We start from the raw sequence: 144,179 nt of genomic DNA, 5'->3' as shown, positions 1-144,179 counted from the left end.
TAAACCTTACAGAGCTTTCCTCGTGATTTACACTGTGATAAAGTGCCCCCTTTTCCCTCCTGTGTTCCAGGAAGTCCCTCGGGCCATGCCATGGTTACAGCTGGCACCTGGTGGGTTATGATGACCAGCTTTTCCAACTTCCTGCGCAGTCGCACGGGCAGGTTAGTGACACTCGTGTACCGAATCTCTCAGAGTCCAGAGGTAGTCAAACAGCGACTCATAGTTTGAATCCGTAACCATAAGCGTTAACCTTAATGAGGTACTCCGAACACTGGCTGCCGCGTTTCGCCCACGAAATATAGTCAATCCACTTTACAGTGTAACCTGTGAAGCCTCTTTAACGTCCCAATGAGATGATAAAGAAGCTATATCAAATATATAAGGATTATTATTTTTTATTAATAATACAAATGTCTCCGTCTGCTTTTAAGCTGGTTAACATCGAGCATCCCGATCCTGCTGTACCTCACGCTGCTGTTGGGCATCGGCATTTCCCGAATATTCATCCTGGCTCACTTTCCTCATCAGGTTCTGGCCGGAACCGTCACAGGTCAGTACTGCAGACACGGCTCAGTCAACGCAATGCAACGCAGCGTCTCTTGCTAATGATACACTTACTCGGGGGAATCCAAAGAGATCGAACTTTCACCTGATCTTAGCCTTAGCACTTTGGAAGGTGGAAGTTAAAAGATCCCACGGCGCTATTCGAAAAGAGAAGGTTGTTCCTGTCCTGCTTTGAGACGTCCTCCTGACGTGAAAGGCGCTTTATCAAATTATAATTTAGATCCCTGGATTTTAAAAACTCACCTTCCCATGTTCTTGTACATGGGTCTAGTTGGTAGCTCTTTCAGGCACGATCGGCTGAATGGCCTCCTTCTGTGATTCTCTGGGTAGGTGGGGAGTGGGGGGGGATAAAACATAAACTTACTCCTCTCTTACAGACATTGAGCCATTCTTGGTAACTCAGTTTGTTAAGGTGCCTGTTGAAAGTCCCAGTTTGTAGGTTCGAGCTGACCAGGAACTGACCAGTGTTTTATAGGGCCTCTGTTGGGTTTCAGGCGCTGCCCTCAGCTTCCTGTTAACCAAACGTGTCCCTGAGAATAAGAGCTTCCTCTATTACGCTGCTACTTCGGGGGGTCTCCTGCTCACTGCCTTGGGCTTGCACGGGCTGCTGCAGTACCTAGGAATGGACCTTTCCTGGTAAGTCCTGAACTTTATCCCCCCCCCCTTTTTGGTGCCCTGTAGCTCAGTGGTTAGAGCGCTCGACTCGCAAGCGAGAGAACTGGGTTTGATTCCCGGTCAGGGTGAAATGTAGGCAAGTTTCCTTACGCCACGCACACGCCTCTGTTTACCCAGCAGTACGTAGGAACTGGTTTGTTAGTCGATTGGCGGATTGCTTTTCCGGGGGTAATAATTCCTTCAAAAAAAATAATAATAAATCGGTCACTTCAATCCACGACTGTTTGTGTGACACTGCGCACAAGCAGTGTAAATATAAATATAAAAAGTAAATATACTTTATAGTGTGTTCTGTGAAGCGCTTTGAGACGTCTGGAAGATGTGATAAGGCGCTATATCAAATGCAAAGATTATTATTATACATTATATTTTTCGACGCCTCTTACCTTGTCTTGGGAAGGAATTGTCCCTTGTTTCAATCTTTCCTTGCCCCGTTTAGCTGTCCGTTCTCTTGCAGAGGGTGTGTGTGTAGGGTGGGTCGGGGGCTGGGAATGAGGGGGAGTGGGTAGGGCAGTGGGGTAAGATCAGAGAGATAGGGAGGTTCTAGGGCATGAAGGGACCTGAAGGTGCTAATATTAATTGTATAATTAATTTTTGTGCCGTCTCAAAGACGTGATGAGGCACTATACCAAATTCAAGGATTATTATTATAATACAGTATTATATAATTCATATTTATAACTACAGGAAAGACCTGATAACTCATCATCCATAGAGTATACAAATATAAATGTATAAATACATAAATAAATGCGGCCGAGATATCGACAGAAGACAACGTTAAGCCAGGGTTGAGTTATAAGGAGTGTACTGTTTATGATATATAATTAATATTCAACATTAATTTGTTTAGCTGAAATATTATTTTCCCGTATTAAAAATGTATAACGCCTTGAGGCGTCTCGGGGACTTGATGAGGCGCTGTGTCAAATGCAAGGATTGTTATTATGATTATTAATTATTATGAATAATCTAACGTGGCTTGTTGTTCCAGGTCAATCGTCCTGGCCACCAAGTGGTGTGCCCGACCTGACTGGATCCGGCTGGACACTGCACCTTTCACATCGCTGAGCAGGGATGCGGGGGCAGCGCTGGGGCTGGGGCTGGGCTCGTCGTTGTTATCCAGCGCACAGGAGGAGAGACAGAGCTGGGGGGTGAAAGCCGCCAGCTCAGCCCTCGCTCTGTTCCTCCTCAGAGTCCTGGATCAGGTCCCGGGGCCCACACACTCCAAACTCCTCTTTTACGCCGTGAGCTACCTGAAGAACGCACTGGGTCCCTTCACCGTGATGGCTGTCATCCCTTGGCTCATGCGATCCCTTGCCGGAAACCAGGCGACTAAGAAGAAACAGTAGACCAAACAAAAAAATTACATTGGTATATAGCGCCTACATCGAGAGGACTTCCCAAGACGCTGAAACACTCTCACCACATCTCAGTCCACTCCAGCACATTATTTTTTGATGGTCACCCCACGTGGAGATCTATCTATCGTCAAGCACAACGTTAGCGGAATACTGTATGAGCAAATCAGCAAAGGAGAGTGGTTGGGAGATTTATTTTGCTACAAAACAGGAGCATATTAGGACATGAGCAGCTCCAACTTAACACTGTTCTTAACTCTGTGAGGCCGTTGCATCTCAAAACCTACAATGAACTGTGGGAAAGTCTTCAATCTGGTCTTAATTCTTCCTAAGAGAGTTCAGGCTGAGTTGCAGAATTTTTTTTTAACGAATTTCTTAATTGTTTAAATCCCCCCCCCCCCCACAAAAAAGGCCTCACAGGTTTAAGTTTTCACTTAAATTCAGCGACGGTTTTTGCTTCAACCACAGTTTCCTGCCGTGTGTTCCACCCTCTCACCGCCCTGTTTTTTTTTGGTGAGCCGTCATCATCGTTCCCAGCATCATCCTGAAGAGTGTCCAAACCAAGCTGAGAATTCCATGAATCCCACCTACGCATGGAAATTCCACAGATATATTATTGGATTGGAATTCGCTCTCTCTCCCCCCCTCTCTCTCTCTCTCTCTCTCTCTCCCCCTGGAAGGACGCATTGTGCTTACCTAATTCCGGAAAGTATTAGGCAGGTTGGCAGGAGCCAAGGCTTGGGGGGAACCCCAGAGTCTGCTGGAGTCTAACCACCCTGCACGTGAAACGGTTGCTTCCCCTGGAACGTGCCAGTGGCTATTTTATATTCGAGCCCTTATAAATGTTATAAGTATAACATGTTGGAAAACAGGCTGGACACGAATCAAAGCGCAGAAATTGCTCTGTGGAGACTCGAGCATAATATAACCAGGCGGCATTTTGGGAACATGCCAGGGACGGAATCAAAAGTCCCCGCAGCTGACTTTGAAACACATTTTCCACACCCCAATCAACATCGAAAGAGACGGTTTTTACATGGCTTTAATCCTCAGGGTTCAAGGAGAGGCACTGTACATTAGATACATTAGATTTCCCCGGAAAATCGACGGGAGGAAGTAATAAACTATTGCACAATCGAAAGGCCTCTCTGGGTTTTGTATTGTAGAATTAGTAATAATAATAATCCTTGCATTCGGGAGGACGTCCCAGGATTTGACTGTGTATTTGTGGGTGAATGCTCAGCCAATTTGCACACCACAACATCTCACAAGTAGCCCATGGAGTGAATAAGCAATTTTATTTGAGGGTACGTTAGCCAGGACAGTGGGAGAGAGGTGACCAAAAGCATGGTCGAAAAGGAAGATTTTTTGAGGCGGGAACTTGAAAAAAAGTGGGGGGGGAGAGAGAGAGGGGGATTGAGGGAGAGCGTCCCAGAGTTTCGAGACTCGACTTGCAAGCAAAGCCTTGGAAATGACGAGCAAGGACTGAGTTATTTGTGGGGCCGCTTCACTTTCCTCTTGTGTTTTCCCACGAGCAGGTGCTGTGGGCAACACAGTTGGTTGACGTGCTCCCTGTGGTTCGTGTCTGGCATACACACTGTAAGATTAAGGGATTATAAAACGCAGCTCAGTAGTAGTCGGAGGCTTGGGGGCATGTCTTCTTGGCCAGTGACTTGTACGTGGCACAGTGAGGGGGCAAAATTAAAAGTAACACAATAAACAAATCCAAATCATATTCCCTAGACTTTGATTAAACGTCCTTGCCTGGGATCCCAGCATGTAATGAGAGTGGGAGTCACTTAATGCCTTGAACATTCCTGATCGACATATGATTTCACTTAAATAAGTGCTGGATCCCTCTCTCGCTCCTAAGTACAAAAACATTTAATTGGCTTTTGCGCAACAAATATCCACATATTCACATAGTAAAAGTCGCCACTTGGAGTGCTATAATGTAATCATAATCCTTGTATTTGTAACAGCGCCTCATCACGTCTTCGAGACGTCTCAAAGCGCTTCATACATACACTGTAAAGTGAATTGACTGTATATTTTCCGGGTGAAGAGTGGGAGCCAATCGCGCACAGCAGTGTCCCACAAACAGACGTGGATTGAGTGACCAAATTATTATTTTTTTTTGACGGAATTATTATCCCCGGAAAAGCGATCCGCCAATCGATTAACGACCGGGTTCCTACTTACTGCTGGGTAAACAGAGGCGTGAGGAGTAAGGAAACTGGCCTACGTTTCGCCACGCCCTGCCCGGGAATCGAACCCGGGTCCTCTCGCTTACGAGGCGAGTGCTCTAACCAACACGCTACAGGATAATAAACCATGAAGCTCGCAATGAGCTGGTCTGGGTCTGGGTGAGTTAGTGAGTTGGGTCCCATTGTGAATGACACAGAATTACGCAATTCCCAAAATTTATCTCAATACCCTCCTCCTCCTCCTCCCCCTCATTTCCACTCCCGAGTCACTACCTCTCTCCCTGTCTCCCTCCCTCAATTGAAAATCCATGTGATCTTTAGGTGAGGGCAACGACATATTAGGCTGTTTGACACCTATCGAGGTTAAGAGACTGTCGAGATCAACACAACAGGACATCCATACCACGGAGGGTGGGCAGGTGGGAAAAGACCTGATCATCTGTGCATTGAGTCAATGCTCCACCGGCAAATAAATGTTCTGAAATGATGTTCGATTGGTTAAAATAAAAGAGATATGTATTGAACTAATAGCAATATGTGTCCGACTCCCTGGATGAGGCGTTGTGCCCCTGGGGTCAAATTTGCCCCGTCTTGATTTCAGCGACAAACTGAGCAACAACAACAACAGCAATTTGCATTTATATAGCGCCTTTCATGCAGGGTAGGGTCCCGGAGAGCTTATCCTAAAACAGATACACTCGTCAGTGAAATAAACACAGCCGTTAATCCCACAAGCCGCTCCGGCAGCTGCCGCCATCGGGAATTGTGGCGAGTTCGATTTGTTTGGTTTTTAAACGTGTTCCTGGATTTGGTTTACGAAATGCAGTACGTGGGAAATATTCCCATTGTAGGAAAAACGGTGAGTGGGTGGGGTGGGTGGGGGGGGTGAGTCAACACCCAAACAGGAGGTGTTGCAATTGTTTCTCCTGGAAACAATTAGCCCTGCGAACAGTTCCAACAACTCGCAAGGCTACTTACGCACTAACATCTGCACTGAAACGCTGTGACGGAAACATTCCGCGAGATTTTATTACCGCAATCCACCGGTTTCTCCCAGTGCCCTGACCAACAACCTCCTCCGAGCGGGGCCCCCTCCCAAGTAAAATCGGTCGGTCAATCATCTCATGGCTGTCTGTAGGATGTTGCTGTTCGGCTGCCACGTTTCACCCACGTTAAACTGAGTCCCCCAACTGCCTGTTCAGGAGGAGGTTAGAGATCCCTAAAGCGACTTCAAAAGAGGAGGGACTTATCCGCGGTTGTCCCGACCGACTGACAGTCATCAAACGGAATTTGTTTAGATAATAATCCTTATGTTCAATACAGTACAACATCTTTCACGTCTCAAAGCACTCCACAGGATTTACCATAAAGTAATAATAATAATAATAATCCTTGCATTTGATATAGCGCCTTATCACGTCTCAAAGCGCTTCACGGAATACACTGTAAAGCGAATTGAGTGTATGTTTTGAGGGCGAACGTGGCAGCCAATTTGCACGTCACACAAACAGAAACAAAGTGGAAGTTCTGAAGGTTAAATCTGGCCACTGTTGAAATGAACTTTAAACACACTTCAAGCTGGGACACAGACCGCAGAGAGATCGAGGGACAAGGACATTGCATTGTTCCATTTTTTCGCGCAGAAAATTGTGGAGTCCTGTAGCTCAGTGGCTATAACGGTAGCTGTTTGCACACCATATTGATAATAATAAATAATTCTCGCATTTGATATAGCGGCTTATCATGTCTTCGAGACGTCTCAAAGCGCTTCACAGAATAGACTGTAAAGTGAATTGACTGTATATTTTGTGGGTGAAACGTGGCGGCCAATTGCGCACGGCAGCGTCCCCCACAAACAGTCGTGGATTGAGTGGATTGGGGGCGGCGGAGTGGGGGCGGGGGGGGGGGGGGGGGGGGAATGGGGAACAGAATGCAAGGCTGATCAACCCCCCCCCAGCCTCACATCACCTGGCTCCCAGAGGCAACTTAAACCCCACCACTTACCTAGAGTGGCCGCTAGGCGGCGGGGCTCACACCCCAAACAGAGACAGAACAGCAATAAGCAAAGCTCTGTTTGTGACTGTTTACTAAAAAAAAAACACCACATTCCTCCTTTGCTTTGGCTTTGCCTTGAATTCGCTCAAAAAAAGAATCAAACCTCCCTCGAAGGAGTAACGTCCCACATCAAACAATGTCAGGCACTTTTCCAACCATCAAAGATTTGATCGGGAGGGACACGAAGGACAACGGTTCATTCCAATTTAAAAGCATTTCCCTCCCTCCCTCCCTCCCTCCGTTTCCACACAAAATAAAACAGTGGCCGCGTTTATCTGGCTCTTTCGTGACTCCTTAAAGTTCCTTTCATTCGCCAATGTCACTGCAACTGAGCTGAAGAGCAGAGAACATGATCCATTCAACCATCTCTCTCTCCATCTCTCCACCACCATCTCTCTGTCTCTCCATCTCTCTCTCTCTCCATCTCTCCACCACCATCTCTCTCTCCATCTCTCCACCACCATCTCTTTCTCTCCATCTCTCCACCACCATCTCTTTCTCTCCATCTCTCCACCACCATCTCTCCACCACCATCTCTTTCTCTCCATCTCTCCACCACCATCTCTCTCTCTCCCCATCTCTCCACCAACATCTCTCTCTCTCCATCTCTCCACCACCATCTCTCCACCACCATCTCTTTCTCTCCATCTCTCCACCACCATTTCTCTCTCCATCTCTCCACCACCATCTCTCTCTCTCCATCTCTCCACCATCATCTCTCTCTCCAACTCTCCACCACCATCTCTCTCTCTCTCCATCTCTCCACCACCATCTTTCTCTCCATCTCTCCACCACCATCTCTCTCTCCATCTCTCCACCACCATCTCTCTCTCCATCTCTCCACCACCATCTTTCTCTCCATCTCTCCACCACCATCTCTCTCTCCATCTCTCCACCACCATCTCTCTCTCTCCATCTCTCCACCACCATCTCTCTCTCCATCTCTCCACCACCATCTCTCTCTCTCCATCTCTCCACCACCATCTTTCTCTCCACCACCACCATCTCTCTCTCTCCATCTCTCCACCACCATCTCTCTCTCCATCTCTCCACCACCATCTCTCTCTCTCCATCTCTCCACCACCATCTTTCTCTCCACCACCATCTCTCTCTCCATCTCTCCACCACCATCTCTCTCTCTCCATCTCTCCACCACCATCTCTCTCTCCATCTCTCCACCACCATCTCTCTCCACCACCATCTCTCTCTCCATCTCTCCACCACCATCTTTCTCTCCATCTCTCCACCACCATCTCTCTCTCTCCATCTCTCCACCACTATCTTTCTCTCTCCATCTCTCCACCACCATCTCTCTCTCCATCTCTCCACCACCATCTTTCTCTCCACCACCATCTCTCTCTCCATCTCTCCACCACCATCTCTCTCTCCATCTCTCCACCACCATCTCTCTACCCATATCTTCACCATCTCTTGATCCAACTATCTCACGCCAGGCTTCCAACAACTGGGAACTTTGCTCTGTTTCATCGCTGGGATGAATCCTATCGCTTTTTTAAAAAAAAATACACACACACACATATATATATATATAATTTAACAAATTAAAATAATCCCAATTCCGTTTCTTTTCCAAACGTGTTTGGGATTCGCTAAAGCGCGTGCTAACAAGCGGTGCCGAGAGAGGGCGAGTTCGCTTCGCTTTCGCAACGTGTTGCTCCCGGGGAAAATAGCTCATTTCTCTCTCCACCCCAACCCCCAAAAAGTTGCACTTTGCAAAGAAAAGGGGGAGAGAGGAGAGAGAGAGAGAGAGAGAGAGAGAGGGGTGAGGGAGGAGGAAAAAGTGAAAATGCATCAAAATTTGCACTGATCTGTATCGAAACCAGCGAATAAAATAAAATATAATCCGCATTTTCTTACAAACCCTCTGTTTTAAGCTTCGCCCGCCCCATTCGGTCACCGTAACGTGCGCCTTTCGCATCACTAGCGCTGGAAGAATCTTACAGCACATGTAGATGTGGGAGTGCTGTCCTGTGAAGAGGCAGAAAACACCACACAGTCACTGCAAACATCACATCCCTCTGTATAACCGTAGTCTTTTCCCTTTTCTTAGTGTATTCCAACTCCATTTCACAACACATAGTCACACCCACACACACATACACACAGATACACACAGATACACACACACAAATACACACAGATACACACACACACAGATGCACACACACACATACACACAGATACACACACACAAATACACACAGATATACACACACACAAATACACACAGATACACACACACAGAGATGCACACACATACACATACACACAGACACACACACACAAATACACACACACACACAAATACACACACACAGAAAGATACACACACACACACACACAAATACACACAGATACACACACACCCACAAATACATAGATACACACACACAAATACAACTCACACAGATACACACACACCCACAAATACATACAGATACACACACACACACAAACACACAGATACACACACACAAATATACACACACACACACATACACACACGCAAATACACACAGATACATACACAAACAACAACAACAACAATAAGATTCCATTTATAAAGCGCCTTTCACGTCAGGAGGACGTCCCGAGGCGCTGCACAGTTGGGTCATGACCCGAGCAGTGGGGAAATGGTCAGGGTGAGGGAGGGGAGGGAGGGGGCGAGGAGGGGGGAAATGGTCAGGGTGAGGGGAGGGAAGGGAGGGGGCGAGGGGGGGAAATGGTGAGGGGAGGGGAGGGAGGGGGCGAGGAGGGGGGAAATGGTCAGGGTGAGGGGAGGGAAGGGAGGGGCGAGGAGGGGGGAAATGGTGAGGGGAGGGGAGGGAGGGGCGAGGAGGGGGGAAATGGTCAGGGTGAGGGGAGGGAAGGGAGGGAGCGAGGAGGGGGGAAATGGTCAGGGTGAGGGAGGAAGGGAGGGAGCGAGGAGGGGGGAAATGGTGAGGGGAGGGGAGGGAGGGGGCGAGGAGGGGGGAAATGGTCAGGGTGAGGGGAGGGGAGGGAGGGGGCGAGGAGGGGGGAAATGGTCAGGGTGAGGGGAGGGAAGGGAGGGAGCGAGGAGGGGGAAGAGAGTCGAGAGGGGAGCTGAAGGCTCGGTCAAAGAGAAAACGAGAGAAAAAGAGAAAACACACAGATACACACACACAAATATACACACACACACATACACACACAGATACACACACGCAAATACACACAGACAAATACACAGATACACACACACACAAATAACCACAGATACACACACACAGATACACACACAGATACACACAAGATACGCACACAGAAATACACAGAGATACACACATACACACAGACTCAGATACACATACACACATACACACAGAGATACACTCACACGCAGATACTTACACACACATACAGATACATACACATACATACACACAGACATACACTTAAACACAAACAGATACACACACAGATACACACACATACACAAACACAGATATATATTCATTTGCAGAGTTAAACTAACCACATACACACACACACACACACACACGTAGACACACATACACACAGAGATATACACACAACGCATACATTTCATTTGCAGCCTTAAACACACACACACACACACACATATTATATATATATTCTCTCTCTCTCTCTCTCTCTCACTCTCCAATTCCTCGATTTGTTTTGTCACCCAAACTCCGACTTGACCATCGTTCACTCACTCACTCACTCACTCACTCCACTCACTCACTCACTCACTCCACTCACTCACTCCACTCACTCCACTCACTCACTCACTCCACTCACTCCACTCACTCACTCACTCAGTCAAAACTGTCCCAACTGAGTTGGGGGTTTTTTTTTGCATCCATTTCCCAACCGATTGCATTCTACACAGGATCCCACCAAAAAAAAAATATCCTTTAAGATCAATTCTATTTCTCTCTCTCTCTCTCTCTCTTTCTCTGTGTCTCTCTCATTCTCCCCTCCCTTTCTTTCTTTCTCCCTCCCTCCCTCCCTCCCTTGGCAAAAAAAAATGGGGAGTTGATGTGTTGGCTGATTTTATACAGATGTCCATGGGTGTTTTCTACACTGAATCCTGCCAGCAACACACAAAAAAAAACCCTCCCACTCATCACAGAAAATCAGACCCAATCGCTTGTCAGGATTTTTTTTTTGGGGGGTGGGGATGGGGGAGTGGGGATGTGGGGAGGGGGTGGGAGTGGGGGGGTGGGGGGTGGATATTGGACCCTTGACTCGAATCTAGAAAGCTCATACCAAGCACAAGTAAACAGTTAAAAAGATCCAAAGAGGAATTAAGGATCAGTGGGAGCAACATTAAGTGGCTGAGAAGCATCTGTGAGTTTTTTTTTTGGGGGGGGGGGTGGGGGGTGGGAGGGGGGTTTATTTTCATCAAATCGTTCAAAAAAAACTTTTTTTGGGGGGGAAAAAAGTTGGTGGTGGGGAGAAGGGGGTGTGGAGGAAACTTTTTTCCCCCCTTCCTCCCTCCCTCCCTCTCTCTTCTCTCTCTCTCTCTCATTCACTCACTCACTCACTCACTCTCTCTGTGTGTGTGTGTCTCTCTCTCTCCCTCCCTCCCTCTCTCTCTCTCCCTCCCTCTCTCTCCTCCCTCCCTCCCCTCCTTTTTTTTACACACACACACACACACACTTCTGTCGCTGATAAAGGATTCCTTGACTTGAAACCACCCCCTTGTTGTTCTGAGACAGCACTATGCAAGAGGACTCCAACTCCCCATTCTCTCCCGTGGACAGTTCCAGCAACAGCGAAGGGGAACAAGACCAAGACCCCCAGGAGAAGAGGAATGGTAGGAAAAGGCGTTCGGGACAGAGATCCCAGAGGCCGAGCTCTGGGAAGAAAGGGATGAAGATCTCTCCACTGGCCCAGAGCCTGGAAGACATCCAGAGCCAGAGAGTGGTGGCCAACGTGAGGGAGAGGCAAAGGACACAGTCTCTGAATGATGCCTTCGCCACTCTGCGGAAGATCATCCCCACTCTGCCCTCTGACAAACTGAGCAAGATCCAGATCCTCAAACTGGCCACAAGGTACATCGACTTCCTCTACCAAGTGCTCCAGAACGACGAGATGGACAGTAAGGTCACCAGTTGCAGTTACCTGTCCCACGAGAGACTCAGTTACGCTTTTTCTGTCTGGAGAATGGAGGAGTCGTGGCCACTGTCTGCTGGACCTTAGCATCTCCTCCCCACCACCAACCCCTCTCCCACCACCACTCCACACCCCACCACTCCCGGTAATCAGGACATTGAACGTCGCTCTGTGTGTTTCCACTGTTCTCTCGTGTGTTTATTGCACTTGTGAGTGGGTAGAAAGATAGACGGACAGACAGACAGACAGACAGACAGACAGACAGACAGACAGACAGACAGATAGACAGACAGACAGATAGACAGACAGATATATAGATAGATAGACAGACATATAGATAGACAGACAGACAGACAGACATAGACAGACATATAGATAGACAGACAGACAGATAGACGACAGACAGAGAGACTGACTTAAAGAGAGATACATAGACAGCGAGAGAGAGATAGAGAGATAAAGAGATAGAGAGAGAGAGAGAGAGAGAGATGGATAGATAGATAGATAGATAGATAGATAGATAGATAGATAGATAGATAGATAGATAGATAGATAGATAGATAGATAGATAGATAGATAGATAGATAGATAGATAGATAGATAGATAGATAGATAGATAGATAGATAGATAGATAGATAGATAGATAGATAGATAGATAGATAGATAGATAGATAGATGGATAAAAATAGCTACAGAGATAAAATAGACACATACACAGAAGAGAGAGAGAGACACAGATGGAAAGAAAGAAAAAGGAAAAAAAGAAAGATAAACAAAACCTCATTGACAGAACTATAAAGCCTATCTCTTCGGGAACCTTTAACCTCGATCCTAAACGTTACCAGATGAGATGAGATGAGATGAGATGAGATGAGATGAGATGAGGCTTTTTTTTTCAGCTGTTTCTCTTGTTTCCTGGAGTTTATGCTAAACTTTGCTAAATATAAATCTCTGCAGTTTCCTCCTTTTAAATAGTCCTGACAATAACATGTCCTCTGTCTCTAAATCCCTCACCACTATTTTGTTACCTTAAACACCTTATTTCCCCCCCTCTCTCTCTCTCTCTCTCTCTCTCTCTTTCTCTCTCTCTTTCCCCTTTCCCCTCTTCCCACTCTGCACAAACTTGGTCTGCACAGACACATTTTATATATATGTATAGATATAACATGATGCAATGATATAAATATGTTTGTACATTTGATTGCTTGTGGGGGAGCATGAGATATATATTATATATATATAATCAAAAGGTTTTGAATGATAAAATGTTTGATCAGTCAAACACACACTTACTTGCAAGTTGTAAAAGCTCACAAGTACTGTAGTTAGTCTCCCCCCCCCTCACCCCTCGTCTTGTTGGGGAATATTTATTGCCTGTGACCCTGTGGTGGAGAGAGAAAAGGGGAAAAAAAAGAGTTCAAACAAACACTTAACAGTAATGAGAGAAATTTCAACTATTCCTTCGCGGCACCTTTCACCTCCTCCTCCAAACGGTACCAAATGTTCCTCCCAACAGCTACAACACTTTAAAGGGCATCTTAAACTACCCCCACCCTCCCCCCCCCCCCCCCCCCCCCCACCCCACACACACCCCACACACACAGACACACACACACACACACACAGACACAGACACACATCGGTCAGGGAAATATTCGTTAAAGCTTCACACTCAGATCACACCAAATTGATTTTATTCATCACCTTTTTTGGGGGGGATGGAGGGGGAGGGGGGAGGGGGGGGGGGTTATGGGGCAAATAAAATAAAATAAAATCAGCCCCACACGAAACATCAAATCTACAAACTCTCGAGTTTAACCCACACTGATCTTTGGTCGATTTGTAGTCGAATTTCTCTGTGTGTCTGTGTCTCTCTCTGTGTGTGTCTGTGTCTCTCTCTGTGTGTGTCTGTGTCTCTCTCTCTGTGTCTGTGTCTCTCTCTCTCTCTGTGTCTGTCTCTCTCTGTGTGTTTCTCTCTGTGTGTCTGTGTCTCTCTCTCTTTGTGGGTGTCTGTGTCTCTCTCTCTCTCTTTGTGTGTCTGTGTCTCTCTCTCTCTCTGTGTCTCTCTCTATGTGTTTTTGCAATGGATAGGACTAAAGAAAAGCAGATGACATTATTTCTCTGTGTCAGTCCTGTGTGTGTGTCTCTCTCTCTCTCTACTTTAACACTGTTAACACAGCACACACGGCTCACAGAGAGCCACAGATTAATTAACCTGTTGCTCATTCTGTGATTGACTTTACAATATTTCCTACAATATTTTTATTGTGCCCCAGCTCTCTCTCTCTCTCTCTCTCTCTCCCTCCCTCCTCTCTCTCTCTCTCTCTCTCTCTCTATATATGTATATATAAGTTTTTTTTGCTTAAACACAATTTTCTCCCTTTGACTTTTCAGGAGACATTCGTATAAATTGTACCTGGGGATCTCTCTCTCTCTCTCCCTCTCTCTGCAACGGTTGGTTCTTGAGGAATATTTTTGTTATTAGACGAAAATGAAGAGCACTTAAACCTCAGGTTGGGCGCTATTTGGAAGAGACTTTAAACCCTAAACCCGGAGTTTATGACAACGTTAACCTCCCCCTCCCTCTCCCCCCCTTCTCTCTCTCTCTCTATGCATCTTTTTTTTATTTATTTGCATGTTTTTTTTGGGGTAAAAACACAAAAAGATCCTCATCACCGTATGTATGTCGTTGTGTCGGGACTGGAAAAAAATAATAAAGCCACAATATTGTCACAGATGAAAAAAAATAAAACTCTGATCAGGAGATATTATTAATACAGATGGTTTTTTTGGGGGGTTGTGGGGGGGGGGACACGAAAGATTATTTTTGTTTATATTTGAACTTTATTTCTGGAGAGTTTTTTTTTGGGGGGAGGAGGGGTTGGGGGTGGGGGGGGTTTAATCCTTGTTATTTTTAAACCAAAACCAAAATTATATAACTTTTTTTTGTATTATTTTATAATAAATGCACATTACGAACAGTTTACGAAGTTTTTTTTTTTTTTGGGGGGGGGGGGCTGTGTGTATTTTGCCAGAGGGAAAGTTTGCGGATCTTATTTGGAGGGGGAAGAGAGGAAAGAGTGAGTGAAGGCCTTTGACAGTGGTATAATCTCTCTTATTTCATGTATCACAAAAAATTCAGATGTCCTCCAAGAATGGTTGGCAAGTAAACTCGATGATCTATATATTTAATGTGGTTGGTGACCTACCTTTCTGTACATAAATAGAAAAAAAAATGTATAACATTATTAGTCAGACCTGTTAAAAAAAAAGCAATTTAATTGTTTCGTGTTGTTTCAAAGCTTTGTGAGTACTGTATCTATGGAGAGAGAGAGAGAGAGAGAGAGAGAAAAAAAAACAATCCGATGGAAGGGACGATCGGTCATTTAAACCCAACGCAGTGCTGTGCACATTTGCAGGAAAAAAAAATTAAGTGGAATTATAGAGTATTTATAAAACATTTGCTGTGTTTTAAAATATTTTTTTTTTTAGAAATTAGAGAATAGGAGGAGACTGGTGTGATCTCTGCTTTGCAAAGTTTGCAAAGCAAGAAGATAAATTGTCTCACAGATTAGATTGGATGTGTTTCCCACAACACCAGTCTAGTCTATCGCTTGTTTCCATGACTGTCATATAGTTCGGGATTATTAATTTATCCTTCCCTTTAGAGATTGCAAGTAGGTCAGCTTTTATTGTGTGTGTTGCTTTGTAAGAAATGCATTGTTTACGAGTTCATTTTTCTGTGGTTTAAGTAGCCTTACTTTTACTTTATATGCTGGAGTTTGTTTGGAACAGAAATGTTGTGAGATTTTTTTTTGCTCTCTACTTTATATATATATATGTATATATATATATATATATAAAAGATTGTTTTTGTGGCTTCCCAAACCCCCAATCCGTCCCCAAATTGTATGTGTTCGTTTTTTTTTCCTTCAGCAATTTTATTTGCTGTACCACTAAGGGAAGAAGGGGTTGGGGGTGAGTGTGGGGGGTGGGGGGGGGGGGGGGGGGAGGGGAGGGGGGGGAGTTGAAATAAATAAATAAAGAAAGAAATAAATAAAGAAAGAAATTGAAAGCAGTGATTTTTTTTGTCTTGTTACACTACAGTGTGTTTGCAAACGAGATTCTTGTTAAACAGAGTGTCATTGTTAAACAAGGAAACGAGAAACACAGAACAAAAAGAAATGTCAAACAACCTTTATTATTATTATTATTAGAATTATTGATATCAGAAAACCCATCAAACCTCGACTTACCCCCACCCCCATACAAGAAAGGACGAAAAAAAAAGTAATAGTCATCGATAGCAATAGTTGGCTTGTAACTCTGTCTGTATTCTGGTTAAGTGGTTTGAAGTTTTTAATTTGTTAATAAATAAATAATGTATTTATTTGTTAATTAATCATCAAAGCTAGAGTGGTCAGAATATTAGCTTGAATAAAATATTTACATTCCCCCCCTCCCCTCCCCATCCCATCCCATCCCATCCCATCCCACCCCCAACAAAATCTCACCTCTGCCCTAACTCTAACTCATCTGAACTAATCCCAGACTGAAAAGTTTATTGCCATCTCTGTGTTAAATCGCTTGCAATGTTGTGGAAGGAGAAAGGGAGGGGATGGGATGGGATGGGATGGGTTGGGATGGGATGGGATGGAGGGGGGGGGGGGGGAGGAAGGGAAGGTAAAAGTTTCGAATTGATTCGTACGTTTGTGTCACAACTTTTTTTCCAAAAATTGCTAATTACAAATAAAAAAATAAATGCATCAACTTTTTTTTTGCAAACGCATCGAGGTTAAGTGGTCTTTTTACTATTGTATAATAAACAGTGCCTCTATTTTGCTCAGTGTGGTTCGGTGTGTGAATGGGCATTCGCTGTGATTCATGTGTAATATCGTGTAGAAAGCAAATGTGGAGTTGTGATATCGACTATGTTCTATAGAGCTATAGAGCTGCTGAAGTCTGAACCTTATTAACAATTTGGTACAGTTGTTAGTGAACTTACATTATTACATTGCACTGTTATCAGAGACCAGAGGTCTGAGATTAAAATTGGTGACATTTTTGCCAATGAAAGTGTTTCACACACACAAATCAGGATCTGTGGTTTTTACAGGTCATTTTTTTCTGAAGGGAATATCGAAGTGAATTCTCTCTCTCTCTCTCCCCCTCTCTCTCTCTCCACCCCCCCACCCCCCCCCAAAAAAAAAACTAGCCCAGAACTTCAACACTGTTTGTTTACTCTACTGTTTGTTACTAAAAGCAGGAAAAGAGGGAAATAAATCATTCAGAGATTCACATCCTCATTGATGTTCCCTTCTGACAAACCTAATAATAATAATAATATAATAATAATAATAATAACCCTTGCATTTGATATAGCGCCTTGTCACGTCTTTGAGACGTCTCAAAGCGCTGCGCGGAATACACTGTAAAGTGAATCGACAACTTAGAGAGGTGGTTTTTTTTTTGCAATTATTATTCCCATCAAAGCTTTTCCTCACGTTGTTCGGTTGAAGATGTACATGGTGTGCATCTTCGACACAGAGACACTGATATTTATATTTATTGGCCATGTCTCTGGCCAGATAAAAAGGAAAGAGGATGAGTATTTCACCATATCCCTGTTGGACATCTCAAGCTTCAAAGTTACAGGTAACGATGAGAAACACACCCCAATGGGTGAAAGGAGCCTCTGAGACAGACCAGGGAGCAGAGAGATACACTCGTGGTGGAAAAAAGGGGACAATTGGAGGAAGAACCCTTTTGCCATTTGGTTCGAATCACTGTTCTGAGTGAAATCAAATTCCAATTCAAAAGAAAGGGCATCAAACTTTACTAATAAAGAGAGTGCTGCTTTTTTTTCCCCCTCTTAGTCTCTGGTAATCATGAGATGACTCTTAACTCGGACACGTAAGGGATGGAACAGAGTTGCCTGGTCCTGAAATGTGGGTGTGCACATGGATGTAAAAAAAAATCTGATGTCCCTTTGCCATTTTGCCTGATCTTGGGATATTTTAGAGTCAACTGTTGAACTGTTGGGATTTACCTGTTGAAGCTGTTCATTCCCAACAGCTTGTGGGAGCAGAGACGAGAGGAAATGACAGCAACAGCCAAAGTTCAGGTGCAAACCCCATATCAGGTTTGGCAGAAAAAGAAAAAAAAAACGTGTCTTAAGAAAAAGGCTTTTAATTTAGGGGTGAAGTTAAGTTAGTTCGTCTTCAATCTAACCTTACCTCCTCCCTGTGAACCCCAGTCTCAGTGTGTCTGTCACCTCATCTCCTGCACCTTATCCAGAGTGAGATGTATTTATTATTTATTTGGGTTTTTTTAATAAAAAAAAACAATGCCTATTTTATTCAAGCTACAAAATTCCGACCACTCCTGGTTTTACTCATCAGTTAATTCATAAACGAACAAATAAAATAAATAAAATAAATAGATAAATCAATCAATCAATCAATCAATCGATCGATAAATAAATACACAGATTTCAATCCACTTAAACCAGAAAAGAGACAGAATTTACAAGGCAATCGCCCTCCTTATTTTTTCATCTCTCTCTCTCTCTCTCTCTTTGTATTGGGGGGTAAGTAAACCAAGGTGTGATGGGTTTCTGGTGTCAGGGGGAGAGGAGAGGGTTGGGGTGGGGGTGGTGGGGGGTTATATTCACTGAGACTGGGACTGGCAGAGAAATGGGAACAGATGGAAATGGGGGTCAAAGCAAAGAGGAAAGTCGGGGTGGGGGGGGGGAGAGATAGAGAGAGAGAGAGAGAGGGAGAGAGAGTGAGAGTAAGGCTGAAAGTGGTGGATGATGTGCAGAGGTGAGATGACCCACTGAGACTGATGTTTACAGGCAGAGGGGGTGAGGTTAGCTCCAATAATAATAATAATAATAATAATAATCATCATCATAACCATAAGCAGTGCCATAAGCACTTAACCAAATCATTGACGTTGGCCAAACGATTGCTATAAAGTGGAAGAAACTTCAATGACACCCACTGCCTTGTGAGGAGGGGAGTTTAAGGTCCATTTAAAACAACCCCCCACTCCCTCCCCCCCACCCCCCCCCCCACCCCCCCCCCCCCCCCCACACACACACACAACAACAACAATAACAGGTTAATATTGTCTACTGACAAAAATCTATGTTGATGAACGGATTTGTTGGAAACTGCGAGTAGAAAGGACTGAGTGTGTTGGTCGGGGAGAGAGTGGGGGTAAGATTTCAGGATAAAGTCAGTCTCTCAACAGATGGTTTAGATGCCAATCTGGGAAGGCAGGAAGTCCATGTAAAGTTTCTAACAACTTTCAAAATGCTGGAAAACAACAACAGAAATATATATATATATATATATATATACACTCACACACACACAGAACAGAATAGACATAAATATACACATCTGATCCACACAATCTGAGCTGTTTACACACCGTCGGATCTTCCCATTCACAAAGTCTCTCTCTCATTTTTCTCTCTCTCTCTCTCTCTCTCTCTCTTTCCAAGTCCTTTTTTTTCTTCCTTTCATTCACAAAAAAAAATCACAAGAAGGTTCCTTTTCCCCCAAACCCCCCCCCCCCCCACCCCCCACCCCATCCCCCGGACAAGAAAGGTTTGAAAGAAGCAATTGCAGAGGGAAAGTGAGGACAGTGATTTAGTGAGAACTTGAGAGAGTGACACGTTGGGACTAGAATTAACACCACCACAGATTGTTGGTTTAATGTCAGTCTCTGAGCTGATGTGACAGAAACACCACCAGCCCAGCAAATATCTCAGGACCTTGCTATCCTCCTTCACACCCTTCCTAAAGCTCCAGGACTTCCTACCAGTCACTCACTCACTCACTCACTCACTCACTCACTCACTCACTCACTCACTCACTCACCACTCAAAAGTCTTGCAAGTCAAACCTCAAGGTTTTATTTAACACTGAACAATGAACACAACTGAAAACGACATCTTATTTACATTGCAATCATTTGCAATCCCCCCCAATCCCCCCATCCCCCCCCCCACCCCACCCCACCCCACCCACTCACCCCCTTCTCCCCAACCCTAAAACTGTTCAATCTGTGAACCTGTAACATTTTTTTTTATTCTGCAGTAAATAAGGTGTATTGTTGAAATGTGATGTGGATTGAGTTCTGCACCTCCTGGGACCCCCTAAGACCCGACATCTCGTCTAATTAACACGATTTAAGTGTCAAATAATATATCGATGTATTTTTAAAAAGTACATTTCGATTTGGAAGGTATTTATGTCAGTTGTGCTCAAATGTATCACCATTTCATTAACACACACACACACACACGTGGATTTAAAGCACTTAAAAGGAGAGGGATTTTTTTGGGGGGGGTTAACAATACCTAATCCCAAACAGATCCCCTCTCTTTCTTTTTTGACTGTTCACCAAACATTTTTTTTGGGAAAAATCGTAATTATGGCCACAAATAGCGGAAAACCCCCGAAATGGTCGATAGCCAAACCGACTGTGAGATGAAGTGCAATATATTCGACAATATCGCGTGGAGAGAGAGAGAGAGAGAGAGAGAGAAAATGTCCTAATGAAATAGTTAGTGAAACGGTGAAATCCCTTCTGACTGATCCCATTTGCTGCTCTGCATCATCCACAACGTTTGGCCCACAAAACACACAGTCACTACACCTTACAGCATATCCTGTCAAGCGCTTTGAGACGTCTCGAAGAGATGATGAGGCGCTGTATCAAATGCCAGGATTATTATTATTATTATTATTATTTTTATAATACAGCAGTGTCCGACAAACGGCGGCGGATTGAGTGACCAAATCATTATTATTTTTTTTTGAAGGGATTATTACCCTCAGAAAAGTGATCCACCAATCAACTAACAACCGGGTTCCTACCTGCTGCTCGGTAAGCAGAGGTGTGTGTGTGCGCGCGAGTGTGGAGTAAGCAAACGTGCCTAATGTTTCGCCCAGGTTACTATTATTATTAATTATTATCATTATTATTATTATCATCATCATCGTCCCAGATACAGTCAAATAAAAGGCTTCATCTGATTTTGCTCGTCGGAGAAATGGCGCGCTTTAGGGACAGTCAGACGGTTTGCCAATCCACAAAAACTTTCTTTCGGGACAATTAAAAAGAAAGCGAGTTCGAGAGCACCGTGCCTTAGCTCTCAGCACATGCTTCCAGGCTGGCTTGATTGGGTACATGTGTGCTCTTTTGTGCTTGAGCTATTTAGCCGAGATCAAAGCCATCAGAAACCCTTCTCTTTTTAGCCGAGTTACAGAACATCATGGAATATTTATGGGGTGTTTTGTAATGACCAAATATTATTTCCTTGCAACTCTTTCCCTGTTAGGTTCACTCTTTATTCTTTTAAAGCAACCCCCCCCACCAATCCCAAACCACCCCCATCACCCCACCCCCTTGAAGAAAAACTATTAGGTAGAAAAAAACTGCTTACAATCAACTTTAATTCTGCAACCCCCCCACCCCCCCACCCCCCCCCCCCCCCCCACTCACTCTCTGCAACTGTTTTAAGTCTCCTAATGTTACTGCTTTTTAAGGCTTCCCCCCTTCCTTCCTTCGTCTGCCTTCTCTCTCTCTCTCTCTCTCTCGGTTCAAACAATGAGAGATGGTGTTATTGGCGTAAAAGAGGCATCAGAACATAAATATTTCTATAGGAATTTTTTTTCCGGGGGCGGTGGTGGGGTGGGGGGGGGGTGGGGAGGAACATCTCCGATCGTTTCGTTTGAAATCCGGGGCTGCGTAAGATTAAAGCCCCCCCCTTTTTATCCACTTTGGTGGAAAAGTTGGGCGACTGAAAGGTTGGCTGGAATTCAAGTATGTATTCGATCGAACCACGCATGGCGAAACTTCAAATGTGTCATCAGTGGAGTAGACCACTTTTAATCAAATGCAAGAAAAAAAAACCTTTTGCATAATCATCTTTATTCAGCGCGGCGTTTACGCTCGCAAAATACACGTCGACTGCGGCGATCGAATCTCAGTTAAGATTAAAATGTTCAGAGCATCGTTTTAGCCCAGAGTTACCGAGGCTCGAATTCTTTCCCCTACCACAGCAATGTGCTAATCAAATCACTGTGTTAACAGTTCTCGTAGTTGCAGATGAAGTTGGTTGTCTTTATCCAGATTGCACTGACACAAAGCAAAAAAGGTGGGGGGTGGGGTTGTGTGTGCGTGTGTGTGTGTGTGAGAGAGAGACACTCCAATAATGCTTAGCATAAGGTGCTGCAAGACATAGCCTTTGTGGCAAAGTGAAATGAAATGATTTTCCGTTTGGTGGCTGCGCATTCGGCCACTACGCCTCAAAACTTCACAACACTCTCCCTCTATCCCTCCGCCTTGCCCCATTAATGCCTCCTGATGCGGCAACCGCCAAAGCTAAGAGAATCAGCAACAAAGCATCGGACAAAAGAGTGTCCCAGGTAAAGAGATACCAGGCAATGGCCACTGATGAGTTTTGCTCCCGAAGCAGACAATGATTGGGAACGGAAGCATGAATGAGCCTTGTTGCCAGAAAACAAATTACCAAGAGATTTCTGACCAAGTAGAAAAATAGTTTCTCTTATTGTAATGCAACACTCATCCTTGACGTGATAAGGTGTTGCATCAGATGAGATGTAAGAGACATCAAGATGGAAGCAATGAGCATCTAGCATTGTGTCGAATGTGCCATTCATCAAGTGCAAGATTTTACAAGGGTAAATCCATCTCTCAGGAGGTAGGTGGGTATATGTGATTGTTCAATCGAATCGCCTGCACCCAGTATACTGGATGATTCTAACTGAAGCATAATTGTTTTGACCTGTTGTTGACATTGGAAAGGAAGTGTAATGAACTGCTCTCCTGTCCAATGCAGATGGCCTAATTAATGGCTTTGAACACAGAGGACTGACACATTCCAGATGCATCGTTGGTTAGAATATGAAAACTACAAATACGCATGAACGTAAAGGAAGGAGTTAGCTCGCTCGCTCACTCACTCACTGGCTGGCTGCATGTAGCAGAAAATCTTCACAGATCTTATTAAACCTGTTTGCACAAGGGTAGCTAATGCCTTAACTCTTGCATAGAGTTACATAGAGTGAGTGATAGAGCTCAGAAACAGGCCATTCAGCCCAACTAGTCCATGCGGGTGTTTATACTCCTCAAGCCCTCTCCTATTCCCCGTCCCCCCTTCCTTTTTCCTTCATGTACGTGTCGGGTATTCTCTCAAATACACTGAGGTGTTTTTGTGGCAGGAAGCTCCACATTCTCACCACTCTCTGTGTGAGAAAGTTAAACTCCCCTTTAGACCCGACCCTGGCTCTCCGATAGTTACGCTGCTTCGTTTTGGGCTCACGAGAAAGTGGAAACAGCTTATCAACATCCACCTTAGGCATCCACATGGCATTTCTCCAGGTGTAGTCTGGAAAAAAAATTGGCTGCGCGATCATCACAATGGCGTCATTTCACGAAACGCTTCAAAGCTCTTCACAAAATGAGTTAATTTTATAGAAAGTGTTTGGCTGTTACCAAGGAGGGCTCGGGCAGGTAATCCACATCCTTCGAATGGCAATAAGGTTAAAACATCAGCGCATTTGGGATCTTAAACGGGGGTCCAGCGCCCTGGGACGTCCTCCCGACGTGAAAGGCGCTCTACAAATGTAATCTTGTTGTTGTTTCAGCAAATGTAAAATTGAAAAAAATATGTATTTATCGCCCACAAACTCACGGAAGGTGTCTCAAAGCGCTTCGCGGGATTTAAGCTACTCTGGGAGGCTACCCGGTGTGAAGGGGTGCTATATAAAAGCAAGTTGTTGTTGTTGTTTCAAAGTATTCACTGTATTTTATCGGCAAATCTGGCAGTCAGTTTGCGCACAGCAACGTCCCACGGCTTCATTTTCCAAAGCAAACCCGGTTGTGATTCCTTTGTTCGTAACAACAACAAAGTGACATTTCATTCACGTTCTTTCACGTCGGGAGGACGTCCCGAGGCGCTGGACAGATAGAGTTTCGGACCTGAACTGGGGTGGAAGCAGGGTGATCGAAACTACGGTCGAAGAGCAGGGAGGCTCTCGAGATGGGTCTTGAAGGAGTCGAGGGAGATTCGCCTTCAATTTAATTGGTTTATTATTTTGTTTAATTTAATTTATTGAAATGATTACATTTTGACTGATGTCCAAGATGTCACCATTTTCTCTTTGCCGCCTTGTCTTGAGCTGTGGGGATACGGGAATCGGGAAACTCATTAAACTCATTGATCGGCAAACGGTCATCAATCATTCCAGACCCTTTGATAAAAATGTCTGGATTCCTCCTCGTACAACGCTGCCAATTCATCCTCATCTGGGAGCGAGGCGAGCGAACTCAAATCTTGGATCGGAACGCAACTTTTTTTTTTCTCTCTCTCTCTATCGCTCTCTCTCGCTACACACATTCGCTTTGTAAAATGAAGCACAGCCTCGATGTATTTAAACGGCTCTGTTGCAATCCGCTTCACATGTTTTGATCATAAATCTCGGGGCTCCTAACATTTTTCAGATGTTAACTGCTCTTTCTTGCGGCTGCCAAATTTCGCCCCTCCTCATCTACCAAAACCACCGATTCCTCGTTGGGGAAGGATTCCGCAGGCATTGGTCACTCTCTCGCTTAACTCACCCCGAGGAGCCGTTATTCACATGGGTGGGTCGAGTTAGCGAGAGTCTCCTGTTCTCATCCAACACCCACAAAATGCACACCTCACAGCTGGAGCACTGGCTGCTGATCAAAAGCCCCTACTCCACCGCCCACCCCCCAGGACGTAAGCCCGCGAGACCATTTTATCTTAACGTATCTTAAGATGCAATAGACATACGGCGACACGTCTCAAATCCATTCTTTATTTGGAATCCGTTTCTCCGCGGTTCGTAAGAAATAAAACAATACACAGCTACCAAATTAAGAAACGGTTTGAGAGCTTTACACTTATCTTAAAGTTTAATCCAAAGAGACTTAAGAGGCTAAGACCAGGTGGAATTTGAGGCCCCTGGTGCAGAACAATGATTGATTTCCGCCCCCCTTCTCCCCCCACTCCTTGCCCTGGGGGAAAAAGTGAATTGTGTGATCTCGAACAGACTTGGTTGAGTTCAACAAATTTAGCACAGACCGAGGGATCGAATCTGCACTTTCTGTATGGACCAAGTGCTCCAGACTAACCAATGTTGTTAACCGCAGATAACTTTTAATCTAAACAATTCCTATCTCTCTTCTATCTCTCTTCTAAACCCATGTGCAGTTAGTTCCTTGGTGCTGTGTTGAAGTCTCGCCTCTCCTTCCTACCTACCAACCCGCTGCAAAGTATTGTTTCTTCGACTATGAGTTGATTTTCTTAAGTAAAGGCACTCACTCACTCACTCGGATGCTAAAATAGGACTCCTTTTATTCGAGGCTCAACTTCTTTCGGCTTTCCACATCACAAATTCCCACTTCTCTTCCTCCTGGGATTATTCTAGCTTTAAAGGCAGGTCAAAAGCATTGCACAAGTGCTATTCCCCTATCTCATCCATCAGCTCACTGCACTGCTCAGGAACATAACCTGATTGCACATTATGCTATGCCAAAGTTCTGCCCACACTCCTCATTAATGCAAGCACAACTGTAGATATGCTGCACATAGAGAAATCTAATGGATACCAGCCCCCCCCAGGCGCACACACACACACACATCATTTCCCAGTGAGGGGAGAATAAAACCAACCATTTTCGTGCCCTGCTCCACTGCAACCAAAAATAGCCTCAATTTTTTTTAAAAAAACTAAAAATCAACTCTTAAATTAAGAGTTCCACAAACCGCACGTTGTGCTGGGCAATTTGTTATTTAAAAAAATATTTAAAATGTTTTCAAAAAAAAAAAGAATCAAACTTGTTGCAGGTCCTGACTTTCGGTTGTCCCTGTGCAAGTAAGTGTTGCCGTCGAACACGGCCAAGCTATTTCATAAGCTGAACAGGGAGTCAGATACTCTTATAGGCCAGCTTCATATTATTATTACCTGTTAGTCCCTGCTGCTAAAATTGTACCCCCTCTACACACACACACACACACGCGCGCACAGAGGTTAGCAACCCTTCCACACCCACAGTGCGTACCCGCTTGGGCTCATTCTAAGCCAGACTCCAGACAGCGCGCCAGGCAGCAGTGAACGCACGCTCACGTCCATGAGGAAATCCGGTACGTACAACCCAAGTAAAGCGTTCCACTCCGAGCTCCCATTCGGAGGAAGAACAGGCCTGGAAGTGGCAGGGTTTTCGTACGTGAAAGCTGAATCGCAGACCGTACCCCGAGTATGTAATTTCACGCAGTTTCTCGCTCTTTCCAAATTCACAAATGAAGGACACCAACTTGAGTTTGGGAAAACTCCGTGGACTTTCATGTTGAGGAACTTGGGGCCAACTTGGGAGCTCAGCATATGCCAAAGGGCTTTGTCAATTTGAACTGTCAGATCATGACAGTGAGTGATGTTCAGTGAAAATATGTACCATGCTTCAAAACCAGCTCAGTACTGAGCACACCAGTTCACGATGTGGTCACAGGACGAGCGGAAAGGGCTCAGACTCACCCGTGACTTCCCCCGGTATTAAGAGAACTCAAGTTCGCTGCACAATTCTGCGCCGTGCTAAATTTTAAGGTAAAATAGTCTGAGGCTAGGTGGCATTTCAGTCCTCTCGCTTACAAACGGCACGACCTTTGCTTTGTGTTGTTCAATAGTTGAGCATTAGTTTTTGGAAGCGGAACAAAGAGTATGGATTCGGACATCAGCAGTACCGATTCACCGCAGTGCAACCAGCTTATTTGATGTTGGCAGTGATGCGTGATAGCACTGAGCTCCGTACATTCTGAAAATCGGTATTAGAAAATTGCTTGGTGGGGGAGCTCATCTGCTGCCCCTAATTATTAACATACTTGCTCTGTAAGTAATATACTCGTACTTCTATGAATCATTAAAAGATTAGTACGGTGGAGCAAACGTTTTCAAAGCAAGATTGTTCTTGGTAACATGAAAGCGTATAGATTCGAATACATTTACCTGGGAGAAGGAAAGGTTTAAAAGTTCGGCTGGGTTTGAGGGGGGAAATTTAATTTCTGTCTAGGAATGAGAAAGATATGGACTGCTTTTCCTCTCGGCTGCTCATTTATTGCGCTCCTTAGTGACTGCGGCTGAGTGGAAAAGACAGCTTTCCACCTGAAATCTTTAGGATCGACACTCTGCACAGGTAAGACTTTATTTTTAAGTTAAAAAAATAAAAGCTGAATGTGTTTTTTCAGTTAAGTTCTTTCTTCTGACAAATTCCAATAGTTAATGTTTTCCCTGCAGCGGATGAAACAATACCATTTGATCATCGCAATAAACGCTTTCTAGCAAAAACAATGCTTGCCCTGCAAAACAGTCACTACACTTGCTCGTTGTTATCCGTGACGCACTTAGGGGGATGTTCTGCTCTGATAAGGTGCTACAAAAGTGCAATTTTTTTCTATTTTACCTTTTTAGAACACTTAATCCGAATAAATCTGGAATCTTACGTTATGCTTTTCTTTGACCGAGTTTGAAAAACTCCCCCAAATTGTCTTGGAAAAATACACAAGTCTGTAACATTTTTTTTTAAGAGAGAAAACATCTTCTATTATTTTAATAGCATATTGTGAACATATGTAATGTCCTTTTGTACTTTATTTGGCGTGTAACAAAAATAATTTTCCTGCCGAACGCACAACTTTTCGTTACCAAATTAATAATTTAATAATTAAGAGTTAACAACCCACAATTATTAATAAATCTGTTTATAGATTGAACAGCTGGTCACAAATCTCTATACTTTTAACCCCCTTTTCCTGACAGCACAAACTAGTGAGCGTTTAAAGCAAATGGCACTGGACAAAAGTTTTTATTGAGCAATGACTCTTCCTTTCCCCTATGAGGATGTCAAATTTTACTGAGCGTGGTTTATGTTGACTTATAAACAGCAATTGGAAACCCAAGTGTTTATCTTTTTGCCAGAAACAAATTATTTTATTTACACAAACACATGTTATAACATGATACAAAATACTGGACTTCAAACGATACAGAAATAGAAGATGGAGTGAGAGGGGGAGAAGGAACATGTTTTTGAGATTTACATCAGTTTGAATGTGACAAAAAAATTATAAACTATTGCTACAACACAATACTGTTAATAAACCACTTTACACACACTTAGCACATCACCTAAATACAGACATTTAACTTATTGATACAATTCTATTCGTGACACTGCGTGTCAATGGATACAAAAACAATAAAATGTGGTTTAAATGCAGTTTTGACAACTCCTGTAGTTATACATTTGAAAATAAATTCAGATAAGATTGTTGCCAATACAGCAAGGAAATGGCTATTGACAGACAGTTTTACCACATCGATACATCCATCCTCCAGTAGTTAGATAGATAGATAAAGGCTTCTTTTTAACCTCATAGGAACAGATATATAGCAAGGCAGAATAAAATCAACAGGAAAAATTGTTCCATAGTCAATTATGGTTACTAAGACTGTATTGGTGAAAGGTTACAGCAACACAGTAAAAATTTTATATCACACATCAAATCTGTTCTGCACTTTGCTGTAATTCAGTACAGTGAGATGCAATCGGTCATCAAGACTTGCTTCGTTGCTTCTCCAACAGAGGCGTCCGTTTAGTATGTTTGCACGTCACGTTATACCTCAGTGAAAAGTCTAGCACAAGGAACGAATTTTGGCAGAGCAATTTTTACACCTGTAGAGAATCCTAAAGGGAGAGACCATCACTGCAAATCTCCCGTTTTGAAAAAATAAAGTTTGCAATGAATCGGATAACATTCGTCGGAATGGGCTTCTCACTGATTTACTTTACAGTGGATTCTTCTATCGAGGGCGTTTGATGGAACCCAAAAAAATGATCTGTCGCTGTGTATCTATCGCTGTGTATTTAAACCACCATAAGATCCGTAGGGCTGGCCCCGGAAGAAACATTTTTCAGACACTAGGCACACATTGGGAAAAAAAATAGTCAATATTTGTACAGGAAAGCCAGCTTCACTGTTTTAAAATACAATCCCGTTCCCCCCACTTGCATACGTATCAGCCTCGACTCTAAAACTGTATTCAAAACAATGCAACGGCACAATTTATTGTACAAACATTATGATTCCGAGCAAAATAATTTAAACTCCTCCATCTTCACCCCCAATCTTGTACTTTCATAAGGTCACTGAGAAATCCCTATTGCAATCATCCAAGGAATCCTAGGAAAATGAAATCGCTCCGTTCACCTCGACAGCTTCGAGGTTAATGCTGCTGCATTCTCGTGGTCAGAAAAGCCCAGCCAGTGGACCCGAAAAGTCAAAGCAATGTCTCGTAAAAACTTTCCATCACTTCATAAATAAAGGAATGAAAACGGATTCAGCTAAAACAGAGAAAAGGAAAGAGGAATGTCTTTTGCAACTGTTAAAAACTGGAATCTTAAACGGGTTTGTTCCAGCGTGCTATGTTAACATTACTAAATCCACTCAGAGTGATTATTGAAAAAGTTATAATATTTATCCACCCAAAACAGCAGCAAAACTATGTGTTTAAACAATATATTCTATATATACAATATTTATATTGTATGCCTTTATTTTAAGCCAGAAATGTAAAATATATTTTGTTTTTACTAAAATACATCAATACCAAGCTGCTTTGCGTGAAACGAAACCAATAAAATCACAATTTTACAAAATTCACGCCAATGTGTAGCAGATGGCAAGTAAAGCTTCATTTACTGTTGTGAAATGCATGGACTGCACTTGTATCACCTTCTGAGGCACAACCAAAGCGCGGCAGCAAATCATTAGTTAACCTGTATTGAGAGGGCCAGCCTTTCACTTCGAAGACATTTACAGATTCACTGAATCAATCCCATAGCCATCTGTCTACTAATCACAACTCTCATTGTGTACAATACAGGCCCAATCGGTCGTTTAAACTTCTCTCTGTTTGATGGCACCTTCTACTTGTGTGAATGCCAGTTTAACGGGACCCAAATCCACAAACGTTAGTGTGTCCGTGTGTCGGTCACGGTTATCCCAGCTGGTTCTTATCTAAATATCACAACTATTTTTCTACTGGGTGCAACTACAAAGCTCAGTTGTCTAATAACTTGTGCATTAGTAAATAGTTACTTTTGTTGAGCAAACTCAATTTATAAAACTACTTTTATTCTTTTTAAGCAGGGCCCACAACTTGGTTTTCTTGGCCAGCTGTTTGATATTAGAAAGGTTTTTGAATTATTTACCAAGGTCGTAAAAGTTCTGCCCTTTTCCTTTCATACATCCTCAGCCTTCTTTAAAGTTTACTGAGTACAGCATCATAAATAGTTCAGTAAACTCTTCCTCTCTCCCCACCCCTCCTTCACCGTCCACTATCCATCGCACTGTTCACCTGCTTTCTGACCTGTCCTCTGTAAGCCTTTGAAAAGCAAGAATTTGTACATCGCTTACTATATATAATGCTTCATTCAGTCACACGAAAAGCGCTCATCATTATGAACGCAGTCTCGCTTCAATATGGCGTCTGAATTCAACTGTTCTTACCAGCGCTGTTAAGCTTAGTTTGCTTTCTAGCTGCAGAAGGCATTAAGTGGAGGTGTACATCAGCACCAGGGGCTCAAATTAAAGACCACCTTTAAGAATGAGAATGGTGAAAAGAACCTCGTAAGAAGTTCAGCAGAAAAATATGCCAAAGATAGACCTTGCCAAATGAACCACTGTCCAATAGTGCACCATCCCACCCAGCAGAGATACCAAACCCCTTTAAACAGGTTGTGTCTCAAGTAGAAAAGAAAGACAAAAATAATCTTCAGATTTTATAAACCATAAAATTCTATGAAAATTATATCGAGTTAACCTCTCTTTTTAAACGTTAAAGCTTTCTAAAGGTAAATAAGGGAAACAAAGGGGAGAACCGAAGTTTAGGCTTTGTTCAAATAGCAACTGGAGAAGCTCAAAGAATATACAAGACCATATTAGGGAGAGGATATTTACAGAAGAAAACACAAACGAAAATTCGCCAAGGTAACGATTGGTCATGGCAAATTACACAAATAAACATTTTACGAAATATTACAAAAGAAAAGAAATAAATAAACCAAAACCAAACCCTTTATACAGAGATTGGGGAGTGGGGGTGTGTGTTGTTCATCATAACTGTGATTAAAAGTAGTTGAGGGGTTGTCAATTGGATGGTCATGTCATTTCCGACTATGTTCCAAAAAACAGCAATATTTCAGTAATGTAAATTAAGGCATTTAAAAATGAAGTTGTGAGTTCCAACCACTTTTTTAAAACAAGGCACAAATTTCCTTTCAAATCTCCTGACAAAATTATTATGCTGCTTCCTCTCCACAACATTTTTTCCTCCTGCTTTTCAACATCCTCTAGGAAGCAGACTTATCAACTCTCATAAGCATTTCAAAGACTCACATCTTACCATTGCGCTTAGGCTCGGGATATGAAATCAAAGCCTCGAGTGTTTTGTAACCTTTAAAACATTTTTCTCCCCCTTAAGGGAGAACAGACGAACTTTGAAGAAATACAAAGCTGTGGTGTCCCTTTAAACTCGTCCAATTCCAGGTCTTCAAATACAGACAGGTTGGCTAGTGAAGCTAGCTTGAAGACGAGATGTTGTTCACAGAGTTCAAGTTCAATGCAATAACACTGTCAGAGGCAGACAACGGACACTGTATGTCTGATAGACTTTAAAGGGGGTTACAAGAAAGATTCACATAGGTGACAGTAACATGACCAGTGGCACTTTACATTGCTGGTTCTTCCTCCATGGGTTCATCCCCCTGCCTAAAAAAGCAGAGAAAAAGAACATATGAACTCGCTTTGTGAAATGACAGTAGGTTTGGCCGCTCATACAGACCAGCGGAGATTCAGATGCCTTTGAATATGAAGATTTACCAGGCTGGCACATTACGACTCTTATAACAACAATAATCCTTGCATTTGATATAGCGCCTGATCGGGTATTTGAGACGTCTCAAAATGCTTCACAGATATACTGTAAAGTGAATTGAGCGTAGATTTTGTGGGCGAAATGTTTTAGGGTTTGAAAGAGGGGAAATTAAAAAACGGAACATGTACTGTGCGTGAAAATTCATTGCTGCCTTGGCCCGCACTTTGCTTTCAACTGGTTGATAAAAGTCTTTTTTATTTTGTCACGGTTATCCAAGCATTTTTTTTGATGGGTGTGCTGGTGAGGAGACTAGAGGAAACGCTGTGGATTTCACCAGATGCTGCCTCCGCATGAAGCTGCAAAAATCACAGAGGAACCAACTCTCCCGAGGCTCGCAAACACGGCGAGGATTTTTTTTTTTTTTGCAGGAAATCGCTTGGGCCAGAAAGTCTGAAGGTTTCAGACGAAAAAAAATCAATAAAAAGGATCGAGATTTTAAAAACAAAATAAAATCACATCAATACCAGCAAAACTGATAACATTGGAGGGAAACATTGAAGGATAGAACTACACTAGTGGAATGCATTCGGGTGAGCAGTTGTATTAACAGAGGCTAATGTGAGGGCTACTGTGATACGCAGCTCACAGGTTCACCTGGACGCAATACACTTGCAGTTTTATCGTTCTTGTGTTAAGAGGTCGGGACCATTGGAACTCTATCGCATGTGGAGCATTGATGAGTTGCGCTATTTATACCATGGAAGTGTTGAGCAATGTCAGCAGATATTAAGAAACGTTATGCTTCAAAGTCAATCCATCCCAGCTGCCTGTTAAGTCCCAACTGGTACAAACTACAAAAGTATTTCCCCCTCTCGTTACCCTTTGAAACGCTGGTGTATTTATGTGCATCTAAGCGTGAAGGAACTGGTCACATTTAATTGTAATTTCTAGTCCAAATAAGAATGAACACATTCTTTAATTCTTTAATTAAAGAATGAAATTAAATTTTCTTTGATTAAATTGAGCCAGGCCTCTCTCCATTAATTACCCCAACTTCAACTGGGAAAAGTGGGGGAAGGTGGGGGGGGGGGGGGGGGGGGGGAGGAATAATGAGTGGCATTGGGTCTAATTAGGCAATGGGTCTATTATGCACTTTGCATTTGTGCCATGTGTAAAAAAGGCAATTACAGATGCCTTGAATGAAGTAATTAACAACCCATAAAAAACGATTACTTAATATAATTAATAAGTCCTTTTCATCACTCATCAATTACGTAATTAAGGACATCTGTAAAATGCCTTTGTGTGCAGGTTTACACTATGACGAATGATACATGCGCTTTCATACGGGAGGATAATAAACTGGCATCTTTTTGGCAACTTTTGGCGTGGAAACACCTCAAAGAGCTTTTGTGGGCAATTACTGTCAATCGTAAGAATTCTGCATTTGTAAGCAACTGAGTGCTCACAAACAGCCACGAGATAAATGACTGATTCATCTAAATCAGGGGAGGCCAACTTGTGGTCCGTATTACGCTTTCTTAGAATAGTCACACAAGATGGCAAGTTAGGCCACCTAGACAATCGTTGATCAGGATACCAGGAGAAATTCCCTTATCCTTTCAAATGCTGTTGTGGGTTCTATCATGCCCTTCAAAGTCTCATCCACACGTCTGACAATTCAGAGATTCCCCAGTGCCAGATCCCGATATAATTGGTCTCCTGGATAGAAAAACCACCGTTCAAGGAACGCAAAGCTCAGACATTCCAATGACTTTTATTTTTATTTATTAATGTAAACAGCACGAGGATGGTTACCTGGTCTCTGGCTCTGGATTGGTCTGCTCCGTGTCCACCGACAGGGAGGCCAGAGCCGTAACAGTCTCCGTTTCTTCCTTTTCACGTGTTCTGGCCTCGAGGAGTGAGTAGCCGACGGTGGAAGAATAGCGCTTCACTGAGCTCCAGTGTTTGCCTGCAAGCGAACACACACACACAGCCAATGATAGCTGCTCAACAGCAATTTTAATCAAATGGCACCGTTCTCCTCAAAAGCAACACAAAACACGCATTTAATAATCAGGTAATTACAACGCAAGCGCCTATTAATGCCATAAGCAGAATGCAAAAGATGACAAATGTGCTCTGCTCGATAATTATACAATAACAGTAACCACCGCGCACTTGTCACAGCGGAAAAAGGCAATTAATGCTACGTCTATTTTGCTGTTGCAGCTCTGACTTTGCTGCCAGCTGCACAAGGTAAATGAGAGGGTACAGAGGCTCACGCAGCCAGTTTCGCAGATGCTCACCTCCGCAGGTGCTGCCTGCTGTGAGGCAGCTCTGCGCAGTGTAAGCAGACACTTCCAGTTCCCGCAACACGAGCCTGTGCGGAAATTTCCTACTATCTTACGGGAATCTTGACGGCAGAACAGAACTGAACATAACTTTCAACGATTTCCGCTTGCACGTGCAGAATCCTTCCTGCATTATGGCTGGTGTTGTATGTGCAAAATAGATGCATCCCACAATGGCAGGATCTCAGAACAAACATGCAGTACGTCAGATGCAGTATAATTCACATGCAAGTTTCAATGCAATTGGAACATTTGTGCATTCATTCATATTACGTTCCTACCAATAAAGCTTGGACTCTGTGTGTGTTGTGTGTGTGTGTGTATGTAGGTGTGTGCGCATGTATGTGTGCTGTGTTCCAGCCAATACTGGGTTTATAATTGGGTCCGTGGCTACATTGTGAGTGACTGCGACATAATGGTGCTGGTACTGCATTGTGTTTCCTAGAGTGCTCGTGTCCTGTGCCCTTCACAGCCCCGCGCACCCTGTCTGATTGCTGTCTGAAGGACCTGGAGTGGTATTCCTGCTGGACCAGAATATCAGGTGACTTCGGTCTCAGCTTTTTAATCCCGGTTCTGCTACCATTACGAGGGGAGCGATCGATCACACTGAAAACAATCCGCTAAGTTACGCAAAGAGACAAATCCGCCGCTGCTGGCTATTCAGCAACAGGGCAGGAAAATCACAGGGTGGGATTCTAAACACAGCACTTTGGGAATTTTATTCAAAATGTACAGCAACGATAATTTTGTGATTGAAAGTATTTGAAAAGAATTAAATCCAACAAATAACTTGCCAGCGTGACTGCGGCAGTCTTATAAACTCAAACCCGACGCAACGTGATAAGGTACTCAAGTACTGCATAAAGTAACAAGGTATTCAAGTGCAAGTGGAGAGACAAATGACAAGTCAAAGCAGGGGAACAACTTACTCTGAATTTCAATGACTTTCTCCAGAGATGCAATGGCATTTTCATTGGGCTTTTGTTGAAGTATTTCTTGAGGAAGTGGATCGAGCTTGGGAGGGGGTGAAGAGAGATTTGAAATGATGAATAATAATGCATTGCAATGCTTCAAACAAAAACAAACCTAAATTGATGCTTTGAATTTTGAAATCATATCCTTGCTAAGTTATATGTTGGAAAGTGTAAATCTTTTATTCTCTTCTTAGTTTAAAATTCCAAACTCTGCTCCCTCACTCTCTGAATTTGTAACACACTTACTGTTTGATATTGAGTCCCTTTTGTAAAGTCCGAACTGCAATGCAAACTTTTTTTTGTACATAGAAACATAAATTTACAGCACAAAAGGCAGCCATTCGGGCCCATCGTTTATGTGCTCTCTTTTACACTCTTTTCATTTTAGTCCCACTACCTGCCCTATCCCCATACCCCTGTAGTTTATTCATTTTGAGATAGCCATTTAGTTCTCTTTTGAATGCTCATAAAGGATTCTGCCTCCTCCATTAGCATTCCATATCCTAACCACTCTACGTCAAAATACTGCTCCTAATCTGCCCATTTTCTTGTTTGATATCTTTTAAGTTGTTAAACATAGCTTGGTAAAGAAAAAGATGAAGATTATTCAGTCATGACGAGTTGCGCTGATCAATTACTTAGATGTAATACCTTTATTAGTGTATTAAATCAACGATTTATGGCATTTCCATTTTTTATATCAAACGACCGTTAAAAACACACATTCTATAAATAACAGCGACAAAAAAAATCTCAAATAACCTAAATACCAAACTCCTGAATTACTTGTTTAAAAAAATCACAATATACCTTTTTTTGAAAATAAAGAAAAAGGATGTTTCATCTCTATCAATGGGTGGGAGAGGGGGGGGAGTGGGGGTGGGGAGGAGAGAGAGAGGAGGGGGCGAGAGAAGGGCTGTCAATTTAGCGCCCATGCCAGTTAAGTCAAAGGGGCATGTTTATGGCGTGATCTGGTTTTGATTTCAGCTAGACTGCACTGCATACCTCATTACCCAGCAGGGCTGAAACACAGGCCTCGGATGCATCGCAGATGGCAGTGAGATCATGTCCTCCTTCCAAAGCAAGCAGCACACGTCCTCCAGCAAGCTTCATCAGCTGTTGGGTCAGGTAGCCAAAACCTGGGGCACAGAAACACACGGCTTTATACCCTCTACATACAAACACAGATAAACATTAGGCAATACTTTGTACTCTCGAAAACCCGCCCACCTCCTGCAGATTGCATTTTGCAAATGGTCCGTGGGAAACTGGGAAACGCAACCTATCATTAAGCAAAATCATGCCCGTGAATTTAATTAGGGGACTGTAAAATATAGTTCGCAATAGTCACTGTCGTTCTAAGATTTTTTTAACGTTCAAAAGTAAATATGGGGCATTTAAAAAGCAAGATGGTTTTAATCCTTCGCCTACAAATGCACAGTCCGCTACACTTTACAGCAAAATCCTGTGAAGAGCTTAGAAACGTTGACGATGACGTGATAAGGCGCTTGATCAAATGTGACAGCTATTATAACTTAACGACCTGTAATTCGAACTGGCAGATGCATGGGGTGTCGAAATAAGGCCTTCACTTTTTTTTAAATATTTGTTTTTTTCCAGCTTCAAACAGAGGTAATTGCAACAAATTTTACAACACATGTGGCTTACAAAAGTCAGGTTTGTGTAACAGTAGAACCCATTCGTGGGCAATATTTACTGACAACAAATGAGGAAACTGTATCATAGTCATCCAAACACTTGGCAATCTCACCTAACAAGCGTGAGTCAGTTTCGGTCAATGTTTATTGTCCACTTAATGTCAAACAAGCATTTCCTCCAAAAATAAACTGAGAACGTGTGTTCAATACAAATTTTCTAATTCTTGTTCATTACCACTTTGCAAGTAAGAAAATTAGTTTCTGATTGCAGAGTTTTTTTTAAAAAAAATTGTCAGTTAAGGTCTCACCCTCGTTCAACAGGGAATTTAAACGTTAAATGGCAATGATTTTAATTGAAAATTTCGATTTTATAGCAAGTCACATAATTTATTCTTGCATGGAGAGAGTAAACGGTGAAAATGTATTTAGTTGCACAAATCTTTGCTTGCGAGGATATACAATACAACAACAGCTTGCATTTATATAGGGCCCTTCACGCAGGGTAATATCCTGGAGCACTTGATAGTGGCGGAGTCTGACACCGAGCGGGGGTGCGGGGGGGAGGTGAGCGTAAGCACGATCAAAAAGGAAGGTCTTTAGGTGGGATTTGAAAGTGGGGAGAGAGGGGGCAAGCAAAGGGGTTCAAATCCCTGACATGTGTCTGTCCAGAGACATGTCTACTGCACACGCCCAACGGGAGGAATAGCCTAAACTCAGCATGAGTTCTTCACTTCATGCTGATATAACGAGATAAAAGAATAAAGCTATTCAACATAGGTCAAGGGGCTGTGATTTACCATCCAATTTGCCCGCATAAAACATGCAGGGTTCAGTACAAAGTTTGACTGAAACAAAGTTTCAAAGGGAAAGTGCAAACGAAACTTCGCTTTCTGTTGCACAGCGAAGAACAAGAGGAAACAGACTGTACAGCAGGATGCCTTAAAACAGGATTTAAATGGTTGTGATAATGATTTATGTAACTTTGAGAGCACTTCACAGGTAATACTAAAATACTTCCTTTGAACCTTTCTTCTTGCATAATTTGATCAAAGGCAATGAAAAGTAAAATGCAACACAATATATTACCTTTTTCGAATGAGCTACTTAACAAAAACCTCCTCTCCCCTCATAATGTATGTATTAACCTTGCTCAACAGGAGCTGATATAAAACGAACAGAGTTTTATTAATATGCACGAGGCCTTTCTGTTGCTGTTGCCTGCAGGGGATGAATGAAAGAGCCACCGTCCTGCAAAGTCTTAAGTATCGTGGCATGCTACCTAGGGTCCGCACAGCTTGTAGCACTACCTCAGACAGCAGAGCGGCATAAATAGGCAAGGTGATGCTTTGAAGGTGAGTTAAATGGTCTCTGTGGGGATGTGCAGGTGGACCATAGCTTTTCTGATTGGGGGTGGGGGTGTGGGGAAAGAGGATGGAAAAGAAGAGAAGGGACACAATGCAGCACCGACGTGCTGCCTTCTATTCTGCTGACAAAAAGACTGAATACATTCAAGGCATCACTCAAGAAAGGGCAGAAGTAAAGACATTCTGTTTAGTTGTAATGAATTTCACATTGTTTCCCTTGCACTTATACATAGCCTTCACTTTGCACACAGTCTAAACCACATGTTCAGGAGGCATTTAGTTATATTTTCTCATTTCCAGGAATAGTTCGACTGAAATATTCTGTAATTCACACAAGTAATTTTGCAATGGGGTTACACAATTAAGAGGTAAGAAGATGACGGAATGACTTATTTATGGAGTAAGACTGCATCCGATACTAAACATACTTTTATTGTTTTGATTATTCTTTAAAGTAGTAACTGATTTTGTCTTCAGCTGTAAGATGTTTTAGATGTACAATGGAAGATACATTAGGGAAATTGCACCCAGGCTTAAAGCTGTAAGAGCTATTTAGGAGCTGAAGGCCAATTGAACGATAAGTTTAGAAAGAGTTGGGACTCAGCACTTTAGGAGTCTAATGTATTCCACACTTATCCCTACCACCACTCCACAAACACCCCACACCACCAACACAGCTTTTAAGGGCTACAGAAGTGAAATGGTAAAATGCAGAGAGGAATTTCCACGATGCAATTGATGGTGTTACAACTTACACTTGGCTGTCACTGAGTATCCACCAAGTGGTGAGGGGTGTCCTTCTACAGCATCGAAGCCGGCGGAGACCAGGATAACATCGGGAGAGAACTCGTTGGCTATTGGGATCACCACAGTCCTGAAAGAACAATATTGAACGATGTTTAGTTACAGATTGATGCTGCCTTTACAGCAGCCTTTAGTTAGAATCTTTAACCATTTTAAAAGTGGAGCAGGAATTCCTGCACTTAGGTTTCAGATCGATCTGGCTGGAACCCATTTTCCATCGTTTACTTACTTACTTAGTGTTTTGCGCACTAACACATTGTGTTGGGTAGAGGGTGGGCTTTTAAACTGCTTTTCAAATTCAGTCTGTAGAAGCCTACAAAAGGAACACTGTCTCGTTTGCTGACATTCAGGAAACAGTTTGCTTAAACATTAGTATCAGTTTGTGCCCATGAAACGGTTGAACAGTAGGTGGCTACTGCTCACATTTAAGCGACTCTCGACTAACAAATAACACATGCTCAGACAGTGTAAACTTCAGCCCAGCAGCATTTTATCATCAATTGAATGAGGGCACCGTGGCATATAGAGAGCACATGCAGTTCTGAGCACTCTTTTCCAAAGACTCCCCCCCCCCCTCCTCTCCAGTATCCCTTTGAACCTGTGGTTTAAGTGAATACTTTTACTCTCAGCTGACCAAAGGCAAAAAAAAAAGGGCTGTGCACGACATAGCATGGGATGATTAGTATAGCACATGAAGGTCCTTAGTTCAATCCCTGGGCTTTGCTGAGTTAATTGATATTGGCCATAGCAGTGACCACTACACTTGGCCTCAGTGTTCCTGAGCTAACTGAAGAGATGAGAGGGGGTAAAGGAGGAAACGGTCAGGACTCTTATTCCTGATTGCTGCTGTCAATGTCAAATCTTGCAAATAAAGAACAGCCACTCAGTAAAGGCACCAGGACTGCTAGCAACATAAGTCTCCACTTTGTGGGGAGCAGAGGAGATTTCATTTTTGGAGAGGAGGGGTGGGAGGAGAGAAGAACTATCCATTCAGTCCTTAGATTCGAAACCCAAACTGTATATAATGATCAAATATGGAGGGAGGGAGGGAGGGAGGGATGAGAAAGGGAATCATAAAAAGATAAATATGTGCCTGCAAAGGGAAATGGGTTCAAGGAGGTGTAACCATCCCCTTCTTGCCGCTAGAATCAAACACAGCTCCAGGGCAGCCCCAGAGGAAACATGTCCTGCTCAGTTGACCCGTGTACAGCTGTCAACCAAGGACAACACAAAGTCTTTGGTGACCTCTTTGACTCTGCTGCTGTTGACAAACACAAGGAGCACACTCCGTGAAGGGGAAAGGTTTTTATTAGTGGAGTAAACGGGAGCCGTTTGAGTGACGCAACAAAACCCTTTGAACGGCCTTGAAAGGAGGGCTCTTCGAAACGGTACGGTTCGGGCAAAGCTTGCCTTTCACGTCGAGTCTGTTTAAAATTACGTCCCGTTGCAAAACTGCAACCCAACTCAATTTGTCCGCCATCATCCTTACTATTATTAAAGGTGCTGCTGTAACTGCAGCGGCGCTCACACCAGTTTTTTTTCCCTCTTTTTTGTTTGCAAACAAGAAAATAGAAGACATATGGCCTTTAAAGTCAGTAAGACTCAGCTGAAGTTGGCTGATTGAATGCAGCTCTGGGATAATTTTCTAACATCAAACAACGATGGCCTCTAAGACAGCAGCTGGAACTACACAAGTGTAAGAATGGACCTACGTCTACAAAATTTGTGATATGCTGGGTATGCAAAAAGGAAAAAGGGTAGCCTTCTGGATTCCATTATATTCAATTATCTGATCCAACTCTCGCCTGACCCTATAGCATGCAAGCAGGGAAATTTGACTTCAAGTCTGTTTAGTGTTACCATGCCTGGGGGTCTCTACCACTTCCTGAATGCCCCCCCACCCTACCCTAAATACGCTGCTTTACTTGAACACATTTTCCCTCCTAAAAAAATCCTTTTCTTCTGAATGAACTATATAGTTACACATAATTAACTGATATATATATATATTTAACAAATCAAAGAGTTTTTTTTAAGAAAGTTACCTGCTTCTGACTTATGCCTATCTTTGTGTTTTGAGATTACGTCAAATTCACAGTCTATACTACTAACAACCCCAGCCAGCTCCTCCAGTTAATAGAATTGCTCCACTGCTAATTAGATGCAGATGAAACACCTGGAGCAATATCCTAAAGTCTGATTTCACTGAAAGTAAAATAATTACAAGGTTGAGAAAAAATATCTTAATTGCAGCAATCAATCAATATTTAATCCTCGGGCTTTGAAATTAAACTTTTCTTGTGTGTGTGTATGTGCACAACGCTTAATGAATCTGTCTCTTGTTTTAATTGCATTATTTATTTTACCGCAAGGTTGTTTCAAACTGAGAGCTATGAATAGGCCAAGGAGGAAAGCGTGGAGGTGGCGGAAGAAATGCAAAGTCAGGTGCATGCTGTTTTTCTAATTTCACTGCAAAACGGGAGCAGTTTTCCGACTGTAAGCACAGGCTAATAAAAACTCACCTGAAAGCTGTAAAATACTCCACGTCTCCATTAGGGGGATCCACACCACCTGTCCAAGCTATGTTGACGTTGAAGCCTACGCCAGGCCCTGTTCCAACCTTAACACAGAAAGACATCAAGCTAAATTAAAACGCCCCCGAACAAACGTTTAAAAAAAAACCAAATTCACAGGGAATTCATTTCTTTTGTTTAAATATGTCTTTTTTTTTAATCACTGCTGCAGTTTGGAGTAAGACAAAGAAGTGAATGATTATAAATAATAATAATAATAAGCCTTGCATTTAATCCTTGCCTTTGAGTGATGGCAGAAAAGGGTGATGGGAGAGTGCGAGAGAGAAGGAAAGCATGGATATTCTCCTAACTTTAGCCTGTTTTTACCTCTTTTCGATGCTGATTGACCAGCTGTGGATTTACAGCAATTCTGCTTGAAATTTCAGACTGGATGTGGGTTTGAGCACACTCAACTTTCCAGTACATCGATGGCCCGCTAACATTTCTTTTATTCTCTTTCCAAGTTCATAAGAACACTCGTAAACCATGTCGACAGGTTCTTTTTCCCTCAGTGTGACCGTATGGAATAATTTGCAGAAACCTGTGGCTTTGCCCCCCCCACCCTTGGGAATTGCACTAGTAAAACATTTTCAAGCCTCTAATACGTGCCCCCATTCCCCTGCTGTGTATGCAGTGTAAACATGGCCCTAATGCAACATAACCATCCTTTGTATAGGTATTCACGCAACTTCCAGCCCTGTTCAAATTAAAAGTTTGCAAGCACAAAAGATTATACATGAGGCGAGTTAGCGTCCCCTTGTGTGCTGTGTTCCGCTATACAGGCCACACATAGCGCACACATTTGCTTATTTCGGAAGCCATGGTACAGTGGAGCACTTGGGGAAGCCAGAGTATCCGACACATACAACAAGATCTCAAATATAGCTTATCTACAATCCCAGTGCACCATTTGCAACCCCCAAGAAACAATGAAGGTAGGTAGGCTCTAAGTAATAGAATGACTATTAGCCCAAGCTGTTGAACTGGAGCTTGGGCAAATGTTACTCCATTGCCAGGTACTAGACCTTTGGCTTTGTGGAGCCAAGAGAACAAGAATCAGCAGCCTCTAAACTGCAATTTCCAAGCCACGCTGAAGCCATCACAGGGACGAGTTCAGCACAATTATGAATATCTGCACAATCTAACAAGCACTAGCGTGATCTCAGCAACACCACATCGCTTGCATCAGGTAAACAAGGTACTTCACCATCTGGAATCCGCCCTTGCTTGCAGATCACTTTTCTTTTGAATGAACTATATAATTACATGTAATTGACTGATTTTTATATATATATTTAGTTGCTCTGCGATCGTGCGGACTCGCTCAGTCTGTAGTTAGCTAGCAATGCTTAAACTGAATGCGCAGGCACATAAAACAGGTCATTTCTTACAGTGCCATAGCCACCTTTGATTGCTGTTATTACAAAGAATTATTTAAAGCTTACAATAGTATGTTATGTTATCTTATCTTATCCAAGCTTAGCATCCCCTGACCACCACGAGTTAACAAGCTTAGTGGTGTCCAAACCACATTTGACTAAAAACATCAATGGATGAGGGGAAAAGAGATAGAAAGTGGGATTAATAAAAGGGGCCACACAGTAATACAGGTATCGATGTTACAAACTTTCAACAGGCCGAACTGCCTCCCTTTGTGCTGAACATTTCTCTCTCTAAGTGACCTGAAGAGGGGCCTTTACCTTCATCTATATCCTGAATAAAAAAAAACTTTCAAAGACTTCAATGATTTTGAACGCTGGAAAGGAAACACGATTCAAAGGGTTAATAAGCAACAAATTAATAGCAGTTGGCGGTAACTCACTTCATCTGGGGAGCCGCTACCAGGGAAGAAGTTTCCATCATCATAACGATGCAGAGAAATGTACAGCACATTGGAGTCGTTGTAAAAGGCCTGCTGTGTACCATTTCCATGGTGAATATCCTACAAGTAATGGAAACAAACATATCTATTTTAAAGGCATAAAAATAAACATCTTCTTTCTATTAATTTCCTGACTCCTCTTACAAATTACCTTTTAATTAGCTACGCCGAGTCACGCACTCTTGTATTACGAAACGTCGCCTCCGGCTATGAGAATTTAGATATTTAGCTCTAAATACACAGCAAGATGAAATCATTTGGTCACTGATTGCCTTGAAGTGAAGTGAAAATAGATGTCAAATGTCATTGCCCCAGATCCGTGGACAGACCAGACTTACTGGAAGACCTGGACTGAACGTTAAACTTTGCTGACGATTGTTTGGAGGTTGCGTATAATGCAATACGTACCCAATCCACGATTAAAATTTTCCCGACGTTAAGTTTCTGTTTAAGCAGCTTAGCGGAAATTGCCACGGAATTGAAGAAGCAGAATCCCCTGCAAGTGGAGGAAAAAGATGTTGAGTAAATATAGAGTTATAAACGCTCAGGTGTCAAAACTAAACTTGTTACCGAGACCACAGTCTCAATTTAATAATCTTGCAAAAATAAGCAACAAACTTGCATTGAAAACTCATCTGAAAGCAACTTCTCTCATGAATTAGTTTTGTACTGGTGACTTTTTCGGTCAACTTTTTAAATCCAAAATGGACAAATTTGCAGGGCTGTGGGGAGAGAGCGGGGGAGCGGGATTAATTTGGATGGCTCTTTCGCGGGGCAGGCTCGAGTGGCCGAATGGCCTATTCCTGCTCCTAATTCTTATGTTCTTATGTTCTTTCAAAGAGCAGGCACGGCGGACATGATGGGCCGAATGGCCTCCTTTTGTGCTGTATAATTCTATGGTTAAACAAACAGTTCCAATAGGGCCCACATTCACCTAAGCAATTGGCTTTATATTTTACAAGTGAAAAAATACTGCCAAGTTGTGTGGGTGTGGATTTATGACGCTGGTTAACTGCTTGTTGTCCTTAAATGTAGCCAACTTCGGTCATAAGTCCCCAATGAAGTAGGTTGATCTATAATAATTCATTTGAAGAAACTATTTGAAATGATCTGGGTTGGATGATGATGAGGGTGAACTTACATTGCGGTGGATTCTTCAGCGTGATGGCCCGGTGGTCTGACAACAGCAAAACCGTTCTGTACAAAAATATTAAAAAACATGTAATTCTTCCAACTTATGCCTACAGATCAGTGTTTAAAAAAATGCAAGTTGCTGTTGTTGTTGTTTTGTAATTCCTATAAAATAAAGACATGCGTACTCTGTAATCCTGGCAAATGTGTCGATAAGGCGTCTGAATCAAAAGCGATGTGGAGCTTTCCCAATAGCTCCAAAAACATTGCCCCATCCGGTGTAGTACAAAGCCGCACAGATCAGGTGGTCCTAGATTTGTACACTCTCTGTCATGGCAAAGATAAGGCTGGTACAATGGCCTCCATGCTCATGGGGTAGGAAGGAGACAAAGGCAAAGTAATGTTCCTTTGGGACATCCTCCTGACGTGAAAGGCGCTATACAAATGTAATTTGTTGTTGTTGTTCCTGTTCATGATAACTACACTTTAGCTTCTCGCCCACAAATAGCCTAACAACACTCCCCATCTAGACTCTAAACAAGAAGCATGGCCACTTGGGGAGGCACTGGAAAACACCCAGTAACCATGGAACTACAACCCAATAATCAGTCATAGCGGATAGCAAGCTAGTAACATCAAGCAAGCGCTTCATTCCATGTATGGGGAGGTGGCATGCCCTGAATAACACTCGCCTAGTTTTTATTTTCTAGCATGCAGCTAACCTAATCTATTGCATCCTTTTCCAGATCTACTGGAGAAGCAGAGATGCCAATGAGCGTATCACAACCGCCATCCCAACAGACTTTGCCGATAAATCAGCTACAGATGTTTGCCTGCCTAAAGTTGTTTTTTTTTAAAAAATCGTCAGAAACATTCCATTTGGAATTTTTTTTTAAATTGGATCCTTTCAGTAGGATGTCGGATTCCACTGAGAAATAGGCAGAGTGTTCTCAGTCTCACCTTGAGCTCGCCTGAAGCTACCTTGAATGCAAGTTCAATGACACAGCCAACGGCCATCCGAACAGAACTAGAAGAGTGCATCTCATTCCACACTGTGTCACTGTCCACCTGCAAAAGACAGAACGCAAATCTGGTTTGACTATCAACTCATTAAGCTATCTCCTCACGCGAAGTGTATCAGTAATGAACCACGCCACCAACTAGACAATGGCTTAAAGGACAGCTCATATGAAACCATTTTCGGAGAGTACAGATTAAACGAATAAGACTAAAAATAAAACTTCAAAGCGTTTGGAAACCTTCCAGTTTTTTGTCATCAGTCAAAAAAAAAAAAGGATTTATATAATCCGGCAATCAGCACAATCAAGAGATGGTAAACACATGACAGAGAAAGGGTTTGGAGACCACATTCTATTAATTATGCAACACTGCTTTGAAGAAAAAAATAGAAAGTACAGTCAGTTCCTTCTGAGAAAACCTTCATTTCATAAATACTCATAGCCAGGCCTGTACAAAAATATTGGGAGACTATAGGGATACAATTATGGAATGGAAAAAAAGTTGCATAGTTCATTAATCACCAAAGAAAGAATGGGTGGGGGGGGGGGGGGGGGGGAGTAGCGGAGAGGGAAAAAAAAGGCTAAAACAATAATGAAACAGCTGACTTTTTAAAACAAGCATTTGGGTTTTGTGACAAGAATTTGAGAACTCTAGTGAGACTCGCAAGAAAATGTCTTAAAATCTGACTACATTCTTTTCTCAGTAGCTCCTACAAAATCAGCATATAGTTTTATATTTGGCCGTTACCCCACTTCAACAGGACTCGCAGCTTATATTCACAGCACGTAGACACAGCGTTATGTATACTGTGTCTGGCTGGACCCTTCACCACTTGCCTTGCCTGTGAGAAGCATCATCAAATTCGCTTTCCAGGAGTAAAAGAAGAGTGCGTTGCAAAATGAGAAATGTCCCGTTTGGCACATAGGGGCCAGGCCATTTATAAAATAGTCAGACAGATCAGACCCTTGCAATCATCGGGAAGAGATTAATGAACTATTGGCTTCAAAGGCTCAACAAACATTTCCCAGCCAGGATGGGTGGTGGGTGACTTGCTCTGTAAGAAGATGCGTCATATGGTTTTCTCATCAATGTTCCTGCTCTTTAGGGAAGAACATTATCTGTGCTCAATATTGTTTCAATCCGAATAGTGAATAGGAGTGGAACCCGACCTGCTTTTCCTCCATCTAACCAAGCTGCCCAAAGATCACTTGCAGCCTCACTACCTCTCTGGCTGAGAAGGTCTAACCCAGATCGGGATTCCAACCTGCAACTCTGCAGTTTGAACAGCCTGGTTCTGCACATGCGAAAGTCTAACAGCTTTGAAAAGCGACCACTGTGTTTTAGTCTTCGTTAAAACTCTGTGTGGGCAGAACCGAAGATCAGGTGCTGCCTTGTTTTTTTTATGGCCCAGATTTGAGGCAATGTGGAGCGGGAAATGTAGATCAAGCTTCCAGCTCCATACCCACTATCCTGAAGTGTGCATGCTCCCAGGGCTATAAAGACAGGAATAATTTGACACAAGTTTCTTTTTAAAAAAAGAAACGACCCTTAAGCAACTACGATCAACTACAATGTGCACAAATGTCAACACAGACAATAATGGCAACTTTCCAACATCACCCCCCCCCCCCACCCCTTCCCTCCCACATGCCTTCAATGTGAAAGATCAGAGCATCCGTACTAATATCCTGTTCCCGATCGCAAATGGAACGCAATCAAGGGGTGACTGCCACGTAACTGCATCACAGCACATGCTCGTAAACAGCAGTGGTTTCTTAAGTTTTCCAAAACATTTTTATAGCATAAAAACCTCCACAGCAAGTAGGGTCTGGTCCATATGGGTTTACTGCAAATTAAATAATTTACTCCCACTGGAATATTTGGTTACGCAATAAATATTACGTTTTTCTTCTGCAAAGTAAAGCTCTCTAGTGTCCAATCACTTAAAGCAGCGACAAATACTGCACTTCTGTAGCTTTTAAATAAGTTCGCCCCCCCCCCTCCACCCCATTTTCTTTTCCGTGGATTTAATTATATTTTACTTCTATTGTCTGTTTTCGTTTTGTATTTCCCCGTCTCCTCTCCCCACCGCATTCTGCTGGTTCTTTCCCCTCCTGAAAACGACAGCTCATGTTTGCTGCATTTAAAAGAGTGCGTTTCATTTACCAGGGACAGAGCGGGAATTTGATAATTGCAAAATTAGCCAACCAGAAAATCTCAACCAGATTTTAAATGCACCCAGGCACTTAAAAATACACAGTGACCATTACTGCCATCTTAAACAAGAGGCACACATACAAATAAAATGTACAGTCATTTTTGTAACTTTTACATGCAACAGCTGTCAAACAAAGTTAAAACTCGGCAGCATGCTCCTTTCATGTGGGTTCAGAGTAAAATGAAATCACTCAGGGTTCGAATGACAAACGTAATGTATTCAAGAGGAAACTCCTGGAAGAACAAAGCATTTCTGTTTATGCAAACCTCCTTGCAACCAGTCCCCCCCCCCTTGTCTCGTCCCGTGGAATCTTCTACTGAAGGGAAATATCAGTGTCGGGAAATGGGGGATTTACAAACTTTTTACATCTAGTATCAGGTATGGCATAGATTAGATGCAAAGTGAAATTTCTGTTCCACTTCCTTCACTCCAAAGATCTGAAGGTGAGCCCCCCACCCCACAACCCACCCCGTGCTGCACTTAAGTAACATTTATTTTTTCTTATCAGAGCCCAAAATTTGAATAGTTTTAGCCTTAAGATCATAATCCTAAAATTTAGGATCGTGCAGAAATCCACATTCATCCATAAATTTTTTTACAAAAGTGTGGAAAAATGGCTTCCATATCAAGACCAAATTGAAAACTTTTAATTTTTCAACAAATTTTAATTTTTCAACAAATTCAGTCTTACATTTTAAGACAATGGCCAATGCTATTCCATCAGGAATTTCTAGCCACAGGGTTAAGTGACCAGACTCAAAGCTAGTGAAACAAATTTTATTTAAAACATTAGTCGGCAGATAGACTTTCATACCTTAATGTAGGCTAGACAAAACACTGCTCTAATCCACCGTATCGCCTGTCTGCTTAAATAAATTATTCTTTGATACCAATCCATCCTTCATTCAAAGGGTTTTGTTGTGAAGTGTGTCCGTGTGTCCATTTGAAACCAACGGCATTCAATATATTATTTTTAAAATCCCTGAATGAGACTTTCAAATAAGTAAAACTAAATTATATTGGTCATAAACTAGAGTACAGAAACAAAGTAGATTAGTAACTTTCTAAGAATTAATCTAATTCATTGTGTGCTTGATGTGCAAGTAACAGACTGATGATTTTGTTTTTAAACAGATATCAAAAATGTGTTTCAAATCGAATGAACTGGTGTCTTGAAGCCTCCGTTCTTAGGCAACTGTTGGTTCCTCTTATGAGGATCAGAATTTTCCTGTTGGCTTCGTCAAATTCCATACTTTCGTTTGTGGCAGTGTTCGAAATATTAAGGGATCAAAACGTACAAACTTCTTGCTTCTCTCCAATGAGGCTTCCAATAGATCAGGGATAAATTTCCAGTTCAGTTTTTGTGTAATCGACCAAACCCTCTCTCATACGTGTGGAAAAAAGCAAGTCACTCATTCACGTGATTAATCCAAACAATTAGGAATTCAACTAGGATTTGTTTCCACATCGCGGACATTTTATATTCATTAGGAATGATATTTCTCTTAGGCTCAACATTGTGCATGATTTGTGGTGTGAGATGTAACGTTTTGTTGTTGATTTTGGTAAATAATTAAATTCAGTCTTGATTTTGAAGCAAATTTTCAGCAGTGAATAACAAACGTGTAAAAATACAGCTTCCAGATTAGAACAGAGTTTAAGAATTTCCCCAAATTCTGCACAATCTTCTAAATCTATTCTTGTACCCGGTCAACTAAAGAATTAGACCTCAGGCATTATCCATGGTTCATTTCCATCGAGACAAAGAGGAACCGAGAGATCTGAGGAGCGGAGTACTGATATTTAGCTTGTCTACCCATTCCGCTCAAACACAAAACCCAACCTGACAAAATGCATTTGTGAAGAATGAGAATGTCAAACAGTTTGAGCTTTGTTCATGGCCCAGCTGATTTATAATACGGAAATATTGTGTTGGGGGGCAATGCGGGGGGGATTAAGCGACACCACTGTTCTGCATCATACCTGACCTAACCTAGAAGTGTTTGGCATTGTCACTGGGAAAAAATTCCATTCTGCAGCCCCGGCAGTGGGAGATAGAATTCAGACTCCAAGGGAGTCACACGTGTAAAGCTTTGCTATTTTGATACATTTTAAATCATATTTCATTAGGTCACTGTTCAGCTTTGACATTTGAAGATATGACTCTCCTTTGAAATCGCTCAGAGGCTGTGATAGAAGCAGTGGCTGGACTACAAAGAAACGGAGAGCAAGTATGAAAGGGAAGAAAAACAAAATTCTTTCGCCCCATTTTTAGATTAACCTGCTTAAGACACCAGACTAGTTTGGTCTATTACATAAACCACGGCAGTGCCTGGCTGATTTAGTGGATCTAGAACATTAAAAGAGGTTCGGAAATGGCAACAAAAAGCCAAATACCAGATTTATATCACTTTAATTGCATTAAAAAAAAAGTTTTGTTCGTGCCACAGCTGATTTTTATGTGCCAAGAAACCAGAAGCTTTGAAAGCCTGATGCTGTGGGTCGAGTGTTTGTAGCCCAGATGTCCTACAGTCTCATCAAAATTATTTTTACAGTTTGTGAAGTAATGTGGCTTGAAAAAGGAAATCATCCGTTTAAATCAGTAGAGGCTACACATGATTTTGATGTTGATGCATTTTTTTGTAAAAAAAAATTAAAAATTGTATGCAAAAAAGTTTCAAAAAATTTCACAAAATAAGTTGCAAATAAAATAACTAAAACTTTTTTGTCACAAAATTTATCCCCTTGTATAACGTCTCACAAAAGCTCTCGTTTCTCTGGCAGTTACAAAGAGAATAGATATTGGAACAAAAAAAACTGTGCTAACTTTGAAGTTCATCTCCGAATCTCTCGTGCAAGCCCTGGGAGTGACAGGCTGGAGTGTGAGCAACGCAGAATGAAAAACGATTGCATTAATTCCAGAAAGCCGCTATATTGCATCTGTCAGTAAATGCATTGAACTTTACCAAGTAGACGAAAATAACCTTGAAAGTTTCCATTTGATTATCTCAAAACTAAACGATTGCTAAGTGAACCTACTCCTTTGCTGAGTGCTATTAACTTCAAGACAAAAAAAAAAGGAAGAGTGCAACTGAAAGAATGTTATTGCGGGTCGAACGCTTTTGGGATGAAACTGCAGATAAATCGTTTTCACCTGGGCCCCACAGGTAACTCGCTCTCACAAGATGGTTTAGAGTATCCCTTGCTTTGATTTTCGCCTTCAGATTTTTCCAATTCTCAGATTAATTTCCCTGCTCTATCTGTCCTTGCTCCTTCTTTAATTCCTGCCACAAACCTTTTTTCCTTTGGGTAACTCTACCTCCGTGCCCTTTCCCACTCTGATCTCTTACTGCTTCTCTTTTGGCTGATCTACTCCCTTTTCACTTGATTTACCTCCTGCCCTATCACACTGTCTTTCCTCCTCCCAAATAATTGTAGCTTGCAGTTAAATTAACAGTGAAGCAATGTTGCAAGTCTGAATACACAGCAATTTATTCTTTTGCTGCAGACGACACTGAAAGCAGCAGATTGCAGCGGTAACTTTTTCACCTCTTGAAACTGTTCTCTCGGATTCAATTTTGCAATTTCTGATTTTGCAAGATTAAGGAAAAATTCCAATTACTTCATCTTCCTTAACCCAATTCCTTGAACCTCTGATATTATTCCTCTTAATAGAATTATTCTCTGATGTTTCGAGCAGGGACTAAACTTTTAAATGCATGAAACAAGGCAGAGAATAAAGCCTTTACATCACTGGATCCAATAACGTGATCGTCAGTGCTTTATTGATCAAGACTGGTATTCAGTATTTGGAATTACCACGTTTTAATTCTGAATCTTAACAGAGTTTTTCCAGAGACAGCTCAACACCTGTGTATCAAGGACGCATTAAATATACGTAACGTGCAGATGATTTCATTAAAATACAAATACAGCTTCTCTCAGTGTGTTAACAGTTTAAAATCTGATAATTTGGCATATGGTGAGCTGTGACATCAATCGGTTTCACAGTCACAAAAACTGCTGATCACTAGTCTGTTACCAATTTCTGCCTGGGTAGCAAGGGAAATTGAAGATAGTTTTGATTAAAGGGAAATAAAACAAACACAAGCCTGTGAGAGCTTTGATGTTGGCAGTTGATGAGAACCACATTAACTGGTAGAGAAAGATCTCAACCATAATCTCTACCTCATGATGTACAAGTTAACTCTTTGTTTTCCTAAGGCTATTTCTGTGACAGGTTGAATAGATTTTAACAGTCAACTGGGACTCCGCTTTTTTTTCCTTCAAATTTCTGATCGGCAGAAGTTTTATGGTTGAAAGGCCGCTTTCAAAGTGCCAGAATAAAACGGCAAGACTGAAACTGTTCAGTATTTTGTAACCTTTTCTTTTGATGATTTAAAACAAAATTCAAAAGTTTCATTTTCACTCTGGGCATGAACGGAAGGAAACCCAATCTTTGTTTCTAAGGAGAGGACACTTGCTTGCGACCTTAACCCTTTAGTAAGCTTCAGGTCTGTACCATTACTGACAACAGGAAGTATATAATATTAGATTTAAGTGGAAAAAGGCCCCAATTTTCAATCGCTTTTGCAGGCTTTTTAAGAAGTGCATTCAGGATAAATACTTCATTCTGGGTGGGGTTGTGGTAGAGAAAGGTTGCCAGGGAGAGAGACATTTCTGTAGCTGCACGTACATTTGATCAGGACTTTGGAAAAGTATCTTTATGTATTCCCTTTGACGGCTGAAGATTAGTATTCAGGAAGAGCTTGCGTCTAATACTGGCAGCAGAGAGATTGTGCACGGTGCCATTTCTCAATTTTCAAGAAGAAACAAATCGCAGCAGAAAAAGGAATAAATCCAAAGCCATCTGAGACTGACATGTAAAAAACATGAGGAATGATAGGCAGTCGTGGTGGTTGTGGGGGGTGGGGGGGGGGGAGAGGGGGAGACAGAGAGAAAGAGGCAGAGGAGGGACAAGGATATGGCCCATGAACTCAGCTGCAGTCTTTACTTTGTTGCAACAGCTAAAAATAGTGCCTGCAGTGAAGTGGCGTGCCAGAAACCACATTACTCATTTGAATGTAGAAACGAAGGGATAAAAGATGCTAACAGTGGTGCATTCAAACACAAAGATGCCCCACCACAAACTGAACCGAAGGGCTTGAAATTCATAACATAACTGCAAATGGGAGAACTTTTAAAAAAATAAATAATTATTTTCACTGAGATCTTATGAAATGTTTGGAAACACATTAAGCATCGTGGACGCGTACTACTGAAGTGTCTGTCCCTTGGCTTGAAAGGCAGTGCAGCTACGAAACAGGATTGGAAATATACTTAGAAGGCAGATTGTCCTTTCAATCGCTTCCCTCATACAAAAATAGCTGGGGTTTCCAAGTTTTCTTTCTAAAGTTTAAGTGACGTAGCAGAGCAATATTATAACAAGCTGTTATTAGAGCGTTCCCTTTGTAACTCTACTTGGCTATAGTCAGGAGAGTTCAAACCTCTGCAAAATCTCTTATTAGTTCCAATAAGAACAACCTTGTCAATGCTTGTATAATGAAACACGACTGCCTTCTGGAATGAATGTTACAGAATGCATTAAAAAGGTAACAGTTTACGCACTTGTTGGAATCAAAGCACAATTTGCGCATCGTTTTAACCCTTTGCAAATAGGGTGCAGAGATGCTGGTGCAACCCTCAAAAGAGTCAGTCATTGAACAAAATGAGATTGCCACACCGCCTCGCTCTGCATTTGAGGAGCTCGGCTCGTTCCCCTAATGAACGGTCCCCCATTCCCTTTGTCGGAGTGATAATCAATCAATAAAAAGTGCCAAGATCTAGCTGGTGCGGCTTTGTCAGCAGTGTGCCCCGAGATTGGAGGAGTTTTACTTGAATAGGGTAATAAAATGAAGCACTGCAACTTATACGTGTTCAATCACTACTGTGCACACAGCCCATTCTGAAGTAAATATCTCTGCAAGGCATCAACTACGACCACTATGAATGTTTGTGTATCACAGTTGTCTCGCACCTGACAACGTTGCTGATGTTGGACAAGAAACAGAGCAGAAGGGCATTGTTTGGCCCTGTGCTCAAGCGAAGTCAAACCAAATTTACTCAATTATTTTTAAGCAAAGAGCTATGCTTGACTGTACTCACCCCAAGTCCACCACAGGGTAGCAGTGCATACATCTTCTGTGTAATAGGACCTAGACAAACATGCCAACAAAATACTCTTTAATGCGTCAGTCAGTGGTACAAAGTTGACACTAGTTATTTTCTTCTCTTGGGAAAATGTGAAAAGATAATATAACACTTATGTAACGTTTGGGTTTCTAAGTATTAACAAATGACACAGCCAACTATTACTGAGACAAATTTTAACTGCAGCTTCTGAAATTCTCAACAATTTTAAGCACGGTGTCTCAAGTTTTGAATTGATAAGGGTTAAGACTTTTTTTTATATAAAAATGATATCTTACAACTGGATAAGCTCACATAATCCACAAAGAATGCTCAGTTGGCACAATAATAATAATAATAATCCTTGCATTTGATATAGCCCCTTATCATGTTGTTAAGACGTGATAAGGCGTTAAGACGTCTCAAAGTGCTTCAGAATATACGGTAAAGTGGATTGACTGTTAAGAATAGGCTTCCTTCAGGGCAGCAAATAAACATGACAGGAGATAAGATATTCACGATGCAAGGGACGTTCAACATGGTCAGTAAAAATGAAGGAGTCATAGAATGTAAACTGTTGGCAGGTTTGTGCATTTTCCTGCCCCCACCCCCACTTCTTTTATAGATTAAATTTGAATTATGGGGTGATAACTACATACCTAGCAACTTCTTACTGTCCAGCTTCTGTCTGTTCAGAGGGCTGGTGCCATATAACAATGTGTGGTGTTCTGAATGCACTGTTTGAATTTCATCCAGAGTCGCCTTTCTACCGCGGATTCGCTGCAAAAGTAAGTAGAGAACGATTAACCCTTTGAGGAACTGCAGTAGCATTTCTCCACCCGTCAAAAAGCTTTTTTAAAAAAATAGCAAAAAAACATTTTTCTTCAAAAAAAAATGTTTACTCTGAGAATACTGTCAATTAAAAAGCTTTGTGCTTTCATATACACCCACCCCCACGTTTAAACCATAATATTCACTGCAAGAAATTTACCAGGGAGAAAAAAAAAACCATGACCCCCCCACCCCCAAACAGACATAAAGACAGAAAATATGTAGGTTTCAAACGCTGCACATAACATTCAGTACTCAAAGGGTTAATCGTTTAGGTGGCACTCGTCAGAAATGTCAAGGCACAATGCCAGTGCAGCATCATTGGTGGCTCCTCTGTGCTAACCCAATTTCATACTGGATTCAAATATTCTTTATGAATATGCATAAACTGCAGGTGCTTGTAGCATGAACACTCTGAACCTGTAGCACTCACTGGCTAATTGCTGGTAAGTGCCCTGTAGCGACTGACCATGCAAATAACTTTCCAAATGAAAACGTGTGATGCTCATTTGCTTCGGATCTATGCAGCACTTTTACGCATTGGTTGTTGCTTGGGTTATTTGTCAATTAAAATGGTTGACGTGGCTAACGGTGACTCAGAATTGTGAACAGACCCTGCCTGGAACCTGGAAAAATGCTGGAGCGTCACTGTAATATGTGGTGCGGTTGTGCATGTTAAGAGAGGCGGCAGAAAAAAGTTCACTTTGCTGTAAAGGGGACAAAAGACTTCATGAATCAAGAAAGTACATGCTGCTGATGGAGTCACGAGCTGTGATTCAACCCTTGTATTGTCTGAGTATAATGCACATCAGTTTATAACTCACACTGCAATTAGTGAGGGGGTGGGGAAGCAGAAAGAGGAAAGAGAAATTACTTTAAGTACTCATTATACACAGGCACAGTAGATGTGGGAGCTGCCAAATTGAATGAGTTGTTAGCAAATCCGTTAAGGAAACGGGAGAATTTTGAAAAATGATTTAACCGCTCCTGAGAAATGAGAGAACTATTAATCTGAAAGGTTAATCAATTTTGAATGTTAGTTGAGGGAGAAATGGATGAAACTTCAGCAGGAACAAGGGTCCAGAGCATGATTATTTTACACCCATGTATAACGCGCACTATTAGGTCAAAATGTCCAGAAAAAAATGGGTGCATTATACACAGCAGAATACAGTAATGACTTCAATCCTATCATAAGCCACAAAGAAGCAGTTGGAGAGGTTTATTAATCCTCTCCCCTCCCTCCCTGAGACTGAATTGGTGCCTTTACCTCGCTCCACAGCATCTTTCAGTTTATATAATATATACTAACTAGGATTTTGAAGTGAGGAAATGGAATCAGTAACATACCGTTAACATTGTGCTGCTGAGATGATCGAGTGCTTTGAGGAGAACGTTAGTTACAATCGGAAGTGCCGCATTGGTGTTCACAAAAGCATACAACAACTTGTGAATGTGATAGCCACAGATTAGAACATCACTGATTCGAAAGAGGGTATTAAAATCACAGTGTTTTGCTGAGGCAGTAAATAGTTAGTATATATTATACAACAATCCAAAGGCTGTTTTGCACTAGACTTTTTTTTGAAAAAAAATGTTTCCAATTCATCTATACTCTCATTGGGTTTCTCTCCAGTATCTGGACATATATTGTACTTTCCCATTTTTTTTTCTTTGATAACATTTTATTGAAGATTTTGTTTACACATACAATACATACATAGTGGAGATATGACAGAGCTAGGTACAGATACATTATACAAAAGGTAGGATTACAACTGATTGACTTACGCGATACCCAGAAACAGGACAGCAGTCAGTATTGGGGACGCTTCCCAGAACAGAAAGAGCCATTAAAAATAAAAGATCTGGAAACCATGCCACCGGGAAAGCAAAAAGAGATGTATAAAGTTAAACTGTAGAAAGTTTATACGGAGTCTAAATTTTGATCGAGTCTAGCTCAACATGGAGTCTGTGGGTTAACCTTTCTTCTAACCTGTATATTTTTTTCCTCTAGCCAGAGAAAACCATCACCTTTTATTCGAGTCTAGATTTATATTCCCTACAGTGCAGGACAACACTTCTGGTAAATAACTTATCAATGTATATCCTGAGGCAGCAAACACTTCCTTGTGACATGTTGCAAGAGACAGATGCAATGCAAGTATTCCAATACACTATACTGCAACAGACCCAAAAGCCAACCTCAAAAAAAGCACACCCCATTCTGCAACAGAAGGATATTTTGCACACTGTATATTTTTATAGATCTTTCAAGCAGGATTCCCATATTAGTATACAGACCTGGCTTTATGCCTACCTTATATTGGGTTTAAATTGCTTCCCTTCATTTTAATCAAGACCTTGAACATCCAGTTTGAGTTGGATTGTAACCCAGGTGCCAGAGTTGAAATGATAATGTTCGAAGGACCAATTACACTGAACTTCCTCATTCTTTGTTTCTAAATAGTGAGCTAGTAAATGCAGGACTATTTTTTGTTCAGGCTAAACATGGCTGTTGAGTTGAGCAACACTCTAATACAGTAGTTCAGAACTGTTTTGAGCCTGAAAAGGGCAACTGCTGATCATTCCAGAAAATAACACAGTCGGGTAGATAAGCGCTGTACCACACATCCAACACAAACGCTCATTTCTTAGACCAATAAAAGAAAACATGGCAGACTCCAATCAGACCAGTTTTGGATTAGAAACCAGTGTATTTGCTATTGGACTTTTCACACCTTTTACAGATGCAGTTCCACAAGTTAGTCACTTTTGATACCCTGGGCCCATAATGCATGGATGCTTCCAACACAATTCAAGTTGCAGTTAAGAACTGTGCGAAATTTCAGAGCACGTCCCCCTCGCATTTCATTTAATGAAATGTTCAGTGACTTTTAAAAATATATAAAGAAAATATGAGGGCTTTTAAACTCCTTAACAAGGATTGGTGTATTCAAAAAACATTTTAAAGAAAGTCAATGCTGGGAAAGTGGAAAAATATTTGCTGTGAATAGAACACAAGAGTTTGTGTTTGCAATGGTTAGTTCACGTCACAGTTGAAAAGTCAACATTTGGTAGTTGAAGCAATCCTCTTAATCATTCATTCTTGGGAAACTGTATTTGACTCCAGCATTTTTGGATAGCTTTTGAGTCTCGTCCATCATTCTCCCTACCTTCTTACCTCACACTTGCTGAGCAGCCCAGTTTCCTGGAGCCTGGACCAAACGCTCTGTATTCTCCCTGCATGCTCTGGATGGTTGTTAGTATTACCGCATGTACACTGGTGTTTCAGCATGAAAGTGTCATAGACCAAACCTAGAGAGAGAAGAAATATCAGTAAGGGTTGCTCTCAGATCATAATCCAAATGATCAGCGTTTTAACACTTTGAGTTTAATTGGAGCCAAGTTATTTTAGTCATCCATTGCCCTGAGATGATTTAAAATAATTGATGCCAGTTTCTCAAATTAAATGTTTCTTTGGTAAATATTCATGCTTGGGAATGAAACCTTTTTTTTGTCCAATTCCCAGAAACAGTATCAGCAGGATAAACTGCATTCTGCTTTGCCTTAATAATAACCTACCTTAACCTCAACTTTGGAAGAGGTCTTTCTACTGCAGCAATGAAATATTTCCGGTTCCCACCACCACCCATCCTAAGAGCCTTTGAATGAGTCAAGTCTGCCAATTGTGGACATTTTGTGCTGTGGACTTGAACCGAACTCGGAAGTGGGTTGAGAGTGACTAAGCTCAGTGTACTCAATCAGGCAATTTAGTCAATCGGGGATGGATTCAAATGTTATAACTCAATGAGTTATCCAATCCCACGATGGAGGCCAATTCACAGATGTAAACTGAGTAATCAAAGCTCTAAAGAACTGGCTATACTATAAACACACAAAAAAAACTCCACTTCATAAACAAACACTTATATTCAGATACACGCAGATCACACTGAAGCCAGCTTTCAGTAGTGTACAAAATAGCTTAATATCTCAAATCCACAAAGATGGTGTGACATGTAATCTCTATAAGCACTCTTTAAAACATTGTTGATCACTTTAATGTACACAGAGTTTTCAAATGTAGATGCAACTTTTTTTTTAAATGCACATATATAATGTCCTTACCAGTAGTGAAAAGATGCTTGATGGGGCTCTCTGTAACAGGAGTTTTTAAGTTTGCAGTGGCTGGCGATGACTGAGCTCTACATAGTGGTCGATGCCGGTCGGTCACAGACATGCTACCCATGGCTACGGAAGCCTGGTACACGTGAAGCTGTTGCATGCGTTGTTGGTCCAAGAATTGCTATGAAAGGTGAAAATATAGATTTTTTTCAGTTTGGTTCCACAATTTACAGCCATTCGAATAAAAATCCAAAACATTTTGAATTCTCTGCTTCATACACATACTCGGTTTCATTTAACAGTTCCTCAGAGGGTCGTTCTTCCACCCTCACACACTTTCTACACTACGTTTCTTCCACTAAATACTCTACACGATCACAGAGGACTCGCTGGTTACTTCGATTCCAGTTTAATTCTATGTTCAAAGGTTATGAATGCACAATGATATTCAGTTTAGGTTTCACCACACCAAGTCATATTCCCTCACTGAGAGGTTAACTTGCTCTCATGCTGGTAACACTGTGACTGCTAAGCTCTGGAAATATAACTTATATTCCCTCCTTTTGGGGACTGGACAGCTCCATCCTCAGCTCCAGTTCAGCTGAGTTGAGGAACACCTTTTCAGAGATCCACAGGTGCCAGCCCGCATTTTCCCTCGTGACAATAGATTCATGCCTGACACCCACGCCCAAAACCCAACGCAGCCTTACAGTTTAACGACAACTGAAGCTCCGTGCCAAAGAAAGCAGAATGGATTCATTTCTTTATATTTATATTTCTCACAATGTCTCCCTCCTCGTCTCCGATCTCGTGCAACACTCCATCGAGCAGACAACCAAGTGACCCCGCTTCTGGTCTTCTGCCTCCACCACAAAGTGGTCGGTGATAAATGTCTCATAGCGACATGTATTGACCTTGCCCTTCAATTTTTGCCTCCTTCCTTTTATGGAGAGGCACCTTGCCTCTGCTTGGGAGTCTTTCCAGATGACCACAGCTGAGATCAGCAGCTCACCGTGTGTGCAAAGTATAAATATTTAAAAATTATTGTGTAACAGATGGCAAGCTGCACATCAAGCGGCAAGAGGGCTTTTTTAACCCTCTCTTTTGCACTACAAAACAGCAATTGGGCTTGTGTTCTTACTATAATTAAAAGAGATATTATCCCGATCACTAGTTAAAGGAAGTTTTATGTTTTTCTTAAAGAGATCTGTGGTTTAGGCAGATTGTTAACCTTGACCTTCCTTCCCAGAATCTATCAACAGACCCCCTTGAATGAGTCTAATTATTGCAAAAAGACTTATTGAGCAACACTGTAACACACAGAATGTGCCTAAAGCAAATCGGCAAATGACATTTATCATAAACTCTTTCAGCTGCTGTCAGAAACAGGAAGTTTGAAAAGATGATTCGCAGTTTCTGAAGGAAGACATTTGTTGTAAATACTGGATCCTTTGTACTGAGAGGTTGGAGGTCACAACATCACATTAAAAAAAATCAGTTGCCTTTTAAAATACGTTATGAAAAAAAAACTAAAGCTGAGTTTGTGGCCAAGCCTTTTGAAGAATGCCAAAAGTCAATGACAGGCATCTTGAAACTCCCCAGGGTATTTATCCAACATATTTACTTAGGAGACACTATAATTTAAGTTAGCTTTGAAAATATTTTTAATATTGCCAACAGGACAATGTCAGGCAGCACTGAATAAAACAAAAAGCATCTGTTTCCCATAAACTGCTTAGTACTGCATTCCAACACTGGAGGCAAAAGGCAGTGATAACCACTTGCACAGTGGAGGGAGTTCTTCCCAAAGTGCATTATATGAGAAAGTTCATCTTCTCACCTTTTAAATAAACTTAACCTTGTTGACATTAAGCTTAAAAGTGTAAAGGATTTCGCCAGTTTCCATTAACTCTTCCTCTACATTACACTTGTGTGTCGGGGGTAGGGAAGGCTGCATTACGTCAATCTAGGTTTGTACTCAAACCATTTCCTTCCATGATGTGCAATAAAAAAAAACAAAGCCTTATATTTAAGAATACAATCTTAAAAAAAGTTGTTTTTTTAAAAAAACAATTAACTTCAGCTAAAGAGTAAGTAATTTTTTGATTAGTAAGCGTGAGCATGGCAGGATTTTGCATTGAACAAAAATGACTGCAAGTTGTAGTAGGTTAAAATAATGCCCTTTGAATTCTTGCAGCGAGGTCTGAATCCAGCCCAGAATTGGGTGCGTTTTCCAGTGTCTGTAAGGCATGGTTATGAATTCACAACACAAACTGCGGACTGCTAAATTGGCAGCAGAACTCCCGGGCAGCTCAAGGTGTGAGGATATAGATGCTACACTGGTGCTGCAGGGGACATTGCTGGAGTAGTGCAGAGAGGGAGCTTTAATCTGAGCCCTCTGCTACTGCAGACTAAACAACGCAAAATAGTCCGACGAGCACAAAATTAATTGAAATGAAACAAAATGATTTGATGTGAATATTGAACGATTCTGGGCACTATTTTCTGCCAAAGCCTAAATTCGCTCTGCCTCACCTCCTCTTGGTCTTTAAAAGCTGCTGAAAACTTACCTCTTCAACTGTGCCTATGGTCACCTCCCACCTCCCTGTTTAGTGTTATACATCATCTCTGTAAACGGTTTTGAGACAATACCCTTCGTGAAAGGTGCTATATAAATACAAGTTGTTGCCTGACAAGTGAGCTTAGTAATGGTAGAAACGACCGCAGTGCAGTACTACAGTAATCATCCTAATGCAGATTGTTTTCTCTCCCCCCAAAGATATTGATCAAAGGCCAGGCACAAAAGACGGGCCCAAGCGCAGCTTACCATAACTCACTCTTACCTGGTTAATAGTGGTGCAAGGGATCGAAAATAAAGGGGTGGAAACCAAAAAAAGGCACCAAACATTTGTGTTTAAATTGAAAAGTGAATTAAGTTATTGGGGTGCACGAGTATCTTTTGTGGACCTTTGGCGATAGCCCCACATCCACTATAATCCCAGGCATTGCTGGTAATAATCCTTTCATTTGATATAGCGCCTCAGCACGCCTTCGAGACGTGATATCACAGTGCTGGAACTATAAATAGAAGGGGAACGACTGGTAAGAGGAATGGGTCCATTTTAGTCTGATTTACCATCCAATTCCCTTCAACACAAAAGCCATGAGTTGCAAGAATAATCTGGAAAATTATTTTAAGAAACAACTTTGGTCCAATGAGTCAGAATTCCTGAAATATTTTTGATAAATGTGAAACTTTAAATTCGAGGAAGCGAGTCGAACAGAAATAATTGAGTTGTTTAAAACAAATCACAACAAACAGAACGAAAACAAACTTACCCATCTGTAAGATTTGCAATTAACACCCAAAATGACAGCCAAAGCACAACAGCAGCTCTGTTCCTGCTCCACCAGAGTGTACATGCAATTTAAATGAGTGGCAAGCACAGGGGAATAAAAGTAAAGTAATGTTGCTTCTTTGTGCAAACACAAAGCACGTGCACTGTATCTCCACTGTGAACAGTGAGACACTAGTCGGGGAGAAATTTAATTCCTAACTTTTAAGAGACTCGGAATTTTCATCTAAACTGGTGGTTTAGAAAATCCTTTTAGTGAGTCAATTATTGTTAAATCACAGGGAACATGATCTGTCCACTACCATCTTTTTTATTGCTAAACAGGCTACTATGCTATATGAGCAGTAGGGGCCTCTCTTATACACACACACATACATAAAACACTGTTTGTCAACAAGGATTTTTCCTTTGAGCCAGAAGATCACAAAACACGACTGCGCTCCCTAGAAAGTACACAGTATTTTTTTACAATTGGCTTTCTGCTATTTTTTAAAATAATGCAAATTGGGAAACAAACATTTACAGGATAATATAGATTGGATTTTTGTTTACTCTCCAATGTACTTAAAACCTCCCCCATGTTGAGCGAGGCATTGTGCTATGATCCTGTAGCGAAAGCTGCTTGCAGTTACTTAATGGCAGGCAACCAACAGTTTTTTTTTCACGTGGAATGAAAAAACGGTCATGTTATCCAGTTTCTCTACCGATATTGAAGAAAAAAAAAGAAGTGTTTACAGGATATTTTCTTTCAAACTGGCAGTTTGCAAACTTTTTGTTTCAAAACACGAGAGTCAAGCATCAATAGGTCTGTGTGTGAGTGCGCGTGTGGTGTGTGTTAAACACGCTGCATGCATGAAATTACATCTAAGATCTTTTGCATGCAATTTTGTAAACAAAGTCTTTGGCTTCTGAAAAAGCATCATCATCGGTTCCATTGCATGATTCCTGCCATAATCTCAAAGGTTACAGATTTTGTTGCGGCATTTTCAAATCCTGGCATAAACATCCTTTCTACATACAACTTCTGTAGGTTGCACATTGCCTCTTCTAGACAGTCCTTCACTTTCTAAATTGGTGTGTTTAGCATTCAGAGTTAAATCCTTTTGTGTTTACTTGTAGTCTCAAAATAAAAGGCATATGCTTGCTATTTCCCCCATTCTTTGTCATGACTTGGCAATGTGCATCAAAGATAAACAACACACTGGGAAGCTTTATTCACATGGCAACTCCACAAAGAATCTGGGTACCACGTTTCAATCAGTACCACATGCAATCAGGAGTTTACAATGGAGTTTTAAGAGGTCAAATAGTCCAGGTAGCTAGGAAACAATGAATCTAGTCTATAATGATTGTATTTAACAAACTCTGTTTAATAAAAAGGCTTAAAATGTGTGAATTTTGATACTCCATGTGTGATACTCATCACCCATGGAAGGAGCAGCAATGCTCAATGTGCAATCTTTGCCTTCGAGGTCATTTTACATTCACAAAACAACAGATGGAAATTCACAGCATTACCCAATTAGTCTGCAATTTAGTGCTGCATACGTTTTGATGATTGCAAAAATCTTTTGGGAAGTAATCTAATGCTGAAAAAGAAAATTATAGCTACAAACGCACACACACACACAACAGCACATTACTACATGCCTAATTAAAGCAGGAATCTCCACAAACGATGTTGGATTCATGCCTTTTTCGTGATTGCAGCATTTTTGCCAGACAGTGGAACTACGCAATGAATACCTATTTTACAACAAATTGCTCATTACAGGATACCATTTCCTGCATGTCTCCTCAGATCAGATCTATCCATTCACAGGAACCATTCAAAGGACTGGCTACAAGTATGAATGGAAGCTTTAAACACACACTGAACAGCACCAAGTCAATCTCGCAGCAACAAAAGCTCCAGTTCTAAAAATAAAACCTTCCATTCTTTACTGTATTCCCAGCTCTGTGTTGTCATTTTGCCAGTAAGATGGAAAAGTCTGCCTGAAGACTTTGCCATAGCTTCTGTCAATGGTACTTGGTATTGCTCATCTTCTTCCAGTTGAGATGGAGCGAGCCTTCGACCACAAGGTGCTCCTGTTACCCGCCCAGCTAAGAAACAGTCACTTCATTGCCATTGAATCTGGTATCTGAAGTCGGGTTGTCAGCGAGGTGGTCTAGCACTCTGCCACTACAGCTTTTAGAATGTCACAACAGTGAGAAGTTAAACAGAAAATACCTCTGGGGGCAGCAGATAGAGGCGGAGTTATAAGACACTGGCTATAATAATTCATGATGCTGAATTTTACTCGGATTCTACAAGAGAGCCATTATTATTAAATAGACTGAGCTTAGAAATGCACCCGACATCCTGGTAAATGATCTCACATGTGCCTCTGTTTACTAAGTCAGCAAACTGGTGTTCAATGACTGGGCATCAGACCCTTGACATCCGCTGTTCATAAAAGGTACAACTTTATGCAATTATACTTTTGGAAAAAATAATAAACACAGTAACCCATCACTGAGCTTTGAGCAGCGCTCAGCTGCAATGTAAAATTCCAGACGGCCACAGTAGTAGCTCTGGAGTACAGTATTAAAATGTGGTTCCTGCAGGACTAAAGCTGGCCTGCAATCACCATCAAACAACCCGAGCAACTTTCCAGAAAAGCAATCTAAAAACTAGATAAAATCCAAACTAATTTTGATCCATTTTACTATCCAATTTCAGATTTATAAACCCAGTTGCAGTTTGGCTCATTGAAATGAACAGAAATGTGAAACTGGCAAGCGACAGATTTTCTGGACTGTACTAAAAGCTAACATCTTTGTGTATACAATTCAAAGTTTTATTGCATTTATCTCTTCTCCGTTTGTTGCTTCTTAAATAGAAATTGTCTCAGTTTAACTATCCTAAACCAATTTCATTCTAAACAAAATAGATTTTTCCCGTCAATCATCACACAATATCTTTTAACATGTGTACACTGCATCCTGCAATTATGAGAAATGAAATTGCACCGAGTCCACTTCCTAAAGTACCATGCTCTGCATCATGCTTTGCTAACATACAATTCCACAGAGCAGCATCTCTCTGGTATGTTGCCCTAGTTTATTTAATACATGAGCCAGTAAATATTGGCCGATTATGATACAGACAGCAGCATCACAGTCATTACCTAATGCCTGCAACGCACTCACTCAGTTTCCAGCAGACTAGCAATCAGGAGTGGGAACCTAGGCTGTCAAGCGCTCCAGGATACTACCCCCATAAAGGGCGCTACATAAATGCAAGTTGTCGTTTGCTCTCCTTGTAGCACCCACAAGGACTGTGCTGGCTGTGATCAGCAATCTTCTAGTCAGTAATGGCTTAGCTTTACTCAAAACTAGCGGGCAGTGCGTGCCTACATGGCTATTGATACAGAGTGAATTATATAATATGAAAAGGGAATTACATAACATGTGACAAATCGAGATAACAGGGTAACTGGAAAAAAGCAGAGAAATTACATTCGAGTAGATAGCTCCAGCTGGAAGCAGGCAGAGCACAGAAACAATGGTTGAATGGTTGGTCTCCTGATGTGCTGAAATATCTAGAATGGTTGCAAGAAACCGCATGAACTTCTTACAGCGTAGGGTATGCAATTGTGGTTACATCCCACCTTCTGCTATGACTTTAGAAAAGCTATGCCAATAGAAAACCACAAACCCCGCTGAAAAGAACAAGAAATCCTCTTTCCCTGATATTACGTAGTATGTTTATTCGTGGGAACAGTTTTCTGCAGGCAGAGCACCTCCAATAAAGCTTTCAATGCATCCGTTCGCATACCAAACCTCTTAGTTAACTGGCGAAGATTAAGACAATGTGGTGCATTTTATGCGTTTGATCAGAATAAGTGGGACATATTCACTCTTTTGGGGCCTGACGATCACAAAGGAACATTCCCCATGTCTGGTTCAGTGGATTTTATAAGAGACAACAACCAATAAGTAACTGAAGCTTCAGTGGCCCTTGCATGTTTTATTTTAGAAACCCTGAGTTAACTTTAAAATTTTGGGAGGTATATAAGTGACAATATCTTACTGAAGATTGACAAAATCTTTCCTTACATCTGCAGGAATCGCCAGTAACACTATTAAACAGCAATATTCACTTTTAAAGCTGCAGCAGTCAAATTAGTCAAATAAAGAACCTTCCAATTGCTCTTACATACATATGTGGTGCCTACACCACAGTCAATGATTATACCTCGATACTGACATCTGAAATGTTGTACACTGTCCAGCGCCCTGGGACGTACTCCCGACTTGAAAGGCGCTGTACAAATGTAATCTTGTTGTTCTTGTAACATTAAAATAATCAAATCTTCATTAAGGGGCAATGGAAAACATACATCACTTAAGTAGGATTGGATTTTAGCTCATCAGATAAATTAGATTTTTGGTATAAAATCACATCTCTTGCGGCAGTTATGATCTGATTTTCATGCACTCACAAGGAGTTAAAGTGTTAAGGAATAGCGCCACTCGATTCACATTTGGTAAAGAGCCCTTTTCTAGTTTGCATTTCTAACTGTATGAAGCAACACACATTTACTGAGGACCATTCTATGGTACCAACCAGGAAACTTAATGCTGAACGTAACCTTCCATTGATCTTTCCATTACTAATGTGCCTGCAGCTGGTAACCTTATAATGTTTAGAATTTCTCTGCGTCAACTAGTATATATGATGCTTATGTTTATTCAGCTCTGTAAAGGAGTAGATTGAGCACATTTTCTATCTTTACTTAAACAGAAATGATTTGGTAAAGTGAGAGCATGGAATTGTTGGAAACCAAAACAGGTTTTAAAACAGCACCATTTAACAGAACAAAAAGGGTGATGCCATCTGTTTTGTTTTGACAAAAGTATCATCTGCCTTCTTTTTATTTGGGTACATTGCACACTAAGTGCCATATCTCACCATGCAGTGAGAAAAGAACAACAACAACTATTTATTTTGCGCCCTTCACGTGGGGCAGTATCTCAGAGGGCTTAAACAGGGAAAAGTAAACCGTAACCACTGCACCATCTTCCCTCCCAATGGTGAAATGCATGGTTTCTAGATGGTGCGTTGATCCTAACCCAGGCTCAGCTGAACCATTATGAGATGGCGAACTGGAGGTGCAAACCTGCATTCTGCACTCCATGGCACAACGTGAGAGGTACTGTGCAATCAGCATCATCTAAGATCCTAACTTGAACCCATAACATCTTCATGATTAGCTTTTTTATATAGTAGCATTTTATATAGCGCTTTCAGCCACTACCCCTTGTGAAACTCTGAAACACTCTTCCTCTAACCCTCTGCCTTGCCCCCTCCTTCAGGTCGCGCATGAAGACCTTCCTCTTCGACCGTGCCTAGTCACCTCCCTCCTCTCCGGCGTCGTGCTCCATCACTGTCAAGCTCTCCGGGACACTACCCTCCATGAGAGACGCTATATAAATACAAGTTGTCGTTGAGCAAACGAAAGGTGCAAAATATTTGCGATTGTGCAGTCTCCAAATCATACTGTCTCAATACAAATCTCTGAATGAATTTGTACACTTGAGAATTAATTCAATTTCAGGGAGAAAAGGTGGGTGGGAGAGAGTTAAAGGGAAGAAAAAAATTTGCATCCCTCATTCATTACTTTCTTATGGTGATTCTAAATATTTCATTCAGCTTTTTCAACAGTCGGGAGAGAGGAAAAAAAATCCACGAGAGGCTTTTAGGCAATGTATACAAAGTATATTTATATTCGGTGATAATTAAAAACGATCTCCAACTTCTACTCTTCAAATCGGATCGGCATTTCCAATGGGATTGTCATCTTTGATGGGTTTTTGTGTCTTAAAAAAAAGTTCAAGCCCACGGACTATAAAAGTTAATTTCATTGCTTGCTGCTACGAAAAGCGAGCATCAAATCAAATGGGAACTGGAAGTGGGCGGCAAGTAGTGACTCATCGTCCCAGACCATTGCTGCCACTGCAGATAGGAAATTGAAGTTAATAAAGCAGTGGAATTACCTGATTAAAATGCAGCGTTTGTTCTTCAGCTTCTCTCTGATCTTCCAATTGATCTTCCTCTTCGCTATCCGGTGGCTCATCCTTCACCTGCATTGCGTCCTGCTCAGGGGGCTGGTCTGCTCCCTCGCTCTCCCCGGGATTGAGGCGGTTGCTGCTTGAAGGTGTCTGATCCTCCTGCATGTCCTGTTGCTCACACAATTCCTCCTCTGTCTCTTCCGGGTGGCTGGGAGGCTGTCTGGGTGGCTCATTTGACTTGGAAAGCATCTGGGGGGGTGGGGGTGGGGGGTGGGGGGAGAAACAAATACTCAATTTAACAAATCTTCAATTAACAGACTCAATCCCACTGGCGCCCACAAGTTAAATTAATTTCACAAGTCTGCTACTGTTGCTTTTGATTGAATTCCTACCAAGTGATATATTTTAATATACATTTGTTATGCAAACACGGTTACTCTGGATGGGGAGGGGCAGTATGGAACTCAAATTATACAGACGTATTCTGTATGCCACACATGGTTGCTGTCACGATGTCCTGAAATGTCTATCTAACATTGAGTGTATTTTCTATTCCATCTCATTCATTGCGGCTACTTTACTAGTCGAGAAAATCTTCTAAACTTTTCTCCATCTTGAAGCCACCCCCATCCCTGTCAACCTTGTTTATTGCCATCTTCACACAAGTCGCTTTTCTCAACTCCCAATCATTTTCAATAGAACAGCCAACCAGACCACTCTATTGTGAAGTGCTGTTAAGTTCGGTGAGGCGCTTTGAGACGTCTCAAAGACATGAGAAGGTGTTATATCAAATGCAAGGATTATTATAAGTGATTTCTATCTGCAGAAGTATGAACTGACGTCCTGCTGTGAAAGTTAGCTTCTATTAAAGTTTCATTTTTGAACTACAGGTGACTTGAAGAACTGAAGACCGGTGCATTCGATGATCAGAGTTGTACGTTCCTGAAGCATTGTTTGAACTAAAAATCAATAAATGGACTTTGGCCTTTTCACCTATTTTTCCCCATCTTTAAATAAATTGTAAAGAAACTTATTTTGTCTCTTCTTGGAGGTCATCTGAAAAACTAAATCTAAGATGAAAGGTGGTGGAGTTATAATAATAATCCTTGCATTTGATATAGCGCCTTATCACGTCTTCGAGACATCTCAAAGCGCTTCACAGAATATACTGTAAAGTGAATTGACTGTATGCGTTCAGACATCTCAAAGCGCTTTGAGACGCCCCCACGAGGTGATAAGGCTCAATATCAAATGCAAGATTAATATTATTCCAACGCATTCTTAAAATAAGCATAGACAAATAACTTGGGATTGTGTTTTGCTCACCTTCAGCTGGATTTGCTGTTGGTACTGTTTCTGTTTCTCCAGGAACTGCTGGTGCTGTTGCTGCATCACCAACTGCTGCAGAGCCTGTGGACTCTGGGGTAGAGGAGCTGACTGGGTACGGCTGAGCGGACGGTGCCGAGGCAATTTGTTCACCGTGCGAAGGTTGGAAGATCCTCTCTCGCTCGTCACGAGGGGCGATTGTGCGTGGAGCGGCACTGGGTAAAATAATTAACACCAACAATAAATAAATCGTTTCCAATGCAAAAATGCCTGTGTGCGTCCAATTCAAACATTTGTTTATTTATTTTTAAAAAAATGTTTTAAGACCAGTTCTCCTGTATGCGATCCCATCCATTGTATGGTAAACATTTTAGAATGTTTAACCCGGCCTCCTTCCTTCCACCAACACCCTAAGCTGCTTCTGTCCACACATTCTCTGGTCTGAACAATATGTATTGATCAATCTGCATCTATTCCTACATCTTCCAAGACTGATCTTAAACACTCACTGATCTAGTTTGTTTTTTTTAACAAGTCGATCGATGCAGCATTAGCTGCTTGAGTTGAAAATCTTTTTCACTCTGGGAGAGGATAGGGGAGGAAAGGAAAGAGAGGGGAAGAGAGAACACTGTCTAGTTTTAGTATTTTTACTCAAAAGGACATTGGGATATTTGACATAGCCCCTTATAATCGCTTATAATAATAATCCGTGCATTTGATATACAGTGTCCCAGCAGCTGATTGCTCTCTAGCGACCCCTACTGTACAATGGATGCGCAGGATGAACAGGATCAGGCTCAGCTACAAATGCCAATTGCTCTTCTTTTCCTTTCTGACACAGTAAAATAGCCTGCCAACAAACCCCGTTAAAGAGAACACAGGAATAATGGCCACTTGGGAAGCGTATCAGAGTGTGCCCATTGGATTAAAACCTCAGTTCAATAGTGAGCAGACAACTCACCAGCTATCAGAGCATTCTGCTGTCGAGCCTGTTCCAGTAGCAGCACGTGCTGAAGGAGGGAAGGGTGACTGTGACTGTTGCCTTCTCCACCTTCAATTGCTACTCCTGTGAGGCAGGATGGTAGTGAGGTGGTGCTCATGAACTTTCCAGTTAAAGCACCACCCTGGCGTAAAGACTGTATAGCTTGCCTCTCCGCTTCCTGTTGGGCTGACAGCTTTTGCGATGCCTACATACATAGAAAGCAATAAAAACATCCAGGTTGTGGGTCCACGAATACTGGATTCCCATGACAAAAGAGGTGATCTCTGCTTCTCTACCCATTCGTCACATTCCATTAGAGAAGCGGTTTTATTTAAGAATTCAAGTTATTGATTTCAGCCACGATTTAGGGCAAGAATAAGTGAAATTAAAGATTAAAATAAATTCACGGGACGGGAAAGAGAAACAAACTTCTAAATCATTGCAGCACTTGCGACCATTACTAGCCCTCACTTCAGTTGTTGCGAGACCTTCCATGGAAGCAGATTGACCTAAAATGTAGGCTCTCAGGCAAAAGGAATCTTAGTCTCTCCTAAATATTCAAACAGATTGAATCAGAAAAATCTCAAACACTCGATACCCTCCTCTCACAAAGAGCAGAGGTGCTCACCAAATGCCTAAACAGTTTTACAGAGAGTCTCACAAAGTCACTTTTAGCACAGAATGGAAACCTCCAAATGCCTAAGTAACAGCAGGAGTTATCCTGGACCTATTCCTTTTCAGTTCAACATCTACTGAACAGTAGTGGAGCGGCAGGATGCACAGCTTAAGACCAGATCAGATCGTACAGTCTTTGAGAGCAATCTATGAAAATAATGTGCAAAGTTGTCAGGAAACACAATGGGGTGGGGACAAAGAAATTCCACTGAGGTCTAGTTTTGCTATATTTACATAACATCATCCAAAATTTGGCAAATGCTTAATACAGTCTTCATTTTCAAGCTGATCTTGATTGTAAATTCTCTTAAGAACTGCGGCTTCAGAATTACGACTGAATTTGAGTTTGCCAAACTCCACACACTCCAAAATGCTACATAAATATAATAAATCTAGACTAGAATTTCTCTGTTTAAGAGAGTGAGTAAAGCCTGTTTTGTGAGAATTTCATTCATTTGTCCTAAAATGAAATGTTATTAGTGTGGCTGTAAGGCCGTCAAATGTAAATGTGGATCTACATTAGTTGTAGCTTTTTAAAATAACTAGAAAGCATAACGGAGTTAACCAACGGGAATATTCCCCGCACAATGCCACGTGCCTGCATTATTTTGTCTACTTACATTGATCTGCGAGTTGGATGCTGTGACTGTAGCTGGGAGCCCTAGGGAAATGTTAGGCAGTGAGGGGGATGTGTAGAGGCTGAGCTGACTTGCTGACCCATCAGTGTTCATTGCTCTGTGATGCGCGTGCATATTCTGTGGATGAAAAAGAAAAAATACTGCTTTATTTACTGTTTATTTAATGGCCTAATGGGTTCTCCTCCACTCAGCTCAATTTGTTTTTATCTCCCCATCAGCTAAGCCATGGAGCAACAGAAAGGGGAGGATAAGGATTGTATTCTAGGAAGAACTTGCACTTTCTCAAATTATCGGCTGCATCAATGAAAGCCTCATAATTGTTTCTGCATACATTAATCTATTGAATGCTCAATTCTATGTCGGGACATGGAAGGTGTAACCAAAAACATGACAATAATAGGTTACCTACATCACTTGTCCTCTTATTTGTGGCACAAATGTATGCTGTATTTAACAAAGCTATTGGAAGATACATAGATATACATTGGATTCATTCATAGATGAATAATAATCCTTGCATTTTATACAACATCTACATTGTTGAAAAATTATAGGTAATTTGCTGTGCACAAATTGCTGCTGAGTTTAGCAACTTGAGAACGGGACCCAATTGCCAGCACATGCACTCAAATCCTGAAATGGGGCTTGAACCTACCATTTTCGGATCCAGAGTCAAATGGGCTATTAACTGATCTTGCTGACTCCCCTATACAGTGAAGAAACTTGTTCCTCCTCTGGATCAAGCACCACCCGCAATGGCAGGATGGGCATTGTTCAATGCAATGCTAAGTTTGGATACTTGTGCTGCAAATCTAAGTTTAAAATCTATTGTACAGAGCTCTGAGTTGCAGCACTAGTTTCCCACTGATGCTTTATGAAGGTTAGTTTGAGGTCAAGATGCCGAAGTATAGAAAACTGCAAAGGAAACCAACATTTAGCCTACTGCCTTTACACACTTTAAGCAGGAAGGCATTTATTGAATTTGTTTGCATGAATCAGTCTTCATTCCAGGAACCAATAAAGCCACCTTCACACAGGATTCTGACAGAGTTTCTATATAAAAATAATTGAATTCAGCACTTAATTCCCTGCAGCAAAAGCCTCCATAAACACTTAATAATGACAACGTGCGACACAAAATCGTTAATTCTTGGAATCAGGAGTGAGTCATCCTTAGTTTTGATGTGTGACAACACGTCCGACATTTCAGAATGTTTCCTTCATTTTTCAGTGTGTGTTCTGAACAGTAATTTCAAGGTTAAATTATTTTTAAATGGTTTCACAATACCGGGATCCAAAAAATTGAGCTCAACATAGCTGGATACTGAGTGCAATAGGTAAAGATAGTAAGATCAAGGCAAGCTATCTCTGTAGCTATTTACCACAACATGGGTAACATGCCAAAAAAAAAATGACATTTCTCTTTTTATAAGCATAAGTTACTAAGCGTAGAAATGACCGATTATGAAACAGAAATTGAAATCAATTTAAAACGGGTTTGCTTTTGCAATGAGGAGGTGAACCTTAACCCTTAGAATTTACAGCAACAACAGGATTTACTGTGAAGTGTAGTGACTTTATATTTTGTGGGCAAAACGCAGCAGCCAATTGTGCACAGCAATTGGCAAGCTAAGTGTTTTTAGCTGGTTAGACTGTAGAAATTCCCGAACGCACATGACTGGCAGACAATGGAGTTACATTACCAAAAAAATATATAGCCATTACTCACAAACCACAAAAATAATTGTGTGACACACTCTAGAACATTTTCTACTTTTCCACTGATTTTACAAAGCCGGGGATAATCTGGCTGTGTAAAATCAGATCATATTTGGGCGCAGAAAAAATTAAAAACTTTTTCTGTATATTTAACAATGCAACTTAATTTCAAGAATATTTACCAAAGCCAATGCTGAATTTTAATGACTGTAGATTTTACAGCTGTAATCATTACTATAAATCATTCTGGAAAAGCCTGGACTATAAAAAAAAGCTTAGTTTTGACACAGTAAGAAATAATGGCTCTCTAAGACGTAATAATAATAGGCACAAAATATTACCTCAGCATGAATATTGTGTACAGAACCAGTTGTTCCATTCTCTGAAGGAATATTGTTGGAGCTGTTCGGAGAGCTGGGGCCTGACCCAGGTGCGCTGTTGCAGACTGAGGAAACTAAAATACATCAAATCAGAGACTTATTTACACCAAGGAAGCAAAAACTGTAGCAAACTTCTAGAAGTCAAGAATCAAAGAGAATTCCTCTCCCCCACCATACCAAAATCGTCATGATTTAGAAGTTCTTTAGATGGACCTTTTGCCACATTATGAAAAGGAGTGGCACAAATGATACACGAGATCCGTTGCCTTAACCATTTAGAATGGTATAAATCCATGTTATGGATTTCTTTACATTTTATGGATTTGTATCATTCTAAATGAGTCCCAAGGTAGGGGACCTCTCTCTCCCATTCCAAAATAGTTCAACTGGATAAATACCTTAGTTACACATCAGTGTTTACAGTGCCAACATCGTTATAACAACTTGCATTTATATAGTGGCCTTCATGCGGAGTACATAGGAAAAAAAGGGAGGTCATGCAACCCATCAAACCTGTTCCACCAGTTTATTAATCTTGGCAGATCTTTTCATTCTCAATGCTCCATCGTTTCGAAATACTCCTTGATACCTCTGCTACTCAATCATCTGTCTATTTCTCTTTCAATCCTCTATATTGATTCTATCTCTATGGCCTTCTGGAGCAGAGTATTCCATATCTAAACAAACTCTGTTAACCATAATTCAGACCATTAAACCAACCTGCCTGCTGCCAAAAGTCAATGTAGGCACTGGTTCAAAGTCAAAACAATGATGTGATCATCTCAATATGATCTCTTGGACTAGATCAACTTTGGTAACCAAATGTAGTTAAACGTCACTTGATGATGTCAAAAGCACAAATTGATTTAATCCGCTTTATAAAAGCAAAGTTGCAAGACAAGAATTAAATGGGATAAAGGACCTTCATTAGCCGGACATCACTTGTGAAACTGCACTTTCCAGAGGGTAAACTTTCCTCAGTGACAGCAGCTGAGTTTTCAGAGCCTGCAGCTCTGTGAAGTATCTATCTGAAAGCTCTTCATAACATGCTAATAACCGTACTTTATGTGCACATTTTTACTGGGCAACATAATAATCCTTCATTTGATATAGCGCTTTTAATGTCTTCTAGACGTCTCAAAGCGCTTCACAGAATATGTTGTAAAGTGAATTGACCGTATATTTGTGGGCGAAACATGTCTTCATTATCAATTGTATTCGAAACGAGCTCATTGCATTTGCTGGCTGTTTTACATGTACATCTAAATATGGAATGAAAATTAAAATGATGGGAAGATTAAAGGCTTAGCCACATTAATATCTAGGTACAAGCAACGCGTACTCTGTGAAATTATCAGGCAGTTTTACTGTGCCATATGTCGAAATACATCCCAAAACCAAGTTTGCTCTGGATCTTGACTCATGATTAAAAGTTGCTCTTACAAAATAGATGCATGGGTTAAGTTTGCTTTTCACTGTGTTGCACATGTGGATGTTAGTTAATAATATTGAAAGCACTTTTGCACAATATAATTTGAAGAACTGACACTCTTCAGAATTTATAGATCTCCAGATGTTAGAATCAGTCATGTGAGTAGCAAATCGAACATACAAGAGCCCACAAATTGCTACCAGGATGCTGAAATTTATTTAATCACAGGTTGTTAACTGATGCAGAAATGTACGCTATACATTATGTATTTGATTGTGCGAAAGAGGCAGAACATTTGCACTCTTACCTGTGATTTCAATAGCTCTCTTCTTGAATGTGCTAATTATTGTGCCATCTTTCCGCCTCAATAATGGACTGCTTCTCCTCTCAGCCACTTTCTGTTTTAACCGGAACGTACCTTTAAATTAGGCTCAGAAGCTGTATTTAGGATTAAAAAGAAGAAATTTAGGTTTGAGCAATTTTAAAAAAAAATATTATCTTGAAACAGTCATTGGGGGTAACCAAGGGTACGGATTTTTTCTCTCTCTGGAGTGGGAGAAAAGGGATCTATTGAATAATCTTTATTGAAATGCTACCAAATTATTACAATAATAATAATAATCCTTGCATTTGATATAGCGCTTTTTACGTCTTCTAGACTTCCCAAAGCCCTTCACAGAATATACTGTAAAGTGAATTGACTGTATACTTGTGGGCGAACGCGGCAGTCAATTGCGCACAGCAATGTCCCACAAATAGTCGTAGATTGAAAATGACCAATTTATTATTGTTTGGTTTTGGAGGGATTATTATTAGGCTCTGTGTGGAGTAAGGAAACTTGCCCAAGGTTTCGCCCTCTGCCGGGAATTGAACTCAGGTCTCTCACTTGCAAAGCGAGTGCTCTAACCACTGAGCTACAGGACTCCACAAGATCTTCCAAAGCATACGTTTAGGGTAAATTATAGTCCAATGCTGTCCCAATTAATAGCTTCAAGATGCAACTGCTCAACCCCAACTTACACCAGTTTTTTAAAGAAACACTTCAGGAGTCTTTTGAACATCGCTTTGAGCTATTTTACTGCTACCGCTTTATTCATGTTGATGTAATATCAAAGCCAAATTAGCATGAGCAACAGTGACTGTGGAGGCTTCGCTCTTCGATGTCAATGTCATTGAGGTTTCTCAAGACTTATTTTGAGAACTGTGTAAACTTTCTCCCTTTTGATCAAACAACTTCTCAGAAATTATTGGTTAAGCAAAAACACCAGTGCAATTGGTACCAGCAGCAGCAATGGGAGATTACAATAGGCCCAGTATTCCTTCCGCTAACAAACAATTGCTGCTTAATCAGTAAATTGTCAGCACAAGTAAGAGTGTGATTAACATCGATTCACTCTCACAAAATGTTCTTTCAGTTGATCGGCCCCGACATAAGATCAATTTGGGTTTCTGAGAATACAAATATTTAGATTGTATGCTGTGCTTAAAAAAGCCAATATGTTCCTCTTGTGTTTACATTCAGCGGTACAACATCAGTTGTTTGAGAGCAGATCAGGTGCAGACGGTAACTGACAATCAATGAATTAATTTGAAGAACAGGAATTTGTTCCATTGCTTTGGCTGAGGATTACTGATTTTGGTCGATTTTTGGATTTTAAAGAAAGTGTTGCATTTACCAATTCATATAATCCAAATGTTTAAATTTATAAGATTTGTAGCTGCAACAAAGATTACAGTGTATTTCAATGTCTGTCACGCTTCATATGACAGACATTGAAATACAAGTATGTAAAATAGAGCCAAACTAACCCTCTCAACCGGTCCAACATAACCACTAAAATACTCTTATTTTGGAATAATTCCATAATTTTCTTGAAGGGAGTAATAGTTCCCAGCTAAGAATCACATAATGGAGCATCACAACATAAGTAAATGGAGAGCTAGCACGAGTATAGGCACAAATGGCCTTCTTTTGTGCTGCGGATGTTATATGCCAAGTACACATTTTATTTAATTCATTGGGGCTGTCTCTAAGTCCACGTATTTAATTGCAATGACTGGAAATAACTTGGAGCGCTATTAAAGTGTTTTGTCACTTTCCAAGTCTTATAAAGTACTTAAAAATAAATGGCATTACAGGCCACCGTACTCACCAGTTTTTCGAAGTGGAAAATCGTCTTTTCCATCGTAGGATCCCAGTAGAGCGACTTTGTAGGTGGGAGGTGTCGTGCTCTGGGGTGGGGAACTCTGGTCGAGTGAGGCATGGTGAGCTCCCCTAGAACAAGCAAAAGTCCTACATTAATCTTGCTGTACCAGGTCTCAAACATACAACACAGAATACCACAAACCTTTCACACAGTTCAGTATCTTTAATATCAATAAATCCTCCCTATTCCGAAATGTGTAAATATAGAATATACAAGCTAATTCACACAAAAGCAATACTTGAGAAAAATAAAAGTTGATTTTGATCTTCAGAAAGCCAAAGGGACTGTTAACTGGAGTATTAAATTAAATGCTTTTGCAATTCTCCAACTCTGTTGCTAACATTTCTATCAGCATATACATTTACTAAGCAATGTATTTTAATAAATGCGTCTGAACAACTCCAAAACATAATGTTCAGTTTTAAGTAAATTATATTAACTGTATATATTATTACTCAGCTCGAGATTACATTTCTAATCAAGATTGTAACAGGTTAAAATATACATCATTATTCCTTAGTTTTATCGTGGGGTTGACATAGATGTCTTGTTTAATCTGAGTATTAAGGGTTAAAATGTTGATAAGTCCATCCATTATGTACATAGGCACAATACCAATATGCACATACAGTACCAGCATTTGGGATGGCTGGGGAGGGAATGATTCAATCCACTTGTTGCAGAATCCTTTGCGGTTTTACTTAACAAGAACTCTTGAAGTTTTAGTTTGACCTCTGTACTGGCTATTGCACCTGAAGATAAAAAAGGAATTTATATGAGAATGCAAATTACTCCAACAAATAAACTGTCTTGACACAGTTACAATTATTTCTTGGGAGTGTAACTAAATTCCAGTGCTAGTTTTGTTGCTCATTAGCATTAACATGACATTTCAATAACATACATTTCAAATGGCCCTCAACCATTTATTGATCTATTTGTTCCCTTTAATCCCTTCGACTTGCTCCCTCCCTCATCTCCTTCAAGCCCTGCCTCAAGCCCTTCTTTTTGACCGTGCCTTCAGCCGCCCTCGTACTCGTCTGCCCTCCTTCACCCCAACCCTGCACTCCCCTCCCACCCCACGCTTGGGTGCTGATCCCCGACTGATCAGTGCCTTGGGACTCCCTCCCAATGTGAAAGACGCTTTACAAATGTAATTTTGTTGTTGTTAACCATATGGACTACATAATAGTTTCAATAAGGGCTTTTCTCATTATTTGGAATTAAACTTCATAACAAAATCAAACCAGCTTTTTTAAAAAAANTACTGCATGACTGATTCACATGGATTTATTAATAAAGAAATGCAAAGAGGAAATAAATTAGTAAGCTCAAGTGCACAAAGACAAACTGGATATCCTTACTATATTAGTTTCCTTTGAATGTCCTCAATTAAAAGCATGTGGAATTTATTCTGGTAATACAGTGTATGTCAATTAATAGGAACCCTATTAGTAGGAAAAATCATTCAAAGAGGATATTTATTCAGGCACCAATTCACTCTGACTACATTCTGATAATGGAGATACTACTTGATTCAACAAAAAAAATGTTGATTGCGCTTGGCATCTATATGGACATACATTTCTTAGTCAGCAATGCAACTGAACCATTTGCTGTTTTAAGAAAAGGTGAAGCATCAGTATGTTAAACGAAAGTAATCACCAAGATTTAATTCATTGTTTTGCATTATTTGATCATGCTATTATTAACTTTTCATAATCAGACAAAATATTACTTGCACCACTAAGTGGGCTGTGTGGAATATTATTATTCTAGTGCAATTGTCCCAGTTCACTGGAACTCAAGGTTTTTTTTAATGCAGGTTTTCTCCCATGACAAGTCTCACATCCAATAATATCAGCAAGAAAGAAATGTGGGGGAATTATTCAGATCACTATTGCAATGTACCACCTAGTGGCTAAATGGAGAACGGTGCTGATAGAAGCCTATTTTTTAAACCAGCTTTGGCAGGTGGTGGGTTCACCACGCCGAGCAAATTAAATGTTGGGAGTAAAAAGAAAAAAAAATCACAACCAAAATGCTGCCAACTGAAAAAAAAATTCTAACATTTATTTAAGTTATTTGCAAATGCATTAGATGCTATGGTTAAACTTACGAGACATAAAATATGAGATAAAGCACATTCTCTTTGAATGTAAACGTTGGACAATATCTCCCCCGACTCTGGTAAACTGCAAGCGAGCTTGCACCAGAAGGGTGTGCGTTTCCCTCACTGCCACATCAGTGGGCACTTGAATACCAAGCTCCAAAGGAAGCCAAGCTCAGAAAGGGAGCTCGTACGGTGCACCAGGTAACAGCTCCACTTTCGTCACTGCTTGGTATTGTCAGCTTGTGGGGAATAAACCCTTCAGTACAGACCCAGTCATAAGTTTCCTTACTTTCTTTGCCTTTCTCTTTATTGCGGAGCATAAGCAACTGTTGCTCCAGCTTCTGTTTCTCCAGCTCTTCATGTCGCTGCAGTTCCAGCTTGCGTTGCTGTTCCAATTCTTGCTGGCGCTTCGCAGCCAGGATCTCCTGTTGTTGCTTGCAAAAATGGCACAGATGGCCAGGTAAACAGGGGGCGTAAACCATTTCATCAATTCAGTATTTCTATTACAAATGAGCTTTCATTCCCTAGGGACTAAATGTTACCATCAGTTTATTTGGGTTTGATTAAAGGGGAATTATGCTTCATTACAGAGTTTTGCGTGCTTCACGAACTTGGCTGCTGGACTGCCATGCTGGGTGCCAAGGAATGTTTGTGCTGTTGCAGATTCAATAATCGTTACAGGAAAGAAACTCAACGATAATAAACGTGCATGAAGTCAACCTTTGCAATTGCGAACATCACAGCAGCAACATTTGACAGAAAAATGCCAACAAGCAGACTATTTCCTGCAGATGTGCTGTTGGCTGACCTTTTTCAGACTCTACTTGGCTGTAGATCAATATTGATACCCGACATTCACAAGCTAGAGTTAATAACAGCCATCAGTTTTACGAACATCACAAACCGGAGCCCCATTGTGTCACTGTGCCCCTCTGTTGGATGGAGCTGCTTCCTGGATTGCTGAGGCCCATTTACCAGCAGATGAATTGTGTTTATCAAAAAAAACACGTTCAAATAAACACCAACAAAAACTTATTCGCTAAAGGTGAAACTTCAGAATCATTTCATAAGTGTGGTTCGAACAGAATCAGCTGCTTTGCAGTAGAGCAGCCACATTAAGGGAATCCGCAAATATAGAACAACTCGAGAACAAATGTGTATGACTTTGGAGCACGATGATCACAGGTACTTACAGTAAACTCCTGATAACTCAACCCTGGCTTAACTAGTCACGGCTACTCAAGTCATCACCACGCTGTCAGTATCCTAGCCTCATTTATTTATGTATTTATACATATGCCTAACTCGCCACTTCGGATAACCTGTCACTGAGACCTTTACCCTTAGAGTAGATTTTTCAGGAGTTTACTATATATAATTTTCTGTACAAAAGCTGTGGGAATAGGCGCGCATGACATATTTTTTTCCCCCTGAAAATCAGTCTGAAGTGAGAGATGCTATTCTAGCCCGAATACATCATTGCAGATGAGCTAAATCAGGAGGAGAAAGGGAACTACCTTGAGGTGTTCCTGAATCTGCACCTCGTGCTGCCTTGTCAGGTGCTCGTGCTGTTTTTGGAACTCAGCAAATAACAGCTGCTTCTGGATCTGTTGCTGCTGTTTGAGCACCAGCAGTTCGTGCTGCAGCTGCTGTTCACGAAGAACGGGGTCCATGTTGCTGATCGGAATTCTGCCGTCTGTGCGCAGGTCGACGGGTGCAGCGGTCTGCATCGTCACGGGTAAGGAGGACTTCACTTCAACTGCTGTGGACGAAAAATCACAAACCTAAAAATTGCATTTCAAAACTATTTTGAGTCATTGTACGACCTATATTGGAAGTTTTTCTGCAATTGTAATGTACAATTACTGAGATGAAACTGTGCATTGTTAAGTGTAGTTGGAAATGGCTGAGAATCCCCTCCACCACATAATAATAATCCTTGCATTTCATGTAGCGCTTTTCACGTCTTCTACACGTCCCAAAGCGCTTCACAGAATATACTGTAAAGTGAATTGACTATATGTTTATGGGCGAACATCAACGCCATTTCTGGGTCACAAGGATGTAGGTTCAAGTCCTACATGATGGACCGAATGGTCTTTTGTGTTTTAAACTGGCGCTGTGGCCTAAGCCAGAACTTGAACTCAGAGTCTAGGCTAATACTGTACTGAGATATTGGAAATGCTGTCTTTCAGATAAGATGTTAAACTGAGTTTCCCATCTCCTTGTTCAGGTGAATGTTCACAATCCTTACTCACTACTCAAAAAAGTGAGCTTCTGCCAGTGTCTTCGCCAACAGCCTTCCAGATTAATGGGTTATTCATTTATGGCGCAGGATCTGACTCACTGGTACTTTCTCTGTTCTTTCTAGAGTACAAACTCAAGCTTATGATCACTAGCGGACATACAGACCCAGTGCTCATTTTTAAAACATTCCCCTCTCTCCTCAAATATAAAACAGAATATGGAATATTTTTCAAAATGCCCAAGGAAGAATTATACAATACTTGTTATCTTCCTTTCCATCACAAAAGATTTTTCCCCTACAGCTATCTACAAGATCTCTGTTCTGACAACTAAGGTTACAGGCTTAATGATCACAAGGTAAACACACAGCTGAAAACAGCAGACACTTGGCAGTGTTGCAAAGTTTCTAGTGATGAATATTTGCAGTAATTAAAAAAAACAATAAAAAATAAAGAGCAATAATGAACACTTGCAGGGGTCAAACTCAAGCGCATATTTTAAGCAGTTTAGAACTGAATCTTAAAATATACTACTGCTTAGAAATCTACTGCAATCTGAACTATTCTGTATAATAATCCTTGCATTTGATATAGCGCCTTATCACATCAAGTGAAATGCAAAAAGTTTCGGATTATGCGCAGCAGTATCCCACAAACAGATGTGGATTAAGTGACCAAATTTTTTTTTAAGAAGTGATTATTACTCCCAGAAAAGCGATCCGCCAATCGACTAACAACCAGGTTCCTACTTACTGCTGGGTAAACAGAGGCGTGTGGTGTAAGGAAACTTGCCTAAAGCTTCGCCCTGCCCGGGCATCGAACCCAAGTCCTCTCGCTTGCGAGGGCGAGTGCTCTAACCACTAAGCTACAGGACTCCACATAATACATGTAGAAGGAGGAGTCACTGATAAATTACATTCCAAACAAGTAAATGCAAAGGTGATTTGACACATTCTACATGAAAGATGCTATATACATGATCGTTACTGCTCTTGTTAAAAGGGAGGCACATGCACATCTTAGATAGAGTAGAATTTGCCTGGGAAGTTAAGCTGACATGCTGCTCGCCATATTCAATCAGTGTGAGGCAGCAATACACAAGGCAAAAAAGTGGGGTTGGGTAGAGGTAGCCTATCATCAAGATCTGTACCAGCTATTTCTGGTTGAGCTTCTTTTATCACTGCGGTAAGACTTAAATTAATTGCTGGCTGTATTCAGATTTCTCACACTCCTGCCAATTAGTGTAAGGGTCACCTCATGCACAAAGTTACAGTACTACTTGAACTCAAAGGAACTATATAATATATATATCTATATATATATAACAATATATAGCAAAACAACTGACTTCAGTGGGCTTGCAGTGGGGTACAATATTCGATTACCTGAGAAAATACATACACTCAGTTCCTGATCTGAGCGATATTGTCATAAGCCGAGGTACAAGTGTGTATTCCTGCTGTGCTCAGATTGAGAACAGCAGGAGATTTGGAGCAGTCATGCTAGGGTGGAACGCAAACATAATGCTGTTCGTGTGCCATTGCTTCTTATGTCAGCGGCAAGAAGATAAGAAGCTATTCTGAATCCCAGCATGGCTCTGAACATCTTCCCTCAAGGCGTCTCTCTCTCTCAATCAATGCAAATTGCAGTTGTGCGCTCAAGACGGGACTGACTCAGACATTTTTTCCAGGTTGGCATGTTGAACAAAATCAATAGGACTGGAAAAGTAAAAAGCAACTCTTACTTGCAGCCTGCCTGGCCATTGCACACTGGCAGCAGGTTAGCAATGACAATTGGCTGCTTCAACATACTAACTACCTGGCTGGAAATCAAGAGTTTTAAGGTGGTTACACCCCCTAAGTATCAGTTTTCCAATAGCCGCAAAATATGAAGATCAACAATGGTGCATACCTCACTTGCTCAGTCAGATCTTCAGGTCACCAGTTACTTTATGAAGTTAAAACATATAACCTCAGTTTTACAATAAATAAATATTTGTGCTCTTATAATAATCCTTCCATTTAAAATAGCGCCTTATCACGTCTTTGAGACATCTCAAAGCGCTTCACAGAATATATTGTGTGGAGTCCTGTAGATCATTGGTTAGAGCACTCGCTTTGCAAGCGAGAGACCTGGGTTCGATTCCGGGCAGAGTGAAACCTTGGGCAAGTTTGCTTACTCCACACGCCTGATAATAATCCCTCAAGAAACAAACAGTAATAAATTGGTCACTTCATTCCATGACTGTTTGTGGGACGCTACTGTGCAAAATTGGCTCCCGCTTGTCGCCCACAAAATATACAGTCAATTCACTTTACAGTCTATTCTGTGAAACGCTTTGAGACATCTAGAAGACGTGAAAAAGTCCTATATCAAATGGAAGGATTATTATTATAATACTAGGAAGTGAATTGACTGTATATTTTGTGGGCAAAACTGGCTTGAACGGAACAATCCAATTAGAGAGAAGATTTTTGGGCCAACATGGACTGCCAAGGAGAATACTGTAATCACTATCTGAAATCTACACTACTTTATATTTCTTCCCCCAAAGGTAAGTTTTTTGGGGAAAAAAAAGGATTTTTTTTAGATTCTTGTCTCCAATTGCCAGAGCTTTCATACAAAATGTTTTAACCTCAAAGATCTCTTGAAAGTCTATACCGTTCCCATTATAGGTAAATATTAAAGTTGATCGAATAAAAGATAAAGTGAATTAATTTTCAACAAATTAATTTAAACAAAATTTACTCCACTACTTTAACTTAACACTAAATTTTGTGTGGGGTGGGTAAAAACTGTCAAGGGGAACTGTGCGGTGAATGCTAATTATTTTTTCAGGCAAAAGGGAAAGCCAGTAAATAAATCTGCTGTTATTGTGTGGGCAGTCCTCATCTTCTGGGCATTTCAGAATCACTCATTGGAAACTCGGACGTCATTCCTCTAATAATAGCTAAAACTATCGATGAGAAACGCTTTTCTTTGTTTCCTTTATCTTTAAGGCATTTTATCCCAGGCTTAGTATTTCAGCAATTTAAAACATATACCAATTACAAGAAATACTGATCAACATTCAGACTACCCAGGAAACACTGAACAGGAACACTCGTGTTGAAAGAAGTACATGCACACTTATTTTAAAACATTTTTACAACACCTTTTAAAAACAACGCGTTTTATTTCCCACTGAAATAAACATTGAGAGCTCATCGATGTTAGCATTACATACAAAAAGCGTGTGCAGCTGTCTTTCCTCTGCAAGGATCCTAAATCCTGAATATTATACCATCTGTAGATACTAATGTGCAAAAGAGCCAAGAGATCACAGCAAGTTCTAATTCATTACAGCTTCTGAAATTGTAAGATATCCCTGATTCAACTATCTTCCTTAAGCTTATTATAAAAGAGTTATATTTTTTACGGCTGTGAGACCAAATCCTATTTCTCAGCAGTTTCAAAGGCAGTTTCAAAGTAAGTTTAAGTGTCAATAATAATAATAATAATCCTTGCATTTGATATAGCGCTTTTCACGTCTTCTAGTTAAGACTGTAACACGAATGGGAAATTAGTGAAATTCCCTTCACTGTTACCTCACAAAGATAAGAGGCAATATTTCCTAAGTACTAGTTTTTCCAATTGCACCTTTTCTCAACTACACATCAGACAATATTGCTGATTAGCATAAATTGTACAGTCCTCCGCCAACCTAATGGAAAAGACAAGTAGCCACACAGAATAGAAAACAAGCGGAAAGACTACAAATTATAGAATGAGTAAAATACAAATTTTAGCAGGTGATTTAGCACACACTACAAATTATGCAAATCATTTCTTGATAACAGGTTGTTCAGGCTTGTGGTCGCATTAAGAGTTCATGTGCTATTTCCAAGAGCGAGATGATGAGCAGCTTAATTATTCTCAACTTGATGCATCTGTTTTTTCATTCCTCAAGTAGTTGATGATGGTTTTAAACTCCAGAGATGCATTCTTTATTTCATTTAATCACTCCACCCCACCCCTGCCAGCTAACAGACAAAAATGCCAGGAATTAGGATCTTGGATTTAAATAAGGAAACGATTATTGTTAACATTTTACAGCCACAGGACAGCACTTTTCATTGACCTTGGACACACAAAAACCCCCACAAATATTTAATTGTTAAATCAACTAGAACTTTAAAACTCATAAACATTTCAGCCCATCTTTGAATTTTATGTAATATCTAATGCTGAGCACTCTATGCTCTATGTTTCGATATGCAAGGCCTACAAAGTCACACATGCTGGTTTGAACACCTGTAGGAAAACCACATCACAATATTAAGTTTGTACATGAAGTAGTCCTGTAAACTTAATTCACAGTTGAGGTTAAAGTTTGCAATTTAGATTTCACCACAGAGTAAAACTAGTTAGTTTTAACAAAGCGACAGAGTGCAACCACAGGTAAAGTTACTTACCTGCTCGCTTTTACAACATGTGCAAAATGCAAAAAATGCAAGGATGATTTAAACTATTGTTATATCAGCAAAAAGCCCAGCAAATTGCAGAACCTCCCAAAGGAGGATTACTTTTCTGAATACATATAATTGTTAGAGAACGATTATTAATGTACTACGCATAGATTACCTACTTTAGAACTATTGTAATCTCTTGAAAAGCTACACTAAATATAGACTCCATTGAATAGCAGCTGCTGGTGGAGATGGGTTATCGCTACAAAAATAGTGCTTACATCAACAGATGATGGCAACGTAGGATTGAGTCATCTCACAATCTAATAAACGCTACAGTTAAACCTTATCAGGATTACTATTCACGAACGCAAACAGCCTGGCCTCTATTGGTAGCTCTGCTTAAGTTTGTGATCCGTCTCTCCCATGGCAACTATGTTGGAGTTCTGACGTCAAAGGGCTCACAATGAGACAGGCGACCCTTTCAGTTCAATAATTTATCACTAAATAAAGTATATTTATCCGCTGCAGCTGCTGCTAAAGCCTTGGTGTGGGCGACGGCTACACATTGCCCCCAAAGCTGGAAATGAGCTATCTGCATTTAGTAAATTAGGCTAATTAAAGCTTAATTATTAATTTATTGCTACAATGCAAGAATACCGCAATATTCTACATTTTTGCTACTATAAATGAAAGTCAAGTCTCCTGGATTACCGTTAAAATACGCCCGTGCAAGTCCAATAAATTTCAGTAGCTTGTCAACATTTACACTGCGTCCAAATAAAAGATTTAACCACGCACATGCCAACACCTAAGGGAGAGAGAATGCAACTGGAATCCTTTGGCTCTACCGTACTTCTGCTATGCATGGCCTGCTCCTTCTACTCCAGCATCCTTGAGAGAGCTTTCGTCCACTTTGCCCATACTCCATACAATTCCTTCCCCAAATGTCTTTCACCTCATAACCGTCTTCTCGGTTACCATTGAATTAATATAGTCTGACTCAAAATTGCGACCAGTGCTCATAAAAACAAGGTGGTCTGGAAAATTATTTTATCTGTGCCATTTCTATGATACTTAACCAAACAGCTTTAGCCAAACAGAAGGTTAATGGTAGCAGTAATAATGAAGTGGGATCTTAGCAACAGTGCAACTTTCCCCACCCTTCCAGTTATTTATGCTGCAATATGGTTCCACAGATGTCGGCATCCTTCCAATACTTCGTCTAAGAGGTCATTGTTCACATGAGCCAAGATACTAGCTGTCAGCAAGTTCTTCGACAATGGGTAGCATCACAGCTGAACTCGCCCCTGTCCTTATTTGACATCAACACACGTGCTTGTTCCACCAGGACAACAATCCAGAAAGGGAATCCTGTAGGAATGTTCCAATCCCCAATCATGGAGACGTCACAGTGCTACAATGGACATTTTACCATTATAAGTTTGTAGGCAAATAACTGTCATTAACTTTAACCTGGAGGGAAAGGTCTTGACTATTTCTCTCAACTTAACAATGGTGACACACGCTAAGTTGCCCACAAACTGTACCTCAAAAAACAGGTACAGTAGAAAAATGGCACAATTTTTAGATACGAGAGATATAAATTGCTTTAATATTACAATTACAAAAGGTGGGTTACATTATGACATAAGGTGGGTCCAACACCACTAAAAATTCTCATACTACATTCAGCCATGGTGTCCTTGTTTGGGAAAACAAACAAGTTCTGTATTAAAATTAGAAAATTGGTCTCTGGCAAAGTTATAGTACATGCAGGTAATCTCATATTCAACCTACAACTATTCATACAAGAGGTGAATCCAAGAATCAGTATGCTCCTCTGATATATAATTGCAACGCTGAGTTTAAGGGAAATCCCAAGGCATGCTTCCAAGATTTCAGCTATGTTGCTTTGAAATGACATCTTATCCACCCACAATAGGTTTCAAACCTGCACAGAATTTTAGCTACATGTCTCAAACAAAGACACTAATTACTGTACAGTGTGCACAGAATTTCAACAATGAAAAAGCTCAAAGAATCCAATTCTAGAGTTCACTTACGTAAGCACTGCAGGCTGAACTGCAGTCTTCCGCATTCTGAACTTGCAAAACAGACGCAAATGAGAAGAGATGGGATATTTATTCTTTGTGCATATAGAGAATACACAGCAAGAATTAGGCATGCCTGGCAGGCAAAAACTGGCAGAATAACACACAAACTATGTCAGGTTCAGGCTGGATCTATCCAAGGGATCTGGATGATTTCTGAATCCCCTTAAATGTAAACAGAAATGCCGAATTGTATTCAGGAGGAGGAAAGAAACCATTAGTAAATCTGAAGGTAGATTTACTCAATTTGTAGCACTCTCTTCTCTGAATCAGATGGTTGTGGTTTCAATTCCCACAGCAGTATGCGAATTCCTAATCTAGATTAAAAATCCACCGAAGTACCGGGGAGCGCGCTGCACGATGTCATCCTTTGGATAAGACTTTAAACTGAGTGAGCTGGATAGGTGGGTGTTTTTAATGGACCCCCATGGCGCTATTCCTAAGAGTAGGACGTTTGTCTTGCCCAATATTCCTCCCTCAACCTTCAATTTCTTCTCGAAATTAGGTCATTAATTCTGCAAATGTAAAGATGGAATTTCGAGCCCTAAAATGTAAAACGCAAACATTCACCATCGAAGAAATTTTAGACTCGGAGCTTGCAAAATAATCGTAATCCTTACATTTATTATAACACTTTTATCGCATCCAAATTTCTCAAAGTGCTTCACAGAGTTTTCTGAAAAGTGTAGTGACTATTTGTAGGCAACTGTAGAATGCCATTAGCCATCTACTGGAAATCACCGAAGGTATGGAATGTTGACAGATCCGAGTCAGACGTTTCAATGCTAAGCGCTGACAGCGGCAAATTCACTCCCATGAAAAATTAGCCCTTGTTCAAAAGATAGTGAGCCACTGAATTTAAGCAACAAGTTAGAACGTTTTGATGGTTCTTTGGCTTTTGATGGTGGCCAAGTGTGATGGGCATAATACAGATCAATCAAATTAATGCACTCCAATTTAGAAAGACCATTTCACACACAACACGCATTTCCTGATCTGGAAACATTTATAGTAATCACTTTGGGTTTAATAGCACCCTGTAATATAATAACTGCCACTTTATCACTTGAAACTTTGGATGTTTCTAGGACTGCTCTTCATCAATTGATCTCGGCAATGTCAATGTCTGCATCTGTGTACAATTCACTAGGTGGTTTGTATCACTCTCGTCTGCACACAACACAAAAAGGCAGTGTGATGATTGTTCTTTTTGCTATCCAACATGTGGTGCATTCCAAAAAAATATATACATCATGTTTCGCATTACTTTGACATCAGTCTCCCAACCTCCAAAGAGTGCTTTGGCTCCCATCCTGCACATTCCTTAAATAAGAATGAAGAATTTAAATTTTCTAACTCCATGTCAGCTCAAACCAGAACATCCTGCAGCACAGAGCCACGCAGACAGAATAACAATTTAGTTTCATATCTCAAGTTTGAAATGCGATTTAAAGAGATGAGATTAAGGATCTCTATTCCCGCTTCAATAAGTAGTTATCTTTAATTGCACTGTGATACGTATTGAAACAGTGGCAAAATAAAATATTGTTAAAACTTCAGATACAGATACTCTCCGGTTTTAGCTGTTTCAACTCCAGTAGGTATCCCAACCCATACTCTGGGCTGCTAAGCTTCAACTCCTGCCAACCTCCGTCTAATAGTTTCCAGAATTAAGTCGGGCGAGTGCCCCCCCGGGTTGTGTACTCCATTCCAGAAAAATTGAAAATTTCCATGCAAATGTGGTACTCTTTAAGCACGTGGTGGGTTTCTGTTTATGCCAGCCAATAGGCCGACCAAAACAAAGACACAGATCCAGCAATTGCTGGGACCTAGTTTGCCTACTGGACAATGTGTTTGTTTCTTAATTTACTTAGTCTATTCATAAGAGCAACCACATATCTTTTTTTAGACTGCTGCACAGTGGCTGCATAGCAGGCTTTTGTTAGCCTGCTGTACAGAAAAAAAATTGTTAAAAAAAAATGGTCACTGCAATCCACGACTGTTTATGGGACGCTGCTGTGCGCAATTGGCTGCCACGTTTTGCCCACAAATATACAGTCAATTCACTTTACTGTATATTTTGTGAAGTGCTTTGAGACGTCTCAAAGACGTGATAAAGCATTCTATCAAATGCAAAGCATTATTATTATTTATTGCAGTGACAGAATATTGTAATGGTTTTATGAACATTTATCATTCATAAGAGCAATCACACCATTGTGAATTTTGTCAACTCCAGTGGCTTACGGGCAATTAGGTCTAATTGACTTGTAATTGGTCTCTATTCTTTTTATTACATCTGTGTTGGGTTCAGGTTGGTCATACAAATAGTTTACTCCGCAGTTTCGGTTATTTTATGATTTACACCAAAACACATACGTTGGTCTAAAGTGTAGGTCGGATTGGCCAGAATTAAACATGTGTAAAGAAGGAATTACAGGTGTCCAATTATGTAAATACAAAAGGATGCAGGAGATTGTTTTTAATGCTTACATAATTAATGTAACTTGTAATCTACTCCATACAGAAACATTTACACCTGCTTAGTACAGCCTGCAGATTAGACCCCAACATAACAGGTGTCTCAGATAATCTGAAAACATTTAACAGTACGATTTAGTATTCCATTCATAGAAATTATAAAGGAGAAGCCCATTCAGCTCAATCAGTCTGAGATGATGCTGGCTCATCCATTCAACCTGATTTTCAAAAGATCACTGCTCTGTTTCATAAAACACAAGTACACTCAACAATGGAGTCTAAAGTGATAATATTTCATCATATTTGATTGCTTTTCTGTAAATATAGTGCAGTGAGGTGCATTCTCGGCCCATGTGCTATTATATACTGCATACTTTAAATGAAAATGGGCTCTTCTGCTGCAGATTGTACATGTTTATAAAGGAATAGTAAGCAGATCGCTGCTTTCCAAGAGAAAGCAATTTAAAAAGCTTGCACTCACCCCAAAGGTCTCTAAATTAAAAATACTTTTGAAAAGCGTGGGAATAGATTGCCGAGGGCAAAAGATACCCCAGAGAGTTGTATGTAATTATCTATCATCAACGTCATTACAGTGCTCAAATCTGTCAGACAGTTACTAGAAAATAAAAACAAAGATGGTTCGATACACTGGTTACAGTGTTCATGTGCTGCAGTGTGTGAGTCATCACTAAAAAATGTTTTTTTAAAAAAAACTTTGTTCCACTTGGGCGAAATGGCTAAACCTTTTCCCTAAATAAATTACAATCTAAAGACCAACTCCGTACAAATATCCAACATCATTTGACTGTACGATATGCAGCTACTTTGAAATATCTGCATTAGACATTTAAATCTGACGAGTAGTACCATTTAAGTCTACCACTGTGTTTATAAAAAAAAGAACATTACACAAAGAAGTTAAGATTCTTCTACTTTTTGCTTTCTTGCCTCAGTGAATATAGATAAATAGTAAAGATCATGAAAATTCAGGGAGCTGGTTTGTGTGCCAAAAATAAGAGAGAAAGGAATCAACATACTGAGCTAAAGAAGTTTAAGCGCCCAGTTTAATAACCGTATCTCCAGTGATGCTAATTCAGCTTTAATCAGGCTCAGTAGCTTATCCAAAACAGTCCCCCGAGTTCTGCTGACTTAAAAAGGTAGAAAAAAAATATCAACAACTGTTCTTTGTATCAGATTTTAAAACCATTTAAAATAGTAGACCTGGGAAGCAAAGTCCATTCGTACCTTTCAACTTGGGGAATCTGGGTTTGAATCCGATCGGATGAAATTCCCTTTTTCGCGGAGATATGCTAGAGTCCTCGGTGAGCTGCCAGAATCCTCGAGTGAGGAACTAGGATAGTCACAATCACTTGCTCGTGGCCATGAACTCACAGTATAAAAACAGGCCACAATTCAGTACTTCAGCACAGAATTGATAGTCTCACTCAGAGGTCAGTATGGGAAATGTAAATGTAACTGGTGCAGTAGGAGAGTGCACTGCTGACATTTACATTAAGGCACACTGTTGGCAGAGGCTTACTGTGGATCTAATCTATGCTACATCTGACCTGTGAGTGCTTAATGCTGATACCGACATGAAAATTAACATTGTGTTCTATTCCTTCACAACAGGGGTCTCACAACTCATTAGGATGATCTTACCTCCCCTCACACTCAAAAACAAATTAAAATGAGCGCTCCCCAAGATTTATTCTAAACCACAAAGAATGGCACCACCTCACTTGTGTTGCTGTATAGCTTTTATCTGCACTGTAGGAAAAAAAAACCTTCACTTTGGTTCTCAAAGGGTGCTTGCATTGTGTAAGTCAGAGTTTCCAAAACAAGACATCAATATTCTGAGCACACTGGTACTGTCGGAGGCATGAGAACCTTAAACTACAAAATATGTAGTCTCTCTGTCTTAAAAAAAGGTGCAACAGTCAGAGTAATGCATGCTGTGGTAGACTAAATTCTGCAGTCATGCAGATAGCTGGCAATGCTCAACAGTCAATTAGCATTTCCATCTCAAGGTGGTAGGAAGGTAACCCTTCTCTTTTCATGTATAACACGTCATATGCATATTCGCATATTCTCTGAAGAACAAATTTACATTTGCCATTGTGCTTTGATCCACTATATTTATTGTATGCTGCAAGGTCCCTTGAAACTCTCAACTGTTACACTCAGAGGTACTCATAATGCTTACATAACGCATTTAAAAAAAGCCTGTCTGCTGCCTCCAAGGTCAAAGCATGCTGCACCTCACTCATTCCAGAACTCGACTCCACAAGTAGCACATCCTTTATGAGCAAAACGCTGTTCCAGGTCCCCATTGTAAATCAAAGACGTAGTCATGGGCAGAAATGTCATTCCAACAGCAATGGTGAGGAACTGGCTAATACAAGCCAAAATGAAGCAAAAGTGTCGGATTAATAATCACTGAATGCATTTCTTCATCGTGCGTGCCTATAACTTTTAAGAATACAGCACAATTTAAAACTATCTTTTAGCAAGTTAGAGAACAGTTTTTCAAGCTGATCCAGTCAGTAATAGCTTGCAATGTATTACATTACTTTGTAACTTAACCGTTTCTTTCTGGGATAATTAGTCTGAAATAGTCTAGGGAAATCTGACAAGACAAAAACATTAAGGAGTCATAAGCAAGATACCTTTAGATATGAAAATGCAAAGAAGGACGTAATGTTCCATATCTATATTTATGGATTATATATAATATGTATGTATAATACATTATATATATGTCATTCAATTTGCATTTGGAAAAGGGTAAGCCCTATACTCTTGTTTCCTATATTCTTCTCAGTAAAATATTTATGAAGGAACTCTTATCAAAATATATACCTGTAACCCAAGAATACCAAACATTCCCACTCAAACAACACGTATAGGTTGACAAGATACATGTGTTGGATCCCTCAAATAGATCAATATATTTACAGCAGAAGTACAAGTTGAACCATTTATTCTTTTGCAAAACACCATGGACTAAAGTGAAAATTCAAATTAATTCAATATAAATTCGTCATCGGGGGTGAATTCCAGCACTCCCCAATAGAGTGCATTTGTGGTATAATACATTGTGCAATAATTTCCCCCATGGCAACAACCTGCATTTATATAGCGCCCCTCACACAGGACAGCATTGAAGAGCACTCGACGGTGGTTGGAGATTATTCATAACGTCATTGAGTTTGCTGAAGGCGGTGGGAACTGAAGGCTGTTTTGCCTCACTTACTAGGAGGATTGAATTCACCCATATCCAAAAAATTACCCAAATGAAAGTGCTGACTGATGTTGGAAGACAACCAAGTGATGAGAAAGAACGGATGAGTCCATAGTATGGACTCTGGGGTGAGAGGGGACAGAGTATCCACTATTTAATACTCGTTCAATGGGGTAGTAAGTGGTGATTTACTCCAATAACACTGCTTTTATCCACTGCACAGACGTGACAAGGTACTTTATATGCAACTCTAAAACGGTGGACAAGAGCAGAGCTGATCCTCACAGACATGAAAAGCGTTACATTGAAGTAAATGTGTTGTTGCTGTACACAAGAAAATCTGATTTGATAAATCAATCAAATCAAACCAGTTTCTTGCATAAACCACTCAAAGCCTATCCCAACATGGGCTCCATTTAATTTATCTCCCGGTGTTAAAGGAATGGTTAGCTTTAGTGACAAATTGAAAAAATATCTAATGTCAATCTATCCTGAAAAATCCAGGACTTAACAGAAAGAAATGAATGGGGAAATGATTAACATTGTCTCAGAAAATTGGCCGACTACAGCAGATTCTGGGAGGAGTGGGCGATGTATGACATTTCGGCCTTCGATGTACTCCACAAGAATCAATGAACAGTACTGAAGGAGCTCAACTACAATACAAACTATCCATTCACCTTGGCTCTGCTTTCTACTTAGTTTAACCACAAGCAGGAATAACTCAATAAGAATTGGTTAAAAAAAAACTACATCAGTCTTACCTTACCATGCCAGAATTTCAAATAAAACCAGCTACCTAGCTACATTTTAAACACATTCTTCTCAGAACTATTTAATGAGCAGTTTCACTTAAATAAAACAAATGAGCACGTTTGTTAAAAATTAAGTTGCCTGAAAACTAAAGAAGGCAGATTGTGGTATTAACATAACGCCATGTATATTAAAGGGCAATGCACACATCAAGGAGTTCATAAGATGCGGTGACAGTAAGCAGTTAGTCTAGGACTAGGTTAACAAAACGCTAATGCTACCATTTGCAATCCTATACAACTAGAATTATTTGAGGTGAAGACTCAGATATATATGGTAGACCCTCCCAACTGCATCAGATCAATTAAAGTAGTTGTATTTTATATGCAGAGTATTTTCCTTAAAATATTAAATAATAAGGTAGCATGCATGTTGTGTTAGCTCATTAGAATTATCTTTTTTATAATATTTGAACCACTGGTGTTAAGTAAAATTTTAAACTGCAATTTTTTAAAGAAGTTTTGAACGAGTTTTTATTTATTTTAGAAATATTCTTACTTACTACTGAATGAACCCGATGATGAACCTTTTACATACAAAACTGTGGACCACAAATATTTTGACACTGAGCTGAGACCCAGAAGGAAACGCAGATGAATAACAAAGGATTCGTTGTTCTGGGGTATCTCACTGAAACTAACCTCTCTGATAGAGTCGAAAAGTCAGAAGTAGTGGTTTAGAATTTATTTTCAATGATCCATCCAATCTGCAGTCTACAAATTTTGCTAATAAACGTCATAGACATTTGAAACCTCAATTTTGAGTGGAGTAACCCAGGACCAATTTAACCAAATGAAATGGGATTGATTAAACTAAATTAATGATTAGTCACGAGAGGGAACAAAACTCCCAGAATCTACAAAGAGCGGTGTAGCAATTGCAGTGCACGAGTATAACCTTTAATAAAAGTGTGTCATGGGATTACAGAAATAGCTGGCAAACACCCTGAATAATCTGCCACAAATGGACCACAGTTCAAGACTGAAAATAACCACCCACCCAGAAAATTAAGCACAATCTATGTGCTGGGTTTCCAATCTCAGGCTGAGACAACGTCATAGAAATCAGAAAGATAACAACCGTGAGTCATCATGGTCAAATACTTACTACACTTTACTAGCAGCTGGTTTATAGTGAGGGGGCAGTTCCCTGATCCATATGAAAATCCAAAGATGGGGGCGGAAAGCTCTTGGATTGCAGATGCAAGCAATTTTGTGAATCACTATACTGTACTTGAGTAAAAGCTGGCTGATCATCATTTTGGGAAAAAAACCCTTACAGTTCTAACAGTGTCCTTGATGCCAAACAAAACTCCCCACGGGCAGAAATAAAGAATAAGTGCACCATTATTATTATCATTATTATTATTATTATTATTTGAATTGGTCCACCACAGTACAAAAACAGGTTTTGGGCTACAGTTTGGATTTATGATTATATAGTTACAGGAGCTCAAGGATCCAGGTCAACTGTAGGTAGGTGATGCATAATCCAACAAAACCTAAGAACGATATATTTTTTTAAATAACTATGAATTAGTAATAATCCTTGCATTTGATATAGCGCCTTATCACGTTGTCGATAATCCGCTTACAAGTGCTTAATAGAATATACTGTAAAGTGAATTGACTGTAAATAGTCTGTAGCCGTAACACAGTAGCCAATTGTGCACAGCAGTGTCCCACAAACAGTCTTGGCTTGATTGACCAAATCATTATTTTTTTTAAAAAAAGGGATTATTAACCCCAGAAAGGGTGCAATATTGCCCTTTTTTAAATTGACAGCTTCTCTGTACTAGGCATCATCTTTCCACGCAGATTATTCTCTGTGCATCAGTCTCAAAACTGACTTACATAACATGGTTAGTTGTCATTCAGAACTGCAGTGGATTTTGGCCTCTGAGATTCCTATATCTGCAATGCATATTTTGCCCAAAATTGTGTGGCTGCTTTAATGGACATTTTTCAAGTGTTTCAAAATTTGTCAATAACCACAAATGACCACAGTGAGCACTATTCATTCTGTATGCTTATGCATGTACTTTTGTAAAATAGAAGGAAAAATTCCACCACTATTTTTAAATAAACATGTCACTAGAGGTGCCAGAGATTAAATTCCCAAATTAATCAAGTTATTTGTATTAAGCCTTACAAACAAAAGTCTGGATGTCATAATTTTAAAGTAAAATAAATGTCTTGTAAATTCAGATGGCATCTGCAACCTATAGGACACAGAAAGCCTACAAGGAACACTAAGATTAAAAGGAGACCGTTTCTGTTCTGTTTGGGTGGTGAAATATTGAAACACACGATTCACTAAACAGAATTAAAAACATCAATTCTTTTTTTTAAATATTTCATCTACGTCTGCAATTCCTCATAAATTATGGATTTTTTTAAAGTGCCTTTCCCCCAAAGAGCTCCATGTTTAAAGATGCAGCAACTTATCAAAAATGTATTTTCAAAGACTGCAATGACAAATAGCATACATGATTTAAAATAATGTTAGGCTCCTCCCTCTAATGGAAAGAGAACAAAAAGATTTGTAGGCACTGGAGTCTATAAAGTACAGCATTCACAAACCAGACATCACTGTATTAACAGTTTGCAATAATTCATTAACAAAACTGTTTTGCTGCATTTTAGTTCCCAACTATAAAAGTGCAACTTGGTATCCGAATAAAGGCACTGAGCTACATGTCCACTAACTGCAGTTTTGTAGACTTTGCACAGTTACACAAAACAAGCAGCTTATCAAATGGAAGCCATCCAATAATAATAATAGCATTTGATATAGCGCCCCTTTTCACTTCTTCGAGAAGTCTCAAAGCACTTCACAGTGAATTTTGTGGGCCAAGTCAACTTTCCTCATGGCAAATGCAAATCCTTGCACTATGATCAATCAAATTCCCAAAGGAAAAAAAGAAAATACTACTTTTGTTATGCAGTCAATCAGATTAAATTATACATCGTCTTGTCGGGTGGCCCGGGAAAGAGCTCTAAAGGGTCACAACAGATGATGTGTCACAAATTCAACACAATGAAGGATCAGAGATACAAAGAAAAGGGCTGGCATTACTTCCAAATAACTGCAGATATTACTTACAACTCGCCAACACTGTAAAGACAGTCATAAGCTATGGGATTTTTGAACAATAGAACTTCAAGTTTCTGCATTAAAGATGGATGCTTACTGTGAAACGGATATGCTGCCGAGGATTTTTTTAAGTCTGTGTGAAAGATTGCTTGGGTAGTTTAAGATTCTGCAAAACATACTAATACGCTGAAAAGTACACAAAGTCTATGAAACGCGTTCCTAGGTACAAATCCCCTCAGCTTCCTGAATAGTGAGCGAGTTTTAAATATGAAAAGAAACAGGATTGTCTTCTTATCATGAAAAAGGCTTCACATAATGGGAATGCCATAAAAATAAGTTTTGGTAAAAGAGTTGCAGAAGCTGTTGCTCCAAAACCAGCACAGGTTTACTTGACCAGGCCAGCATTCCAAACTTTGGGTTCAACAGTGTTTTCTCTTGCTCTAGTTCCTCAAAGGCTATAAGCAGCAAGAGAAAGTGCTAATATTTCTGGAAGTACTATAAACATCTGAGTGTCTAACTCAAGTCAGGCGATTTTGAAAATATTCACTTACTTAAGATCAGATCCTCCCTAAAGCCTTAATATGACCATCTAAATCAGTGCAGTACTGGGGGAATGCTGTATTGTTGCAGATGCCTTCCTTTTAAATGGGCAGTTTTTTCAAAACTACTTTGGTGCTGTAGAAATCACCTCATAGTGTAAAAGGGATGGATGTTTTTTCACAGCATCTGGATCCTCAGGCAATCTTGCAGACCAAGTTCTGAAAGTGAGCCTGAAATATCAACAGAATTTTAACCTCATTGAAACTTAGAACACGAAGCAAGATTAAATGCCCTGACCTACATGGAAATAAAACAGCATGTACGTAACTTACAATTAATATTCCTCTTCAGTTGTACGACAATATAAACTGTGGCAAGTTACCTAAAGTGGAAAGGCATTGAATACTTTGCTGTGCTTTGCATAGTTAGCCTGCCTCTCCAGAATGAAGCTTGGACCTAACCCAAGCAAAGGAGATGAATGTCTCTCCTCTCACTGATCTAATGGTAGTTAAGAGTTTAAGTAAATCAAATTCTGGCACTCTATTCCCTAGTTGGCTTACTAAAACCATCCCAAATGTTGAATTGGACGATCATTAGACCAACAGTTAATTAAAAAGAAAATTAAAATTATCTTTTGATTCAAGAAAGGATACCGTTAAGATTTATTTTAAGCAGTAATTGGCAGTGTCTACAATAGATAACCTTTCTGTTTACTACTGTGGTGCGTTAGAAAAAAAACTGTAGTAATAGATACTTCAAGAAAAATTTTTCTATATAAATGTTAGGACCATGGCTCCCATAGAACAGTGACACATTGTACCTGTTTAGACTCATAATAATAATAATGGAAAACAGCTAATTTTGTCAGGTGTTTTCAATGGTTAAACATGGTACTGACATTGGGAGGCCAGTGAGCAGCGCTCTGTACATGCGCTTGAGAACACTTGTGGCACTCTGCCTTTCCCAACTTCTCAATAATGCAAGCATGCAGTGAAAACGTGGCTCCTGCTTGCACCGTTGTGAAAATAGACCCCAGACTGCGTGCTTTCAAGTAACATAAAACCGCTGTTAATCTATTTTCTGCTCCTCGTCGGTTATTTCCCTCCACTTCGCTCCTGTTTTTTTCTGCCTGGCTTAACAACTAGAATGGATTGGACTTGCCATTTCTTGTTTTCTCCAGCAACAGAAAGCTATGAAAGAACTATGAGAACTATGAAAGTGAGGCAATCCAAGAATAGTAGCAGAAGTGAAAAGGGCCACCATTAAAAGTACAGGACTTACAGATTTGATAATGCCCTTTCAGTCATACCATGAATATAATTAGACTACTACAGCATAGAAACAGGTCATTCAGCCCATCAAGCTCACAAACCACTTATTCGAACCCCATTTTCTTACCCTCCCTCTTCCCTTTAAGATTCTGCTTCGATAGTTCAGCTTTAAAGAGTGTTATCTTATGAAAAGCAAAAAACATTGTATACCCTGGAATCACAAGTGTAACCCCATAGAACATCAAAAACAACAAATTGCATCATATATCACCTTTCACATCAGGAGGACATACCAAGGTGCTTGACAGTGAAGGGTTTAAGTGGCTAGTTCCCACCAAGCGGAGGGAGGACAGGCTGCTAAAGTTTTAGCAAATCGCAGAGGTAGGGAGGAGCAAAGATTTAAAGATTGGCTTTAAAGATGTGGACCTTGAACTCGATCCTCTGGGGGATGTGGAGCCAGTGAAGCCGGGCAAGGATGGGGGTGATCGGCTGGCTCACAGTGCTGAACACGAGCTGTAGAGTGCTGAATAATCTGCAGTTTGTAGGGGGAACAGTTGAGAAGTTTGGCGAGCAGGGATTTAGCATATTCAAGCCTGGACATAATGAAAGCATGGATAAGTGTCGCGGCAGCCTGAGGGGAGAGGTAGTGGTGGAGGCAAATTCACTATGCTAGGCCAAGAGATTGTGCTCTCATGCCAAATGAGGTAGTGCTTAAGGTCTTTCGAAACATGGTGTAACGATTGGATTGATTAGGAGAATTGTAAAATAACAATTAACATTTTTACTTCAGATTTAATTTCCACCAATAATTTACAGGATCCTTGATATCTCAGAGCCCTATCAATGCCTTCATTCTTGTACTTATTATGATTAACAGGCAAGTCATTTGGTTACAAAGTGAAATTACACTGCACCTGTTGGGCTGGACAAGGGGAAGGGAATATAAAAAAATGAAACACTTCCAATTGAGGTGCATTAGTCAAATTGATAGAGGGCTTTAACAATGCTTATCAGGCCAAATAAAAAATAGAGTGTTTGTTCTTTACAATGGAGCATACCATCATGCCAATGATGAGCCCATTTTAAAAATTATTACATTAAACCTCTGAAAATTGAAAGAAAAAAATAAATTCATAATCTATGCTGCGATTTGTTTTCCAAAATAAGCATGACATGCAATATCAGAAAATGATATTCAGCAACTCTAATGTTTGCACTAGAATGCACTCCATTGAGCAGTATGGGAGGTTCGTAGGTTCTGTAAAGCATGCTAGCACACTAACAATATTATCGAACAGCAGCAAAAATGTTTTACTTTGCTTTATTCTTCCAAGATGATTCTTCTTGTATATCTTCACGTGTACTCACCACCAATTCTAGATATTCACAGACTTGTATTGCGGTGACATTGGATTATTTTTCCGGGAAAGCTTTCCCAGAAAGTAAAGCATTGGTTTTTGAAACAAGCGTGCCAAGAGACGCAAGCATTTGCAAGTTGAGAACAGCTTTATATATTAAAAGAAATGTGTCAGGCAACATGAGTTGAAATATAACCTTTTTCAGTCAGAATGGATGAAATACTGCAGTATGTAAAACCCTATTAGGTTAATCTTCCACCAAACCAGGTAAAGAGCTTTTTTTTGTTGAAAAATTGGGTTTTTGAAGCACTTGTGCTCAAGGGCAAACATCCCGAAATAAAAGCTCAATGGTTTGCTAAGATCTGCAGCACTCTGGTTGCCATGGCAAGCACATTAGTATGCCATGCACAAAAGAGCAGAAACGTTGCATCTCTCAGGCTTCCTGTTTAGATTAAAGCAGGTTATCTACTTGGGTGTGGAGTAAATGATCTTACTCAAGAAAAGCAAAACATCTCAAGCCACTGAATGATAACAGAAGACATTTGCAGCTCTGTTAAGTTAATACATGTAAGAGACCCGGAAAAGAAATAAAAGTTTATAGGACATTCATTGCAGTTAACGAATAAGAAAACTGATATCAGATCCAGCCAGTTTAGTTGATGTGAATTGGGAGTCAAGTTTGGAAAAAATAAAGTTAGCCTTAAATTATGTCAAATGTTACATTTTCTGTTAAGTAAACCTGAACACATTTTGCATAAATAAATACAGCATGTTAAGAACTACATATGAGATAGTTTCTGATTGCAATTCCAGTGCTATGTTGCTTGGTGTTCTGGTGAATTTAAGAAGCAAACTAAACACATTGTAAAAAAAAAATATTAAGCTTTTAGGTACAGGAATCTTACTTTAAATATAATGTTAAATCTGTCGAAGTAACCAAGGCAATTAGAACTGAGATGAGGAAGCAGTTTTTCAAATTAAGAGTTGTGAAAAAGTGCCCAGAAAGCTGGAGAGATGGAAATAATGGATAAGGAATCAAGAATATTGAAAAGAGAGATGGACAGCCTCTTGGGAAGCGGGGTATTAAGGAGTATGGTGAAAGGGCATCGATTCCAACTTCCCCTAATTACAGGGGTCATAGTGGGACAGCCCTATTTGGTTCCTTACCTCACAAGCATTCTAAGGCCAAGAGCAGAATATTTTAAAAGATTTGTCAAGATCTAATAAACTGATGAAACAGGCCTAAAGGCCAAATGGTCTCTCCCTATTCCCATTTTCCCCCAATCTTCCCATGACACTGTGCCGCTAACCTTTTCTGTATTTTGATTCTTTTGGGTAACTTTCTCAGAAGAGATTTTGTAGCTTGAAAAAGTTATAATTAACTATTTTAAATCTGATCTACATCCATTGTGCGCTCATGAAAACAGTAAAAGTGACAGCAATGGCTTTTACAACTACTGTACAGTAGTACTGACTCAACGTTCAAATAAAAATCTTATCCAGGACTCTGACTTGAACACTGTCAATTTGTGATGCTTAAAAAGCAAATATGACGTGTTAATATTTATCCCTTTTCTCCAGAATATTAAACAGACCATTTTGTTATTCTCTGAAGCATAGAACACAAGGAGTGCACTTTGAACTCTGCTAATGTATAGCTCTAATCCCAGTAAGGCTTCCTAATCAGATGTATCCAGGCTTGATACAGTATATAGTGAACAGGGGGAGGGGAGATAGCACTAAATATCAGACACTCTCAGTATGACAGAATGAAGCTGAACCAAATGTGGCTGAATAAAACCACAGTTAGCAGCATTAACCTGAATATTTATAGCCCTTCCTGCTACAATGTAATGTGCATTGTATTTATACTCAAGTCAAATGTCTAAAAAACAGACCCATTTAACATACTAAACATAACTACAGTGCATCAAACTAAAGGGAGTTGGATTAACCAATTGTTTGTTTTATACTGCCAAAGCTGTGCTGGCAACATTAAGAAGCTTAAGTTTCCCCAGCTATAAATATCTTAATATTCTTAGCTTTGGCATACTTCGAAGACTGGTCTGATATCACATAACTATCTAGTGCTGACAGATACCTACCACGTGCTGAATAAACAGGACCTAGAAATAGCTAGCTTCAGAAAATTAAGGTTAAAAGCACTACTTATATACTAAAAAAAAATCTTTAGGAAAAGGTTTGCCGTCAAATCTTTTCCCATAGAGAACTCACCAACATTAATGGACAATACTAATGCTCAACACAATCAGCAACTTTTATGTTAAAAACCCAGCAGTGACAAGAGTTGATAGGATGCAATTCAAATGCATTTAGTTGACAGTGGTTTTCTTTTAACACTTATACTTCAACACTTTGTCTCCCTCAAGCCATTCGGTCCAGAATGTTCATACGGTCAGAAGTTCAAGAATTTAAAAAAATCTTTGGTGGACAAAGAGCTGCAGGGATTATAAATACATGCCAAATAAACCATGTTGCTTACCTGAGGTTGGCATAGTGTGAATTCGACTTCGGGTCAACAGTTCCAGAGGCTGCTCTCGTCCAGATACACCATCTGAGGAGAAACACGATTCAGTCTCATAAATAGTCTGTAACATCTTTTTCAGTCCAGGCACTTTGGGCTTCAGTAACATGACCAAGTCATCAAAAACTGAACAATTCCCAGCTTGCAGTATGCAAATATTTTAACTTTTGATGCTTCCAGGTACAGTCTTATCCTTTTACTTTTTGCTGCTGAAAACTGCGAAACAAAATTTCCAGACAATTTTTAACACAGTCAAGCCCTTTGAAATGCTCAGCGGAGCAAACATCCTTCATTAATGTTGGTGGTTTTCAATCCACCGCTACAGCAAACATTCAGTCATCTTCGTTCTAGCAAAAGGAGAGCAAGAGGCAGCATGCCACATCGGGGCTAGACAGGGAAAGACCTTCACTGAAACAAAACCTCATGTCGATTGACAGGCACAATTCAGTACAAAAAGATTAATTCTCTCACCAGCAACGTAAGCAACCATACAAGTTGCCTACTGCAAATAAAAGCTAGTGCATGTACATCCAAATCAACAATAATACAGGCTGAAGCAGACTGAAATAGAACAAAGGGAGGAGCCAGCTATAAATAGGCCATGTATGCTTGGGGAATGAGGAATATCTATATAAACACACGCAGCCAATCAGTGGCTTTTAAATATAATTTCCTCGCTCTTGTGCACATTTTAACTCCATGGTTATTGTTGTCAACAGTGGATAAATCCTACGGGATATTCAGTTTAAATGGAATGAGGCAACAGAGCGGGTATAGAAAGTGCATCACACTCAGAGAAAAAAAAATTCAATAGGCCAAGTGCAACCCCAAGGTCTTTTAAAACATGTTGAAGGTTTGCAAACCATTTATTATTTGTACACGAACCAAGTTTAGCATTATCGAGTCCCTGCTCTAAATTGAACGGAGCTGCACTCAGCTCTGAGAGCAGTCACACATAGTGCAAACATTAGAAAAATATTTCCAGGTTACTTTATATTTAGGGGGAAACCTGACTCCATGCCAATTCAGATCAGAGGTTTAGTTCATCAAGTCTAAAAGATGCATTTACATTTTAACAGGAATTATATCATTCAATTGGGATTTTGTTTGTAATGGTACCCCTGCGACATTGGTTGGGTCAGGAGCTGACCATGTTGCAGAGTGGCTCAATTACAGTTTAGTGAGGATGGGAAATTTGGGAGCTGGTCTGGAGTTTGCCCCCAGCCCCAGTCAGCATTGGTTAAGTATTCCTTCACACCAATCAGTACTGACCTTTCTAACGGTCAGATGCCTGAGAGACCAGACCAAGCTTCCACCTGCTAATTTCAACGGAGCCACTCCAGAAAACAATGGGTGCAGATGTCATTAGAGTACTTTAGCGCACATACTTCATTAGAGGAACAATTATATAATAATTCTTGCATTTGATGTAGCGCTTTTCACATCTTCTCGACGTCTCAAAGCGCTTCAAAGAATATGCTGTAAAGTGAATTGACCGTATATTTGTGGGCGGAACTTAAGTATAACCTTGGGTAAGTGTCCTTACTCCACACGCCTAATAATAATCCTTCCAAAAAAACAATAATAAATTGATCATTTTCAATCCACGACTGTCTGTGGGACACTCACTGCTGTGCACAATTGGCTGCCGCGTTTCGCCCATAAATACACGGTCAATTCACTTTAGTCTATTCTGTGAAGCGCTTTGAGACGTCGAGAAGTCATGAAAAGTGCTATATCAAATGCAAGGATTATTATACATTATTATAAGTACAACAATTATTGTACTTATACTTAAAGGCATGTAAGACATTAATCTGATCAAAATATCAACTCGAGACTTCAAATCAAATGGAAGGATTATTATTTATCCCTTAAAATCATGAGCCACCTACGGTAAGTGTTTAAAATTTTGTTATCCTGATATCATAGCTAGTTCTACACAATATCATTCTGAATTTGACCAACAAACACTTGTGAAGTGTTTTGGAATGTTCTCCTGACATGAAAGACGCTATATCAAAAGCAAGGATCATTACGAACTGTGCCTTTCTATCCTATTACATTTAGGTGCTCAACAAATGCTGGGAAAATCCTATTTTCTCCAAGCGCAGCCTGTCCTCCCCCACAATGCTACTCAGTGTCACCATTCCCACTCGGCTTCCAAGTCCCCTCCCAGCTTTAAGAGCTTTAAAATATTCTGCTCTTGGCCTTAGAATGCTTGTGAGGTAAGGAACGCTAGCAGGGCTCTCCCACTATGGCCCCTGTAATTAGGGGAAGTTGAAATCACACTGGCATTAGGAGATGCATGAGCGGATGATTCTATTTTGTAATGAAATTCCCCAACAATGTAGAAAGCAGATAACACGTCCTTGGCATTCTGGATAGAAGCAGACTATTGTAAATTAGAGTTGAAGGCAGGATTTAGAGGGTCAAAAATCATATAATCTCACCAGGATTCCTGAGAAAATCGGTTCAAAAATGCATATTGAAATCAGATGAAAAACTGCAAAAATGACTGTAATTTTTTGTGTTCTTTCAGCACAATCAAAGTCTCTTGCAATCCAATACGTTAGACAGAAAGGGAAAGGATTAATTTCCTGTTAACTTGATTAAAGGAAGTAGGATAAATGTAAATTAGTCATGCAACCGGCATGTACACGGTCTAGCGCACACGAGTTACCCTTCTCAAGTCAAATTTGGCCTTTACATTCTGGTTTTCAATACACTTCTCTAAATGCATACAAGGTTATATTTTATAAGTTTATAAAATCAAATGTCCACACAATTCTTTACTAATACTTAAAATTTGTTCATTGGCTAAAATTTAAGAATATCATCAACAAGAAGATTATACTTGTATAGCTCCTTTCACATCCCAAGGCGCTGGACAGTGTACAGCATTTCAGACCTCTCGTCATAAATGTAAATTACAGCTCAAATCCCACTTACCAAAGTCTCCCCATAACTTGTTTAACTGTTTAGATGCCCAATATTGCGAAACATAAAAGAATAAGGTACCCCCAATACCAGCATCTACTGTGTGTTACAATGATTCAATTGGAATAGGCTGCATTAAAAATGCAAGTATATTTTCAATATGGAAAAATCTTGAATGTATTACTTAATGTAAAATCATCATCTTGCTTTCTGGCACCACCAAGACATGGATCAATAATTTGTGTATCAGAGTTGTACAACCACAATTGGCTACAAATAACTTCAGCAAATGCCTCTTCTGCAGATAATTGCATACAAATTCATGTTTAACATCTAAAAATGCCAATTTTTTCCCAAAGTTCTGCTAAAGCACATTATTTAAGTGCATTACATATCAAATTAGCCAAAATAGCAAACGTCCCAAAACATATCATGAGCTGATGTATTTTTATTTAGGGATTTAAATAATGAAAATATTGAGTGCAAGACAACTCTTATTACATCTTATAAGCCCAAAGATTCTGATTTAAAGTCTTCAAAAACATTCCTTTTTTATGCAAATACATACAATTCACATTAATTTGTACTCGATACCATGGAAGAGTAATGGCCATCAGATATTGAATCAAACAGTGGAATAATGTGCATAAAGGAAATCACCAGTAATTAAATAATTAGCATTAAGTGGAGCATGGAGATTATGGAGATTATTGATCGAACTCACATATAAAAAACTTGTTTAATGTACTCAATTTCCACTTAAGAATGAGTCAGTAACATAAAAATACAGAAACATGGCAGTCATGCTCTAGCAATGAGAGGAAACCACACTACCTTACAAGCAAAAGTTCCCGTACATCCTAAAAATAACACATTCAGTATGCCAATTCACATTAAGAATTCAAAAGCTAGACACTTCTATTCTTCATTCAATCAAAGGACAGTAAAGATAGGGAATACAGTTTGTACGATATTTATATGAAGACCCAATACAGCGACTGAGCAGTGATTGCATGAATGAGTTGCATTGTAAAAGAATTTCTGATGAGCTGAATCAACTTTGCATACCTTTCCCCCAGAGTATGGCTCATACTGCATTGTAATTCAAATAATAGGTTATAGTGAGGAACTGATGCATCATTGTTGCCCCCATTACACTCATGTGCTTTAACTTGAGTCTGCAGACTCACATGCATTGCTGTATAGACCTGCATGCCTGGCTACCCTTGTTTGACAAAGGTAAGGCTCACTAACACGCCCAGTGACTCATTTAATCTTTTCCATGCACAGATTCTCGAAAAAGGTTTGTGGGGCATTTCTCAGAAAACAACAGCTCTCGTGACTTATTCAGAAAAACAAGGTTAAAAGAGACAAGTGCTTCCCTACCTCCCTTCCCACCACCCCACCCCCCAAAAACAATTCTTTAACTGAAGACAAGTGCTCTGTTTATACTGAGATTTTCTCGTACCGCTGAATCAATGTGCAAAAAGCAGTATAAACTGAGTTTGGGTTTCGTAATCTGGAAACAAATTGCTTTGGAGACTAACTGCCTGAAAAAAACACCTGGAGGAGGCGGTCTTGCTGTGCTATCTAATTCATGGCACTGATATGGCACTCCAGCATAGATGCAGCTCCTGGGTTCAAAATTCCACTTAGTTTCAGCCTAAAAAAAGCACATAGCCCTTAACATTAAAATTGGGCAGAAAAACTGTCGAAAATTCTTAAAATTCAGTCTCAATTTGGAAAATGTTTTTCGGCAATCCTTAAAAGCAGTGAGCCTGTAAATTAATAAAAATCCTTGCATTTGATATCGCGTCTTATCACATCTTTGAGACGCCTCAAAGCGCTTCACAGAATGTACTGTAAAGTGAATTGACTGTATATTTTGTGGGTAAAAAGGTGCACAGCAGAGTACCACAAACAGTCGTGGATTGAATGACAAATTTTTTTTTTTTTGAAGGGACTACTACTCCCTGAAAAGCAATCCACCCATCGACCAACAACCAGATTCCTACTTACTGCTAGGTAAACAGAAGCGTGTGGAGCAAGGAAGCTTGCCTAACATTTTATCCCTGCTGGAAATCAAATCTGGGTCCTCTCGCTTTGCGAGGCAAGCTCTCTATGCAATGTGTTGCAGGATTCCCTAAAAAAAATGCATTTTTAAGAAACAGCTAACCACCGACCCGATGCCTTAGCACAGGGTTTCGTTTGCCAAATGCAATTTTAGGGTTGAGCTTGATTTTAGGGGAAATATAAATGATATATGCTGCTCCATACCCCTAGCTGCAAGCAGTATAAATTGAACACAAAATGAACTCAAATTATTCTGCATTTGTTATTGAAAAATTGGACATGTGACAAAAACTGACAAAGTAAAAAACAAATCATAAAATCTACTGCAAGTCACATATTCTTAAGAATAAGCGAGACACATTTGGCCTTATCTGTAATTATAGGAGTGTTAAATGTATATGGATGTTGTTGCAAAGTACCAAATTAACATAGGATAGTCCATGAGTATCTGTGGAAAGCCATTTTTATCCCCATGAGAAAGACTGTAAAGCCTTCCTCACAAGTAGACTATAAATACTATTACATAGCTACCCACTGAGATTCTATTTATACTATGACTTAGAATTATATACATCTCCAATTTTAGTTGATACTATTATCAGCTCATAAAGCATTTTAATACTCAGTTGCGCAAAGCAAGCTCATTATGATCCCCCCCCACCCCCATCACATTGAAAATCTCCATAGGTTAACAATAGGAGTACGTTCAATTCCAAAGATAAGGCCGTTTCGATAAATGGTTAAGAAGCCATTGAGAACTTCAAATTTATAAATCAAATTCTACATCAAAACCTGTTATTTTAGAATTCAACTCCGTATTTACAATTAATGGTAGAAGTTACAAGCGCAGATATGAATACTGACATCCTAATATTATTATTCCACACTTCAATCCTAAATAAACTTTGAATCACAAACTTCAAGTAACAAGTGGATTCATTTGATGACCACCAAACACATATTCTTGGCTTACAAGAGTGGACATTATTTAACCTAAATGGTGGTGCACTTGGGAAACGTTTGAATATGGTCGCCAAAGAATTCCAGAGAAAGAAATGAGGTCTGAACATAGAACCATTACGGAATCAGCTTGGCTCAGGTGGTAGCACTCTTGCTGCTGAGTCAAAAGGTTGTGGGTTCAAACCCAACGAAGGAATTTGAGTTCATAGTCTAGACTAATCAATGTGGGCTGGGCGAGTTCTGCATTTTAAACTACGTGTTCAGGTGGTCGTTAAAGAGACCATGGTGCTATTTGAGAGTTCCTGCCAGCATCCAGGCCGACAATCCACCAGATAAAATAGTTCACTCGCTTCATGCCTGTTTTGTGGGATACTGTGTGTAAACGAGTTACAAATAGCCTACATTTTATAGTACTTTGACCTGATAGGCATCATATCAAATAGAGATATTAGTAGCTACTATTTGGGACAATCTACATCTCTCCAAATTGTAGTGGTGTCAGGAAATATACACAATGACAATTATTGATTTATTTATTTTCGAGTTGAACTAGTTGTAAATTATTCGAGGTTTAGAATAAAAATGAATGCTTATGTATATTTCTTGTAGATAGAAACAAACTATTTGTATACATGAACTAAAAGTATTATCAAAATAAGATTTGACTGATATAACTGACAAAGCCACTAATCTGGATTATCTGTGCCAGAAATAAAATCCGGGTTCCGAGGTAATACGACTTACTAAGATCGGTAGCGAACAGGATGGTTTATGAGGTAAACAGGAAAGTGACCAAATTAATCGGTCAAAAACATTCTTGAGAAGTGTGTACTGAGGTAAGAAAGAAATCAGGAATAGTACTCAAAAATGTGATATCAGACAGAACATTCAAAGCATTGTAACTGGTTAGACATTTTAATAATAACTGCTAACTCACTTGTAAACTAATTAGAAAGAGCAAACAAGAAAATGCAAGAGTAAAGGACACTTCAAAGTAAATTACAAATTATTTATTATGTCTTCTGAACATCTCAATGAACCCAACAAATGAGTGAGTGGTTTATTTTGGTCACCAGAAACCTAGAAGAGAGAAATTTAAAAATATATCTTGAAAGTTGTCACGCTACAAGACGATCAAATGAAATTGAGCTCTGACTATGTTTTATTTCAATGCTTTGCTGTTAAAATCATGCTTAAGTGTAGATTGGGTAGCTTAAATATGGATATGGGGCAAAATCCAAATGTATAATTTCTTGAAGTGGTTCTGTGCTACAAGAGTGTTTTTTCTGGGAAATCACCAGTCATTACAGGAAGACATCTCCAATAGATGTGAGCTCTCCCACACACCACATACAGTATGTTTACAAAATAGTGTTACAGAATGTGGCTGGTAAGAGAAAATAAATTGCCCATATATCCAATATAAGTTGCTTGGGAGTAAAGCTCAGGAGCAACCTAGTTTGACCATCAAGTTTTAAAAAAAAAATGAGAAAATGGTTACTCAACAGTAAACTGCGGAAGTATTTCATCACATTTTAAGTGACTAGAGCTTGAATATTGCTTTCAAAAGGGAACTATAAAGATATCTAAAAAGGAATAAATTGTTTGGAATCTTTAATCCCCAGTCACGTAAAAGACATATTGGTTTACAATGTGCAAATTGCACTTGGGATCACAAACCCACTTCACATTTCCTACCAAGAGTTCTGAACTACATGTTGCTGAACTATGGACAAATTCCCTTTACGATAGAACATGTTTAGGTCCAGGAGTATCCGGGGGAGGGTTGATGCGAGAGGGCAAACAAAAAGCAATTCTGTCCCTCTTGCACGAATGAGTACCTTTAACAAGGATTTCATAAGCATAGCCAGCTTATGTTTTGCAACCTTGCTTCTAAGACTTTGCAGGGCATTTGAACACAAATAAAACTGAAGGTTTATTTTCGTTAAAGTTGCTGTGGAAAGTTTTATAGTACAGAATACCATTCTGCCATACTGACGTCAACCGTCCGACAATGCACTGCACAACATCCACATGTGATCACCAGGAGGTGGAAAAAAATCCAATCCTGCAAGCTCGCACATTACTGTTCCGCAGGACTTAACAATATTTTCCTGTATTTTGTTTGAAATAAAACAAGAAAGGTAGCATTCCCCTTTAAAATTCCATTTTTTTTAAAAAAGACTAGCTATTTATACAGTGTGTACTTTTGTAGCTGACGTTGTATGGCTATTTTTAAATGAGAACAGGCGGATAGCCATGACTTGTTTGCACAGTTGATCCCTCAGAGTTAATGTCAAGGACTCCATTAGGCAACAAACAGCATCATCTTGTGCCAGCATTGCTAGCCATCAAAAACTGCAGCATATCTTCACTGTTCAAATTAACCCTATCCTACTGTAGAACAGTCAAAAGGGTCCTCACTAAATTTCTCGAAGATAGGCTCACATCGACTGTACTTGAGGCCGGTTCTTGTTAACACAATAGAATTCAAATGGCTGGTCAACTGCACCGTGCAAAAAGGCACTGGCCCAGTGCCAATCCAATCATGTAGATTTTTGTTCCGATCTACGGATTTTCCTTGTTGCCATTTTCAAACCAGTTGCGTAACAAAGTATGCAATTCAACGCTTAAGGAATCAGATCACATCCTGCTGAGATCAACACACCTCCAGCGAGAAGGGGGCACTATTTGAGATGCAAAATACCCCAGGATTAGTGTCATTCAAGAGGCTTAACAGAGGAACAAATTGTTATTTTCTAACCCTTATCTGATTACATACCAAAATTCATCCCAACATTATTGCTAAACACAGCTCTGTTACAATTATTAAAAGGAAAAATTCTGCATTTTGAATTTTACGATTGGCAGTCATGTAGATTTATTTTCAAATTTACTTTATAAGAAAGAGATACCCATTATAAATCATTATCTGATGAGAAACATGTTACTAAATAGCAAGTGATAAATCATCAACTATTTTAATAATGGGTGAAAAATTTTATCTTTTAAAATACAGTAGTTTTATATAAAGTTTACCGAATGTAAAATATCAACGACTAAATTTAAAATGCAAAACCTCACAAAATAAAGCCTGAATAACGTATACATGAAATAAGGAATACTCTCTAGGTATGCAAATGTAAACAATCAAAGTCTCCCCACCACCACCCCCCCCCACCTATCACTAAGTTTGTTACATCATCCAAACATTTTAGCAAGCATATTAGTCTTTAATCTCACTGCCAGCCATCTGTTATTTGTTACACAAGTGTAATGCTTCTCGGAAAAATTTAGTAACATCAATACGAAAGTGTTTACTTCAACTGGATGAGATCTTTTAAACCATGCGTTAGAACCGCTCTGCCACTGTGACATATGGCCTTTAAGTGCAAACCCCTGGGTAGTTCAACAATTCTAGCGGCAGAGTTGATCTCCTGCTCAAGATATCTTAAATTCAAACCCCCACATCACAACAGATATTCAATCTCGATGACCTCAGCGAGTTTTGCCATTTCTAAGTCAGGTCATTGCATAAAAGAATTTCACAATGGCAGAACACTCTCAAGGTAAGCAATTTATACATCCTGTAACTGGGGCATAAACCATCTTAAGTCATTAACCTGGTGTGTGCACAAGACTCTTAACCTGCACTTAAACAGTGCATTGGGGCCATTAATGGCACTTCAATTCATACACACAACTCTAAAACAGTATACAAATTAGTTTTTTTAATGTTATTAAAGAGTCAGCCATATAAGTATCATTAAAATCTTAGTAACTTAAAAACCATCTGCTAAAAATTGCTGGACTGTGTACTCAATTGCTGAAAGCTTTAGACTATGGGATGCAGAGCAGATGTTGATTGGCACCACAAAATACAGATGCAGTCTCTGGATTTCCTATTTCTATCATCGCTGGTCTTTATTTTAATCTCTACGTTTAGCTGCTTCTTCCATTTTTGCACTTCTTCCAGATTAATTATGGAAATTCATATCTTCGTATTGTCGTCATGCCTGTCATTTTTTTTCTACAAATTGGATCCAATTAAAAATTTCACCAATACCTTTGTCCTTTCAACAGAAATACATACACCTTCGAAGCTGCAATTCTTAATTGACAATAATAATCCTTGAATTTACTCAGCGCGTTATTATGTCTTCAAGACGTCTCACAGCGCTTCACAGTATATACTGTCAAGTGGAGTGAACTGTGTGTTTTGTGGGCGAAACGCGGCAGCCAATTGCGCACAACAGTGTCCCACAAACTTTTAACTTTTAAAATGAAATGCTTAATTATCCTAATCTTTCCATGTAAATTGGGTTATGTTGAGAGTTCACAATATCGTGCATACTTGATCTTCTAAAATTACTATTTTCCAAAATTGAAACTGAAGGGAACCACATAAAGAAAGCTGGCAGTTCACCAACTAAGCCAAACTTCAAAGTATATGGCACTATAAACAATTTCTTTTAAAATGTAAATTGGCTGAAAATAGCATCAACTAAAACACAGGGGTCCTGGATCCTGATCATGTGTGTCCTGTGCAGCTTTGAACATTTCCCACATAACACTGCCGCATGCTGTCACAAACTAAACACTGCCAAAAAAAAAAGGACAAAAACATGGCCACAGAGTGACTTCATTAAATGATAAATAAATCATCTCTCAGGTTTCGTACATGGTTAATTATTCACAGTTACTTTCCATTCCAAACCAGGTAATCACGTACAAAGAGTAGCAAGGAAGTTTTCACCCAGTCCCAATTTCATACACTTTTCGTGAGAAGTGATGTAATAGGCTGGCGTATTATGTCAATCACACCAGCAGATGTATAGGGAGGAATGATCAAATGAGTTTGAGGAATAGACACTACAAGATGGGCATCCTCTCTCCAAATGGCAGAATCCCCCATGTAGACATTTCCAAATTGTAGGTGTGTATCCTCCAATTGGGGTGGGGGTGGGGGCAGAGAAGAGAGAGGAAATCATATAACTCTAATATTCTTCTAAAACGTTATGATGCTAGTCACCTGAATGTTGGGACATGAACCCTGAGATTCTTCCATCTTATGCACTGTATATGAAGACTCCACCCAAAGCATACCATTTTAACAGGCAACCCTTAACGAAATAGAGATTTCCTCTGGGGACAGCAAGGTGGGAGCGTAGAGAGGGGGAAGAAGCTCAAAAGAACTCTTAAAAAACAAGATGATCCTACAAGCTAGATCCTACAAAAAAGAAACCTTTGTTCACCATCTTATTCTCACCCCTGGAGGCGAATTCATAACCTATAAAGAATACGATGGGTCTCGCAGTAGAAAGATATTTCAGTCTCAAGGACAGATCTACAAATGTACCATATTTAGCCCTGGCACTTGATCAGTCAAGAGAATGAAGTTTTGAACAAGTGTAAGGCTTGATTTAACTGTCTGCTCTCAAAACAATGCACATTCTGCTAATTCTTTATTTGGCAACTGTACTGTTTTCACGTTTTGGGCCATAAGCTATGAACAGTTGGCTCTTTAGCCTCTTCTGGTTTGCCCTTTACTCCCGGTGATTTCAGCACCAGATCAACTGAATTCCGATAACCCTGAGGCCGTCAGGGCTTTAACCCCACTGTCTTGCGATTAGGGAAAAAATATTGATGCCTCTATTTTCTCCATTTACTGGCTATATGCACCAGCTCTAAGAGGGAACCTGGCTACAAGCCAATGCAAATGACATAAAGGCAGCCACTTCAAGGTCTTCCTTCAGTAGCTCAACTCCATGAGGCCATCTATTTCTAATATATACAGTGCCGGAGTGCTATGAATCTGTTTTAAGCACATCATCGCACAGAAATATTACTCTTATTAACATGTGCAAACATCAGCTATAGAACTTACAGAAATAAAAATGGAAGTCACTCTAAAAGAAAAGCCATAGGCCTAAAATCTAAATGGAATTTAAAGTCAGATCTTCAGGCATGCTTTTACGGCCTGCAAATCTGGATTACATTGTTTGCTGTACAGTACAGTACTGCCAATGCAGCTTTTACTCAGCTGCAATATGCACACCAGTTGTAACAATGCAATAACATTGCCGTCGCAAAACAAATCCCTGATCCCTCATTAGAGCACTTTTCTATGGCTGTCAGAATATGTTGCAATGTACTGAAAGAACAGAAAAACAGTACTAGAGGATCCTAAACAAAAACTGTTGTATAGAAAAACATAGAAAACTCAAACTCAAGGTTTGATATGGTATCAAACCCTGGGGGGGGGGGGGGGGGAGAGGTTTCTATATTTGACAGTTTTACACATGTGTATAAAAAGGGAGTGAAGCATTACATTTAAGTTCTTTACTAAAGCAGTGTACTAGAAACAGAGGCTCAAAAGGGTAAGTTGAAATACCCTGAAGGTAAGGGGTAGTTTAGAAGATATCTTTGCATGGTAGGGTGGTTTGGAGAACATGAAAATAATTTGCCACAAATGGCTATTTAGGCTGAGACAATAACATTTAAAAATGAATTCAATATATTTTGAAAAGAGCATAGAGCTCCAAAGAGGAGATGACACCAGAATAGCCTGAATGGCCCAGATGGCCTTTCAATGCCATAATTTCTCAGTTTCTATTCTAAGGCACTGTGACGAGGCAATCACTTGACTGATTTCACGGGAAATGCAATTTTGTCTAAAGAAGCAAGGCCAGGGTGGCAATATAATATAGTACAGATTTAGATTATTTCTCGTATGCCCTCAGGTGGATATGTAATCATGTATTAAAGCTATTTCATCTCAGGGAGAACATGGTAGGGAACATACATGAAATAAATATTCTCAACACAGGAAGTCCAAATGTGGGAGCGCTCAACAATAAAATTGCACCTTGGTGGCTCAAATCATTATTTTTTTATTTGCAATACATCTTGCAAAGCATCTTAATTGTGCCTAACGTAGATTCTGGAGTACAAAAGCCAGAAGCAAGGATTGAACAGAGATGAATATTTGAAACTATTAATGCCTACTTGAAGAGATCACTGGATCAATCCGGCAACAAGATCCTCTAGCAAATTTTCCTACCTGCAGCAAAATCCGACCTATTGATTCGCAAAGGCCCCCCAAAACAAATTAAGATTGAACCAGTTTACGCATCTCAAAATCACTGCTGAAATTATCAACCCATCCAAATTCAAGCCCAGTGTTTGATAAGGAGACTGATGAACTGCATTTAATATATAGGAAAGAAAACTTGTTACTTTTACAAATGCAGCAAAAATAAAAGTAGGTATACCATACATTCAATGAAGATAGCAAACAGAAACTTGAACAAAAGAACAAAAATATTTTGAAGTTATAAGAATAGATTCTCTGAAGTCTCCGTTGAGAATGAGAAATGATGCATCCTTTATTTGAAGTAAACACTTCCTAGCTACCTTAGAAAATCATCTCAGTTATTTTAAGACACCAGTGAAACCCGGGGTTCTGATGATTTATGATAGTCATAAAGAGTAAATGCTTCCTCAGTTGGTTGGGCAAAAGATTTTTTGCAGCAATATTTCTACTTTTATGCCTATGCTGACATAACAGCTGCTGCTTCACCCCGCCTCATATAACTGTCCTTGAGTTTTTTACAATTTGCCATAATCTGTATAACATTGTTATTTTGCGAATGTCGTTGATTTTCTGTATTGCAATACAATACAGAAAATCAACAACAGCAAAGCTACAGGTCACTGTAGTCAAAGAAGTGGTTTTATCCCAATAATTAAACACTCCCCAAATTCAAAGTGAGGCTCAAGACATCTTAGTAAGTGTGTATTCAAAATTGAATTCTGTTGACATTGTTTTAACTCTCCAGACTCCAGAATCATTCAATATTGGATGGTACTAATTTTACGCAAATTTTAAAACATCTTAAAATATGTTGATTGCTTGGCCAAATGGCCTTTTTTCTGTGATGTCGCAAGCTCTGGTTCTGCACATTAAGTATTCCCTAAAAAGCTCTGAGAGTTCTGTTCTTTTGCATGAAACGATAATCATTTTAGATGAATGTAATTAAAATTGTAGTGATAAAAATAGCTTTGTTTTAAACAAAACATTTCTTAACCTTCAAAACGCGAGGATCCATTTACGAATCTTACAAAGCAACTTAGCTAAAGACTGGAGATGAGTGAATGATCCCCATTAAGACAATCACTAACTTTCTCTGCTGGCAAATTAAGGAGATCTTAACAGTCTTAATTCTTTGTACTCAAGTAACCGGCAAATATTCATTATTTTAATTTTCCTGAATAGTCAAAATGGTGCATCTTATACAGTTGTTATACGGCTAGATAGAAAATCTCCCGTGGCACTGAATCAGACCTGTGATAAAAAGATCAAGCTGATGAAACAAAATTGAAAAATTAAGAGCAACATGAACGTAATAAAATATTTTTAAAACTTGCATTTGATGCTCAAATCTGAACCTTTCAGTCCTACACTGACAAGTTGCGCTGGCTCTGCGAAACACTGATCCCACAAAATACACAGCTAAAATAATGTTCAACAGTGTGTCTAAATGGTCACAACATATTATGGTAAATCACCAAATGATGCTCTTCACTCCTCCAATTATAACAAGAAATACTTATCAGTCATTAGGTACCACTCGCACAGCGCCTTAATGTGCAGTTTCAAAGCACCCTGGTGCCATCTAGTGGCAGTTAAGTTTAGCGGGTATCTGCACTGACTCATTTGTTACTGATGATGACTCACCACCACACATGAAAACATCAAAGCTCATCAGAACATTAGAAAACTCAAGAATGCTCCGATCAATTTATCGCAACAATGATTAAAATACGTTTGCAACACTGGAAGAATGCAAAAGTATTCTTCATAAAATACTCTGGTCAGGAACAAGGCGCCTGTTTAAAGAATTCCTTTTCAGCAATTCAATGTTTCTCATTTACAGTGGTGTCTTTCTTTACAAATTGCAGTCAGTCATTACGACACAATAGAGTTAATTCCTTCCCTTTCTTGGTTGACAATCTTATCCATGACGATGAGGGGAGGGGGGGGGGGGGGGGGGGGCGGAGAGGAAGCAAGCAAGAGAGGGACGAAGAAAGCCACAGGGTATTGACACTTGGAAACGTCTATATATCTCGTTATAGTTTACTAAGTGGCCTGCAGCCGATCACCAACCTCATTTTTTTTCTGTAGAAGGTATAAAAGCAGTACAAAACTGTACAAAAGCAAGCCATTCGCCTCAACTAGTATGCACTCTGGACGGTGCTAAATTCTAAATCTGGACATTTAGAATGAAGAAAAAAAACATTCAAGTTGCTGCATTTAAAAAAAAACAGATATTCCGTACTCATTACTTTATTCACAGCAAGTCTGTTGAACATTTTAATTTTCAAGTCGGTAATTTGTGAAAATGAAATTTCGGAAATTAAAACACTTACTCAAGTGTCTCTTCATTGCATCTGCTTCAAAGTCAGCTCCTCACGTGTGTAAAAATGTGTGGTCCTACCCAGCACAGTTAGTAACACGAAGATATTGTGCAGAATGAAAATGTTCGGAAAAATGTTTTGAAGACGATAACATTTTAAGTGCAAAAAAAATTGTGATTGAATTTGAATTGAATTTCATGAACTCACCTCAAAAGTGCCCACACTGCCTTCCAAAAACAGTTCCAAATCAGGGTCGAACTGCAGAACCACATACTGTATTCAATATTCAGCAGTAAAAAAAATTCAAACTAATCATATTAAGAACGTTATTTTTTTCAGCAGGTAAGCTACTTTACTTCTGCCCCATCTGAGGAAATGACTATTAACCCTGTAATTTGAAAACAAACACTGACCAAAATGATGGCGCTCAGGCTCTTTTATATCTTTAGAGGGTTATGTTCTTCTGAATTACAAGTGTCCAAAATGAAGAAAGAAATTACATTTATTCCACCTATCACAATCTTTGCTCATACTGCAATGATATTGCTGTAGGTACAATAATTATAGGATTTGTATTCCTTGAGGGGATACTCCGAACTCATAATCAAACTCAAAATTATATAAAACTTAATTCAGCAGTGGAATAAATATCCAAACAGTTCCTGGGTTGTTTTTGTCACTTGTACAATGCAGCAAATTCTTGCTCAATTTGTTTTTGTTCATTTTTAATTTTACTTCAGTACTATCTTTTTTCTTGCTTGAACACATTTGGTGCTATGGCTGAAAATCAATCTGGATACTTGCTGCCTTGTGTCAGATGCCTACTTGGTGCGACTAAAGCCAGAGAAGGCTTAGCAGGAATTAACAAGTGCTAGTTACCATGATTACAGCTTTTGTGTCATGCTCGTCAGCAACAGTGCAAAACTGTTGATTATTTTCTTATCAACTGCTGGTGGTTCACAGAAAAAAACTCCTGACAAGCCATTAAATCTGAAATGAATGTTTTTATCCCATCCTTAAAATAATCTCTGCTGTTCCTGCGCTACAAGACCTGAAAAAGAGAGGAGAGTCATGAAGGACGTTTGCCTGAAAAGATATTGGAAGTAAAAAAAAATCCACAAAATGCATGGTAAAAGAGTAAGTATTTGGTGAGTACTTTGGTACTGTGGAGGTTTGCTATGATGGTTGGATATTTGATGATGCCAAATTGTACCCCAAAATGTCTCACAAAAGCCAAACCTTCAGACAGTTTTCATGGTGAAATGCTGAAAACAAGATCAGATTCTTCTAAACTAGCACCAATTCAAAAACATACAAAAGGAAAAGAATGGTAGTAAGTTATAAGACAATATGTTTATGGGCACCAGCACAATCAAAATTCTTTTCCCAAACAAATTTCTCACCACTATAGCCACTTGAAGAACCCAAGAAAGCATGGAATCAGAAATGACCATTCAGTCCATCAAACTCCTTCTCCTAGGGGGAAAAAAGCCCCACTTATATATTCCCAAAAGCCTAAATGTAAAATGAACAAAAACTACAGAATATTCATTGATCTCCACTGTTCAAAAATCTAACAATGTCACTACCATTCACACATCCAATGACACAACGGTGAAACATTGATTGTAACGAGAAAGACTCACTCCAGCACTACCTGGAGGATGACAAGGATAAAGAATTTATTTTGAATGGAATTACATGCAAGAGAGAACTGACAAAGTGAGACACTGTGATAAAAATACTTGGCTAAAATACGATCCCTTGTGGAGAGTCTTTGCAACACTAAATTAACATTCAACCACTACTCCTTCTCTAACTGATTAAATGAGATTAAAATTTAATTTGGCTCTAAACTTTCAATTCTCAGTTAGCTTTCTGAAATAAAGATTCTCCCAAATCTACATGTATAGAACTAAACAAAGGTTTATACCATTTTCTGCACCCAGAATTTGTTTTTTAAAAAAACACTGTCATTTTAATAATGAAATATTTAGGAATGAGTCACTTTAGAGAAGCTTAAGAAGTCAGTTACACCCTATAGAGGGTGCTATTTCGATCTGCTTCAATTTGGGAAGAAACCTAGTACCTTTTAACTACAAACCTTAATGTGGCAAATTAAAGATCATATATAGCAAAACTGTTAAGTAATTGTATGCACAGCATCAATTTGCAGCATTTATTTTTACAAAAGGATGAGAGCAAAGGGATTTTTTTCTAGACAGCAAGTAGTAAGAAGAGCTTCTGTGACCTTTCATGTGTCAGATAATTTGTCAGTTCCAAAGTGCTCACCAGTATCCTGCCGTTGATCTTTCAACGCCATCATCAAACTTCAAGAGAGCATGTGCCCCGAGGGTTTCTACCTGAAATGGGAGGTTACTCATACTTTGCTAACCCTTTGAAGAGGATTATGTAGACATAGGCACTTCTGCAGCAAGCTACTCAGTTATGCATCCAGGGTTTGTATGCAGTGAAATCATAACTCATTCCTCTATCCACTCACAGTACTGGAACACAAAGAATTCTCAGGGGTTTACAGCAAAATGAACCAGACCGAAGAAAAAAAACTCAAATCCTTCTGAACCAAGCTGTAAACCCCGAAGTCAGTCAATATACATTTAGAGATTTTTTTGAAACCTTAGGCAATGAATGAAGCCAATAAATACCAGAACGTACCTATTGCATATCAAAGCAGGGAATTAAAATTTACATTTAATTCATTATTTAACATCTTCCATTAATTTTACCACTTGTACTGAAATATTATTTTATGATCCTTCAATATACAGTAAAACTGTTGACAAGTACACAATATACCAGTATAAGACCGTGTTCCAGCTGTCCATTGGAAAGTCGGTCTGTCATATAGCCAGAGGACAAGGAGTTCTTATCTACAATTTTTCGATCACCAACAATAGGCAGCTCATAAAAAAATCTTTATTGGAGATAATAATAATCCACACATTTTTATATAGCACCTTATGTCGTCGAGACGTTTCAAAGCTCTTCACAGAATATACTTTAAAGTTTTGTAACCGTTTGCTTTGTGCGCGTAAATTACACAATCAATGATAATATATAAAATGATCAGCTATGCACTCCAGCATTTTATTTGCACTATTAACCACATGGGCAAACCGGTTTCAAAACAGACTCAAATGTGTTTTGTATTTCACCGTATTAGCCATATTCGTGCTAATATAGTTAAATCCAACATGCACAGAAAATAATGATTTAATCTGTCTAATTAATGCCTCGTATGCCGAATGAAGTAATAGACCATCCTAGGGCAAAGCAAACATTTTCTGAATGAATAGTTTTTGTTAGATTAGAAAAATGGTTTCACTAACCAGTTTTCTCACAAAACAAAATGCTGTTATATTGCCGTACTGCTGGAAATAATTAAGACACCATGCATTGAGGCCACCCAGCTCTTTATTGTTAACTCAGCTTCCAACGGTAACAATCCAGAAACAGTCAGCAACCATAGCAACAATTCTATTCTGGCCTCATGGATTCAGACGCTTTCAAATCTGCAATATGCTAATTCAGTTGAACCTCTTCAAGGCTGAACAGCTGAACTATACTGTCAGATGTACAGTAAAGCTCATTCACATTGCTGAAATGCATGGCATACCATATCTTTGTCAGGAAAACAAAAGTTCCTAGAATTGGGCTATAACCATTTCATTTCAACTCGTTTAAGTTAATGGTAATCGTAGCCAGAGAGGTCTCCGGTAGAATTTAGCCCTCATGAACCCTGCAGACTACACCTTTGTTAGAGCTGCCTGTGCACATGTCAAACTATGCTGGATAACAGCTGTAATATCCATATACTTGGTAACATGCATGATCAACACTACACAAACAGAAAACAAGCAGCAGTAAAATGGTCTTGCACAAAGTGCAATTTATGCTGACTTTTTTTTTAAAAAAAAGCCAAAAACTTGTCTCCTGCTTGCTCATCCCAAACTCATTGCTGGACATGAATCAAAACAGTTTTTTTTTTAAAAAATCAAGGGATGAGTTCATTTTTAAGCACATTTTAAACTGCAAGGCGACCGTGTTATAAGTTGCCTCATTAGAGAGCAAGTCCACCAACAACATAGGTTCCCTGTAGACCTAGCGGTACCCAAAATGAAGGGCACTTGTGCCACAAACTGGCAAGCTTCCTGCACATGAAGCTGTCTGCTCACTACTTTCTCAAGCATTTCTAGCGCTAGGAATAATTTTTCCCCTAGGTTACTTACCCTAAGCAAGTTTACTAAAAGAGGATCAAATTTAAGTAATCACACTTTGAATTGCTTAGAAGCTTATTCCACCTTTAGGATGCTCATATTCCCAAACCACTCTGAACTCAAAATCTACTTAAAAGTGAACTGATGAGACTTCTGATTGCTCCTTTTACAGACTTACTGCAATTTAATTGAAGACAAAAGACATTACAATTTGGGTTACATTCTTAAGTCTAATACCATTGTGAGTATATCCCAGCCCAGCCCAACCATATGCCAATTCAAACACCATCAACTCAGTTTAAGCAAATGAACTCATTAAGCTCATATATCAACTTGCCGATACGATACTATAGACAACATAAATTCTCCAAAGAGAACTAGAAAAGATCCAACATATAAATTGAGAAATTGCTCAATTTCATGGGTATATAAAACATTCAGTAAAAATGAATAGTGCCTAAATAAAGAATTCTTGATAGTTCAAATCTCTACGACACAAAGTTTATATTGCTCCATATTCAAGGAATAATTGCTTCCTGATCAATGTACAAGCATTGGAATTACAGCTTGCAAATAAACAAATTACATTTAAGGCATTGAAATTAACTTATTCTAAACATATTCTAACATCCTAGGAAAGTGAAGATTTTCCCCAAATTACTGGGCATGGTCTATTGCATATGGAATACGGAAATAAATTGAGTGAGTGGTAAAAGATAGCATCATCAACAATACAGCATGGTCCCAGCTCTGCATTAGAGTGTCAACCTTGACTAATGAGCTCAAAGTCCTCAGCAGATCAGAACCTTTTGCTAGGATCCACGTTCTTCTTTTAAAAACTGGGCAAGATGATACAAGGTGAAAATCGCATGGACCCTAAAATGTTTACCTGTGTTATCTGGAGAGCTCATGATTCATCTGGTCTAGCTGCAAACACCTGCTGCACAATGGCGGTTCGTTCACGATACACAAACCAACAGATCTTTAGATGCTGCCGTTAGTCAAGATGGCTGCAGATCCTGCTTGCTTTCTGCCCTAGGCTGCCATTTCTTCTCATATCAGGCACACAACAGCTCTTCTTAAGAATTATGCTGCAACACAACAGAAAACAACATTATATATGGCAGCATTATACATAAAGTCTCTGTGGGTGATCAATTTACTGTACAAATTACTATCGAGACGTGAATATTTGTTAGCATGATAAAATATATTTCTAGATATGCAACTGGTGTATTTGGAAAGGCCATAGTAAATTTAAAATCTTGAACACTAATTTGTTGTAACTTTCATGAGATCAGAATATAAATTTCTGCAACAACAGAGATTTCAATGCTTAGCTTATGGTTTAGGCTTGCCTGGATTCAATAATTTTTTATAAACTTAGAAATTAATTGATGTAGAAGCTGAGCATGCGAGAAGGGAAGAGGAGCCTAAAAACATACATGAAGAGTGAAGGACTCACCACCAGATGTCTGAAACATGCAATTTTACTGAGATGGCAGAGAAAGCTTGGTGTTTGACTGATTTTGGCTTGCAGGATCAATGGGTGTCCGATAAAAACACAAATAATAATCCTTGCATTTGATACAGTGCCTTATCCCTTCTTCAAGACACCTCAAAGTGCTTCACAGAGTATACTATAAAGAGAATTGACTGTAGATTTTGTGGGCGAAACGCGGCAGCCAATTGTGCACAGCAGTGTCACACAAACAGTCATGGATTGAGTGACCAATTTATTTATTTATGATTATTATTTTTTGAAGAAATTATTACTCCCAGAAAAGCGATCCGCCAATTGACTAACACCGGGTTCCTATTTACTGCTAGGTAAATAGAGGCATGCAGAGTAAGGAAATTTGCACAATGTTTCACCCTGGTAAGAATCAAACCCAGGTTTCTCCTTTGCGAGGCGAGTGCTCTATCATTGAGCTATAGGGCTCCACGCATATACTTAGACTAATTCAGAGGAGGAAAGGATTTGCGACCGATTCAGTAGAAAAGCAGAGTGTCTTTTACAGGTCAGTGGAGTCCACCATTGGTTCACAAATTAAAATTCCCAGAAGAATATATCCTGACCTTCAAATTAAAACTGTGAAAAAATCTGGCAAAGGAGATAATTCGTTGCCTTAAAGCCTACAAAATAGAAGCCGCACAGTAAGGGAATTGGATTGCTCAACGTATGAACAGCAAATCATTCAAAAATAAAAATAGAATAAAAATAAAATGTGATTCAGTCCTCAAAACAGGCATAACTGGGAAGAACGAGACAAAGAAAGGAAGAAGTGGCAGATTTCTTTGTGCTTTGAGGAAATTTCAATGAATGTTGCTTGTGGCTCCAGTTTAATAGCTATGTCCCAAGTATACATTGGCAATGCACACTTGTCCGGAATTACAACATAAATATCTTCTGGAAGTTTTCGCTCGCCATCAAGCAGAAATTAAGTATCTCTTGAATGATGAGAAAATCTCTCAAGTAAAATCAATCAGAACCCATAGTTAGGAGGGCCAAACAGCAATTAATGTACTTGCACTGTTTTATAGTTGAAAAATCAATGAACGCAATCCGGTTGAAAGCATCAGTTGTTCTTTAGTGAAATGTGGGTGCTATTTCTTTATGATTTCAAGGTGTCTTGGGAGAGAGTGTAGCCTGGAATGGAAAAACTGTGCATTAAATCAATAGCGATTCTGCAATGTACATTCAATGTTTAATAAAGGACCTACAAGAGACAAACACCTACTGCTCATCCCATGCATTTCCCATCCTTTGCACCTAGTCTTTGTTCATGGAATTAATATTGATTGGTGCAACCACACCAATCTATTATGCACCAATATTATGCATTTTCCTGCAATATTCAAGCACATAAACAAGCTGAAATTAATATTTTTTGAAGCGTGTTTGATAAACAGTGTGAACCAATAATTTGGGCTGTCATGCTCATTTTCCAGACTTGAGGAAGAAATAGTCATACATGAGCTTTGGAACAACATTATAGACTCATTTAAAGAGGAGGCAGTCACTTCAAAGAAGACAAAGAAACTGCGTCTGATGTTCGAGGCTGATGGAAACCACCTCTATTGAAAGAGATCTTTTCTCTGTGTGCTTCTGAGAAAAAGCCACCAAGCAGAGTCGCTGATGGAAACAAAAGCAAGACTGATACATCGCATCAAGACAATGATTAACTGATGTAAAAATTTGCTGTTGTCCACAAAAATGCCATGAAGTGCAACTCAACACAATGGGCTCCAAAAGGCAAGCCCAGTCATCTACAACAAAAGCGTTTGTATCAGAGTTCCAAAAGAAACTGATCACAACTGTAGATCGCAATGTTCCCGAGGCGCTCTATGGATCATATTCTTTTTTGCCAATTGCAGAATTTGATCCATTTTTGAAGGCTCAGGTAACAAGCTGTGTTAGCAACTATGAAAATATTCTGCAAATTTTCCCTTGCAATAGAGAAGAATTCAAGCATGATTTTGACATCTACAAGGCATGTGATGTGCCTTACAATGAAAGTGTAAGATCATCTGAATTTTGGAGAAATACAACCCAGCCATGGTCTACCCTGTCCAGTGGGATATTGTGATACCAGTCACTTCAGTGTCCAAGGTAAGGTCATTCAGCCAATCGGTAAAAGTTTAAGACAAGCATTGAAAGCAACAACAACAACAAGATTACATTTGTATAGTGCCTTTCACATCGGAAGAACGTCCTAAGGCGCTGCAAGATGTACAGCATTTCAGACCCGAGCTGGGGTCAGGAAGGAAGAAGGGAGGGGAGGAAGGGTGACCGATGGCATGGTCGAAGAGAAGAGTTTTGAGACGGGACTTGAAGGAGGCTAAGGAGGGGCCGAGGCGGAGTGATTGAGGGATGGAATTCCAGAAGTTGGGGGCAGAGTGCCTGAAAGCTCTCCCGTCAATGGTGGGGCAGGTGGGTCGGAGGACGTGGAGCAGGCTGAGCGGAAGGAGTGGGCGGGTTGGTGGGGGTTAGGAGGTCTCAGAGTTAGGGTGGGGTGAGGCCATGGAGGGCTTTGTAGGTGAGGACCAGGATCTTGAACTGGATCCTCTGAAGGATAGGGAACCAATCGAGTCGGGCGAGAACGGAGGAGATGGAGTCACGGAGTTTGGTGTGGGAGAGGACACCGGCTGCAGAATTCTGGATTATCTGTAGCCTGTGGAGGGAGGAGTTGAGAAGTTGATGCTGCCAGAGCCTGAGGTACAGAGGCGATGGCACGAGCCAATCAGGAGGGCCTCAGTCTTGTTCACATTCAACGGTAGGAAATTTGCCCTCTTCCAGGACGTGATGTCCAATAGGCAGTCTTAGGACAGCAGTGCTCCTGGAGTTGAGGTTGGAGGCAGAAAGATAGAGTTGGATATCATCCGCATACATATGGAAGTTGACCCCATGTCTGCGGATTATGTCACCAAGTGAAAGCACCTCTATGAAAGAGACATACAGCTCAACATTTTGGAGCACAATAAGGATTATAATATCATCTTGAGAGCTTTCGAAATCCGGAACAAGTTTGCTGGCTTAATCAAAAAATTTAAATATTCTAAAATGTAAAGTGATGCTAACAAATAGTTTTAAGTGAATTTCAACTCTAATTGAACTCTGACCAACTGCATTCATATGACATTAACATCACCCTAAAAGGCCATGATTATTTGATCATCTCTTTCTGTAGAACATTTAGATTAGATTTTCTAAATCTAGTATTTGTCCATCTTTTTAATGCAACGGAGCATTAATTAATACTGATAGGACGTACTGATAGCACTCCAGTCTCTCCGTTTACTACTTTGTGGTGAAGAAAGGTACTTTTTGTAAACTTATCTTAATTGAGGCATACCAGTGTAGCACTCGTCTTGTAATGTTGCAATCTCGTTTCTCCAAGAAAAACAACTGAGTCACGAGTACAACTGATCAGAAAAATAACAAAGGAGTATTCACTTCCCGTGATGGGTCCAAGAAATACAATATTGCAAATTTAGATAAATTAAATTTAGATAAATTATATCCATCCTGAAAGTGCTAGCCCCCCCCCCCCACTACCGTCACCCTCCTGCTATCCGTCAGGAGGGTGGCGGTAGTGGGGGGGGGGCTATGGTGCAATGTCTGGATTTTGGATAGTTAGGTAAGAAGATGTCAGGGTCCACACCCAATTGCATTATAAATGAACTTGGGTTCTTATACCCTTTATATGTACTTCAAAACATTGACCACAGAGTGGCCAGCTGATATCTAATCCACTTTCCTTGCTCCAATGGATCTGTCCAACAATGTAGTTAATTCAGATGGAAGAATGCGCTCAGACTGTGTTCATTCATGATACTGAAACAGAGATGCTACTGTTTTCATCCTCTCTCCCCCACTCCCAAGCCTCCCAAATGTTTTTGTTGACCGAATTCTGCAGATGCTCATCCATTCGTCATTGAGTGATTCAAACCTATTTTTCTGCATTACAACAATTAAAGTGGAATTTCCGACATAAAATGAGTATTATTGCAGTTATTTAGAAGTATTTTTAAAAAGAAAAAAATTCAACCTTTAAGATATCTCCGAATTCATTTTTTTCTAAAAATTATCTTTGTTAGCGGTTCATTTTGGTGGAATGTGAAAGAAACTATTAGTTTAATTAATATAGTGAATGCAATCTAACTGAAGAGGTGTCAATTTAGCTTTCAGTCAGTGCTAGCACAAGCATCAGCGGGTGTATTATTCTGTAATGGTAGCCGATAACGTTTATACTTTTAACATTAACTCCCAACAGTTGATGAAGTAGCTCTAATACACAAACTGTGGCTTGCTAATGTATCTATCATACACAAAGCCAAAAGGCATCTCAAATGATAGAACGTATACAACCAATGACAGATCTATTCATGTAATTATCTTGTAATTTGATGAAATATTGACACCAGCCATTTTACGTACCAGTAATAGTAAATCTTGCTTTTAAGAACAAACTAAAATGAGAGTTAAATAAACTTCCCAGCATTCAAATGGTGAGTTATTATTAACTTTGCACTTTTCAGAACTGTACTTCAAAGTACTCAGGATGCATAACAAATGTTCCATATTGAAGATGCTTGAACTTCAGCATCTTTAGTTTAAAAAGTTTGGATCTAGGATGGGATTAATATTAATAGTAATAATAATCTTGCATTTGATAGAACACCTTATTATGTCTTCAAGACGTCTCAAAGTGCTTCACAGAATATAGTGTGAGTAGTAAACTAGTAAAATAGTAAACTGCCTGTATATTTTGTAGGCGAAATGTAGCAGCCAATCAACTGAGTGATGTGCCCAATAATTTAAGATCATCTGAATTTTGGAGAATTACAACCCAGCACAGCAGTGCTCCATAAATAGTTGTGATTTGAAGTAGCCAAGGTAGAATTATTATTTTTTTTGAAGGAATTATTACCCCCAGAAAAGCCATCCGTCAATCAATTAACAACCAGGTTCCTACTTACTGCTAAGTAAACAGAAACATGTGAAGAAAGCTTGCCTAACGTTTCATCCTGCCTGGGAATCGAAGATAGGTCCACTCATTTTTGAAGCGAGTGCTCTAACCAATACACTATAGGACTCCACTCAAAATATGCAAATATTGGCAATTAAAAATATTAAAACTAAAATTAGGTACCATTAAAAGATTTTAAATGTGCATTGTTCTAGTGCTAGCTTATTTTTAAATTTCTATTTCTGGAACGCCTTTTAAATTAAAAGATAATTCAGTCTCAAAATATTTTAATTTCACTTAACCAACTCCAGGATGAAGCCAATTCAGCAAAAAAACAAATCACCGAAGTATCAAAGTTGGCAGTGAGAAATTTCTCCAGAAATATGCTAGCATGATACTTAGCTTTCCAAAGGTGTATTTCACAGAGGCATGATTCTGAAAGTAGGACAGTGCAATCACTGTCCTGATCTTAAGCCAGAATCACCATCTATGCCAGCAGAGTGTCTGACAAGGCAGTTCCTTAACAAGGTGACATCAGCCCCGCCTGATGTTACCCTGCAAGTATCTATCCATCAGGGCTAAGTCTCAGTGCATGCATAAGGCATCATTAGCCACTGAAGCCATCTGGCTCTGTGAAGCATTGAACAGCCAAGATGATTTTCTTACTTCAGTATCCAGAGACATCTACAATTTCCCTCCAGAAGTAAACGATAAACATTACAGACCTTAGGAAAAGTTCAGTGAATAAGCAGAGGGTAAAAGAATAATATTTTGAGTACGAATAAATCTTATTAATTACTACACTGACATAGTTAAGCAATGATGCAATCTCTTGGCACATCACTTAATATCTGGATTTATTAGAGGTGGCCACAATGGAAATCCAGAATCCGTATGTAACAAATGCTCGCAAAGTAGCCAGATGAATAGCCTCGAACAGTTTTGGCATCTTGCAGTTTATTGTTTACTCTTGACTATTGCTGTTTGGCCATCCAAGAAATCTCTTCAAGGACCCACCCCACACCCCCCCCACCACCCCAGATAAAATATCTGCCCAAAAATATTTTGCTTTGCATTTCACTTCGAAAACCATACAGCCAAAGTCAAGACAGTCCGACTTGTGCAAAGAGCCTGGCTGGAGGCACAGGAGAAGTTGTATGATCTGCACCATGGTACAGCGTTAACTATTGTTGCTTAGTAGGACCGCACAACATCTACAAATATGGACAGATGCTTCTAAAAATCGATCAATGATTAAAAAGCTCTTACAGAAAAATGTTATTAATAATGCAGGCAGGGACACCAAAACCACGAACAGCAGGGTAATTCACAGTACAATGAACATGTCAGGAGGGGAGTCCGACTGCCATAGATGAATGACCCAGGATCCAAATGAATGGTCTCAAACAGTCTATGTCCATAGGACAGGCAAAGCTGTCATGCAATGCAAGGTTGCAACAACAGAACGGCATTGCCCTGGACTTTAAGCATTGAGGGGGAAAAAAATGATTAACTTTTTGGTCAGGAGTGCCTGCTTGACTTTCACTACGAGGAAATATAGAGTAATGGTTTATTTTGGCTAATGGAAATATGAGTACACACTGCATTATTGTAACAATGCAGAACACTCAAATCGATATGTGAGCTCACCTAATGATAACGCACAATCTTTTAATACAGAAGGGCAGTTGATCTGTTGCTTTTTATACAGAAGCAACTGATCAACAAGAGCAACAAGCTACACCACTGAAGCCACCATCTACCCTGGCACACATGGTTTTTAAGACCAGAAATATCTAGATTGGAAAAAAGGTTGGTTGGATTGATGAAGTGCCATGCACTAGTAGTGAACAGACATCACTGCTGTGAAGAGGCCAGTTCTGAAGAACAGAAAACCCTGCTAAGGGATGATGACATTTATACTTTAAAAAGGATGTTGGTATGCTTGTTTGGAGCAATCATTCAAACTACTCAACCTCAAGTTCCACATCATATGGAGGATCCACGCTTAGATTACCAGTCAATAGACAATTGCAAGATAATAAGCAGCTCATATTGTCTGCACATTAGCTTACTAATTGGAAACCAACACCACCACCTATGGTCAGTGATGCCAGCCAATGCTCTTTCTGCTGCAATGAAAAGGTAATGTTGGATCCCAAATACAAGAATAAGGGTTAGGCTGGAGTCTTTTGAGCAGAGGTGACAGAGAACCGCTGCTGTTGTTTGAAAGTTTCACAAGCCTTAAGAAAGTCTACGGTTCTGCACTCGACAATAAACAAAATAATATGTATCTTGAGCAGAAGGACTCCACCTGTGGTAGAAGCAGCTCTACAACAACAACGCTTGCACTTACATAGCGCCCTTCACACAGGGTAGTGTCTCAGAGCGCTATGAGATATGGGTACGGAGTTTGGTCCAGGCAGCAGAGTTCTGAATGAGTTAGATCTTTTGAATGGTGGAGCTGGGGAGGCCGGGAGGAGTGCGTTTGAGTAATCCAAGTGGGAGGTGACAAATGCATGCACGAGAGTTTTGCTGCATTTGGGGTAAGTTCTTCACCATGTAGGCCTGACTGCCGGCATGGGCTCCGAGAACACTCAGGCCACAGCAACTAAAGAACCAGAGATCGCCATTACTTATGCAGCATCGTCTAAAGGGTTCCAATTTGTAGGAAGAAAGTTAGATGCAAAAAAATCCATGGATAATAAAAAATCCAGTGATTTGATTCAGTCCTCAGCATGTCCAAATAGTATGAAGCAACAATAACCAAGATAAACATGATGTTAGGATAACTACTGCCAAATCAGAAGGGTTCAAATTCTCAGAAATCATGATAAATCTGTACAGTACTTTCGTCAGGGACTGTTCTGGTCGCTGTAACACAACTTGGCTTCCCAGCTTCAAAAGACAATGAAGAAGAAAGCAACAAGGCTGGTTCCAGTGTGGGAAGTAAAAGTATTCCTGACTGCTTGTTAATGTCAAATCTAAAATAAAGAGATGGCTCAACAAAAAGTTACTCTTTAAGTGAACACATTGTCTTGAGAATAAAACAATGTTAAACTAACCAAAGCGAAATGTGCTGCCTCAAATTTATCTGAACACCCCAAAAAACAGCTGGACAGAGTAGAAACCAATAAGACAGAAGGCAATTTGCATGGTTTTGTTTGAACATTGAACGCTTTAATCTGACAATTAATATAAATAGATTACTGCTTCAGAAAGGCACATAAATTAATCTATTAACTGTGAAAAACATTAACCAGAACTGGGAAAAGAAACGAGAGACTTCAGTCCACCTTAAAAAAATGATATTCAATTGTATGTTTATTTACTTTCATGTCACTCGAGGTAAAACTTGAAAACCTACTGTACACAAGTTAATTATTCAAATATGCTTTAAAAAGGCTTACCATTAGCAAAAGATAAAATTCTCAGCATTAAAGATCTGAATAGTAAAGCATAATTAATTTCAACGAAACCCTTTCAGTGGATAAAACGCCGACAGTCATTGCCTCCTGGTTGGCGCTAAGTTTTCACTGAAATATATCTTTGCATTTCAGACAAGAGCAAACGAGGCATCACTGAACAGATACAAAATAAAGCTACCTCTACTGTGCCGCAAAAATGCGTCAGCCTCAAATTCACTGCATTTTTTCACTTGCTACACCAGCCATTCATTCTTGTGATCTCTCCTAAAATTGCCACTATGTATTGAGAGCAGCACCCTGTTCCGAAACCTGCAGCCCACGAGCAGACTCTCACCCCACCGTGCTGTCCAGATGAAATTTGAGATTGTTCAGTTGAGTTGCCCAATATGCCTTTGTTTTTAACTCTTCTGAATTCACCAAGGTAATCACAGAGCCCAAGAAAAGATTGCAAACACTCACGTCTGTCAGAGTTTGCCAATGTTTCAAGAAAAAAAATCACTTAAAATACGCTTAAACCACTTATTTTCCCACCGCCACTGACCCACTAATCTTGATCTAGCCACTCTGGGTTAATTTCAAGTTTGGAAATTATGATACAATATAAAATTGCATTCTTCTCGAAAAGGCTGTAGCAAACAATAACAACTGATACAAAGCAGTTAGAATGTGACTAAATATGAAAAGGTTTTGTTTCAAATGAAAGTGCAATATAAAGAGTAATAGTAAAATTACAATTTCAGAACAAAGCACACGTTGACCCATTTTCTAAACTGGTTTAAGGTTTCGTTAATCTAAGAATCCTCCGTCATTTCTATATCAGAATATTTGTTTAACAGCTATTGTAGCATCCACAGTTTATTGTTTCTTTGCTTCCTTATCTATTTTCATCCAACCACAGGCAATTCATTCAATGACGGAAATCATCACAATAGTAACTGTTTCCACACTCCTCCTCCTCAGATTGCATATTTATTTCCATTTCCTTGGAAGATGTTTTTGTTCTATTTCAAAACAAGTTTTCATCCATGGAAAATATATCTAGAAAACAACTTCTCATGGCCTATTAACAAAGTAGACAATTCAAAAAGTGCTTCAGTTAAATTATTTGATAAGATAACACTGATCTTGGTTACAATTATTCTAGAAAACAAAGCAACTCAAAAAATTCCCAATGTTATCTTCCTTTTTGCTCCCCATGTAGACCATTTTTTTTTAATTTAAAAAAAATCCAACAGAATAAGAACTCTGAAGCAGAATACCAGTGGAAATGACTGTAAAGCCAAAGGAAGATGTTTCGGGGCATTCTTTGCGAGGATTCAAAGATTTATCTGCCGGCTATACTGCAGTGTTAAAAAATTAACATCATCTTAGTGTTTGAACTCAGGAAAATAGAAACACTTGATATCACACCTGCAGATGGAAAAACAGTGGTTTATTTATACAAAGTTCTTGCAACATCAATGACAACCTTCAGGATCCTAATTAGTTTGGCAAGGTCAAAAACATTTGGAATATCGAGAATAGGAGAAAAACCAAAACAAATCCAAATTGCAGTCCCACGGGTTCAGGGAATGCGGAGGGGGAGAAAAGAGCTTTTGTTTTAAAAACACAAAAATCAGACCGATATCAACTTACTGAACTTTGGCACCTCCTTGTATGGTTACAATGTTAATTGCAGATATTTGAAGGTATGCCAGCCCAGGAAAGTAAACAAAATGAACAAACAAGAAGCATGATGACATTTAAAACATTATAAAATGTAACTTCGCATACCAAGGACAGATTTGGTATCCATTCCTTTCACCAATGTCAACACAAAAAAAATGAATAAAATAACCATATAAAAATAAACAGCGCATATTATAACAATAACGTATACCAGGGGTGCAATTTTGAGGCTACAATCCCACATTCAAGGTTCAGAGATTGGTTATAAAGTATTCAAGTGAGCAAATGCAAGAAATCATGTGGATTTCTTCCACTTATTAATCTTGCATGGTATTTTCACCAGAACATAGTGGAAAGAATTCAAGTGGACATCAAGCAAGGAAAGAATTGGACTTAACTGAGTTTGCCTTCACTCTAGTTCAATTGAATATCCTGCTGGCATTCGCTATTTGGCCAAAGTACTAACGGAGTACGAGCACTTATGGAACGGCACCTCATCATGAATCACCTCCCTTAAGGAGAGAAACTGAAAACAAAATTCATTTTTTTACAGTAGCTCAATGCACCCTTTTATTCAGTTAAATCATCAATTTATGCATATAAAAATGTTTAGCCATCATTTTTTTTAAAAAAAATGCTTCTCAGCAACATTCTTGGTTTTGTCAGTTGCCCATCTAAGTTTAACACTGGTCAACATAATACCGCGCACTATCTTTTGTGTCAAGTGGCACAGAGCCATATGGCAAAATACAGGAGTATCTACTGTAACAATGAAATGATACAACTTTCAATATTGAAATCGGAAAGCTCGAAAAGATCACAATATATAGAAAACAGATGTCGCCTGGGAGCATGTTCAGCGCTGTAACATACTCAGGGTTCAAAATAAACTGTTCAAAAATTTAGCAATGAACAGCTCCCATTGACAGTTTAACACCAAAGATGAGCTTTTGAGGTGCTCTGGCACACAAATGCTATATCTTGGTCGGCCAGGATCAATGTTCTCAATTTAATTCTGAAATGTGCATTTGTACATGTTGATCGATCACAAATCACTCAGCTAGTCCCTACCTATCACGTGGATAGGGTCAGAAGGATTTCACAACTTCTCCACCATCATCCAGCACAAAATCTTTTCATATTCTGCAACATTGACTTTACCAATGCACAGTCAATTAATTACTGTACAGTAGAATTTACACCACAAAGTACACTACAATACACGGTTGTCAGGAATATCATCAATTTTTTTTGCTTCAAACTACTTGAAATCTAATCTCTGTATTTAGCTTAGGAGACTTGTTGCCAGAAATATTTTTTGGCGAGTAGAAGTGGACTTGTTTAACTATATTGACTTAATGAACTGCAAAATAAGTTGTAAATAAAGCAGAAACATCTTCTATGCTGTGCATTATATTTCCCATGAGGCTGAATTTAAGTATGAATAAACAAGTGATTTGAAGAAGGGAAAATGGAAGATAAATTGCAATTCTGAGCAAAATTAGAATGTAAAAGTTGCTTTCATCCACTTCTACCTCATATTCTCAGATTCCTAAACTGTTGGCGTGGGGAAGCTTGGGTCAGACATTCCTCGAAAGCCACTAAAATGTGGTGGAATTCTGCTAAGTGGTCATTTATAGCATCTAAGAATCTAAGTTTATGAATAGTTGAAAATGATTCGAAAATATTACAAACAGGGTTTTAAATCTGTGAACATTGGTTAATACCTTCACACAGAAAGTCTTCAGTCACTCTGAAAACTATAACAACTCACATTTCAAATATTTCTAGAAATAATCTATACTGTAAAAGTTTTGTTTCCTCCTAATTCCACGTGTACACCTGTTGGTATCCAATTAATAAAGGAACCAAAGAGTTCTTGAAAGGAATTCAGTTAACTAGTTTCTAATTTTTCAAATGCTAATCTTATTAAATTACAAAATCCATCGTAATAATATGCTGCAACTTTTTTTTTAATTATCTGAAATGAGTTTGCTGCTTTTAATTCAAATCTGGGTAACCAATGGCTAAGGCAGGTTTGCTTCAGCAATTTTTCATACAGACACTCACAGAGCCAGTTTCTGGTTTTGCTTTGGTTGTCAACAGAGGCACAAGTTGAGTCTAAATGATTTTTCACAGGTAGGGAAAGAAAAATCAAGAGGCAAGTCAAATCAACAAAAGCTGAATGTGGGAAATGGAAAATAGAATTCACTCTGGTGCAGAAGGGAGATTGGGATTTGGGTGTATTGCTGCGTCAAAGTTGAGTAAATGTTTTGTACAGCATATCGTCCTAGTTATACTCTGTCTAATAGCATTAATGCTGCCTTAGATACCAAAAGCAAGAAGTGTTTAATTTTCCAGCAGACCAAACATACATAAATATTAAAAAGGTGCAGACAACAAGGTTGCTCTGATAAAGCCAATATTCTCAGGCTTTGAACCAACAAAATGCTGAAGTTGTTACCACAGCAAGTGAGATTGTGGCTGAAGATAAAGGACTAGAAATTAAAACCATTCAACTGAAAAGCACGATCATGAAAACAGAAATATGTCAGAACGGAGCTTTGAAGGTTAGTTTAGACTTTCAAGCCCATCGACATTTCTCAGGTCAGTTGTTCAATAGCTCGCCCCCAAGTTAAAATGTTACTAGATGACTCATGAGTGAATCCTGGCAGAATAATGGTATATCTTCACTCAGTGGACAGAACAGCTTACTTTAATGAATGATGACAAAAATGAATTATTAGAAAGGTGCAAAAACAAGCTTACAAATATAGTAGTGATCAAGCATTAGGGTTTGCTACCGAGGGCTAGAAAAATCTTTAAGCTCTGTTTACAGTAGCTGTCGCCAGGTTAAGCAAAATTAACATGCAGAGTAAAAGCACCAATTTGAAATTTGAAGTGCAACTGTACAGAAGTGCTCAATTGTGCAGCATGAAAGAACTAATTGAAAAGGTTAGAAGAACAGCATTAAAAGGTGTGGTACATTTCTACAATGCATAGGTTAACAGTCAGGTCACAACAAATAATTAATTACTAGAATACTTTCAGCTACTCTGACAGCAAATTTAACAATGTTCAACAAACAAGATTCAAGTTTTAAATACTTGTGTGCAAATTTAAAGAGCAAGAACTGTAGATTAGTCCTGATACAGTATGCTTTCCTCCACCAAGTCTCCCTTTGAATAAAATATTAACACACTTGAGCTGCTGATAAAGAATAGAAACAGACTTATCAAGTCACAGGTACTGTGCTGTGTGTGAGTCATCCAATATGATGTTACTGCCAGGCATAATTCATGTTCACAGCCCTTTTAAGCACCTCAGTAGAAAATTTCACAAATAGAAACACACTAATGAAGCTGATTGGCTTTAAATATTCGATTCAGAACAACATTGACAATGCAAAGTCAGTTCACAAGTCTCAGTTTTATATAAAAAGCAGCCCCCCTGTGTCTTTAGCAGTCAGCAGTGAAAGACAAATAGGAAAGCAGAGATTTAAACTCATGAATGAGTCAGAAACACAATGAATGTTAATAGTTATGCTTGTTCGTATTTTGAATAATTGTTTAGTTATAATGTCCTACACATATCATAGCTTGGCTGCTCAATATTCACTTACCTAGAATACCTTAACAAAAACAGTAGGGTTGATCTTATGAATATTAATAAGAGCTCTGGGGTTTATCTAATGTCACCTGCTTTCAGTAGCAAAGCTTGAGAGTTAAGTAACATGCAATCATCAAATATGTATAATGTTTTATTCTGCATACATAATGGGCTTATTTGATTAAGATATTATTCCCAATTTACTTTTATAAAATTATGTGCACTTCATTTTAACTACAAATGAGGGCACACTGAAATGTGCCCTCAAATGAGGGCACACAGGCATAACCAAAAAAATATGCACACACTTGGCATCAAATTAAAAATATCTTAAATGGCATAAATTGTACAGTATAGTCTACATCCCCCAACACATCATCCGACTCCCACCTAGACTCACTCCAGTTCAATTATTTTAAAGGTATTTTTGCTTTTTAGACTCAAAATCAATAATGGAAATTAGTGATATTACATCACATTTCCAGCATAAAAATTAGATTAATAGTCAAATTGTGAAAAGGTGCTTCAAAACAGTTGTACAAGGCACACAATTTTCCTATCCTAAACAATCAAATAAACCTTCACATCACATCAATTTAAATTACTTAATAAGCTTTCAATTCGTACCTGCCAACTTGCACACTCAGCTCAATTCCTCTTCTGATCATTTGATTTGTTCTTATTATAAGGAAGAACTAAGAGCTAGGAGCCACTTCCAATGCTGCAACATTTCAGATTCAGGACACAGATGAGATGTGTGTGTTTCACTATCCTGACTTGTTTTAACCTCCAGATAACTCAAGGGACTACTGCTCTGTAACACTCAGAAAGTCACCCATTATTCTACACATCACGCAAACGTATCAGCCAATTCACGACTACAAGGTAAAAGCCTTCTGCATTCAGCACATTTTCAGTGGTAGAATTCAGTACAGCAACCAAGATCATTGATGCAGTAGAGGTGAGCTTCATGCAACACTTCAAGTACGAACAGTCACCCCCCACACAAAAAAAAGACACAACTGTAAAACAATTTTACACCCATAAAGGAACAACTTATTGTCTAGCAACTCTTTACTGCAGATCATGAACACCAGTACAAATGTGTATGGTGGGGGGGGTAGTATTTTTTAAATTAAAAACAGTGAAAGAACTTCAACAGTTACAACTTAACATTTCTAGCAGAATTTTCTGCCCCTCCATCACATTCACAAAACATCCATTAAAATAAAAATGAAATGCACTTTGACTTGTAATGCATCAAAGCACCATACAGGTATTTATACATAGTGTGTGTGTGTGTATGTGTGTATATATATATCATTCATTACATAATTGTACTATCCTAAAGTGTTACATAACCCACACTTGCACATACATATATTATATGGTTATTATATATAGAATTAAAAACCAATGGAAAGAAAAAACAAGAAACACACAGTTCAACCTACAGAACTAAGGGACAATAAGGTTTAAACAGAATAGGAACATAAAAGGGGGGGAGGGGGGGAAACAGGGGGTGGGGGGGGGGGTGAGAGGAGGTGGATGTGGTGATGGTGGTGGGGGGGGGGGGTTAAAAAAAACCTTAAACTTACATGTAAGAGGGTTGTTTCTGCCCTCGGTGGATGGGAACCAGTCACACTTCTCTCTTCCCCCCTCCTCCCTCCCCCCCCCCGCCAGTTAGGGGGGAGTTTGCCCCCCCTTCCTCCTCCTCAAATTTACCCCCTTTTTTTTTAACGGCACATTGACAAGATTTTCCGCTCTCGCTCTCTCAGCGCCGTCATACCTTTGAACGGTTGAAGAAGTGCCCGGGCGGGCGGGCGCTCGCTTTCTTTTCTTTCTTTCTCTCTCTCTCTCTCTCTCCTTCCCTCCTTCTCTTGGAAGTTATGTTACTCCTCTCCCGGTTAGGTAGGTGAGTGAGTGAGTGAGTGAGGGGAAGGGAGTGAGGGGGGGGAGGAAGGAGAGAGAGAGAGAGGGAGAGGGAGAGATGAATGAAGGGAAGGAAGGAGAGAAGGAAAGAAAGGAGGGCAACCGGGAGACGCCGCCGGGGGCGGCTGCTGGTGCTCCCTCCCGCCCGCCCGCCCGGTGTCGGTGTGTGTCGGGGTCGGTCGGTCCTGTCGGTCGGTCTTTCTCTCTCAGGCTCCGCTTCTTCTCGTCGTCGTCGTCGTCGCCGTGGCCGCCATCTTGCGCCCCCTCGCGCCGCACAACAACATCCCGCCACGTGACCACGCCGGGCCAACCGCCGGCTCTCGCGCTGCCCCTCCCCCTCCCCTCCCCCCCCCCCCCCCCCACCGCGAGCTCCCGGCGCTAAAAATAGCCTCGCGCACAGCGGCGACGGCAGCGGCGGCTCCCGACACCGACACCGACCCCTCAGTGTGGAGCTACGTTTATTTTTTTTAACATTCATTTCATTTCTCTTTCTTTTTTTTTCTCTCTTTTTCTCTCTCTCTCTCTTTTATTGTATTTCTTTCCATTTCTCTCTCTCTCTCTCTCTTTCTCTCTCACACTTTTCTTTCATTTCTTTCCGTCTCTTTTTCTTTTTCTTTCTTTGGATTTGATTTGTTTTTTCTTTCTCTCTTTCTTTCTTTCCATCGCTCTGTTTCTCTTTTTTATTTTAGTTCTTTTTAGTTCTTTCCTTCTCTCTCTCTCTCTCTCTCTCTGCATTATTTTTTTTCTTTTCCTCCCATTTTATGGTTTTTATGTTTCATTTTATCTATAGATGTTTTTAAATTGTTTTTATTGTTGTATTATTATTTATTATTGTTTTCATTTATTATTGTTGTATTGTTTCTTGTTATTGTGTTGTTATTATTGTGTTGTTATTATTTATTATTATGATGTTATTGTTTGTTGTTGTTTATTAGTATTTTGTTTTATTATTATTTGTTATTATTTATTGTTTTTATTTATTATTTTTCATTTGTTCCCATTTTATTAGTTTTCATTTGTTCCCATTTTATTATCTTTCATTTGTTCCCATTTTATCATTTTTCATTCGTTCCCATTTTATTATTTTTTATTATCATTACTTTAATGATTTATTATTATTTTACCATTATTTTAATCATCATTGGTTATTGTTCATTTTTATTATCTGTTACTATTTATTGTTTTTTCATTATTACCATTTATTCTTATTTACGTTTATTGCTATTTATTATTGTTTAGTATTTTTTTTAAATAAATCTGCAGGTGTGTGAATGGGGGAGTTGCATTTATCCATTTCTTTATTTCCTTTCCTCCCTTTGCAATTTCATCCCATTATTTCGCACTCAACAGCACAGGTTTGCATTTGCAAAGCCCGAATGGCAAATTCCTATTTATAGATTTCTTTTTTAAAAAAAAATGCAGCATTTGTTTATTTCCAGCTCTTCCTCTCTCTCCCCTTATTCCCAACCCCAACCCCCCCATTGCTTTCTTTCCTCCCTTCGCAACTCAAAACACACTCTGCAAATCCCAATCCCAGGTTTGCATTTGCAAATGCCCCAAATTGCAAATTCCTATTTATAGATATTATTTTTTTAATAATGCAGGGGAGTGAATGGGAAGCTGCATTCATATATTTTCTGCAATCAACGCTCCAATTTCACTTGCAAAGCTCCATTGCAACCTCCTTGTGTGTGTGTGTGTGTGTGTGTATATATATATAAACACGTACCGTACAATTAAAATGTAGCCTGTGAATGGGAGTTGGACTTAAGGTTTTTGTTTACCCTCCCTATATATAGTTTTATCCCCTCCCACCCTTCGCAAATCAATTCAAGTCGGTTGCATTTAATCTCTCCCTTTTTTTATGCTATTCAAATTCTATTTGAAAAATAGAAAAAAAATAATTTAAAATTGGTCACTTCAATCCACGACTGTTTGTGGGGACTCTACTGTGCGCAATTGGCTGTTGTGTTTCACCCACGAAATATACAGTCAATTCACTTTACAGTGTATTCTGTGAAGTGCTTTGAGACGTCTCGAAGACGTGATGAGGTGCAATATCAAACGCAAGGATTTTTTTAATACATTGTTTGCATTTGCAAACCCGATTGAAGGTGATGGCAAGCTCTTGCTACTGTAGAATAAGATGAGATGCGCTGTGTGAATGGGGAGCTTGTACAGTATTTTTTCACAAACAACTTTATTATTTTGCGAATCCACCTCAGTGCATTTCGATTACATTTAATCCCTTGCAAGATGAATGCAACTCAAGTCTACGACATTTGCATACCGGATTGGAGGTGATTTGAAGTCCTGTTGCTATCAAAAAATAAAATGACTTTCCATTTTGTTTTAAATTCCAACTGGTGCTTTGCTACATGCCTTTTTATGATGTTTCCCTGACAAGCACCCTTCTGTGCGATCAACGAAAAGCAAAGCATTAAGATAGAGACTGATAGCAAACAGAAATAACATCTGAAATAATAATAATATTCCTTGCATTTGATATAGCGCCTTATCACCTCATTGAGACGTCTCAAAGTGCTTCACAAAAATAACAAGTAATTGGACTAAGTTACGTACTTATCAATTACCGTGGCTTTTTATTTTTCACGAGAATACAGCAGTGTTTTGCACTTCTTGTGTTGATTTTGGCTGGTAGCCTTTCACATATTTTTTTAAAAAATACGTTGTATGTGCAGGTTTAAATGTAATTAACGTTCAAGTCTTCAAAGTACAAAAATAATAACAATCCTTGCATTGTCACAAGTTCTTTCAGATCAAGAGGACATTTCAAAGTGTTTTGTAGATTTCACTACAAGGTATTTTGCAGGTGAACAGAGCAGCTGATTTACGCACAGCAATGTCCCACGCAAAGTCATTTGATACAGCACCTTATCAGGTCCTCGAGACGACTCAAAGAGCGTAATACCATGTACTGTAAAGTGAATTCACTGTATATTTTGTGAGCAAAAACAGCAGCCACTTGCGCACAGCAGTGTCCCACAAATTGTCATGGATTGAGTGACCTGGTGAATGATCAATTTTATTCGGGGCACACTGGGAGAAACCCCCTTCTCTTTTCGAAGAGTGCAATGGGATCTTTAGCGTCCATCTGAACAGGGAGATGGACTTCAGCAAGTCACTACACTTGAAAGTAACTGCGCAGCAATCCGAGTGTAATAAAGCTGTGTATCAGATGCAAATATTATAGAATTGATTTAACGTGTTTTAGGTTTGGCCAACTAAACATTGGCAAGAATACAGCAGGTCCAATTATGGTT

At 39.8% G+C, this 144,179-nt stretch overlaps 3 protein-coding genes across 4 annotated transcripts in view; 2 read left to right on the top strand and 1 right to left on the bottom strand.

Annotated features, from left to right (window-relative positions):
* Positions 1 to 3,296, top strand: part of g6pc3 (glucose-6-phosphatase catalytic subunit 3) — an 8,962-nt gene extending 5,666 nt beyond the window's left edge. The window contains exons 3-6 of the mRNA XM_007901426.2: positions 71 to 161; positions 432 to 550; positions 1,059 to 1,200; positions 2,234 to 3,296. Coding sequence (XP_007899617.2) covers positions 71 to 161; positions 432 to 550; positions 1,059 to 1,200; positions 2,234 to 2,591 — 710 coding nt within the window. The 3' untranslated portion in view covers positions 2,592 to 3,296. The remainder of the gene's footprint in view (positions 1 to 70; positions 162 to 431; positions 551 to 1,058; positions 1,201 to 2,233) is intronic.
* Positions 3,297 to 11,097: 7,801 nt separating this feature from the next.
* Positions 11,098 to 14,576, top strand: LOC121850651 (twist-related protein 2-like). 2 transcript variants are annotated; one of them, XR_006085697.1, is made up of 3 exons: positions 11,098 to 11,221; positions 11,593 to 12,134; positions 14,385 to 14,576. XR_006085697.1 is itself a non-coding variant. In XM_042343300.1 (2 exons), the coding sequence occupies exon 2, from the start codon at positions 11,597 to 11,599 to the stop codon at positions 12,074 to 12,076; it is 480 nt and encodes a 159-aa protein (XP_042199234.1). In that variant the 5' UTR covers positions 11,098 to 11,221; positions 11,593 to 11,596; the 3' UTR covers positions 12,077 to 12,265. The 2 variants fall into 2 exon arrangements, 1 of the variants encoding a protein (XP_042199234.1); XM_042343300.1 differs by lacking the exon at positions 14,385 to 14,576 and having other exon boundaries at positions 11,593 to 12,265.
* A 13,168-nt stretch (positions 14,577 to 27,744) lies between these two features.
* Positions 27,745 to 140,895, bottom strand: hdac5 (histone deacetylase 5). Its single transcript, XM_042343301.1, is given in 28 exon segments — positions 27,745 to 31,881; positions 33,806 to 33,959; positions 35,271 to 35,355; positions 36,321 to 36,454; positions 39,093 to 39,211; positions 41,664 to 41,761; positions 43,537 to 43,656; positions 44,005 to 44,092; positions 44,738 to 44,793; positions 45,688 to 45,795; positions 54,131 to 54,180; positions 54,814 to 54,934; positions 58,170 to 58,303; positions 59,117 to 59,294; positions 68,512 to 68,775; positions 69,853 to 70,067; positions 70,814 to 71,039; positions 72,130 to 72,264; positions 74,208 to 74,320; positions 75,986 to 76,090; positions 76,093 to 76,116; positions 77,832 to 77,953; positions 78,520 to 78,637; positions 80,288 to 80,432; positions 81,516 to 81,760; positions 104,113 to 104,184; positions 124,675 to 124,876; positions 140,753 to 140,895. Coding segments are annotated over 27 exon segments (3,291 nt in total). The 5' UTR covers positions 124,697 to 124,876; positions 140,753 to 140,895; the 3' UTR covers positions 27,745 to 31,841.
* Between the last annotated feature and the right edge of the window lie 3,284 nt (positions 140,896 to 144,179).

This window comes from Callorhinchus milii, unplaced genomic scaffold (genome assembly GCF_018977255.1).
Source record: "Callorhinchus milii isolate IMCB2004 unplaced genomic scaffold, IMCB_Cmil_1.0 Scaffold23, whole genome shotgun sequence".
Taxonomy (NCBI): domain Eukaryota; kingdom Metazoa; phylum Chordata; class Chondrichthyes; order Chimaeriformes; family Callorhinchidae; genus Callorhinchus; species Callorhinchus milii.
Note: the sequence above shows the minus strand (reverse complement) of the source record. Positions and strands in the feature narration are given on the sequence as shown.

What these genes read in the sequence shown, in the direction of transcription:
- LOC121850651 (XM_042343300.1), top strand. Translation starts at nt 11,597, where the DNA reads ATGCAAGAGGACTCCAACTCCCCATTCTCTCCCGTGGACAGTTCCAGC.